A 144179-nucleotide genomic window follows, 5' to 3' on the forward strand; every position below is an offset into this window, starting at 1 on the left:
AATATCCATGGTTTAATAGAATTTCAGGATTCTCTGATCAATATATTTGAAAATGAGAAAACGTTGCGAGTATTTCGTGTGTTACTTCTCACCTTACATTTTAACCATGAAAACAGGACATATTTTTTAAAAAGAGTTGTTGAAAGGTTTTATTTGTCATGATTGTGTTACAAAAACATTGAAGTCTCAGTTTGGCAGGTTTCCCAGGGGATTTAAAATTTCTCTAATTCATTTATAAACAAAATAGTACCTCAACTGAAGGGCTATAATAACTTCAGATCCCCACCCTAGATTTCTTCAGTTTATCTTGTTTTGTAGAAAAAGAGAATAGTCAACACACAGACACACACACACACAGACACACACACACACAATTTAGAATATGCAAACTGAAAACTGAATCCCTGACCAAGGAGTTTTCCCTCTTTCTTTGGGAGGAGCCTGTAACTATTGCAAGTGACATCATTAGTCATTGAAACTGATGGAACTGCTAAGATAACATTCTTCACCCCAGTGTAAACATTGATGGCTCCTTCGAGAGATGTCTTACATTGCAAGTCTGGGATTTAGTTTATAGGTCTGACAAGTGTGACCTTTAAACTAATGTATTTGCTATGAAAAAGGGGAAAGAAAACTCTTTATAACTAAAATATATTGGCTAGAAAATCACTTTCCAGCAAGTAGTCTGATTACAATCAAAATAACACACCAAAATGAAACAGTTTACCTGTGATCAATTTAATGTGGCTGTAAAATGCTAATTATGAGAGAAAACACATTCAAGGTTTGTGGTACTGTCTATAAAACTTGCAGAGAATCTAACATTCAGTGATGTGTAGCACATATGGGTAAGCAGATGGCCAAAGTATTATTTTTAAAAACAGGACTTTTGCTGACAAAATACAGAATTGGAATGGTGTGATTGGAAAGCTAAGAGGATACTATTTATGAGGCAGTAAGCTCATGCTCAGTAATTGGATTCCTGCTAAATGGCAGATAACAAGGACTTGGTTTATGTGTGTGTGTGTGTGTGTGTGCGCGTGTGTGTGTGTGTGCGTGTGTGTGTGTGTTGTAGCCATAGAAATGAATAAAAAACCCTTCTGGCCATATACCTGTCTATAATTTCTAACCCAGCTTTTGGAGATCTATGAGAGAATGATGTCTACTTTACAATATCACATGTGATTCATGTAAACTATTAACTTTTCTCTGTTTGATACAATTCTGCAGAAAAAAATTAGTGAAATAATTGTGAATATGAATAAAGACAAATTAGATATGAAATAATTTTTGAAACTCCATACATATGCAGCAAATACTAAACTGGTTACTTGAAATCACTTGCTGATTTGGGTGCCCCTTCTTGGAACTACTTCAACACCTTGCGTATATTTCCAGTACTTACCATATTCAGCTGAGATTTTTCTAGGAACCTGCATGCCTTCTCGAATTTGCTATTAGCTTTCTGATATCAGGGATTATATCTTATACATATTTTATTCTCCCAACCTAGCGTGAGACTTGGCCTGTAGTAAATGATCAGAAAGATTTTACTGAAAAACTTAATGAAGCACTATTATTCAGTTAATACATTTTAAGCCATTGCATTAAAATTGCAGCAATTTTTGAAAGAAATGTTAATTTCTTCCTAAGAATGACAATTTTTAAGAAAGGAGATTTTAATAATTTTTTGATAAGAGTTTCCTCAAGTCTCAAATTCCATGCCTGTAGGTGAATTAGACCTACATTGGCACTTACCTATGAGGCATAAGTTATAGGCATAAGTTATGAGGCATAAGTTAACTCTTCTAAAGACTGAGTTCAGATTTACTTAATAACCTTTCCAAATATTTATGATAACTAAGTTGTTCTCATACTTTGCTTCAAGATATTTTTAGAAATTTAAATTTGTTTCATACCCAGGTGTTATCTCTTGTTAAATATCATATACATTTTGTTATATACCATATAGATCTTCAAATACATATTTACTTAATTCTGTTTCTTCATAGTGCATACCAAAGTAAACCTAAATGAAAAAAATTGTAAATATAAAAATATTATATATGTATATGTATATACACAAATTATTAGGAAAAACACTGGCATGTATCAACATGCAAACTATGATTTGTTGATATTGCTAGAATAAGTAAACAAGTAACTGTTAATAATCAGAGTTGCTCTGTCTCAGGCACTTTTATATCTATTAGCCAAATCAAGCAGATCTGTTCATAAGGACCTCCTTTTAACTCATTCTTCTTGGCTGTAGAGACATCAATGTCTATATTGGCCAATAGAAGGGCAGTATAGTCCTCTACTGGAGGCAGTGTCCAAAGAAACAGCCTTGAACACAACATAGGTGTTGACATGAAGGACTCTGGTTTCAGAAAGCATGGTTCTGAGTTCTATTTCAGCCTCTCATTAGCTTGGGAATTCATCACCTTAATCTGTCTGGAGCCCAGTTTCCTAACTTGCAAAAAAGGCAACTGATATTATCTATTTCATAGCATGCTTCTTAGCATGGTGTGAGAAAAGAGATTATGCTCTTAAACCAGTGTTTGTCACAAAGTTAATTCTCTACAAATTGTAGCTATTAAGTTAATGATACAGTTGTTGTTTTTAAAAAGCTGCTGTAAGAGACCAATATTTGGAAAACTAGGTAGGATACTGAGCCACGAATATAGCAGAGAAATTAAAATGCACATCACAATTAAAGATAAATGCATAAGAACATATATTTGTACATGTGTTTATGCCTGTATGCAAATGTATATTCTATTTTAGCACTATAGATTTGGGCATGCAATCAAGCTAAATATTGTCATAACTATAGGAATAGCTCCCAGCTGGAAACGACAAAGCTGGAGAGAAACAATCGCTCAACTTAGGGCAGGTGTAATCTTGTAGGGGCAGACGGCAACATATGTTTACAGAACTCTCTAGAAGGTCAACATTTACTGGAAAACAAATTGGAAAGATTTCATTTTATATTCTAACTCAAATAAATTAAAAGAAATATATTAAGGAAAAAATAACAATTTCTAGCCACTTTTCTCTTTTAGACAACCTATTTTGTACTTGTAGGTCAATTTCCTTTATGCAAATTGTTCAAAAATCTGTGACTTAAGTCATAAATTCTAGAACTATGTTTTACTTTTCCTATTATACATTTCCACCTTGGCTTTTTGCTAACACCTCGAAGTCATCATACTTTGCCCTGAACACTCTTTTATTTACCTGTGTTCCTTTTGCCAGAGAGGCATATTATAGCTCTCCCAATCATATGTGAAAGAAACTTCAGACTTCAGGTGAAATATATATGAATGCATATATGGCAGGTAGGACAGTAGATGACTTGCATGATGTGCATATTAATTTTACCACATATTAATTTGGATATAATTGTGCATATTATATATAAGTTTAACGCTGGTGAATTTTGCTTTTCCTGTTGTTTTATCCCTATGTACTAAAGAATTACTTTAGCAGATCTGGGTGTCGCAACTGGCACGCGCCATGGAAAAGTCTGTCCTCATATAGCTGGTAGAGACAACTTGTAGGACCTATCATTATGCTGTCTGACAAACGTGTCTCTGTTTACCTGGGGAGTGGGACAATGCTGCATTGTTTATACTGTAATAACAATGTGATTTATGTTGGGAGCCTTGAGCCATGTGGCATTAGTTTGACTTTTAGAGGGACTGCAGACAGTTTAACTAAGACCTCCTTCAGCCTCACCCACGGTCAGCCATGCCTCTGTGATCAACGCCAATGAAAACACTGAGCACTGAGTGTAAAGTAGCTTCCCTGGTTGGCCATATTTGTGTGTATTGTCACACATCATTGCTGGGAGAATTAAAAGCTATTTATGATCCCCCATTGGGACAGGACAATAAAATCAAATATCTAGTTTTTTTTTGAACTCTGCTTTATTCACTTCTTAATTCTACTAGTTTTAATCTATATGTATCTTTTCTGTAATAAACGGTACCTATAACAACTTCTCTGAATTCTTTGAGCCCTCCTAGCAAATTATTTCTCCTCAGAATGGTCTTGGGGGCCTGCAAAAATAATTATGTTTGTAAAAACGTAAAACTAAACTAACTAAGTTTTATAGGATACTCAGTCCCTCGGGGCTAAAATTTAGACCTGCATTTATTTTGGTATCAGACAAAATAAGAATTTAATTAGTTCACTTCTTCATATATTTTAGGACTGCTTTTCTATAAAGTGTTTGAAAAAGTAATTGTCTGTTTCTAAGAGTATTGGTGTAATAAATATTTTTAAAGTGAGTCACATTATTTAGATATAATTTGCAAATATTCAGCAACTGCCCGCACTTTTTATCATTAACAGCGCAGGTACAGGCTTTTCAGTGGATTAGCCTAACTAAGGCAAATCTGGACTGGTTGTGAGTAAGAACCATCTGCCTATTAAATCAAGGATGCTCAGACCTAGAAGAAAAAACAATCTCAGCAATCCAAAGACTATTTTAAGATTTGGGTAGAAACCCTGCTAACTATAATTCTCAGTGGTTAGATCTGAATTTGGAATCAGAATAAAATAGGTCTGAATCCCTTAAATAAGTTTGTTAAGTTTCCAACCATGTTTACTACTCCAAATACATTCTTTTTTTCAATGATTACACATTGATTGTCTATCATAAACTAGAAATTTTGTTGATCATGAAACATTAAAGGGTTAAATAGATTATGTACATTGAGCTCTTAATATAGTCTGTATTGGATATTAAACCTACTTCTCCATATTTGGGTGTGTTTTTTGTTATCTACCAGCTACAATATTTATATTTAAAATCTGACTATTAGAATTCTGCATGGAACTGTGTTACATGGCCATGATACTGCACAATGTCCAGCTCTAGAAGAGACTACGTCCCTAGAGAGCAATGTGAGTGGTGCTCCCAAGTTTTAAACATGAAAGTCTGGAATTTATCTCATGTTTAAAGAAAATGCTCGTTTGCACAATTTTTATGCTAATTAGCTACTTATGATAATATATACTTGACTGGAAAATATTTTAACAGTGTACAATGTTAGCTATACCATTTGGGAAAAAATATCAGCCTTAGAATGCTCTTCAAACCGACATTACACAGGACAGCTTTGTTGTGGCTACTTGAAGATTAAATTACTCTGAGAGATAATGTTAATTTTAAACTATCTGATCTACTAAAATTTTCAATGTATATAAATCTTCTTGAAAGTCCTTGGAAGGAAAATACAACTCAAGTGTTTTTGTCGTTGCTTTGTGTCTTTTTCTTTTTCTTTTTTTTTCCGAGATGTGGTTTCGCTCTTGTTGCTCAGGCTGGAGTGCAGTGGCACAATGCCGGCTCACCTCACCCTCTGCCTCCCGGGTTCAAGCGATTCTTCTACCTCAACCTCCGGAATAGCTGGGATTAAAGGCATGCGCCATCACACCTGGCTAAGTTTTTGTATTTTTAGTAGAAACAGAATTTCTCCATGGTGGTCAGGCTGGTCTCGAACCCTCAGGTGATCCACCTGCCCGGGCTTCCCAAAGTGCTGGGATTACAGGCATGAGCCATCGCGCCCGACTCGCAAGTGTTTTTTGATATGTAGACTAGTTGCAGTGCCAAAAGATAATTAGGAGAAATTTGAACATTGTATTTGCTTTGACTATCAATGAATACCTGATGGTATGTCCTAAACAAAGCATCTTAATCAAAATGTATGAAAACAAAATTGGTAAAATAAAACTTTAAAACTAGACAGGTAATAGAAACAAATCTGAACTCATTGAAGTTACACGAATCACACCATCAGATTTTATTTTTTGATTGTAATACTCTAACAATCACTCACTTGGAGATATTGAACTAAGCCAAACATAATTCCCTTTTCCTTAAAATGATATAATTTATAGAGCTTTAGGAAAGTCCTTCTTTCCATTTGTAAGACTGTAACTCTAGATGCATAGTCTGCTTTCATCTTTTTTTTTTTTTTTTTTTTTTTTTTTTTAACTCTCTGTCAAGTACCTACCACTCCAGAAATAATCTGTTTCCTTTGGCTTTTTGTAATCTTCTTATTCTGATGTTTGCTTTTAGGGTTTTGTTTTATTTCTCTAGGCAAAATCTTAAATCCCAAATCACAAGACAAATGAAAAGTTCCCAGACATTCAGTATATCTATATAATCTAATTTTTATACATTAGAGTTTGTTTTATATTGTGTGTGTGTGTGTGTGTGTGTGTGTGTGTGTACTAGCTTTATGCATTAACTTTGGAACTTTCTTGGAATGTATTTTATGTCATAATTTATACAACCTTAAAGTTGAGCAATGCGTTCATATGAAGCCTCAATACCAAACAAAGCAACTTTGAAAACATTTTAGCACTTGTCATTTTTCAGTTCTGATGACTACTCTCTGCATCTTTTTTAGACACATTGCACTCTAGACATAAAAGTATATGTGAGACCACTCTTTTTTTTTTTTTTTTTTTGAGACGGAGTCTCGCTCTGTCGCCCAGGCTGGAGTGCAGTGGCTCTATCTCGGCTCACTGCAAGCTCCGCCTTCCCGGGTTCACGCCATTCTCCTGCCTCAGCCTCCTGAGTAGCTGGGACCACAGGCGCCCGCCACCTCGCCTGGCTAGTTTTTTTTTTGTATTTTCTAGTAGAGACGGGGTTTCACCGTGTTAGCCAGGATGGTCTCGATCTCCTGACCTTGTGATCTGCCCGTCTCGGCCTCCCAAAGTGCTGGGATTACAGGCTTGAGCCACCGCGCCTGGCCATGTGAGACCACTCTAGATAGGTTCATAAGCACTTGTCTTTATGGGGATTATAAAAACTTTTATTTGTATGCTTTCAAGACTCACAATTATGAAAACATAGACTGAAAAATATTTTAAAGAAATATAAAATAAGTCTTTCCTCCAAAACTCTCATATTAGCTTTTCTTTCTTTTATTTTTTTCTTAGTACGCTTGCAAACAATTCTATTGAATCTGCATGATTATGGCAGAATTTGCCACAAGTAAATAATTAAATCCATTTACTTTGGACATTAGGTCTATTATTTCTGGGTGACTATCATTACTGTGGCCCATTATCAGTCACTTGAAAAAATACATAGGTTAAAGGGACATTGCGTTTCTCATGACCTACAGAGTCAGGCATTGTGTTCAGTGGTTTAAATATGTTTTATTATTTTATCTTCAGAACAACCCTCTGAAGGATATAAATCCAGATTCCATTCAAAGTTACCTGTTCTTTAGGAAAAAAAGCTCATATTCCAATTAACAGAATTCCAATATTTTATCTGATGTATCTATGACTATTAAGGGCTAATATTCTCATGATCAAATTTGCAATGATTTCCTTGGTGCCAAATGCTTGGTCTCATTCAAATTTGGCCTCATCTGTCTCTTTCCTCCCCCTCTTTTTTTCTTAACTTCCTTATGAGATCTAAAACTACAATGTAGTGAATTCTCTTGAATTTCTTTTTCCTTAATGCCACTTACACAAATAGCAGTGTCAGATGTTGCTGAAGTCTTAGGTCTAGTAGCAACAGCCTGGTACAAAACAGAGAAGAGATTCTGAGTAAGAGACACTATCAAGTGCAAAGGATGTTTCATCACACACTCTTCAGACATCCATTTTCATACGAGATCCTGAAGTATGACCCTCACAGGGAATTTCTCTTCAGGAGATACTTTTGTTTAACTCTGCTTTCTCAGTGTTTACAGTTGTGCCTATCACACAGTACACATTCAATACGTGATGGAAAATGGGCATATTTTCCTCCTAAATTCTATCTACCTCCCACTATGGTGCTCCTTTGATACTGTTTGAATCTCTGTCCCCATTCAAATCTTGTGCCAAATTGGAATCACCAATGTTGGATGTGAGGCCTGGTGGGAGGGGATTAGATCATAGGGATGGTATTCTCGTGAATGGTTTAGCACAGTCCTCTCAGTGCTGTTCTTATGATAGTGAATTATCATGAGATCTGGTTGTTTTAAAAGTGTGTGGCACCTCCCCACCCCCCTTCCTCCTGCTCCAGCCATGTAAGTCATGCCTGCTTCCCCTTTACCTTCTGCCATGATTGTAAGTTTTTTGAGGCCTCCCAAGAAGCAGAAGCTGCTATGCTTTCTATACAGCCAATGAGATAGAATCATGAGCCAATTAAGCCTCATTCTTTATAAATTAGCCCATTTTTTACTCCTTCCCTTTCTCTTTGACATTTCTTTAATTATTTTCCACTTTATTTTGGACAGCAACTTAACACTTGCTCTTTCTGCGCTAACTCATTCCCTCTGTGCGTGGAGAGCCAATGATCCACAACCAAATGATCCCTCAGTAGGCTTCTGTTATACAAATATCACCCTCCTCCTATGCTTGTTGTGTGTGTGTACTTGTATGTATATAACATTTATTTGGTTAATCCTACAGAACAAAGAAGACCAACAAATCTCTCGATAATATTAGCTGTAAATAAAGGTTTTCGGCCTTCCTTAATACCGTACGTTGTTTTACTTGTATGTTTTAGTATTATAGAATTGAACATTATATTGTAGGCTTTCAGTAAATAGTTTTTGAAAGGTTGGTTAGATTGGATTACTTGATTAGATAATTTAAATATAAGGAATGCTTTTTCTCTGAAAGTTATTTTTATCAATTTCTAAAGTCTGTGATGCATAATATTTGTCATATATTTTTCAAATTTTTAAATTTGAAAAATGATATGTAACTATCATTTGATATGCAAGTATCATTAAATTTGAAAAATAATATGTATGTTAAAATTTTAATTTTTAAATTTGAAAAATGATATATAACTGTCACTCCTGGGCCAACCATGCTACATTGTTATATTACACAATAATTGGATCTTATTGTAGCTCATATCCTGAAATATGGTGAGATCCATGACTGCTAAGATGTAAATTTTCCTTATCACTATAAAAGAAATTTCACTGCAGGCCCTGCCTACCTCATTTTCTTGAGGATCAGATGCAATAATTATTCAAAGTATTTTGTAAAAGGGAGATTGAGATATTATTGTTGAGAAGAACATTTTTCATATTAACACATTCGATGATGCTATTAACAAAGGTATTAAATATTCATTTAATGCACTTCTAATAAAAAAGGATAGTCATCATTTGAAAAGCTCTAGTCATGTCCCGTCTCCTTTAGACATGATCTTGTGAGGAAGCTTTAATTCTCCCTCTCAAGTACACTCCTGAGAAGTATAATCATAGTTTTATAAAATTTATTCCATTACCAAAATTATAATTGTCTGATTATACTTTGTTAATGGAATATCATTTAAATATAAATGCTGGTATAAATCTACTAATATTATTACTAGTGGTGCTTTTGTATCAGTAAAATATATGAGAATTACACATAAAATATTTTTAAACATAGGGCAATTGTCTGACTGATTCAGTTTTATGATTTTCATAAAGTTAAATGAGAAAAGCAAACAAACACATAAATGTCAGAAAAGTAAATTACATTTATGCCATTTTGTTTCTACTAAAAATATTTATTTTATCAGAAGCATAGTTAGACACATCAGTAGAAAAACTTGATTTAAAAAATTCCTTGGTTCTACTTCACACTTCAGAAATAAATATTTTTCTACAGTTTTTTCAATAGTGATAACTGAAACACTCATATTAAAAAGCTTTTTTTAAAAAAAAAAGTAGCAATTTTTAATTACTGTGTTAACATACACTTTTTGAATGGAACCAATTGTTGACTCCGATAGCCCTAGGTTGGGCTTCTTCTCCCAGTCCATAAAATAATGCACAGTCTTTGCCAGATCATTTTGTTGAGATGGTCTGGCTTTATACAATGAATATCTTAAGGTTGTATATCTTAATATAAATAAATTATTTATCTTATTAAATTTAGCATGTTAAGACATTCTGCGATATTATAACTTGGAGAAACTCCCTAACATTTGGGATCCAGGGACACAGATGAGACTATTAAACAAGTAAATAATGTTTAAATATCATCATTTTTATATTTTAAAACACTGGAATTCATTTCATAAGTAACAAATCAATTCTAAGAATTTAGCACAGACACAATCGCCCCTCGCCTGAGCAAAATTCGAAATAGAAAAGATAAAACAGAGTCCCACAAAAAGCTGAATAAGAATGTTGCCAAGCCATTCCTTTTAAAGTAAATCTTTTAGGCATACTAAAAAGACAGGAACTAAGTTAAAAAGCAAAAAAAAAAAAAAAAAAAAAAAAAAAAGACAGGATAATCTAAATGTATCTATTTTTGAGAAATATACAAAAAAATTGCAATCTGTCCTGCAAATTAATCTCTTCTTTCTCTTTGGATCCATATGGCTTCCCACCAACCCCCATCCCTTCCAGCTAGTCCAGCAAATAGGCCTGGTGGCAATGGGAGAGGACCCTCCTCCCCCAAGACCAACTTTGATTGTTCATTTTACAATGGCATATGACAGAAGCTTTCCAGATTTGGCTGAGAAAACCCATCTGAAGTGTCTGTTGACTGTTATCACGTTCCAACCTGATGGCCATATGCAAATAGGATTCTGTTTAGAAAAACTCATTGGTTGTGTGCTGCTGCTTGCAGGGAGAGGGGGTTCCAAGAGGCTCAAGCTGTTGCCCCATGGCTCCTGACAAGGAGAAAAATCAGTTCGGTCTTAAAACTACATTACATGAGGAAAATAATTTTTTGAAGGTGGTTGTGGAGTGAAAATAATTAATTAATGGGTTATTAGAAAAAGTCTGCCATGTCTGAGGAGGAAATATTTAAGGAAGGTTAAATAGAACGAAATAATTAGAAAGATCCTTCCATTCATACCGGTTAACCCTCTCAGTGGAGAGTTTCTGTAATTCCTTGTATAGACATTGCTTACAAATTGTCCCATTATTTACTCTGTCTCCCAACAGATTAACCTTCCCAAGCCTTTGCACTGTGTTGGCGTAGAGTTAGCATTCAGTGCATGCTGACTGAATAGGTAAATGACCAATGTTAACTTTTTGACAGACTGAACTGCTATCTTGTGTTTCTTATACCCCATATTGTACACTAACAATTTTGTTTATATGAGGAAACAGACTTTCTTTATGGGTCCGTTGAGTTCACTACTTTTTATTACTTCTTCTCTTAAAACTCCTAAATAGTCGGCTGGGCGCGGTGGCTCACGCCTGTAATCCCAGCACTTTGGGAGGCCGAAGCGGGCCCATCACGAGGTCAGGAGGTAGAGATCATCTGGCTAACACAGTGAAACCCCGTCTCTACTAAAAATACAGAAAATTAGCCCGGGTGTGGTGGTGGGCACCTGTAGTCCCAGCTACTCAGGAGGCTGAGGCAGGAGAATGGCGCGAACCGAGGAGGTGGAGCTTGCAGTGAGCCGAGATTGCGCCACTGCACTCCAGCCTGGGCGACAGAGCGAGACTCCGTCTCAAAAAACAAAAAACACACAAAAAAACTCCTAGGTAATCATTGAGAGGGGTGATTTTGGCCCCTAGAAATAATTTGGCAACCTACAGAGGTATACGCCTATCACAACTCGGGAAGAGCAATTACTATCTACTGGGTATCCTTCAAGGACCTACCAAGGATATTGCTAAGCATCATACCGTACACTGGGCAGCCACGACAGCAAAGACTTATCCAGCTCAAGATGTCAATAGTGCAGAGGTTGAGAAAACCCACCAGGAAAAATATGTTCTTCTCCACTAAAGAATTTTAGGCTACCCAGGGTTTTTTTCTTCCTGAGTTGAAGCTTTGATGACTCACTCTCTGTGCCATGTGATGAACACTGTTTCTTCCTTTTTGTCTTGCCTTTTACACCTACCGAAACCTAATCAGGTAATGTGGCCAAAGACTAATCAAGCTGCAGTCAGGAGCAAATGGGCGCTTGTCCTTTAAGGTTGCTCCCAATTCATTTTCTGGACTTCTACCCATGGAGAAATGTGCCTGGTTTATAAACTACCCAGCTCTTGAAAAAGGGGCTGCAGGTGCCACACAACATTTGCTCATTTCTCATGGGTAAAACTATCTCTTTGTTTTGAAAATAATATATTCAAATGCAAAAGTACAGGAGAAGAATTCTGAACCACCACTTATAAATATACACAGAAATATACATATGTATATACACCCACACATACAAACTGTACACACTTGTTTTGCTTTTCTCTTGCTCTAGAAAAATCATAGCCAAATTCTAGAACACAAGGTGAATTTGAGTGTTTGCTTTAAGCCTATTTTTGGACTGTCAGTTCAGTGATAAATTAGAAACATAATGTGAATAAAGTAAAAACATTAGGTCTTTCCCTCAGCCTAATTGTTTGCTCTGCATTTTAATGATCTAAGGTAGAGAAAATAAATTAGCTTTGGAATCAGAAATAGGTATAGATTAGTAACTTTCTGATCTGTGTCATGTGAGCTAATTATTTATAAAAAGTTAAACACATTATAAAAATAAAATCATAAAATACAGAAATGGGAGACCAGTCAGTATATATTCATGATCTTTCCATGTTCTTTCTTCTGAACAACAGTCCTGTAAGATCTCAGAGAGTTGAGTTTGGTGTCATAAGGCTCCAGAGATGACCTCTTCTAGATAATTTCTTCTGCTTATTTGTTCTTCTGCCTTTGTCCTTGCTGTGCCTGTCTTTGATTGTTCTAGGCTTGAGTTTAACCATAAGGTTAGTCTAATCCCTGATGTGACTCCTGTCTTGAAACCAGAAAGTCAGCTGTGAAATGTTGACATTTGTCCAGCTACTGTCACTTACTCCAAGTCTCAAATCAGCAGCTGTCATTACAAAAGGCTATCCAGTCATCAGCAGCAGTATAAGTGTCCAAGTTAATGGAATCTCAAACTTCTTAAAATTAATAACTAGTATTTGCATCCTTATGTTTTTAGTAACCTCACTTTCAGATTCTGACTATAGTAGAAACAATAACTTAATTATTGATTACAATAGGTATCTCTTCTTAAAATTCTACAAACACTGCTACTGTTTCATTCGTTCATCTCTGCATCAATACATATTTACCAAGAGCCTTTGGTGTCACAGATCCAGGGATAGATAAAGTGAAGAGAAGAAATATTAGTAGAGCATTTATTTCTATATAAATAAATCAGGACCATATATAATCTGCCAAGCACTTTGAAAACTTGCTGAGCAAGACAGACATGTGCCTGCCCTCCTGGTGCTTACAGTCTGGAACTTCAAAAATGTCCAGTAATGCATATTAACATAAGCTATGTTTGATACTAGTTTTATTTCACCTCATAGCCTGATTTTGGAGAATTTTTCATCCTTCATTTTGTGTTTACACTTTTTCTTTTTATCACTTCCTTTCTTGCTTTTTTAAAATCCAAATATTTGCATTGTGCTGGGCATAGAGCTAGCATTTCATAATCTGCCTTGGCTTGTACTCATTGAGAATCAAGGATGAGCAATACGTAATGCTAAGTATGCCTGCCCTCAGTGAGTTTAAGGTTGTGCTGAAGGCTCTGCTAAGTGGCAATGTATGTATAAGAAGAAAGAAGTAATTCTAGTAAAAAAGTAATTATCCCCTCAGGTGAAGGAAGGCATCCAAGAGGAAGAGGTTTTTGATACGAACCTTTAAAGAAAAGCAGGACAGTCAAAGGCAAAGAGATTTCAGTTTCTACTGGACCGATGGTGCAGATTGAGCCAATATTTCAAAATTCCCATTGAATGTAATGAAGGTAACATTTTGTGATCTCATGTAGTTAGGATAGGGTCCCTGCACTGAGAGTACAAACAAAGTGCTAGTCTAGCAACAGCCTGGAGTGGTGTGTTGAGAAATTTAGACACTATTTTTATATCATCAGGATATAACATAAATAAATGTAGATATGTAAATGTTTATATATATACAATATGGAGCTATAAATTATTTATAGAAACAGTATTGCAAAATGGAAACTCTAAACCGGTTTTCCAGGTCTATTTTTATTCCTCAATGGATTTGTGTTTCTACAGAGCTATGAAAACAAAGTATTGTCATGCTGTGTTTATTACAGAATATCTTTTTGTCCTGCTTAAATGATTTTGGTTTTCAACAACTTCAGATGACAGACTGGAATTTTCCTTTTTCAAGCCAACTTTTCATTGTCTTTTCTTCAAAAAAATCACCTAGATTTGTCACGCTTCCTTCAAATTACTTCTGAATGTGCCTCATATCTTAGAGTGCCGTCATAATTGATACCTTATTTATTTATAATTTTATGACTAATAGGGTTTTAGGGTTTATTAAGGAAGGTGGATCAACATGTCATCTGAGTTCTTGGAAAATATCAGGCTTCACTAGGAATATTTGTCAGGTATTGATGATTTTTTTTTTCTCTTAGGATAACAACTGAAAAAAACTTCCAAGTTTACAAATATTTTGGGAAATTTAAGAAGATCGGTGAGAGTCAAAAGTTACAATTTCTATTGAAAACTTTAGTGCTCTAAATTATGGCGCAGAAGCTACCATTTTAATACTTTTTCACAATTCTGCTACTGTGAACAGACTATAAAATTAGCATACTTCGCTGGATTGCCTCTACATTCTCTTTCATCGCTATGGATCTACGATTCAGTTTTTCCAAAATAGTAGCTACTTTACAAGAAATCTTGGTAAATACGAGCATAAATGAATGGAGATAATAATATGAATTTCTTCTATAACTCTGAGCTAGGTTTAGTCATTGAACTCGGTTTCAGAATCATTTTTGTTTCATGAAAGTCCAGGTTTTTTTCCTGAGACTTCACTAACCATATTTGAAAATTAAATGGCAACAGATGGTAAAATATTAGTTAAAACAATGTGTTTAATAATCTGATGACGTGGTAGTATACTGTGGTTGTTTCTATTAATAAGTTGTGTGATCTTTGGAATATTATGTTACCTCTTCAAACATCAGTTTTCTAAAATAGAAAGTGGAGATAATAATAGTACCTTTATTGCATTGTTTCAAGAATTAAGTGTGACAATGGGTTCCTAACTAATACTTTACCTACCATAGAGCCCAATTTATACATTGTCATTATCATACTTAATAAAAACTTGAAAACTTGGAGAAACATTTTGGTCATTTTAAACAAGAGGATATTTTGCTTCCCTGTGGTTTGTTGTTTCTCCATCTATTTTTCTAAGTGATAAAGATTTTATGCATGTATTTGTAACAAGTAGATTATGCTATTTTCAATTTTTGCAACCAATCTATGATCAGTGAATTTACTTCCTAATTAAGGCTTTTCTATAAATACATGTTTTCTCTATTGTTTTTTCTCATCTTTCTTTCTTAGGCTATCATGCCACTTTAAAGAAATAACTATCAATTATTTGTTACTACTTCCCTCCTTTTAAGTCTGGAGGAGCTTGTAACAGCTGCAACCAAAAGAATACACATGAAATAATACTAAGTGGCTTTCAAAACCAAGTCAAAAGTATATGCAACTCCTGCCTTTTTCTCTGGAATACATTCTTACATTGTGAGTCTCCAGGCAAAATTTTCAACTACCTTGAAGCCACTATGCTGGTGCTTTGATCCACAGTCCCTGGTGAATGCCACTCTCCAGCCATCTCCTTTAGATAAGTTGTAATGCAGCAGGAATTGGTAACTGGGATAGGTACATTTTTCGAACTTGCCCTACACATGTTCACAATATGACCCAAAAATCATTTTCACTTGTCAAATTGAGGCTGAAAATAATGACCTTCATAATGAGGCAATTGCACATACAATTGGAAAGAAGTTCCTTCATTTTAGTTAAAAGGTAACAAAGTTATTACTCAGTGAACCCATTATGGGTGCAATTACTTGCAGGCTAATTTCTGCGCCTATGGCTGATTACAAGCAGAAGGATTTGAATGAAAAATTGAATGCCTACCAGAATCTCCTTAGAAACACATTTCTCGATCACTCTGTACAGGTTTCTGGTGACCTATGGTCATTAAGCATCACAAGACGTTACTCAGAGAGGAAGTTATACTCCTGATACTCTGTCTAACCTAAAATTGTACGATTAACTCACTTTTGCTTAAAATTCTTAATATTTTAATATTTTATTTTCTATCTGCAACTGTTATCTACTACTAATATGCCTTTTAGTTTCTTGAGTGTGTCCAAATACTACAGCTTCATTATTGCTTAATGAAGCACACTGGTCTACTCATTGGCAGTCTAGAGAAAAAAAGGCTTTGTTAGCTTCCTCTTTTTCAATATACACTCTTTATATTATTACAGATAAATAAAAAATACTAGAACCTGATGGAAACTATAGCAATTTTAATTACCATAATCTAGAAACAAGAAAAAATGTATACATTAATCACAATGTACATTACATATATTTGTGTAATGTATTACAAAAATGATGCCCATCTACACATTACCTATAAATTTATTTATTTACATAGCAATAAATCATGAACACTAACTATGGCAAATAAAGACGTTTGTCATCACTTTCATTCCTTTATTATTATTTTTGCTCTAAAAGGAGAGTAAACCTGCATTGAGAATGGAAGATGTTCATAGAGTTGAATAGACTCACTACATTTGTGATTTTCTATATCTGTAAAATGTTGAAATGATTGATATCGATCTTGCAAAGTTAATAGTAATGGGCTTAAAATTCTTATTTATTTATAAGAATTTTGAAATTTTTATCATTAATTTTTTTTTTAAATCCATGATCCAAGCAAGGAGCAGGATATAGGTTATTAATGAATAATACACTTGAAACGATATTGGAATGGTAAATCAAAACATTAAAACATAAATAATAGTCATTTTAAAACAACATTGCCATACTATTTACCCTGAAATTCGTAAGTCATGGAAAACCTTGATACTCAGTAGTACCCATATTATACTCTATATAAGTGGGTTGGGTAGACAGAAAAGACAATTTAGAAGTTTTCAAACCCCTCAACCCACGGATTGTTTTATACAAGTTTCTCCAGAAAAATAAAGCAGCACAACATTATACGAACAAAAATATTAATTTCAGCATTATGCAAAATATTTATTTTAAAATTGCTATTGTCATTAAAAATTACATTTAACTAGATTAATATGTACATTAAATGAACAAAATTGTCATGGTTTATAATAAACAATATGTCTACTTATAATAAAAAGCAAATGTAAAAATAAATGTGGTGACTGATGGAAAGCCAGGAAAAGCAGAGTGGAGCCACTACCCACCTGGGAGCCACTCAAGGAAAAACGCGCTCCCACCCCAGCCAAGGGAAGCAGTGAGTGATGACGCTACCCTGCTCAGGAAATGACACTTTTTTCAACAGATCTGCGCAAGCTGCGGATCAGGAGATCCCCTTCTTGAGCCCATGCCACCAGGATCTTGGGTCCGAAGCCCAGAGCTGTGCAGATTCTCTGTCACCACTCTGCTTGGAGACTGCCTTAGACTACCGAGTTTCTGTGGAGAGGAGTGACCACCATCACTGCAGCTCCAGTCGGCTGTTTTTCCCCTGTCGGTGCCAGGGAGACTGGGTGTTTTGGACCCAGGAGGAATTCTCCACAGTGCACCACAGTGGCTGTGGCAGATGGAGCCCAGACTGCCTCTTTAGACCACACCCTGACCTATCCCTCCTCACTGGGTGGAGCCTCGCTGAAGGGAATTTTAGCAACTCCAGTAAGTGGTTTATGGACAGAACTCTGATCTCCCTGGCAGGGAGGGGCAGCTGAAGTCTACCACAGATCAGTGGACTTAGTCTGTCCTCCTGCTGGCTCTGAGGAATCAGGCAGTGCAGATTAGCAGGATTCCCCGCTGTGCACTGCAGCCCCTCTGCCAAGAGGCAGCCAGAGTGCTTTGTTAAGTGGGCCCGGGATCCTGTGCCTCCTGACTGGGTGAGGCCCAACAGGGGTCGCCAGACACCTTACACAGGAGCATTCCTGGTGGCATCAGATTGGTGCTCCTCTGGTACAGAGCTCCCAGAGGAAGGAGCAGGCAGCCGTCTTCACTGTTCTGCAGCCTCCACTAATGACAATTCCAGGTGCAGGAGAAACCCAGGCAAATAGGGTCTGGAGTGGGCCCCCAGCAAACTGCAGCAGTCCTTCAAAAGAGAGGACTGATCATTAAAAGAAAAACAAACAAACAGAAAGCAACAACAACCACAGCATCAACAAAAAGTCCCCACAAAAACTCCATCCAGCAGTCAGCAGCCCCAAAGATTGAAGTTAGATAAATTTACGAAGATGAGAAAGAATCAACAAGAAAACGCCGAAAACTCAAAAAGCCAGAGTGCCTCCTCCTCCAAATGATTGCAGCAACTTTCCAGCAAGAACAAAGACCTGGGTGGAGGTTGACATGGATGAATTGACAGAAGTAGCCTTCAGAAAGTGGGTAATAATGAACTTTGCTGAACTAAAGGAGCATGTTCTAACCCTATGCAAATAAGTTAGGAACCATATAAGCTCTTAATCAGAATAACCAGCTTAGAGAGAAGCATAAATGACCTGATGGAGCTGAAAAACACAACACAAAAACTTCACAATGCAAGCACAAGCATAAGTAACTGAATAGACCAAGCAGAGGAAAGAATTTCAAAGCTTGAAGACTATCTTGCTGAAATAGGACAGGCAGATAAGATTAGAGAAAAAAGAATGAAGAGAACTAACAAGACCTCCAAGAACTATGGAATTATATAAAAAGACAGAACCTATGACTGATTGTGGTAGCTGAAAGAGATAGGGAGAATGGAATCAAGTTGGAAAAAATACTTCAGGATATCATCCAGGAGGACTTCCCCAACTTAGCAAGGCAGGTCAACATTCAAATTCAGGAAACCCAGAGAACCTCAGTAAAATATTCCATTAGAAGATCGACCCTAAGACACATAATTCTCAGATTCTTTAAAGTCAAAATGAAGAAAAAATTGTTAAGGGGAGCCAGAGAGGAAGGCCAGGTGACCTACAAAGGGAAGCCCATCAGACTAACAGTGGACTTCGCAGCAAAAACCCTACGGGTTAGAAGAGATTGGGGGCCAATATTCAACATTCCTAAAGAAAACCATTTCCAACCCAGAATATCATAGCTGGGCAAACTAAGCTTTATAAGTGAAGGGGAAATAAAACCCTTTTCAGATGAGCAAATACTGAGGGAATTTTTCACCACCAGACCTTCCTTGCAAGAACTTCTGAAGGAAGCACTAAATATGGAATGGAATGAGAAAACTGTTACTGGCCACTACAAAAACACACTGAAGTACAAAGACCAATGACACTATGAAGAAACTACATCAACAAGTCTATAAAATAACCAGCTAGTATCATGATGACAGGATGAAATTCACACAAACAATTTTAACCTTAATTGTAAATGGGCTAAATATCCCAATTAAAAAACACAGAATGGCTAACTAAATAAAGAGTCAAGACCCATTGATGTACTATATTCAAGAGACCCATCTCACATGCAGAGACACATATAGGCTCAAAATACAGGGATGGAGGAAAATTTACAAAGCAAATGGAAAGCAGAAAAAAACGGGTGGCAATTTTAGTTTCTGACAGAACAGACTTTAAACAAACAAAGATTTAAAAAGACACAGAAGAATATTACATAATGATAAAGGGTTCAATTCAACAAGAGGAGCTAACTATCCCAAATACATATGCACCCAATACAAGAGTACCCAGATTCATAAAGCAAGTTCTTAGACTCCTACATAAAAATAGTGGGAGACTTTAATTACCCACTGTCAATATTAGACAGATCACTGAAACAGAAAATTAACAAGAGTATTCAGGACTTCAACTCAGCTCTGGATCAAGTGGACCTAATAGATATCTACAGAGCTCTCCACCCAAAACAACAGAATATGTATTCTTCACAGCACCACATGGTGCTTATTCTAAAATCGATCACATAATTGGAAGTAAAACAGTCAGTCCTCAGCAAATGCAAAATAACTGAAGTCATAACAGTCTCTCAGACCACAATGCAATCTAATTAAAACTCAAGATTAAGAAACTCACTCAAACCACACAACTACATGGAAATTGAACAACCTGCTCTTGAATGACTCCTGGGTAAATGATGAAATTAAGGAAGAAATCAAGAAGTTATTTGAAACCAGTGAGAACAAAGAGACAACATACAAGAATCTCTGGAAAACAGCTAAAGCAGTGTTAAAAGGGAAATTTATAGCCCACATCTAAAAGGTAGAAAGAACTCAAATTGATACCCTAACATCACAACTGAAAGAAGTAAAGAACCAAGAACACACAAACCCCAAAGCTAGAAGATAAGAAATAACCAAGATCAGAGAGAAACTGGAGGAGATAGAGACACAAAAAAGCCTTAAAAAACAACAAATCTTGGAGCTGTTTTTTTTAAATTAATAAAATAGATAGACCACTAGCTACACGAATAAGGAAGAAAAGAGAGAAGAATCAAATAGACACAGTAGAAATACTGACCCCATGGAAAAACAAATAATTATCAGAGAATACTCTAAACAACTCTATGCAAATAAAATAGAATATCCAGAAGAAATGGATAAATTCCTGGACACAAACACCCTCCAAAGACTGAACCAGAAGGCAGTAGAATCCCTGAATAGACCAATAACAAATTCTAAATTTGACGCAGTAATTAACAGCCTACCAACCAAAAACGCCCAGGACCACATGGATTTACAGCTGAATTCTTCCAGAGGTACAAAGTGGAACTGATACCATTTCTTCTGAAACCATTCCAAACAATTGAAAAGGAGCACATCCTCCCTTGCTCATTTTATGAGACCAGCATCATCCTGATGCCAAAACCTGGCGGAGATATGACAAAAATGGAAAACTTCATACAAATATCCTGGATGAACATTGGTGAAAAAATCCTCAGTAAAATACTGGCAAATCGAATCCAGAAGCACATCAAAAAGTTTATTTACCAAAATCAAGTTGGCTTCATTCCCAGGATGCAAGGCTGGGTCAACATATACCAACCAATACACGTAATCCATCACATAAAGAGAACTAAAGACAAAGACCACATGATTATCTCAATAGATGCAGAAAAGACTTTCAATAAAATTCAACATCCCTTTATGTAAAATACTCTCGATAAATTATGTATTGATGGAACATACCTCAAAATGATAAAAGCCATTTATAACAAACCCACAGTCCATATCATGCTGAATGGGAAAAACCTGGAAGCACTTCTCTTGAAAATTGGCACAAGACAAAAATGCACTTTCTCACCACTCCTATTCAACATACTTCTGGCCAGGGCAAGAAGTCAAGAGAAAGAAATAAAGGGTATTCAAATGGGAAGGGAGGAGGTCAAACTGGTTTGGTTTGCAGAAAACATGATCCTATATCTCAAAAACTCCATTGTCTCAATCCAAAAGCTTCTTAAGCTGATAAGCAACTTCAGCAAAGTCTCAGCATAACAAAATCAGTCTGCAAAAATCACAGACATTCCTATACATCAAGAATAGACAAGCAGAGAGCCAAATCATGAATGAACTCCCATTCACAATTGCTACGAAAATAATAAAGTACCTAGGAATACAGCTAACAAAGGAAATGAAGGACCTCTTCAAGGATAACTACAAGCCACTGCTCAAGGACATCAGAGAGAACATAAACAAATGGGGAAACATTTCATGGTCATGGATAGGAAGAATCAACACTGTAAAAATGACCATACTGCTCAAAGCAATTTGTAGATACAATGCTATTCCCATTAAATTACCATTGATATTATTCCCAAAATTACAAAAATAAATTTCTTTAAAATTTATATGGAACTGAAAAACAGCTCATATAGTCAAGACAATCCTAAATAAAAAGAACAAAACTGGAGACATCACACTACCCAACTTCAAACTATGCTACAAGGCTACAGTAACCAAAACAGTATGGTACTGGTACAAAAACATACATATAAACCAGTTGAACAGAATAGGGATCTCAGAAATAAGACCGTACATCTACAACCATCTGCTCTTCAACAAACCTGACAAAACCAACCAATGGGGAAAGAATTCCCTATTTAATAAATTGTGCTGGAGAAGTGGGTAGCCGTATGCAAAAAAAAAGAAAAGAAACTGTATGCCTTTCTTATACCTTCTACACAAATTAACTCCAAATGGATTAATGATTTAAATGTAAAACTCAAAACTATAAAAACCCTAGAAGAAAATCTAGCCAATACAATTCAAGACAGAGGCATGGGCAAAGGTTTCATAACAAAAACATTAAAAGCAATTGCAACAAAAGCAAAAAGTGATAAATAGGATCTAAATAAATTAAAGAGTATCTACCCAGAAAAATAAACTATTGTCAGAGTGAACAGACAACCTACACAAAGGGAGAAAATTTTTGCAATCTATTTATCTAACAAAAGTCTAATATCCAGAATCTACAAGGAACTTAAATTTACAAGAAAACAAACAACCCTATTAAAAAGTGGGAAACGGACATGAACCATCACTTCTCAAAAGAAGACATTTATGCTGCCAACAATCATACAAAATAATCCCAACATTACTGATCATTAGAGAAATGCAAATCAAAATCACATTGAGATACCATCCCATGCCAGTCAGAATGGTGATTATTAAAAAGTCAAGAAACAACAGATGCTGACAAGGCTGTAGAGAAAAAGAAATGTTTTTACACTGTTGGTGGGAATGTAAATTAGTTCAATCACTGTGGAAGTTAGTATGGCTATTGCTCAAAGACCCAGAACCATTTAACCCAGAAATCTCATTACTGGGTATATACCCAGGATAATATAAATCATTGTATTATAAAGATACATGCACACGTATGACCACTGCAGCACTATTCACAATAGCAAAGACTTGGAATCAATCCAAATGCCCATCAATGATACACTGGATAAAGAAAATGTGGTACATATATGAGACAGAATATTAGGTAGCTATAAAGAGGAACAAGATCATGTTCTTTGTGGGAACATGGAGATAGCTCCAAGCCATTATCCTCAGCAAACTAACACAGGATTAGAAAACCAAACATCACATGTTCTAACTTATAAGTGGGAGCTGAACAATGAGAACATATGGACACATGAAAAGTAACAGCACACACTGGGGCCTGTTTGGGGGTGGATTGTGGGGAGAGAGGGCATCAGAAAAAATAGTTAATGCGTGCAGGGCTTAATATCTAGGTGATGGGTTGATAGGTGCAGCCTATCACCATGGCACACATTTACCTGTGTAACAAACCTGCACGTTCTGCACATGTATCCTTGAACTTAAAATAAATAAATAAATAATGCATTCAAAGGAGCAGAAAGTATTTCAATCTTCTTATTTCGTTCTATGACATTATTTTTTCATGGGAGAATACCTCAGACAGGCCAGGTCTTTCAATATTGGATTTCTTGTTTATGTATTTTTCTGTATATGTCAAATAATTGACATAGAATATTAATATGATTTTCTGCAATGCTTTAATAAGAATCAGTTTTGAAAATGTGTGATACTTTTGTAACACAGAATTTTCAAATCAACCACAAAGCCTTGGGCAAACTGGATTTCATTACAAATCTCTCTGGTTGTAATTATTACTTTCCTTAGCAAAGTGATATGAGAGAATTTTTCCTGGGAGGAGACTGGAGTTTATGAAATCTTCACTAAAAGTTTCTTTAAGGAAGTTCTGAAATCAGGTAGTGGCTTAACATTGTAAACAGAATGTAGTGATGCGTTAGATTATTTCAACCACGCAACTCTCTGTCTCTCACTGCATAATCCTCAAACCCTAAAATTAATGAAGCCTGAATAAATTACTTGATAAAGCATGATATGATGTGATACGTCAAAAATATAATAATCAATAATATGTATAAATATGAGGAAATAATTTTTAAAATGAGAACTTTATAACAAAATACATTCCTCACTCTATAACTAGAAGTACTTAATTTAAGTAAGTACATTGAAGAATGCTTTACAGAAATTTAACCATAAAAACATTGTATTAGGATATAACACTTCACTAAGCCATTTAATAATTTATCTTTTCAAAAATATGTATGGGAAAATTGCTTAATTCCAAGTGTGTTTGCACTTGACATTATGGGTAATTTTCTTTTTTTAAAAAAATAAAATTTGGAGAGGCTAAAATTAAAAATATAACCATAACATTTTAAATATTTTCATATGACACTGTAAAAAATATCCTTTGCTTAAATAGGAAGAAAAAGTGAGAAGGTAAATGCCTTTGACTGAGCTAAATAAGAGACAGAATAAGCAGGTGATTGGCATAAAATTGCAGGAAACAATAATGAAATACACAAAGAAGTTTATGAAATTAGAAAGATATAAAAATGAGGGATATACCGAAAACTTTAAAGCATTGCTGAAATAAGTTGAAGAAGACCTAAATGATACCCTGTGCTTATGAACTGGGAGACTTAATATTGCTAAAATGGAAGACTTGTACAGATTCAATGTTGTTTTTATCAAAACTTCAATGGTCTTTTGTTTTTTTTCAAAAATGGAAAAACTGATCTTCAAAATTATATGAACTATAGAGATGCCTTGAATAGTCAAAACAATATAGAAAAAAGTTAAAGTAACATACTTCCAAATATCGAAATTATTGCAAAGCTACAGTAAGAAAAACAGTGTAGTACTGGCATCATAATAGGTATAATAGACTAATGAAATAGATTTGAAAGTTTATAAATAAGCATGTACGTATATGGCAGCGGATTTTCAACAAGGTGCCAAGTTGATTCAATGGGTAAAAATAGTCTGTTCAAACAATAGTGGTTGTAAAAGTGAATATTCACATGCAAAGGAAGGTAGTTGAAACTTTAATTTGCACCTAAAATAATAAAAATAAAATTGGATCAACAACATAAATATAAGCTAGACTCCTAAAACTTTTAGAAGAAAATATGAATTTAAATCTTCATTAACTTGTGGTTTTGCAATTGATTTTTAGATGTGACAACTAAAACACAATCAACAACAAAAAATAGATACATTAGACTTAATCAGTATTAAAAGCTTTTGTGTATCAAAGGACATTATCAATAAGGAAAAAATACACCCTACAGATGGGAGAGAATGCAGTTGTTGCTCTGTATCCATTGTTTCTGCATCCATGGATTCAACAAAGCATGAAAAAGAAATACAGGATTCCAGGAATATGGAATGGGCCAATAAGGAAGGACTACTTTGTGTATCAGTGGGATTCACAGTACCGATTGCAGGACATGAGCATTTGCAAATATTAGTAGCCTTGGAGGGTCCTTATACTAATACACTGTGTGCCAAGGGATGACTGAGTTTGCAAATCATATATTTGATAATGATTTCATATCCAGAATATATTAAAAAATTCCTAAAACTTAATAACAAAAGACAAACAGCCAAATATAAAAATGGCCAAAAACTTGAATAGACTTTTCTCCAAAGAAGATATGTGAATGCCTGAAAAGCGCATGAAAAGATATGGAACACCATTAATAATTAGAGACATTCAAATCAGAGCCATGAGATAACATTTCATGTCTACTATGACGGCTATAATATTATTTAATGGAAAATAATAAATATTGGAAGGGTGTGGAGAAATTGGAACTTTTGTACCTTGCTGATGGCAATGTAAAATGGTGTATTCTTTGTGGAAAACAGTTTGGTGGTTTCTCGGTTCCTCACCAAGTTAGAGTTACCATATGACTCCTATATGCATACACAAAAGAATTGAAAACAGGTACTCAAAGAAATACATGCACATACATGTTCGTATAGCAGCACTATTCATAACAGTCAAAAAAGTGGAGAAAACCCAAATGTCCATCAATCTATGAACAGATGAACAAATTGTCATATATACATAAAACAGAATGCTATTCGGCCATAAAAAAGAATATCATACTAATATATACTAAAATGTGAATGACCCTTGACAACATTATGCCTAGTGAAAGAGACCAGCCATAAGCAGCCACATATTTTGGATTCCATTTACATGAAATATCCAGAATAGGTAAATTGACAGAGACAGAAAGTAGATTGGTGGCGTCCAGGAGCTAGGAGAGTTATGAATAGGGAGTGACTGCTTTGCAGGTACATGGTTTACTTATGAAGTGATGAAAATATTTTAGAACTAGATAGCAGGAACTAGTTTTAAAACTAGATTTAGAACTAGATAGCATGGCTACATGGCATTGTTAATGTACTAAATGCCACTGAGTTTTTCACCCTAAAATGGTTTATTGCCAGCAATTTTGTATGCTATTTACCAAAACGAGTTGAAAACTTAAGTCTACACAATGACCTACACACATTTATAATAACTTTATTTGTAACTGCCAAAACTCATAAGCAATCAAAGTTTTCTTCAATAGGTGAATGGATAAACAGCCTGGGTTACATCCATAGAATGGAATACTATTCAATGATTCAAAAATAAGTTTTCAAGCCAGAAATAGAAAAGAAAGAATGTTAAATGTATATTGTTAAATTACATAACTAATCTGAAAGGCTATATATGTATTATTACAACTCTATGGCATTCTGGAAAACACAAAACTATAGAGATTGTAAAATAAGCAGTGATTGCCAGAGGTTGCAGGGGAGAGAAAGATGAATAGGCAGAGCACAAAATATTTTTAGGGCAGTGGAACTATTCTGTATGCTATTTTACATGTGGATACTTTTCATTATATATTTTCCAAAACCCACACTATATAAAATACTAAGGATGAATTCTAATGTAAAGTATGGACTTTGGTTAACAATGATGTATAAATATTGACTCATCAATTGTAATACATGTATGCCACTAATGTAAGATGATAATAATAGGGAAAACTGGTATACTTGTGTACAGTGGGGTTGGGAGGAAGTGAGAGAGTATATGGGAACATTTTGAATATTCACTTAAATTTTTTTGTATACCTAAAGCTACCCTAAAAAACAAAGTCTCTTAATTAAAAAGAATAGTTCAATTTCTCTTTTTAATGAATTATATTTCATTAAAGACATAACCTCTGGGTTTTTCTAAAGGTTAAATTTATGTTACATGAATATCACCTCAATAAAAAATAATTAAAAATGAGTGAAATAAAATTATGCAAATAGCCTATTGGGAAGTCAAATACACTATTGATTTTCTAGCACTTTGCTCATGCAGTCCAAAAATATGAGTAAACTGTACTTCCTCACATATATGTAACTTGATATATAAAAATTATCACAATCAAATGGTTGAAAGGAACTACTCTTAGCACATTTATTTTTTAAATTTATTTTTGCAAATTTATGGGGTGCAGGAGAAATTTTGTGATATGTATTCAGTACATAGTGATCAAGTCATAGTATTTAGGATATCCATCACCTTAGTATATTTTTGTTAAGTATAGTCATTGTACTCTGCTATGAAATGTTGAATTTATTGCTTCTACCTAACTGAATGTTTCTATCCTTTAAATCACTTCTCTTTACTCTCCCACTAGCCCCTACTCACCCTGCACAGTCTCTGATATCTATTTCTCCACCCTCTACCTCCATCAACATATTTTAAATACCAAAACTTTTTAAATAAATAGAAGTGTTACATAATGCTTTCAAATATACCTAATGGAATACAATGGAATAAAATACAGCATTATTCATATGAAAATACACAAACATTAACTTCTTCAACATGCATTTGCATTTGCATTTCTCTCTGCATAAAAGGCTCTTCCTCTAAATTTTAACTTGGTTGAACGTGATGTACTTCATCACTGAATTTACGCTTCTGTTCAAATAAGATCTCAAAGACATCCTTGATATTCTTCCTATTTGAAACAGACTGTCTTTACCACCATTAATCCCACCACCATCTCTATATTCTTCATTCAGCTTCTTATCATATACTGTTACATTATATTCTTTTGGATATTTGTTCATAAAGTATTTTTATTTTGTGTCTCTATCTTGTACAAGCACCATGAAGAAAGTTTGGGGCAGGAAAAAGAAATTCTGCCACAGTGTGTCGCACATATTCAGTTTTCAATAAATACTATTAAATGAACAGATGAATAAATGAATGAACCTTACTTCAAAGAATCTGCACATTATCCATCAAATGCATGGTTTGGATCTTGGCTTGTATACTTCCTGCAAGACTACAAAATTTCTGAGAAAGCACACCTAAAACATTGTGGTGTTTGAGTTCTTTCAAAAGCAGATCATGAGACAAGAATTTGAGAGGAATGATTTTATAGAACAAGGTCTCAGAAATGTGGGGCTTGCTGACACTGACAGCATCTGCTCCAACTGTCTGGTCATCAGACTTGTCTATCAGAACACACTAATCTATTACATCATCATTTCAGATCCCCTGTACATTAAAGAATCCCAAATTTAAGGAAGTTCTGATATGTAGTGCAAATTAAGTAAGTCTTAAAATTCAGGTAGGTATATAAAACCTAGCTAGAAAAAGGATAAGAATATTTTGGGGGGCAGAAATTAAAATTAAAAGAATAGTAATTATAACAAAACTATTAACTAGTATGTTTCTGCTTAAAATGTGCTGCACCTTGTGTCAGGCAACTTATATTCCTTGACTCCTTAATCCCAAACATTGTACTTCGAAACAGTTACTTCCTTCACTTTATACATGAGACATTAGGGACCAAATAAGTAAAGTAATTTATTTAAGGATGGAATCTGGATTCAATGTCAAGGCATTCTATTATCAAAAGTAACAATCTAGTCTTGACTTTCCATGTATATCATTGAGCACCAGACTTTCTTCCTTATTCTTGCTTCTCCTATTTACTATTGTATTATTACGAGTTCTGTTACTGCTCATCAACATGATTTCCATAACATAACCATGCTTTCGGGTTTTTTTCAAATTAAACTTGAATATTGATGTATTTCTATTAAAGATGACAAAATTGGCACACTTAAACTTCTCCCCTTATTTCTGGACTCTTGTTTGCTTGGCAGATGTCCTTCAGGGTAAATACAGTGATCAAATGCAAACATAATAATAGATATGTCCTTATTTCCAGAGCAGATTTACTAGCATAATTTTGGAAACCATTAATTGTGCATTCTGCCACTCTATTTTTAATGGCATTATAATTCATTCCCAGATTGCTAGATAAATGATCTGTTAACTGCCATTTCTATTACATGACTGCAAAACATAACTGACAAGTAATAAATAGCCACATACCAAGGAATAGATGGTTTGTTTTCAAAACAGGATTGTGATTACTTGGATTTTAAAAAATGAAATGCAATATTAAAACAGAAAAATGCTGAACTCTTTTGAGGGACGTGGTAGTATGGAGTGGTTTGCTAAACTTGAATACATGTTGAGATTTCTTGTATTCAATTAAAATGGCATTATTCCTGGAAACATCTATTTAGTTGTAGTGCATTCTATAATTTTTCAATTTTTATTTAGAATTTTCATTGGAACCAAAAAATATAAAACCAATTTTAAGATAATTTAAACTTTGTTTTTATCATTCTAAATGTATTGCTTTGAAATTGCTAACTATAGACACACAATAAAATATTTGCTTGTCATTTATTAGTAATTACTTACAGTTGACTAACATATCTTGGCATTCATGGTACTTCAAAATTGCTGTCACAGAATAGAATGTGGAAGTAAATTTCAGTTACTAATGTAAACCTCAACTGAACCTCAAACCAAGAGCTGTGAGATACATAAATATAATACATATATTCACATTCTATTTCAAAGGCAAGCATAATTATGATCCTTGACAATGCCTTTTTCCTCCTTCAGAATATCTGAATTTGAAATTGCTTGGTACCAAGATTGAAAGATAACCTTAGGCCAGATCTTCCTTTGTGGAGTAAATACAGCTTAAACAGTTGTCTCAATCCTATTCCTAAGATTTGAGAGAACAAATTTTGAGGGCAAGAAGAGCCTGGGAGTTTAAGTGTCTTCCATTTCAGTAAAGTACTCTTTTATTTTTAATATTCTGCTCCTTCCCCATCTCTTTCTGTGTGGACTCATGTAAGACCTGTACAAAGTGAATCTATGTTACTTTCTTTAAAGAAATGTGAGGTGAGATTAATTGCCTTCAAATATCAAATGTCATTCAGCTTTGAATGACTTTAATCCATAAGAACTCTTTCAACGTAAACTTTTGAGTACTCCTCGGTTGGTATAGGAAAAAATAACATTCTATTGTTGCAGTTTTTTTGCTTCAGTAATTCTGAGTTGTGGGGAGTGGGGCCCAGTAGCTTTTTTGTTCCCATTATTCAGTAAGCGGGAGAGAGTGGGATTCAGCAGCTTTTTCACTTTCGTAGTTCCACCAGCGGGAGGTACGTGTTACAACTTTTTTACTCCCGCAGCCCGCAGCCACCCAGGAACGTCTCAACTCTTTAATCCTCACAGTTCAGCAAGTGAGAGGGGGTGGCTCTCAATGGCTTCTTCTCTCCCATTGTTCAGTGAGCGGGAGGGAGGGTAACAGCCATACGCCATACTCCTGCCATACACAAGTCTGCGAGTCCCGGGTTCTTGTCCCATAACCAAGAGAAATAAGGTACACAGACACTGGAAGGTGAGCAAGGTAGAGAAGAATTTTACTGAGTGACGGAAGAAAAGCTCTCAGCTGTGGGAGGAAGGAGAACCTGAAAGCGGGTAGCTATCTGTGAGGCTGAATTCTGTTTTTATGTTTGTTTGTTTTTTTAAGATGGAGTCTCACTCTGTCACCCAGGCTGGAGTGCAGTGATGTGATCTCAGCTCACTGCAACCTCAGTCTCCTAGACTCAAGCAATTCTCGTGTCTCAGCCTCCCAGGTAGCTGGGGTTACAGGTACAGGTATGTGGCAACATTCCTGGCTAATTGTTTTGTATTTTTTGTGGAGACTGCATTTCGCCATGTTAGGCAGGCTGTTCTTGAACTCTTGACCTGAAGCAATCTGCCCATCTTGGCCTCCCAAAGTGCTGGGATTACACGTGTGAGCCACTGCATCAGGTCAAGCCCCGTGGGTTTCCACCGGCTTAAAATGGGGTGAGTGCATAATGATTGGTCCATGGGTGGTCTTGGAAAAAATCACCATTTGATTGGTTAAAAGCCATCATTCAGAAGAAGCCAATCAAGAGAGAGGGGGTAAGACGGGCATAGAAGTTTTCACTCTGATCATGGACTCTATCCAGAACTGGCAGCTCTGTTTTCAGGTTTTAAATTGTCCTTCAATTGAAGGTCAGGCTTCACATCATCCCTGCCTGCTTAGGAATTTGTCTGTCTCCTGTCATTATCAGTATGAAATGACATTTTATTATTTAGTTGCTAACAGTAATTAAATTATTTCTGAGGTTCTCTCCAGTAAGCTAAAAGCAAACACACACACACACACACACACACACACACACACACAAACACATAAATATCCCCCCAAAAAAGCAAAACAAAAAGAAAAGCAACACACCTTGTTACTTTTTTCGTAGATTCCTTTTCTTTCCCTCAGACCTGTCAATAGTGTCCTTTCCCAAAGAGTGGTAACTGAAACTTGACCCAATACTCTAACAATGGGTGGAGCTTCCTCCACCTAAAGCTCTCCCACTGAAACAGAGAGCATTCAGATAAAGGATTCTTTTGTGATTAGGTGCTCCATTTAGCCCAGCTAATCTCCGTATGATGGAGGAAACTGAAAAAGGCAGGGAGTTCTCTAAGCAAAATTGAACCAGCAGTGATGGTCTTGATCACACTCCAAACTTCCTTCCTGTTATTTGTCAGTGAAATACATTCCCACCCATTTCCTGTGAAACATTCCTCAGGAGAGTCAGTGTTCCCAAGGGATCTATGTCCCAGGCTTCTTTTTTCCCTTTTATGTCCCTTTAGAAGCTCCATCACTTATTTGTCACTTCAGCAAGGATCTGGAAAATAAATTCATACCGATGAGTTACTAAGAGTATATTTCTAATTTTAATAGAGAGAAAATAGATTAAATTTAAAAAATCTAAATGCTTTCAAAAAGGGATTTAGATAATGTCTATGAATTTCTTTTAGGAAGACTCTAGAATGCTTAGTGTTTGAAAATATACAGTTGCAAAGAAGCATAGTATATTTTACATTCAATGAATTCCTTTGATGTAAGTAACTCTTGCTCTCTTTTTATTGATTTTCTTCATTAGTGATTGGGATGACCTTATTTTATAAATTGTTACTTTTCTTAAAAGTATAATTTTCTAAGAGGTAATGATAATTTCTATACAACATAAAATGAGCATATGTCAAAGATTTAACTCATTAATGAAGGAAACAGTAGAATGATAAGAGAGTGAAAACTAAAGAATAAGTGGGCTCTAAATTAGATATAAAATGGTTTGAGGTCCTAAGGAACAAGAAAGCCATAACCTTTTGGGATCTAAAATAATTGGCATCCACAGAGAAGAAGAAACCTTACACACTGTTGATAGACATGTAAATTAGTAATTAGTACAGCCATTATTGAAAATTATATAGAAGTTCTTTGGAAAAGTAAAAAATAGAACTACCATATGATCCAGCAATGCCACTTCTGGATAGTTATATATCTAAAGAAAACTAAAACACTATCTTAAAGAGATATCTGCACTCTCATGAATTTTTGCAGCATTATTCACAATAGCCAAAGTGTGGAGTTCACCTGAATATTCCTTGATGAATAAAAACGTGATATATATATATATATATATATATATATATGTGTGTGTGTGTGTGTGTGTGTGTGTGTGTGTATATCTCACATTATACAATGGAAATCTATTCAGACATTAAAAGGAAGGAAATCCTGTCATTTTTAACAACATGGATGAAACTGGAGGACATTACGCTAAATGAAATAAGCCAGCTACAGAAAGATAAATATTGTATGATCTCACTTATATGTGGAATCTGAAAAAGATGAACTCATAGAACTAAGGAGTAGAATGGTGATTACCAGAGGCTAGGAGTTGTTGAGGGATGGCAGATGTTAATCAAAGGGTAGAAAATTTAAGTTAGACAAGAGGAATAAATATTTAGATCTATTGCACAGCATGATGACTACAGTTAATAATAATATATCGCAGATTTCAGAATTGCTAAGAGTAAATTTTAAATGTTCTCACCACAAAATATATATATATATATAAGCATGTGAGGTGCTAGATATGTTAATTATTTTGTCTTTATCATTCCATATTATGTACATATATCAAACCTCAAATTGTACCCCATAAATATATACAAGTATTACTTGTCAATTAAAAGTTTAAAAATAAATAAAAAATTGCATTTAAATGTTAACAAGTAACTTTACCAGAATCTTGAGGCGTTAAGGAACAAAAAATATTAAGTCAAAGAAAAACATATTATCGCTAGAAAATTAAATTATCGTTAGTAGTTCTGTTAAACAACGCTTCAATATGAGACTGAAAATATGTAATATTTTGTAGGGGAAGAATAGCATTCCATCTATCTTTCTAGGTTTGATGGTTGAGTTTACGAAATAAATTGAAAAGAGGCAGACTAAGTAGAAACAGGTATGCAAATTTATTAATTTTTAATACTATAGACATGGGATGTCACAGGAATAAAAAAGAAAGCCCAAAACAGTGACGATATTTTATATTGTGTTATAGTATATCACAAACTATATAGTCTTGATAAGGGAAAAAGAAGGCAACATAGATCACATAAAGATAGTCAATAATTTTAGAAAATGAATGGGTCCTTAGAAGAATATATGCAAGATATGATAGTTTGTGACCGTCCGCCTGGGTGTAGTGTTGACTTCCAGCCTTGTCTCTTGTGGAGAGCTAATCTTCCCTAGTTGGTGAAGCACCTCTTGAAGCGAGGGGATTGAAGACAATTTAGTTCTTTTTGGAGGATCTTCCTTAGATGGACACATGGATTTCAGAGAAAGTCTCTCCCTAAACTTGATGTTTTTCAAGTGCATTCAGCAAAAAATAATGTACCAAACTAGCATATTTTGGGGTGGCATCCTCTGAACTCATTTAGTCATTTACAATCATATTTGGGGTGGCATATTCTGATATCCAACACATCGCTTTGCCTTTATTTATTTATTTATTTATTTATTTATTTACTTTTTGAGATGAAGTCTCACTCTTGTCACCCAGGCTGGAGTGCGATGGTGCAATCTCAGCTCACGGGAACCTGTGCCTCCTGGGTTCAAGCGATTCTCCTGCCTCAGCCCCCGTGAGAAGCTGGATTACAGGTGCCTGCTAGTTTTGCTATTTCTAGTAGAGATGGGGTTCACCACGTTGGCCAGGCTGGTCTCGAACTCCTGACATCAGGTGATCCACCTGCCTCGGCCTCCCAATGTTCTGGGATTACAGGTGTGAACCACCGCACCCGACTGCTTTGCCTTATTTTAAAGTTTTAGATTATTTTCCTTAATGCCTCCATTATTGCTAAAATATAATTCACTCTTCATAGAAACTAACTAACCAAAGGAAGAATAGAAGGAAAGGAAAAATAGAAGGGAAGGGAAGGGAAGGGAAGGAAGGGAAGGAAGGGAAGGAGGGAGGGAGGGAGGGAGGGAGGGAGGGAGGGAGAGAGGGAGGGAAAAATGCTTAATATATTGTTCATTGCATTGTTTTCTTTAGAAGATATACTAATTGTCCTGTACTCGTAGTCTTTTAGTTGTTTTAAAAGCCAAAAGAAAACCTCCTTTTCACTTTCTGAAGGTTCACTGAGAGTCAACTGTCAAAAGGCAGATTAATAGAAGAAAAGGAATACCAACTTATTTTATCAGTTTTACATGACAAGGAAGCATTCAGAATGAAGACTCAAAAGTACGAGAGAACTGTCCATTTGTATGCTTAGTTTCAAAGAAACTAAGCCCTGTAAAAATATGATTGAACAAGGGTAGGGCACGGTGGCTCAAGCCTGTAATCCCAGCACTTTGGGAGGCCGAGGTGGGCGGATCACGAGATCAGGAGGTCAAGACCATACTGCCTAACAGGGTGAAACCCCGTGTTTACTAAAAAATACAAAAAAATTAGCCAGGCATGGTGGCGGGCGCCTATAGTCCCAGCTACTCGGTAGGCTGAGGCAGGAGAAAGCCGTGAACCCGGGAGGCAGAGCTTGCAGTGAGCCAAGATCACGCCACTGCACTCCAACCTGGGTGACAGAGAGAGACTCCATTTCAAAAAATATATATATGATTGAATAAAAAAGTGTATGATCTAATACTAATGGACAGAGTAGGGGAACCCACCAAGGCCTATCAGTTTAGATTCTTCTTGGCTTCCCTGAGCATGCATTCCTTTCTTCTGCATATTGCAAAGGTCCTTCTCTGGAATGAGTCTTATGACCAACAATCAGATAAAGTGGGTCAGATTCGTTTCTTTGTGGCCAGTTTTTACACAGAAAGGTGTGGGGACATTTTTAAGTTTTATGTCTCGTTTTGAAAAAGGGGGTTGGGTTTCTCTGACCTGCCATAGGGAAGAGGGATTGTGTCTTCTATGGTTAGCATTGCCGGGAAATGAGGGGCCAGAGACAGGAGGGCAGGAGAAGGGCAGAGAGAAACTGTTGCTTCTAAGGCATTTACTCTGGGGCATTGTTTTCTGAGCCCCAACATTATGCCATTTTCTGTGCTACACAGTAAAAATATGTTCTGTAAATATCTTCTTCAATTTATGGTCTTCCATCATGTTTTATAAATTTACCAGCCAATGTTCTCTGAATGAAGATTCTTGGCAACTGAAATGTCAGGAGATCATAGAAAACAAAGTTTTCTTTTTTTTTTTTAATCTATAATAATTTGCTTAGGGTGGGGGAAAGGCAAAAACAATCAAGACAAAATAATCTAATATAAAGTGAAAAAAAATTACAAATATATGAATAAGTAATAGATTTTCAGAAAGACAATTAATAAAGAAATGTCCTATGTTTGATGAATCTGGTGATAATTTTCCTGGTAGTTTTTAAAGGGCTGATTTCTATATCATTCTGCATTGCTTTATCTCAAGATTTCTGCAAGCTCAACCTCCTTTACAATATACAATTGTTTATGTATTCCAGTATGTTAAGTTGGTAACCAGGTGAAATTATTCTCACTTTAAACATTGCTATGTCTCATTTATAAATGGAAAAGATACTAATTTTTACAAAAGTTTTAAACACATTAATTCTTTATCTTTGATATTTAACAATTATGTCTTAAAAATAAAAATGATCACAAAGCATTGTTGACATAAAAGTACAGACAGATATCTGAAGTCAATGTCAAAATGTTTTTCTTTTTTAATTTTTATTTTGAGAAGGAGTATCACTCTGCCGCCCAGGCTGGAGTGCGGTGGCTTGATCTCCGCTCACTGCAAGCTCCGCCTCCCGGGTTCACGCCATTCTTCTGCGTCATTCTCCCGAGTAGCTGAGACTGCAGGCGCCCGCCACCACGCCCGGCTAATTTTTGTATTTCTTTTTTTTTTTTCAGTGGAGACAGGGTTTCACCGTGTTAGCCAGGACTGTCTCGATCTCCCGACCTCATGATCCACCCGCCTCGGCCTCCCAAAGTGCTGGGATTACTGGCATGAGCCACCATGCCCGGCCCAAAATGTTTTTCAATTGTCATATTTTAACTTTACAAAAGGCCGTTGGGTTTAGTAAAAATTAGACCAGGATGCTATCACTCAACCATTGCGGAAGGCCTGGTCCCCTCCGAATCTGCTGTCGCCCTACTCGGATTTGATTCCTACCAAATCCATTCTAGAAGCCTGGCATAACTACCGTAAGGTGTGAATTAATTCATGCTTGAAGGACATAACAATTATTTAATAGGCCGGGCGCGGTGGCTCACGCCTGTAATCCCAGCACTTTGGGAGGCCTAGGCGGGCTGATCACAAGGTCAGGAGATCGAGACCACGGTAACCCCGTCTCTACTAAAAATACAAAAAAAAAAAGCCAGGCGCCGTGGCGGGCGCCTGTAGTCGCAGCTACTCGGAGGCTAAGGCAGGAGAATGGCGGGAACCCGGGAGGCGGAGCTTGCAGTGAGCAGAGATCGCGCCACTGCACTCCAGCCTGGTGGACAGAGCGAGACTCCGTCTCAAAACAAAAACAAAAACAAACAAACAAAAAAACACAATTATTTAATAGATACATACGCCGATTAGATCCGCAAAACCTCCCTCCCACCATCTTTGACTTACCATCAATCCAGGTAAGTGTACCCTTGCCAAACCCCAAAAACAAGAGACTAACGTGCCACCCAGTCAGAGCCCAGAAGTCATATTTTAACAGTGAACACCCCAACAGCTACCCTTCAATTGATGCAATTTTCCTAAAAATCTTAAGTCCCCCAACTAAATTAAGCCTCCATTCTATATAATAAACACAGTAACTACTTCCACCATAATACTAATATACCTTGAACATATTCCTCTGAAAGCATTACCCCATATATCATACCTTTCATAACGTTCTCAGCCAAACCTCTGCCAATTCAACTTTAAAGACTGAATTCCCGGAACTGTGAACGATTGCTTATACTAATGTAGCTTAACTATTCAAAGCAAGACACTGAAAATGTCTAGATGGGTTTACACAACTCCATAAACAGATATTCTTGGTCCTAGCCTTTCTGTTAACTCTTAGTAAGATTACACATGCAAGCATCCCCACCCCAGTGAAAATGCCCTCTAGATCACCTGGATCAAAAGGAACAAGTAACAAGGGCTCACGAATGCAGCTCAAAACACTGCTCAACCACACACCCACGGGAAACAGCAGTGATAAATCTTTAGGAATAGATGAAAGTTTAACTAAGCTATACTGATATCTAGGGTTGGTCAACTTCACTCTAGCCACTGTGGCCATACGATTAACACAAGCTAATAGAACTTGGTGTAAAGCACGTTTAAGATCTGCCCTCATAAAGTTAAACTCCATCTAAGTTGTAAAAATCTTCAGCTGAAATAAAATATACCACGAAAGTGGCTTTAGTATCTTGAAGACACAATGGCTAAGACTCAAACTGGGATTAGATACCCCGCTATGCTTAGCCCTAAACTCTAGTAGTTACATTAACAAAACCATTCGCCAGAATACTACAAGCAACAGCTTAAAACTCAAAGGACTTGGCGGTGCTTTGTATCCCTCTAGAGGAGCCTGTTCTATAATCGATAAATCCTGATACACCTCACCACCTCTTGCCCCCAGCCTATATACTGCTATCTTCAGCAAACCCTAAAAAGGTTGTGGAGTAAGCACAAGTATACACATAAAAACAAACCAAAAACGTATGTTGGTGTACCTCATGAGGTGGCAAGAAATGGGCTACATTTTCTATATCCAGAAAATATCACGACAACGTTTATGAAACCTAAGGGCTCAAGGAGGATGTAGCAATAAACCCAGAGCAGAGTGCTTGGTTGACTAAGGCCATGAAGCACGCACACACTGACCATCACCCTCCTCAGATACTATTCTAGAGATTACTATTGCTAAAAACTTTCTACACACGTCCAGAGGGGGATAAGTCATAACACAGTAAGCATACTGGAAAGTACATTTGGCAAAAATAAAGTTTAGCTTAACCCAAAGCATCCAGCTTACACCCAGAAAATTTCATCATGACCTGATCACTTTGAGCTAACTCTAGCCCCAAACCTCACTAAAAAGGCTATCAATTTACCTTAGACGAAGTATAGGCGATAGAAATTTTATCCTGGCGCAATAGACATGGTACCATAAGGGAAAGGTGAAAGAACTGAATCAAGCATTAAAAAGCAAAGAGAAACCCTTATACCATCTATATAGTGTATTAACTAGAAATAATGTTGTGCACGTGTACCCTAGAACTTAAAGTATATTTTAAAAATATTGTAAAAAAACCATATGTTCGGAAGGCAAAGAAAACAAAACAAAACAAAAAATAATAACTTTACATGGAGAACTATAACTAAGTCCCCCAAAACCAGACAATCTACCCAAGAACAGCTGAGAGAACACACTCACCTATGTGGAAAAATAGTGAGAAAATTCATGAGTAGCGGTGACAAGCCTGCTGGGCCTGGTGATAGCTGGTTGTTCAAGATGTAATCTTAGTTAACTTTAAACTTACCCACAGGATTCTTAATCTCCCTGTTAGTTTAACTATTAGTCTAAAGAGAGACAGCTCTTTATACCCTAGGAAACAACCTTCCTACAGGAAGTAAAACATATTACCACCATAGTTGATCCAAAAGCAGCCACCAATTAAGAAAATGTTCAAGCTCAGCATCCAATTATTTTAAATCCTAATCACTCTATTGAATTATTTTAAATCCTAATGACGCTATTGAACTCGTAACATTACACTGGACTACTCTATTACTTAATAGAAGCAATAATGTTAAGATAAGTAACATGAAGACATTCTCCATTGCATAAGCTCACATCAGACCGGAATAATCCACTGATTATCACAAGAGCCATTCAAATTCATCAAGGAAGGAAGGTATCATGTAGCTATAAATTCAATTACTTGGTTTCAGTGAAATTAGCAGAGTTTAAGTTGTTTTGCTTCCTGCTGAAGATCTATGATTTTTTCTTTTCTGTAACATTCTCAGTATCGCTGTTCCCCAGACAGCGAAGGTAGGCGACTGTGTAGGTCCACACAATGTCACAGGGCATATAAAGAAGAGTAAGCTTAAGGTTCAAAGAGATGTCCCATTGTTCAGTGTTTTTTTTAGTAGAACTTATGCTAAGTGCTTTGCATGCATTTCCTCTTTTCACTGTCACAACTCTCCTATAAGGAAAATTGATTTGCTCCATTTTATAGATATGAAAACTGAGGCTTAGATATTAAATTATTCCAATATCACACAGGTAGTAAGTTGTGGTGCAGGAAATTGAACACATTTAGGCCAGCTTCAGAGAGCACAACCTTGTTATATTTCCTTTACAGAATTGAATGACTCAGGTTAAATAATTAAGTCTTTGACTGTCAAATGAAAATCATTTGACTTCTTTTTTTGCTATGTGCAAAATAGCAGTTTGTTTTTCAAGTTTTATTTTAGATGCAGGGGATAGATGTGCAGGTTTGCCACAGGAGAATTTTGCATGATACTAAAGTTTGGGATACAATTGAACCCCTGTTACCAAGGCAATGAGCATAGCTTCCAAAGGAAGTTTTTTGTGTTTTTTTATACTTTATGTTCTAGGGTACATGTGCACAACGTGCAGGTTTGTTACGTATGTATACATGTGCTATGTTGGTGTGCTGCACCCATTAACTCATCATTTACATTAGGTATATCTCCTAATGCTATCCCTCCTCCCTCTCCCCTCCCCTCACCCCACAACAGGCCCTGGTGTGTGATGTTCCCCTTCCTGTGTCCAAGTGTTCTCATTGTTCAATTCCCACCTATGAGTGAGAACATGTGGTGTTTTGGTTTTCTGTTCTTGTGATAGTTTGCTGAGAATGATGGTTTCCAGCTGCATCCATGTCCCTACAAAGGACATGAACTCATCCTTTTTTATGGCTGCATAGTATTCCATGGTGTATATGTGCCAGATTTTCTTAATCCAGTCTGTCATTGATGGACATTTGGGTTGGTTCCAAGTCTTTGCTATTGTGAATAGTGCCACAATAAACATACCCAAAGGAAGTTTTTTAATCCTTGCCTCACTTTCTCCTTATTCCCTTTTGTAGTCCCCAATGTCTGTTTTTTCTCATTTTTATGTCAATGTTTTACTTATAAGTGAAACATGTGATATTTGCTTTTCTATTTCTGTTAGTTTGCTTAGGATAATGGTCTCCAGCTATATCCATGTTGCTGCAAAGGACATGATTTTGTTCTTTCTATGGCTGTGTAGTATTTCATGGTGTATATGTACCTCATTTTCATTATCCAATCAACTGTTGATGGGCACCTAAGTTAATTCTGTATCTTTGCTATGGTGAATACTACTGCAATGAATATACAAGTGCATTTGTCTTTTTGGTAGAAAAATTTATTTCCCTTTGGGTATATACCTAGTAATGGGACTGCTGAGTTGAATGGTGGTTCTATTTTTAGTTCTTTGAGAAACCTCCAAAGTGCTTTCCACAGTGGCTGAACTAATTTACATTCCCACTAACAGTGTGTAAGTGTTCTCTTTTCTCTGTAGCCTAGCCAAAATCTGTTACAGTCTGACTTTTTAATAGTAGCCATTCTGACTAGTGTAAGATGCTATCTCATTGTGGTTTTGATTTGCATTTCTCTGATAATTAGTGATGATGAGCATGTTTTTATGTTTGTTGGCTGTCTACATATTCTTTTGAGAAGTGTCTGTTCATGTTCTTTGTCCACTTTTTAATGATGTTATTTGTTTTTTGCTTGTTGATTTGTTTAAGTTGCTTATAGAGTCTGGATATTAGACCTCTTTGTTGGATGCACAGTTTGTAAATATTTTCTGCTATAACGTAGGCAAAGGGTGGAAGCATTCCCCTTAAAAACTGGAATAAACAGGGATGCCCACTTTCACCACTCCTACTCAACATACCACTGCAAGTTCTAGCCACAGCAATCAGGTGAGGGAAAGAAATAAAGATGCCTTAACAGGAAAATAATAAGTTAAATTATCTCTCTTCATTGATGATATGATTCTATACCTAGAAAATTCTAAAGACTATACAAATTGGCTCTTAGAACTGATAATTTCAATAAAATTTCAGGATACAAAATCAATGCAAAAAAATTCAGTAACATTTTTATACACCAATAAGGTTCAAGCTGAGAGCAAAATCAAGAATGTAATCCCCTTTATAATAGCCACACACAAAAATAAAATACCTAGGAATACATACATGTGGCCAGGAAGATGGGAGACCGCTACAAGGAGAACTGCAAAACACTGTTGAAAGAAATCATAAGTGACACAAACAAATGAAAGCATATTTCATTCTCATTAATTAGAAAAACCAATATTGTTAAGGTGGCCATTCTACAACCCAATCTACATATTCAAGATTACTCCTATCAAAATGTCAGTATCATTTTTCACAGAATTAGAAAAGAACTATTCTAAAATTTATATGGAACCAAAAAGAAGCCAAACAACCAAAGCAATTGCAAACACAAAGACCAACGCTGGAAACATCACATTACTTGACTTCAAACTACACTGCAAGGCTATAGTAACAAAAGAAAAAAAATAAAATAAACATGGTCGTGGCACAAAAATAGAAACACAGACCAATGGATCAGAACATAGAACCCAAGAATAAAGCCATATACCCACAACTATCTGATCTTTGACAAACTCAACAAAAAAAAGCACCGGTGAAAGGACTTCCCATTCAGTAAATGATGCTGAGGTAATTAGCTATCCGTATGCAGAAGAATGAAATGAACCCCTACCCTTCACCCTATAGAAAAATTAACCAAAGATGAATTAAAGACTTAAATTTAAACTTCAAACTGTAAAACCCCAGAATGAAATGAATGTCAAGAAGAAAACATCCTTTTGAGGTTCAACAAAGGAAACACACTTCTCAACATTGGTCTCGGCAAAGAATTTGTGGCTGACTTCTCAAAAGCAATTGTAGCAAAAATAAGTCGACAAGATGCACCTAATTACACCAAAGAGCTTCTGCATAGTAAAAGAAACAATCAACAATGTTAGCAAATAAAAATTTTTAAATCAGTATTACAGAATTTATATTTTCCTTCTATGATTTTAACCACATACTGTGCTATTTTGTCAAAGAAAAAGACACATATTTCCCAGCCTTATTTAAAATTGAAGAAGATGTTCTTTTGAAGATTCTATACAACTAGTATAATTACTTTTTTATAACACAAAAACCACCTGGATTACTATATGACAACTTTTCCCTTAAAATTCATTCATCAATGGCAAAGCACTACAATGCATTTAGAAATACTTGTAAATGATTTTGTATCTTGATAACAAGAATATCATTTGCATATACTTGAAAGTTTGGAATATTGGAATGTACAAGTCATTATTTATTCAGTCTAGAGTTATTGTGTAATATCAAAATGTATTTAATCTTCAGCTACCTGTTCCATGAGTTACACACTAGAAACCATAAATTTAGAAATCAGGGTTATAAGAAACTCTAGAGCAGATGTGCTTTTTTTTTTTTTTTAAGTGCTAGGAAATTAAGTTTTTGAAGTATTATCAAATTGATAATGGTGCACTCATGGAGTATGTTTATCAGATCATTACATATAGTTTACAACGTATCCTAAAGGGACATTAGTAGTTTTACAGTTTGGAGGCTGTGTTAGTTTGCTAGGACTGCCATGACAAAGTAACACAGACTGGGTGGCTTAAACAATAGTGGTTTATTTCCTCAGAATTCTGGAAGCTAGAAGTTTGAAATCAAGGTTTCAATAGGGCTGATTTCTTCTGAGGTCTCTCTCCATGACTTGTCAATGGACACCTTCTTACTGTCACCACATATTTATGGTCTTTCCTCTGTGTGTGTCTCAATCTCCTCTTTTTAGAAGGAGACCAGTTGTATGAGTCCATTTTTATGCTGCTGATAAAGACATACCCGAGACTGGGAAGAAAAAGAGGTTTAATTGGACTTCCAGTTCCACATGACTGGGGAGGCCTCAGAATCATGGCTTGAAGCCAAAGGCACTTCTTATATGGAGGTGGCAAGAGAAAAATGAGGGAGAAGCAAAAGTAGCAGCCTCTGATAAACTCATCAGGTGTCAGGAGACTTAATCGCAATAATAGCATGGGAAAGACTGGCCCCCATGATTAAATTACCTCCCCCTGATCCCTCCAACAACACATGGAATTCTGGGAGATACAATTCACATTGAGATATGTGTGGGGACACAGCCAAACCATGTCATTCCACCCCTGGCCCCACCAAATCTCATGTCCTCACATTTCAAAACCAATCATGTCTTCCCAACAGTCCCTCAAAGTCTTAACTCATTTTAGCATTCACCCAAAGTCCACAGTCCAAAATCTCATCAGAGACAAGGCAAGTCTCTTCCACCTATGAGCCTGTACAATCAAAAACAAGCTACTTATTTCCTGGATACAATGGGGGTACAGGTACTGGGTAAATTCAGCTATTCCAAATGGGAGAAATTGGCCAAAACAAAGGGGTTATGGGGCCCATGCAAGTCCAAAATCTAGTGGGGCAATCAAATTCTAAAGCTCCAAAATTATCTTCTTTGACTCCAGGTCTCACATCCAGGTCATGCTGATGCAAGAGGTGGATTCCCGTGGTCTTGGGCAGCTCCACCCCTGTAGCTTTGCAGGACAATGTCCCTCCCAGCTGCTTTCATGGGCTGGCATTGAATGCCTGTGACTTTTCCAGGCACATGGTGCAAGCTGTGAGTGGAACTACAATTCTGGGGTCTGGAGGATGGTAGCCTTCTTCTCACGGCTTCACTAGGCAGTGCCCCAGTAGGGACTCTGTGTGGAGGCTCTAACCCCACATTTCCCTTCCACATTGTCCTAGCAGAGGTTCTTCATAAGGTCCCTGCTCCTGAAGCAAACATTTACCTGGGCATCCAGGTGTCCCATATATTTTCTGAAATCTAGGTGGAGGTTTCCAAATCTCAATTCTTGACTTCTGTGTACCCACAGGCTCAACACCACCTGGAAACTGCCAAGGCTTTGGGTTTCCACCCTCTGAAGCCACAGCCCAAGTTCTACATTGGCCCCTTGCAGCCACTGCTAAAACTGCTGGACACAAGGCACCACATTCCTAGACTGCACACAGCTCAGGAACTCTGGGCCTGGCCTATGAAACCATTTTTCTCTCCTTGGCCTGCTGACCTGTGATGGGAGGTGCTGCAGGTGAAGACCTCTGACACGCCCTGGAGACATTTTCCCCATGGTCTTGGGGATTAACATTAGGCTCCTTTCTACTTATGCAAATTTCTGCAACTGGCTAAATTTCTCCTTAAAAAATGGGTCTTTCTTTTCTACTGCATCATCAGGCTGCAAATTTTCTGAATCTTCATGCTCTGTTTCCCTTTAAAACAGAATGCTTTTAACATCACTCAAGTTGCCTTTTTAATGCTTCGCTACTTAGAAATTTATTCTGCCATATACTCTAAGTTATTTCTCTCAAGTTCAAAATTCCATAAATTTCTAAGCAAGGGCAAACTGCCACCAGTCTCTTTGCTAAAACATAACAAAAGTTACTTTGGTTCCAGTCCCAACAAGTTCCTCATCTCCATCTGAGACGACCTTCGCCTGGACCTTATTGTTCATATCACTATCAGCACTTTTGTCAAAGCCATTCAACAAGTCTCTAGGAGGTTCCAAACTTTCTCACATTTTCCTATCTTATTCTGAGCCCTCCAAACTGTGCCAACCTCTAACTGTTACCCAGTTCCAAAGTCACTTCCACATTTTAGGGTATCTTTTCAGCAACTCCCCACTCAATTGGTACCAATTTACTGTTTTAATCCATCCATTTTCACACTACCGATAAAGGCATACCCAAGACTGGGAAGAAAAAGAGGTTTAATTAGACTTACAGTTCCACATGGCTGCGATTCTGATTCCACCTCAGAATCATGGTGGGAAGCAAAAGGCATTTCTTACTTGGAGGCGGCAAGAGAAAAATGAGGAAGAAGCAAAAGTGGAAACCCCTGTTAAACCCATAAGATCTCATGAGACTTACTCACTATCATGAGAATAGCACAGGAAAGACCTCCCCGCACTATTCAGTTACCTCTCTCTGGGTCCCTCCCACAACATGTGGGAATTCTGGGAGATGCAATTCAAGTTGAGATATGGGTGGGGACATAGTCAAACCATATCACTGGTCATATCAAAGGAAGGTTCACCTCAATGACCGGTTTTAACCTTAAATACCTTTTTAAAGGCTTTGTCTGCAAATAGTCACATTCAGAGGTACTAGAGTTTAGGATTTCAACTTAAAAGTTTTGGGAGAACACAGTTTATCCCATAACCAAAGTTTAAGTGCTCATTCAATTATGCACATTCTAACCATTAAGATCTGTTTACAAAATGCATTTACAAACTATATTACCTTATTTTACCATATCTCTTTAAAAATGAAAGTACTTTAAAGCAATGAATGCAAAGAAACCATGAAACAAAAATAAGGCTATAATGTAAGCTTTATTAGACACAAGAAAATGCAAGACTTAACCCATCCCATTCTGGTACAAGCTTTTACTTAGCCACATAATGAGGTAAAAAATAATGAGAGACATTAAGAATATTTCAAGGATAACTCACAGGGTTTCTTTCTCCTGTTATTAAAATTGCATTCTCGGAATGTGTGGGGCGGAGCAAGATGGCCGAATAGGAACAGCTCCAGTCTCCAACTCCCAGCGCGAGCGACACAGAAGACCGGTGATTTCTGCATTTTCAACTGAGGTACTGGGGTCATCTCTCTAGGGAGTGCCGGACAATCGGTGCTGGTCAGCTGCTGCAGCCTGACCAGCGTGAGCTGAAGCAGGGCGAGGCATCGCCTCACCTGGAAGCGCAAGGGGGAAGGGAATCCCTTTTCCTAGCCAGGGGAACTGAGACACACAACACCTGGAAAATCGGGTAACTCCCACCCCAATACTGCGCTTTAAGGAAACAGGCACACCAGGAGAATATATCCCACACCTGGCCGGGAGGGTCCCACGCCCATGGAGCCTCCCTCACTGCTAACACAGCCGTCTGCGGCGATCTATCCGCAAGGCAGCAGCGAGGCTGGGGGAGGGGCGCCCGCCATTGCTGAGGCTTAAGTAGGTAAACAAAGCCGCTGGGAAGCTCGAACTGGGTGGAGCTCACAGCAGCTCAAGGAAGCCTGCCTGTCTCTGTAGACTCTACCTCTGCGGACAGCGCACAGCTGCAGTCCATTAGGGGAAAGAGCGGGGCCGTTGCAGACGTGAATGACTCTGTCTGACAGCTTTGGGGAGAGCCGTGGATCTCCTAACGCGGAGGTTGAGATCTGAGAACGGACAGACTGCCTGCTCAGGTGGGTCCCTGACCCCTGTGTAGCCTAGCTGGGAGACATCCCCCACTAGGGGCAGTCTGACACCCCACACCTCACAGGGTGGAGTCACCCCTGAGAGGAAACTTCCAAAGAAAGAATCAGACAGGTACACTCGCTGTTCAGCAATATTCTATCTTCGGCAACCTCTGCTGCTGACACCCAGGAAAACAGGGTCTGGAGTGGACCTCAAGCAATCTCCAACAGACCAACAGACAGTCCTTCTGACTGTCAGATGGAAAACTATCAAACAGGAAGGACACCTATACCAAAACCCCATCAGTATGTCACCATCATCAGAGACCAGAGACAGATAAAACCACAAAGATGGGGAAGAAGCAGGGCAGAAAAGCTGGAAATTCAAAAAATAAGAGCGCATCTCCCCCTGCAAAGGAGCGCAGCCCATCGCCAGCAACGGATCAAAGCTGGTCAGAGAATGACTTTGACGAGATGAGAGAAGAAGGCTTCAGTCCATCAAACCTCTCAGAGCTAAAGGAGGAATTACGTACCCACCGCAAAGAAACTAAAAATCTTGAAAAAAAAGTGGAAGAATTGACAGCTAGACTAATTAATGCAGAGAAGATCATAAACGAAATGACAGAGATGAAAACCATGACACGAGAAATACGTGACAAATGCACAAGCTTCAGTAACCGACTCGATCAACTGGAAGAAAGAGTATCAGCGATTGAGGATCAAATGAATGAAATGAAGCGAGAAGAGAAACCAAAAGAAAAAAGAAGAAAAAGAAATGAACAAAGCCTGCAAGAAGTATGGGATTATGTAAAAAGACCAAATCTACGTCTGATTGGGGTGCCTGAAAGTGAGGGGGAAAATGGAACCAAGCTGGAAAACACTCTTCAGGATATCATCCAGGAGAACTTCCCCAACCTAGTAGGGCAGGCCAACATTCAATTCAGGAAATACAGAGAACGCCACAAAGATACTCCTCCAGAAGAGCAACTCCAGGACACATAATTGCCAGATTCACCAAAGTTGAAATGAAGGAAAAAATCTTAAGGGCAGCCAGAGAGAAAGGTCGGGTTACCCACAAAGGAAAGCCCATCAGACTAACAGCAGACCTCTCGTCAGAAACTCTACAAGCCAGAAGAGAGTGGGGGCCAATATTCAACGTTCTTAAAGAAAAGAATTTTCAACCCAGAATTTCATATCCAGCCAAACTAAGCTTCATCAGTGAAGGAGAAATAAAATCCTTTACAGATAAGCAAATGCTTAGAGATTTTGTCACCACCAGGCCTGCCTTACAAGAGACCCTGAAGGAAGCCCTAAACATGGAAAGGAACAACCGGTACCAGCCATTGCAAAAACATGCCAAAATGTAAAGAACATCGAGGCTAGGAAGAAATTGCATCAACTAACGAGCAAAATAACCAGTTAATATCATAATGACAGGATCAAGTTCACACATAACAATATTAACCTTAAATGTCAATGGACTAAATGCTCCAATTAAAAGACACAGACTGGCAAACTGGATAAAGAGTCAAGACCCATCAGTCTGCTGTATTCAGGAGACCCATCTCACATGCAGAGACATACATAGGCTCAAAATAAAGGGATGGAGGAAGATCTACCAAGCAAATGGAGAACAAAAAAAGCAGGGGTTGCAATCCTAGTCTCTGATAAAACAGACTTTAAACCATCAAAGATCAAAAGAGACAAAGAAGGCCATTACATAATGGTAAAGGGATCAATTCAACAGGAAGAGCTAACTCTCCTAAATATATATGCACCCAATACAGGAGCACCCAGATTCATAAAGCAAGTCCTTAGAGACCTACAAAGAGACTTAGACTCCCATACAATAATAATGGGAGACTTCAACACTCCACTGTCAACATTAGACAGATCAACGAGACAGAAAGTTAACAAGGATATCCAGGAATTGAACTCATCTCTGCACCAAGCGGACCTAATAGACATCTATAGAACTCTCCACCCCAAATCAACAGAATATACATTCTTCTCAGCACCACATCGCACTTATTCCAAAATTGACCACATAATTGGAAGTAAAGCACTCCTCAGCAAATGTACAAGAACAGAAATTATAACAAACTGTCTCTCAGACCACAGTGCAATCAAACTAGAACTCAGGACTAAGAAACTCAATCCAAACCGCTCAAATACATGGAAACTGAACAACCTGCTCCTGAATGACTACTGGGTACATAACGAAATGAAAGCAGAAATCAAGATGTTCTTCGAAACCAATGAGAACAAAGATACAACATACCAGAATCTCTGGGACACATTTAAAGCAGTGTGTAGAGGGAAATTTATAGCACTAAATGCCCACAAGAGAAAGCAGGAGAGATCTAAAATTGACACTCTAACATCACAATTAAAAGAACTAGAGAGGCAAGAGCAAACACATTCAAAAGCTAGCAGAAGGCAAGAAATAACTAAGATCAGAGCAGAACTGAAGGAGATAGAGACACAAAAAACCCTCCAAAAAATCAATGAATCCAGGAGTTGGTTTTTTGAAAAGATCAACAAAATTGACAGACCGCTAGCAAGACTAATAAAGAAGAAAAGAGAGAGGAATCAAATAGTCGCAATAAAAAATGATAAAGGGGATATCACCACCGACCCCACAGAAATACAAACAACCATCAGAGAATACTATAAATGCCTCTACGCAAATCAACTAGAAAATCTAGAAGAAATGGATAATTTCCTGGACACTTACACTCTCCCAAGACTAAACCAGGAAGAAGTTGAATCCCTGAATAGACCAATAGCAGGCTCTGAAATTGAGGCAACAATTAATAGCCTACCCACCAAAAAAAGTCCAGGACCAGATGGATTCACAGCTGAATTCTACCAGAGGTACAAGGAGGAGCTGGTACCATTCCTTCTGAAACTATTTCAATCAATAGAAAAAGAGGGAATCCTCCCTAACTCTTTTTATGAGGCCAACATCATCCTGATACCAAAGCCTGGCAGAGACACAACAAAAAAGAGAATTTTAGACCAATATCCCTGATGAACATCGATGCAAAAATTCTCAATAAAATACTGGCAAACCGGATTCAGCAGCACATCAAAAAGCTTATCCACCATGATCAAGTGGGCTTCATCCCTGGGATGCAAGGCTGGTTCAACATTCGCAAATCAATCAACGTAATCCAGCATATAAACAGAACCAAAGACAAGAACCACATGATTATCTCAATAGATGCAGAAAAGGCTTTTGACAAAATTCAACAGCCCTTTATGCTAAAAACACTCAATAAATTCGGTATTGATGGAACGTACCTCAAAATAATAAGAGCTATTTATGACAAACCCACAGCTAATATCATACTGAATGGGCAAAAACTGGAAAAATTCCCTTTGAAAACTGGCACAAGACAGGGATGCCCTCTCTCACCACTCCTATTCAACATAGTGTTGGAAGTTCTGGCTAGGGCAATCAGGCAAGAGAAAGAAATCAAGGGTATTCAGTTAGGAAAAGAAGAAGTCAAATTGTCCCTGTTTGCAGATGACATGATTGTATATTTAGAAAACCCCATTGTCTCAGCCCAAAATCTCCTTAAGCTGATAAGCAACTTCAGCAGAGTCTCAGGATACAAAATTAATGTGCAAAAATCACAAGCATTCTTATACACCAGTAACAGACAAGCAGAGAGCCAAATCAGGAATGAACTTCCATTCACAATTGCTTCAAAGAGAATGAAATACCTAGGAATCCAACTTACAAGGGATGTAAAGGACCTCTTCAAGGAGAACTACAAACCACTGCTCAGTGAAATCAAAGAGGACACAAACAAATGGAAGAACATACCATGCTCATGGATAGGAAGAATCAATATCGTGAAAATGGCCATACTGCCCAAGGTGATTTATAGATTCAATGCCATCCCCATCAAGCTACCAATGACTTTCTTCACAGAATTGGAAAAAACGGCTTTAAAGTTCATATGGAACCAAAAAAGAGCCCGCATTGCCAAGACAATCCTAAGTCAAAAGGACAAAGCTGGAGGAGTCACGCTACCTGACTTCAAACTATACTACAAGGCTACAGTAACCAAAACAGCATGGTACTGGTACCACAACAGAGATATAGACCAATGGAACAGAACAGAGTCCTCAGAAATAATACCACACATCTACAGCCATCTGATCTTTGACAAACCTGACAAAAACAAGAAATGGGGAAAGGATTCCCTATTTAATAAATGGTACTGGGAAAATTGGCTAGCCATAAGTAGAAAGCTGAAACTGGATCCTTTCCTTACTTCTTATACGAAGATTAATTCAAGATGGATTAGAGACTTAAATGTTAGACCTAATACCATAAAAACCCTAGAAGAAAACCTAGGTAGTACCATTCAGGACATAGGCATGGGCAAGGACTTCATGTCTAAAACACCAAAAGCAACGGCAGCAAAAGCAAAATTGACACATGGGATCTAATTAAACTAAAGAGCTTTTGCACAGCAAAAGAAACTACCATCAGAGTGAACAGGCAACCTACAGAATGGGAGAAAATTTTTGCAACCTACTCATCTGACAAAGGGCTAATATCCAGAATCTACAAAGAACTCAAACAATATACAAGAAAAAAACAAACAACCCCATCAAAAAGTGGGGAAAGGATATGAACAGACATTTCTCAAAAGAAGACATCCATACAGCCAACAGACACATGAAAAAATGCTCATCATCACTCGCCATCAGAGAAATGCAAATCAAAACCACAATGAGATACCATCTCACACCAGTTAGAATGGCAATCATCAAGAAGTCAGGAAACAACAGGTGTTGGAGAGGATGTGGAGAAATAGGAACACTTTTACACTGTTGGTGGGATTGTAAACTAGTTCAACCATTATGGAAAACAGTATGGCGATTCCTCAAGGATCTAGAACTAGATGTACCATATGACCCAGCCATCCCACTACTGGGTATATACCCAAAGGATTATAAATTACTCTACTACAAAGACACATGCACACGTATGTTTATTGCGGCACTATTCACAATAGCAAAGACTTGGAATCAACCCAAATGTCCATCTGTGACAGACTGGATTAAGAAAATGTGGCACATATACACCATGGAATACTATGCAGCCATCAAAAAGGATGAGTTTGCGTCCTTTGTAGGGACATGGATGCAGCTGGAATCCATCATTCTTAGCAAACTATCACAAGAAGAGAAAACCAAACACCGCATGTTCTCACTCATAGGTGGGAACTGAACAATGAGATCACTTGGACTCGGGAAGGGGAACATCACACACTGGGGCCTATCATGGGGAGGGGGGAGGAGGGAGGGATTGCATTGGGGAGTTATACATGATATAAACATGATATAAACGTCATGCACATGTACCCTAGAACTTAAAGTATAATAAAAAAATAAAAATAAAAAAAAAATAAAATTGCATTCTCTTAATTTATTTCTTCCAGTCATGGCTCTAACTATGCTCTCTTTAGTGCTTTGCTGGAGAACTGAGCAAGAATTAAGTGGTAGCACTATCCATGAGAGTATGTGCGAAAAAACTCTTTGCTGACCCAGATCTGGGAAATAGGCTGTATGGGGGCCCTAAAGACTATCTTCGAGTTTGATGATTTGCTATAAGGACTTACAGGTTGCAGACGCTATTATATTCACAGTCATAGTTTATTATAGTCAAAAGATAAAGAGAAAATCAGCAAAAGGAAAAAGCTCATGGGACAAGTCCAGTCCAGTTCTAAGTATCCCTTCCAATGGAGTAGCACAGCATGACTTTGATTCCTCCAGCAATGATCTGTAACCACGTGTATGGAATGTTACTATCCAGGGAAGTTCAACTGAGCCTGGTTGTCTAGGTTTTTTATTGTTGGGTCAGTCACAGTCAGGTAGTCTTACAGTGCCTATGTAACTGACCTCGGTTCCTGGGGCTCTAGCTTCCTAGATTCAAAGCAGGTGTTTACCATAAATAACATTACTAGGATAAACTATCTAGACAAAATGGCACAGCATTTCACAAGCCCACAGGCATACACAAACAAGGTGTAAGACACAATAGCCCAAGAGCTCAGCTAAGACCATTAGAAAAGGCTTTTCTTGAGAATGGGCAGGGGTAGAACAACATAGTACACTCAATTAACTTTCTTCTGTACTTGGGCAAGTCCCAGCTTACAGTATTTTACCAGCAGGGCCTGGGTCCATATTACAGATAGTGAGTATAAGTGATATTCCTAGTAATAACCCAGTATAAAGCAGGAGAAATAAGTATGATGAATCATTCTGAAGATTGAATTAAGTTAACAAATAAGAAAGAATAAAGTCAGAAGCTGGAAAATCTGACGGCCTGGCAAAGATTCAGGGAAATAATTCTGAATGAAGCATTAGAAAAATGAGGAAGGAATAGATATCGTTGTTACCAGATAACACTTAAATTAAATCAGGAATGTGTGAAATGGCTTATAGATAAATGAGAATAATTTTCAGAACAAACCTCTAGTGCCTTACAGCAATATTTCTAAGTTAAAGTGCATAGACTTAAACCTTTTTCTGTATGTGTGCATGGGTAAATAGGTATCAATACGCATTATACTCTCAAAATACATATCACATTGACGTCATTCTTGTTTGGTGATTCAAATAATTACCTAACTTCACCTTAGACTTTTATCAAGAAAAAAATATTATGCCAAGTGTGAGTGTGAGCTTTCCTCTCATTATGGCCTAATTAAATAGAATTTGGAGTCTTTGTTATAAAATTGTTGTCATTGGTAAGACAAGTATCCTATAGCCAAGGCTATTTGGAGGCTTTGGTAAGAAATATGGTCAAGACTGAGGCCTTTAATTCTATGTGGTTATATTGTCACCTTGTTTTTAGATCTCATCTCTCTTTTAGTTAAAGGAATGCAAACTGTTCTACCATTATTTCTACATGTTTGGGTTTGTTTTCTCCTTTTTCTTTTTGTTTCCAATGTACAGCTTATTACTCACGCATGTAGTGATTTAACTTCTTGAAGCAGTTTCTTTCTTTGTAGAGTAGTTTCCTAAGAAAACTTCAACAAATTACCACAAGCTGGGTGGCTTAGAACAATAAAAATTTGTTCTCTCACTTACTGAAGGCCAGAAGTCTACAGTGGGTCTCACTGGGCCGAAATCAAGGTGTTGGAAAAGTTGCACCCCCTCCGCAGATTCTAGAAGGGAATCAATTTATTCTTCTTTTGCAGTTTCTGGAGGCTGCATTTGTTCATGGCCCCATGTGACATCACCTATTCTTTTCTTGCTTGCATAATCGCATCACCTTTTTCTTTTTCTTCCTGTCTTTCAAATCTCCCTTTGCATTCTTCTTATAATGATAGTTGTGAGTACATTTACGACCCATTCTGGTAATGCAGGAAAACATCCCCATTGCAAGATCCTTAATTTAATCCCATCTGCAAAGTCTATTTTGCTGTGTAGTACAATGTTCACAGGCTCCATGGATTAGAATTTGGACACCTTAAGAAGCCATTATTCAGCCTACCACACTTGTATAGACTATTTGTCCACTCTAATTTTACCATTTGGTCAACAACTATTACTCAAAAAAATATGTCTTGCATTATCTTTATATTTTCTTGGTGCTGAGCAAATTAATGGGTAAAGAGTCTGGGATTCCTTGTTGTACCTCATAACCAGTCAGCTCAATTCTTATTTTCAGATGATAACCTAGGAAAGCAGTTGATTCTTTAAGGCATCTAATACAGTCAGGTAATACATCTTTTCAACTTGAAGGAAACCTTCTCCAAGAGGTATTGCAGAAAGCATTTAATGAAGTTTGAGATAATCACATTAGACAGTACTACACAATAATTTTCCTTTTTAGAATTTTTGATAGATAGATAGCTATCATAGATAAAAAGGCAAACAGAACTATTCTCCTGAAAGAATATATCGTTTGTGCATATCTGTTGTGAAGATAAATTGAATTTGATCTGATATAACATAATCATTCATGATCATTCCTGAAAGGAATTTTATAAGTAAGCATTTAACTCCAGTGTATGACATAATTCAAAAAGAACAAAAATCTTAAATATAGGGCTTAATGATTTCTCTCAAAAAGGGACACATTCTTGGAACAAACACTCAAGTCAATAAATAGAATGTTATCAATGAATCAGTCAGGGATCACTCAAGGAAGTAGACTCGGTGTAATAACTATGTAAAAAAGAATTTATTATGAGAGTATACTTCACAGGTATGTGGGAAGAGTTTGGAAAGTGAAAATATGTAGTGAAAAGTCAGATGATCATAGAGCTTCTAGCCAACCTGGCCGAGACTCTAGTGAGAATAGACAACTCAGAGTTTGCTGGGAAATAAGAAGTTCCAAAACCTTCTACTGCCAAAGCAAAATATTGAATGGGGGACTTATAAAGAGGTTTATGATATGCTGTTGTGCAACATCCAATGTGATGTGTAGCCATGTATCTAGTGGTAAGCCTGGCATCTCTGTTGGTCATTAGAGCTAGTAATCAGAAAGGTGAGCTGGATGTAGAGAAGAGGAGAGAAAAGATTATCAAGGCCTTAGAGCACCACTCTGCCTGTCTATCACCATATTGACTATGGTAACTTCCCAAAAACAATGACTACTTATTGAGCTCAAGTTTCCCTTTTGCCCAGTCTTAACCTGGAATCATACAAGAACAGTATCATCCAGCTCATCCAGCAAATGAGCATTTCGGGAGCACCCTTCTCCCCACAGTCTCATCCACTTAACGAAGTTTGAAGATAGAATTTGTATACCTTCAGAAGCCATTATTCAGCCTACCACACTTGTATAAAATACATGGCCACTCTGATTTTACCATTTGGTCAATAACTATTACTCAAAAAATATGATTATGTAGTTAGTGACTATGAAGAGTCACTATACCTTTCATGAGTAACCGTTACGTTGACTTGTAACTATATGGATTAATTGTGCCTGTGTTTTGCTTTATTTGAATGGACTCATGAGATGTATATTTGCTTCTGGTTTCTGCTGCTCAACATCAGCTTCTGTGAGTCATCCACGTTGTTGTGTGTAGTTGTAATGTATTTATTCTCATTGTTATATTGACTATTCCATTGCATAAATAGATCAGGAGATTTTTTCTATTCTACCAATAATATGTGTTTGAATTGTTTCCATTCGAGGGCTGTTGATAACAGTGGTGATGTGAATAGTCATATATATACACCTTGGGTTGCACATGATTGCTTGGCATGTACTTAAGAATGGAATTTATGTCCAAAAGATAGGTATATGTTTAATTTGACCTGATGCTACCAAACTATTTTACACAGTGGATACTTAACTTCTCAAAATAACATTTGTAGTTTACAAATGATGACAATGTTTTCACTCTTGTAGGGTAATTATGAGCAGAAAGTCATAAAATCCATTTTAAACACTAGTGTGCCTCAAACATAATGGGTCATCAATAGGTGATGGGTCATTATTATTTACTATATCTTCATCGTTTGATGATCACAAACCAGGCAGAGTTCATCAGTTCAGGCAATATTTCTTAACTACACATAACATGCCCAACACTATACTATGTACTCCCAATCAATGATGTATTATACCTGGGCTTGATCCTCAGTTGTCTCCACATAAGCACAAGGAGCATTAATATGACTGAGTAGAACCCTACACCTCACTACACTAAGTGTGTTTCAAAGTGTCAAAAAGCAGTAAGTCCACTGTTTAGAGAGTATTTGGATGATCTCATTAGTAACAGGGGAGGGTTGGAATGGAGGGACCAGTACATTTTAGCCGAAGGTATGGATAATAAATTCTCATTTAGTAGAAGTAAATTTTGACTAGATCCTAAATTTACTTTTCAATCCTGGTGTTCCTAAATCTCACCTTAGATAACAATTAACATGATAATGACAAAAATTGGCTTGAAAAGATTAGTGAAACACCTAGAAGTGCATAAGAGAAAACGTGCCTACTCCTCAAGGATTTGCAGTCTAATTGGAACACTAACGATAAACAAGTAAATATATAATACATAAAGCCAAACAAAAAATTACTTAAAGAACAAAACAAAAGTTTTGTTCCCTCCATTCTAACCCTCCCCTCTTACTAATGAGATCATCCAAATACTGTGCAAAGAGTGGACTTACTGCTTTTTGGTAACTTGAAACATAATTAATGTAGTTAAGTATAGGGGATCTCCTCAGCATTTGAGGAGATAGAGATTGCCAAGAAATACAATTTTAGATAATTTGGTGAGGGAGGCACTTGAGAGTACCTACAACATGTGTGTGTAGATTATCAAAAGCATAGAACACCCTATTTCAGACATAGCCTTAAGCATGAACATTTACACATTACGTAATGTTAGAACACTGTTCACATTTGACAACTAAAACACACACACACACACTCACACACACGGATATTTAGAAAGAAGATACCATATTTGCTGTACCCTGACGCATTCCAGAGAATAATCTTTGACACATAAAAGTTGACTAAGGAAAATTTAGCTGTGACAGTTGACTGTTATATTTTCTCATTTATTACAATTATGAGTTGTCAAAGAGATAAGACAAATTTGAGTCTCTAAGACTATTAGGGAAAGAGAGTGACAGTAAAACTTTATGTTTTTATTCTTTCTGACTTATTTCCATATCGTAATTTCTTCAATTTAAAGTCAAAAATTCTTGATTATGCAAGTTCCACTTGCTTTCAGAGAATTCATCTGGGAGCCTTGTTTCTAGCAAGATGACTAATTGCTAGATTAATAAAGACATCAATATTCCCCCATACAAATGCTTAGGGTTCCCTGCCCTGAATATATGAGATGCGTCATTTTCGCTGACTGCCTAGATAGTATAATTTTCTCAATTTATATTCTTCTCCTTTTTTATCATTATTCATATTATTTAAAAATTAACAGTTTTCAAGAATTTCCATTGTGGGATTGGTAGATAGTCATAGCAAAGCAAAAGGATGTGGGGAAGCAATCTGGTCCCATTGTTTGCTGGATGCAAGATCTTGGCCAATTTATTTAATTCATTCAAGAAATATTTATAAATACCCTCTATGTGCCAAATTCTTAAGATATTTTTAGTTAATCAAAGACAAAAATATCATCCTGTGTGGGGTTCCCTCTGAATAGCTAGATTTCTAATCTGGGGGTAATTATATTATAAACTATCACAAGGGTGATACGATGGATTAAGTGAATTCGTGGAAGGACTTCGTTTTTAAAGAGACCTGGTTGTGCCATTCATTTGCATGAATTTTAAGCAGCTTTTAAAACTCAGTTTGTTTGTGTCCTCCAGACACCATAGTACCACTTCTTATTTTTTACAGCCAAATTGTTTTAAAGTATATTGTTTATACTTACTGTTTGTGCTTTCTTAATTTCCTATTCATTACTAAATTGACTATGATTTTTATTTTCACATAACCATACACTAAATTCCTCTTGTCATTGCAACCATACACCATTACCATGGACAGTTCTCGTCCCTACAATGTTTCGCTTTGGCAACATTTGACACTCTGGAATACTTCCCTTGAAACCTCTTTCACTTTCATGAAACCACACTACCTATGTTCTTCTTCTCATTTTACATTATCTCATTATTTTCTTACTTGTAATTAAATCAGAATACTCTTCAGGCCTGTATACTCCATTTGGTCAATTTGATTCACTTCCATAGTTTGAATTACAAATATTACAGGTTGTCTCCACACTTGCTCACTTACCCAGAATTTTTCTTAAAAGAAATAAAGTATTTCTTTGTTTCCTGCTCATTTCAAGTGGATATCATGTAATATCTCAAGCTCAATACCAATAGTACTGAATTACTTTTCATTAGTCCCACTCAACCTGCTTGCATTTTCAATAATACAACCATCCTCCTTATCTCCTTCTTCTCCTTTATCATCCACATTCAGTGAACAACTAAGTCTTGTCATTTTGGCATGCAATTGTATCTCAAATCCCTTCCCACTCTATTAATTTCACTTTTACTCTTACCATTTCTTTCATGTACTGCTGCAGTAACCTTCTAATTTGTCCTTTCCTCTTTATTCTTTCTTCCATCGAGTTCATTCTCCATAATTTTAAGAGAGAGACCTTTCTGACATGAATATGAACATATTACTGCATGATTAACACCTTACAATGATAGTAGATAAAATCTTAATACATGATTTCCTGACAATCTAGTCTTGGTTTTTCTCTCTAGCCTCTTCTTCAAATGTCCACTGTACTAATGAGAAAAAAAAAAAAAAAAAATTTCTGAACAATTTCACTTGCTGTTTTCTACCTCTATCTCTATTGTCTATTCCAAATATTCACTGTAATAGTGAGAAGAAACATTTCTGCACAATTTCACTTTCTATTTTCTTTCTTTCTAGAATATATTTCCTTCTCTTTTCATGAATTAATCCTTTGGTGCTTCAACTACCAGGGTAACTCTTCTCACCATGGAGGTCTTCCCTGGACCTCACTATTGTGTTAAGAGGCCCCAGTACAGCCTCATGTTCCCATGACATACTCTTATTATGACAATCTTTATATTTCAGTATAGTTTCATGTGTGATTATCTATCCTTTCTGCTAGTGTGTCAGCTTAATAAGCAACTCTGTTTTTTAGCAGTAAGCAATGCCTACTACATTATATTCACTTAGTACATGTTTACTTAATGAATTAATGAATGCTGAAATATTTATGTAACTCCTGTTGAATGGGGGAATGGATATTGCGGTGTTATTATCCACTCTTCTATTATATCAAATCACTTTTCTAATGTTCATGTTGCATTGGTTCCAGTAGATTTATAATTACTAAATAATTACAATCACTATTCATCACATACCTGTTTATCACATACCTGTTTATCTTTTCTCTCCAAAAATGCACACGGACACAAATAACTAAATCATATAATTTCACAATTAACCCGTTTCAGATTTGGTCATTTCATACTTTGAGTCAGCCACTGTAGTATGGCACAATTGCTCATATTAACTCTATTTGGTTAAAACATACTGGAACAGGTTCAAGAGGCCCCAGTGTCCTCCCAAGAAAGAATCAAACAACATATCACAACTATCTGCCATTAGGTTTACACTTCACTCAACTCTTGCCCCTTTTTCTCTCATCCCAATTTAAATATCTCTCAGTTACAACTGCAAACATATAATTAGAGCTATTAAATTATGCTTATTATAAACAAAGACAATCCATCACATCTGTGAATTTATAGACATAGAAAATAAGTCCTTTAGAGGTCTCCATTTATTAGGAAACTAAGAACAGTTTTATTGGGTCTGTATTTTAGATCTATGTTAAATATAATAATGTTTATTTGATGCTTTTATTTAATATGGAGGGATTAGAAGGTATATTAAAAATGGTCTCAAATAACTGTTTTATCAATAAACAATTCAGAAAATAGAGTTAAGATGAGCACTTGTGTTATATTGCAGTGGCTGACTTAATGGATGACATTACCAACTCTGAAAGGGACATTGGGAAATTAACCGATTTAGCCATTTTTCTATCCAAAGTATTTTATTCACTGTACAATGGAGTTTAATAGCCCAAGGGGTTAAATATCTCAATAGTATTATAAAAGTTGTTAACTCTTTTTTAGAAAACATAATTTTTACAAATGGAGAAAACTCAATAATCTTTTAATGTGAATGTAGGTAATACACTTAGTTATGGAAGTCAAAGTATGGGAAAGTAGTTAATCAGAAATAATTGTTTCTGGTTGAGTACTAGAATTCTCTGAGTTAAAAATATGTTTTTTTCCTAAGGATAAATATTAATGTACCTTGTGGAAAGTAAATCAAAATGGCATTACATTTTATAAGGAAAATAAACTCTTCTATGTTTTATCAATGCGAATGTGTTATTACAAGATTTTATCAATCTTCCTGAAAGTCACAAAAAATGACTTAATATTGAACCTATGTGTAGACGATTTTTAAATAGCATGAAAAGATCAGGCAGAGAAGCTGGGACAGAAGAAATACAATACAGTTCAATTAATTAACCCTTCTTTGCTATTATTGTAAGTGATATTTAAAGAAAATGCCTGTAGAAATGCTGAACTCCTTGATGGTTTTAATCCTAGTAGAATAATAGTCTACAATCATTCATATATGGTGATATCAGCTCACAAAACACCTATACCTACCCCAACTTTGAGCCCACAGCACTGGAAAAGTACAACTTTCAAAAAGTTAAACACTGATGACTTTCATAAAATTAAGCAAAATCTGTATCAAATATTTTATTCATTTCACTAATTAATAAGTGAAGCAATAAAATGTTTATCCTGGTTCAAAAAGTATTTGAAAATCTAGATATTTATAGGCAATTTACAAATACATTTTTTAACAAAATTACCAGGTGAAATTAAAAAGAAAAATGGAAAACTGGTTACTCTCCTCTGGGGCAATAAAATGAAACCTTTGTAGCTATCCTTTCTACTGTACAGAAAGTACTAGCGTCATTATAGACAAAAGTCTCCATGTTAAAATATAATTTTGCCAAATGTACCTTTACTCAACAGTACAGAATAATAGAGCAAAGTATATCCCTTTAGGTAATCCTTAAATGGGCTTGTCTCCTTAGGACCTGAAAAAATACCCAATTGATCTTTTAGCCTAATTTTCAAAATCTGCATACTTTTTTCCCTAACAGCACTCAGTAAAATTTTGAATAATCTGCTGAATAAACAGTGTAAACAAAATAGTACCAGATTCCCTTACAGAATAAATTAGATAACAAACTAACAAGCCTTCTATGTCATAACAGATAAATAAAAGACAAAAATCTGAACCTCAACAAAATAAGATTTATCAAGCAACTTGCACCTATACATTTAATTTTATATATATAGTATATACATAATTGTATAAGTTCATGATGAAAAGATTAGAAATTAAGTACTGGAAGAACATGCTATTTAAGAAGATCTTGAAGCAAATTACAGCATTTAATTCCCATTGTACCCCCCTGGGTTAGACATTCTAATACTCGTTTTAGAAATGACAGTACACACATTTTTGAAGGTTAAATAATGGAAAGTTAATAATGGAAGAATTAAGCCATGACAATGAGTTTTCAAATATGTAGAGGATCTGCTTTTACAGGAATAGACAGAAAAGAAGAAACTCTCATTTTTAAAGACAACATAGATACCAAGAGCATTGTATTTATTTTACTGTAGCTAATGCCTGAATTCGTTCATGTTTGCCTTCTTTTATTCCCTGAGCACAATCATTCTATAATGAACTAGAGAGCCTTAAATCAATGTAAATCATCACTTATTTGTCAGAAAATTCAATACCCTTTCCCCCTCTCAAGTTTACATTAAGTTTTCTGAAGAAAGTTATGTCAATACTCTGACTGACAGATGATAAATCCCAAAGGCAGTCTTATAGATTAGCAATTATTCTGGAATATAACTACTCTAAATTTGAGACGAGATAACTTCATGATCATTGTCTAGTATATGTCACTGAATATTTCATTTCTTGTATCGCCTTAATTGGTTGTATATTACCCAGTCAATTCTTCTCACTATTTGACATGGTATTAAAGATTTTTTTTGCCCTGATACTCACACAAATTTCTTTTCAAACCTATGCTTTTCAAAGTAGCTTCCCACGTCTCTGGGAGCTTTTTCACCCTCTACAACTATTTTGAAATTAAAAATACATTTCATCGTAATTGTGCTGTATTCCCCATACTCTGCCTCCCAATTATGTTTTCTGATTCACTCATTCCATTTCCTTTTCAAAATATTGTGATTTTCACAATATCTACTGTTTGTATAGGCCTACTTAGCAAGAAACTGGAATGACAGTCAACACAGACTTCATACCTCAAGCTTTTGAAAAGTTTCAATAAAAATATTAAGTTATTTGCCTTGAATGATCTACCTCCATTGTACATTTTGCTAGCATGATAGTTAGTGGGTATATTCCAGAGCCTTTTCCTGATGGTAAGGTCAGGCAGGGCTCAGTTATAAAATAACACAATGATGTCTTTAATAATTTCAATTGTATTCTCTCTCTTCTCAAAATGTCCCTTGACCTTGACCTTGAACTATGTTCTTCATATTCTTAATGACTCAGCCACCCCACTAGACAAATCATTTATACTGTATTAACCTACCATTTAGGCCATATAAAGAGAGACTTTTTAAACTCGTTTTTTCTTTAATTTATGGTTATAATATATTTAATCTTTTAACAAACATAATGTTGATGAAATTAATATTAATCATAATAACAACTGACATTTATCTGATTCCTAGTATACCCATGTTCAGGTACTTTATTATCTAACTTACTCATTATAATAACTTCTCAAGATACTTCATATTATTAAATGTATTAACTCATTTTATAGCTGAGATGCAGAAAAGTTCATCAATATGCTAAAAATATCATACTACTAGAATGGAAACTGTTGTATTTTGGAAGAGGAATACATAAAACTCATATGTAGAAGTTTTAACAGATTTTCTAGGATCTACAAATGACCCTGGAAAATAGCTGATGAATTATTTTAATTGCCACTTTAGATTCTAATGAATCATAGAATACCCAAATCATTTATCCAGATTTTCCAGAAGACCTGTGGCAGTTTAGTGAAGAAGTGAGAAGTAGGTGTGTTTAGTTTGATGCTTTTTGCTTTTCTTGCTCTGTTGGAGCAATGTTCTTTTCTCCTGGTACCTATTCCTACCCTTTTTTCAATTTCCTCATCAATACTGAGCACTTACATTGGATTTCACACCTTTTGTCCTCAAGTGCCTGTTTAATACAGTCAATGTCACAAATTTTACCTAAATGTCTAAACAATTCCCTGAGAAATTTTTATGATAAAATAGCATCGGAAAGATGGGAACACATTCTAATCCAAATGAACTAAAACCCTGGATGTAATGTCAGATATGTGTAACAAGAGGGAACCAAATTCTTACCCAGGTATAATTTGTAATTACAACTTGATAACTGCCTACCTCAATAACTCATTGAATGCATCTATTGAGTTTCTACCACATGCTATAAGCTACATAGGTTTGTGTGCTCTCTGCCTTTGTGGGGGTTACAGTCATTCAGGGAAGCTAGATCATTCAAAACATACAAAACATTAAAGATAAGAAATGTCCAGACAAAGAAAAAAGAAAGATACGTGCTTTTTATTCATGCTACAAACATAGAAACAGAAGAAAAGAGAGTAGAAGTTAGGGAAAAGCAAAGGAAACAATAAAGAATAGAAAAGTCATTCAGGTAAGTTACAGTAATTCCCAACAACCTCAGGACCATGAGTTTCCTGCCCTTTTCTCTGCAAATAGTTTAAATCATTGAAGTAGTACATTCCTCTACTTTTTGCATGGCGGAGGGGGGACTTAAAGGAAGAATCCCTGAGCCCCAATTGATAAGAACAATTTCAAATCCTCTAGAAAGAAGAGAAGATGTATACTCCTTTGAGTAAAACATGCTCATGCTCATTACAGAGCATGTCCCCAAACACTAGTAGAATTCAAAGATAATGAGGATAAAAATAAAGTTGAGATTTAAATCTCTTCTGAGATGCTAATCATTACACCAGACTTTACCATGTTAGGGCTTGGTTGTAAAAAGACCAGGGAAGAAGCATAATTCTGTTACGTATTTCCAGATGAGTGTTTTCTTTTCTTCATACTCTATCCTAAAACAATTATGCTAAATAATAAATTATTCTTATAAGAAACACTAAAACAAATTCTGATATTTAATTTATATTAAAAAAACATAAATGATTTGCATACAGCTTCCCTATTATAAGTGACTTTCAAATTTATGAGAGTCCAATGAATGTTCGGGTTCACAAACATCTACTAAATAATATGCTAATAATTCAAACTACATAGTAGTTACATAAATAGACAATGGTTGAGAAAAAATCATCACCTACTTTGAATTTTTATGAGAAAAATAATTATCATTTTTCTATTACATTTTATTAGATTGTAAGCAATATGCATTATTTTTGTCATTACCTTGATTGCTTTGATGACTTAAAGATGGGATTATGTAATTCTCATTGAAATGGTTTAACATTGTGTCATCATATCAGTACAAAAACCTCAATTTGGGGCTACATTTTATTTACTGTACTTAAATATGAATTTAGATCGTTAACATCTGTAAAGTGGAGGAGGCTTATTAGTATACCCTTTAGAGGACTTTTGTAAAAATGTTTACAACATTGATTTTTGTGGGAGAGTCTTTTCTGATATAATTACTCTACTATGACCTGTTTAAGAAAATAATTTTGGAGACAGAAGGTACGGGAATCCTTTCTCCTAGAAAAGTGAAGGACCAAGTTACTTTCGGATAACTTAGAAAACTCTTTTGTTAGGAGAAGCCTGCAGATTCCATTGTGATATTCCAAACTCACCTCAAAGGAGCGTTATCTGAACTCAGTTTCGGAACCCATCACATAAATCCATTTTTTCCATGATATAAAGTTGGAGGAAATGTTTTTACATCTGTACTTCTGAGTCATCTGTTCTTAATGAAATTGTTAGTAAACAGTTCTGATAATTGCACCATCCTGACAAAATTTATAAAGCCAACACTGTGCTTTTGAGAATTCAAGTTGCTGAAATTTTAAGTACCAAAGGGAAATTCAGTACTTACGAAAGCCTTAAAAAGTATGTAGGCCAGAAGAAAACAAAGGGAGTAATTCATGAAAGGTAGAAAAAGAAACGAAAGTCTGTAGGAAGATTTATGAATCCCTAACCTATGTTGCTGTAATTGTTAAATCCCTAGTGCAAATAGAGAAGGACAGAATTCTGATGCATTTCCACTTACCTTCAGAATTTTTCTCCATGCAAGATTAAGATTTTACAAATACAATGCATTTTAACATGTTCTCTTTTTCAGGATTATAATTTAGTCGTGGAGGGAGTTTAAACATTTCAGGAAAAGAGAAAGTCAGCAGGGTTATAAAATACATATCACTTTATCTTTCACCAACTTCTGCCCTATGTGATCCCCAATATTCAAAAACAGACATAGAGCATTTGTACACTCCAGATGCATAAGAAATATAAATGTATTGAGACATATTCTGACAGATATGTACATGGCTTATATATATATATAATATTTACATGCAAAATAAGGCATAAAAATAAAGTTGAAAATCACTAATCTGTACTTAAAACTTCACTATAAAAAGGAACAAAAAATAAGAACTAAAGTTAAGAAAGTTGCCCAATATTTATAACGACTGAAGATACAGTAAAGTTGTTTCTCAGTAAGTTGATCTGCTTCTCAGAACATAACATTTGCTGCTTCAATCTTTCAATTATTTTTCATTTAATTGTTTACAAGAAATCATTAAATTGAGTCTAAAAATGTCCTTTTGTTAACAATATTCTGTTAGAGTGGAAATCAAGTGAGAGAATTCCTTTTCAGTCAGTGGTGAAGAGTAGAACATTAAGTATCTCCCTTAAGAGTATGAATGAAAGTGATACACAAGAGAAATTGAAATGTAGAAATTTTGACAGTTTTTCCTTTATGTAGCTCTATATTTATAGGATGAGAAGTATTCAAACTAGCAAAACAAAGTACTAATATGAACTCTCTCATTGGAAGTAAAAAAAGATGTCAAATTTTTATCTAAGTTTATATTGGAATATCGATATTGGAGAAAGATAAAATGCATCACTAGCCTGCTACAACAAATGCACACTGAATTTAGTGGTTCTAAAGCAATAGAAATTTATTTCTTCTTTATATACTATCCATGATGGGCACCTCCTGTTGGCAGGTAGGTTTCATCCGTATATTAATTGAAAGACTATATTCCTTCTTGTGGAATCCATTTGTCATTCCACTGTGACCTACAGCCTCAGAATCCTCTTACCTCCTGTTCGCGAAAGGAGGAAAGACATTGGAGAAAGCCTGCCTACAACTTGTTGTCTGTGTTTGCAACGAAAATTCAGTTTCAGTGGTAGGTATTTTGTCAGTTTTTGCTTTCTAGTCTATGCCCAGTAATTAGAAGAGTGGCATGCTGTGAGGATAAGACATTTAAGTATTTGTTGAAGATGAACTTTGTGTATTTCTTTGCCAAAGGACTAAGAATTGTTTATGAATGTTACTCTAAGCTTTGGTGTGATGAAATAATATTTTTCATTGACTGGATATTAAATGGTATGATGAGTATCAAGGTTAAAAGATACAACTATTTAAAATAATAATAGCTATAATAATTTGTTAAGAAATACACTGTATATGCCGGGCGCGGTGGCTCAAGCCTGTAATTCCAGCATTTTGGGAGGCCGAGATGGGCGGATCACGAGGTCAGGAGATCGAGACCATCCTGGCTAACACGGTGAAACCCCATCTCTACTAAAAAAATACAAAAAAAAAAAAAAAAAAACTAGCCAGGCGAGGTGACGGGCGCCTGTAGTCCCAGCTACTCGGGAGGCTGAGGCAGGAGAATGACGTAAATTCGGGAGGCGGAGGTTACAGTGAGCCGAGATCCGGCCACTGCACTCCAGCCTGGGCGACAGAGCGAGACTCCGTCTCAAAAAAAAAAAAAAAAAAAAGAAATACAGTGTATAAAAAGATGTAAACTGTGACTTCAAAATATAAAATAGGGGGGTGGAATGGAGTGAGAGTGTTGTTTTTAATGCATTCAAAGTTATGTTATTATCAGCTCATTATAACTAAAATGTTTTATGTAAGCTTTATGGTAACCACAAAGCAAAATTCCACAGACACACCAAAGATGTTTAAAAATATTAAAACACAAAGATTCAAAGCACCACTAGAGAAAACCATCAGTAAAAATGGAAGTCAACAAGAGAGGGGAAAAAATAAATATCTATAAAACAACCAGAAATCAATCAACAAAATGGCAATAATAAGTCTTTAACTGTCAGAATTTTTATACAATCATGTAATACTTAACAATGGAAAATAAATTTAAAAAACAATTAGCCTGGCATAGTGATGTGCACCTCTAATCTCAGCTACCCAGGAAACTGAGGCAGGAGAATCGCTTGAACCCAGAAGGTAGAGGTTTCAGTGAGCTGAGATCACGCCACTGCACTCCAGCCTGGGTGACAGAGTGAGACTCTGCCTCACAAAAAGAAGAAATAGAAAAGGATATTCCATGTAAATGGAATACAAACATACAACACAAAATATAATATATATATGCAATACAAAATACTATATATATATATATATATAATATATATATATATGCACCTGACATTGGAGCAGTTAAATACTTAAAGTAAATATTAATAGATCTGTAGGGAGAAACAGATGGCAGTACAATAAAACAAGAAACTTCAATACTTCATTTCAGCAATGGACAGATCATGCAGAAAGAAAATCAATAAGGAAACATTGGAGATACACTACATTTTAGACAAAATAGACCTAACAGACATATATAGAACATTTCTTCCAACAGCAGTACTGTACACACTCTTCACAAGTGTACACAGAACATTCTCCAGAATAGACCATATATTAGGCCACAAAACATGTCTTAACAAATCTAAAAAGATCAAAATTATATCAAATATCTTTTCTGATCACAATGGTATGAAACTAAAAATCAGTAACTGGACAAATTTTTTAAAATTCACAAATACATGGAAATTAAACAACATTCTCCAATTGCCCAAAGAGTCAAATAAGAAATTAAATGGGAAACTAAACATACCCAAACTTATGGGATACAGCGAAGGCAGTTATTTCAGGAAAGCCTAGAGCAATAAATGCCTACATAAAAGAAAGAAACATCTCAAATAAATAACCTAATGGTTATCCCTCAAGAAACTGGAAAAAGAAGTACAAACTAAACCCAAAATTAGTAGAAAGAAGGAAATAGTAAAGATCTGAACAAAAGAAGTGAAATAGAGACTAGAAAAACAACAGAAAGAAATCAATGAAACTATGAGATGGGTTTTTGAAAAGATAAACACAGTTGAAAAGCTGTAGCTGACTAAGAAAAAAAGAGAAGACTCAAATAAATAAAATCTAAAATGATAGAGGAGATACTACCACTCATAACACAGAAATACAAAGGATTATGAAACTACTCTGAACAATTATACATCGATAAATTAGATAACCTAGAAAAAATGGATACATTCCTAAACACATACAAGTTGCCGAGACTTAATGATGAGAAAAGAGAAAATCTGAATAAATCAATAATGACTAAAGAGAATGAATTAGTAATGAAAAGTCTCCCATCAAAGGAAACTCAGTACCTGATGGCTTTTTTTTTGAAATCTTCCAACATGTAAAGAAGATCTAATTATATATGTTTTTGTGGTGGTTAGTACTGGTTTTTCCTTTCCATATTTAGTGCTTCTTTCAAGAACTCTTGTAGGGCAGGCCTGGTGGTAACAGAATTCCTCAACATTTGCTTGTCATGAGAAGATTTTATTTCTCCTTCACTTATGAAGTTTAGTTTGGCTGGCTATGAAATTCTGGGTTGAAAATTCTTTTCTTTAAGAATGTTGAATATTGGGCCCCAATCTCTTCTGGCTTATAGAGTTTCTGCTGTGATGTCCACTGTTGGTCTGATGGGCTTCCATTTGTAGGTGACCTGGTCTTTCTCTCTGGCTGCCCTTAACATTTTTCCTTCATTTCAACTTTGGAGAATCAGATGATTATGTGTTTTGGAGTGGATCTTCTCGTGGAGTATCTTAATGGTGTTCCCTGTATTTCCTGAATTTGCATATTGGCCTATCTTGCTAGATTGGGGAAGTTCTCCTGGATAATATCCTGAAGTGTATTTTCCAGCTTGTTTCCATTTCCCTCATCTCCTTTTGGTACTCCAATCAATCATAGGTTTGGTCTTTTTATGAAGTCTCATATTTCTTGGAGGTTTTGTTCATTCTTTTTCATTCTCTTTTCTCTATTCTTGTCTGCATGCCTTATTTCAGCAAGGTGGTCTTCAAACTCTGATATTCTTTTTTCTGTTTGGTCAATTCGGCTGTTGATACTTGTTTTGCTTCATGAAGTTCTTGTGCTGTGTTTTTCAGCTTCATCAGGTCATTTATGTTCCTCTCTAAACTAGTTATTCTAGTTAGCAATTCCTCTAACCTTTTATCAGTGTTATTATCCTCTTTGCATTGGGTTAGAACATGCTTCTTTAGCTCAGCATGGTTTTTACTTCTGAGGTAAGTTTTTACTTTTGTTTCTTCTTTTTCTTTTTTCTTTCCTTTTCATAGTTTTTACTTTTACTCATCTTCTGAAGCCTACTTCTGTCAATTAGTCCATCGGATCTCCTGTCCAGTTCTGTACCCTTGATGGAGAGATGTTGCAATCATTTGGAGGAGAAGGGGCATTCTGATCTTTTGGGTTTTCAGCATTTTTTCATTGATTCTTTGTCATCTTCATTAGTTTGTCAAGTTTCTATCTTTGAGGACACTGACCCTTGGGTGAGGTTTTGTGGGGGCTTTTTGTTGTTGTTGATGATGCTGTTGTTGATGCTTTCAATAATCAAGTATCTCTCTGTAGGGCTGCTGTAGGTTGCTGGCGGTTCACTTCAGACCTTATTAATCTGATTTGCTCCCATGTCTGGAGATGTCATTGAAGGAGTCTGGAGAACAGCAAAGATGGGTGCCTGCTCCTCCTTCTGGGACCTCTGGCCTTGAGGGGCACCAATCTGATGCCAGTAGGATCACTGCATAATAGGGTGTCTGACAACCCCCGTTGGAGGGTCTCACCCAGTTGGGCGGCATGAGGAACAGGACCCATTGAATGAAGCACTTTGTGCCTTGGCAGAGGGAGCATGCTTCACGGGGTGGAAACCCACCTATCTGGGCTGCCTGGATTCCTCAGAACTACCATGAGGAGATGCTAAGTCTGCTGGTCCACAGAGACCGTGGCCACCCCTCCTTCCTAGGGGCTTAGGTCCAGGGAGATCCGGATTCTATCCCTGAGTCTCTGGCTGGAGTTATTGGAGTTCCTACAGGGAAGCCCTGCCCAATGAGAAAAGATAGGTCAGGGTCAGGCCTGAAGAGGTACTCTGGTTGCAGACTACTACAGCAGGTGTGTTGGGCTGTGGGACAAGTCTTGGGACCAAGCCGTCCAACCTCCTTGGCTCCAGCAGGTAAAAGTGCAGCCTGGAGCTATACAGATGGGTGCCACTCTTCCCCTGCCCCAGGAGCTTAGTGTGTTAGGCAGTTGCAAGTTCCAGTGCTGGCTGCTGTCCCTCCCCCAAGGAGCTCAAAGAGCTTAGACAGCAGGCAGCCACAGCCACCATGCTTGTCACCCCTCCCCCAAGGGGTTCAGTAGGCTTAAGCAGATTCTCACAGAGGAGCTGTAAGAATCTACACATTCTGGGTTTGGGACTCTAGGCCCCAGTGGCATGGGTTCGCCCGTGGGATCTTCCTATCCATGGGTTGCACAGTTTCGTGGAAAAAGTACAGTTTCCCCAGCTGTATGGCACACTCACTCACTGCGTCCCTTGTCTTAGGGGAGGGGGTTCCCTTACCCCGTATGATTCTCAGGTGGGCCACCACACTACACTGTTTGTCCTTCTTTCCATGGGTCATGCCAGTCTTCTAGTCCATTTTGATGAGAGAACCTGGATACCCTGGTTGCCAGTGAAGGATTCACATGATTACTGTGGGTTTTTTCGATGGGAGCCTCCGAACACCACTGCTTCTAGTCAGCCATTTTGGCCCCACCCTCTACCAACTGATTCTTAAAGGAATTTCTACTGAGAAATTCTTTTTGTAAGACTTTTTTTTTTTTTTACATTATATTAAGTGCTAAGTCTACCAAGGCAATTACTATAAAAGATTAAATTTTAATAAGAATGATTAATTTTTTGTAGGAATTTTAAGCCATGTTTCCCATGACCACAATCGCCATATATGGTGTGCATTTGGATACTGAACAATTCTAGGGGCAACATTTACAGGGTAGCATCCTTTCTCAACTTTTATAATTCCATATATGTCCAATTTTTTTTTTCCTAAATGCAATCTTAATTTTACATTTTTTTTTCTCCTAGAGGAGAACTGAAAAGTTTAGGTTCTGTTTTCCATTGTCATTTTTATTCATCAAGCTTCCAATACAGTCTTAAAATATAGATTGCTTGAATTTTAACTCTCTGTTCTGCACATTAATCAGAAAAGATCTGTCAATTCTGAAGAAAAGACTGGGAGTATGAGACAGATTAAAAACTGACAGATTACATTTCTACAAAAGCTCCAGATCAGTTATATTTTTGAAAAATTACAATCAGGGTCTGAAAGTTTATTATAAGTTTTACAAGCATGAAGTTCTGTCTCTATCAACCCTGTTTTGCTCTCTTGAAGCATTTTCAACCATAATTTTAGAATTAAACCATATTGATAATAGTAAACTAATTTTATTTTCATACTGCCACTATAACTTCTTCCTAATAGAATAAAAACTATACTTGGAATTATAAATATAACAAACTTAATGTATACAAGGAAGCCTTCACAAAAAGAACCTATCTTTAAAATAATGTAGGCTACAGTATCACTCCATACTTAAATTTCCTTTTTATACTCATAATCTAAAATGTACTCAAAATATAGAATCAACAAATTTCAGTGGATAAAAGTATTTCAAAATTACAGAATCTTGTGATACAAGGTTCTGAGTTTGACATTTATTTGGTTTAAAATATACTTCTCAAATATTTATGTGAGGAGAAACACATTTTCAGGTTTTTCCCTAAACTTTAAGGAACATAGGTTGAGACATGAAAGAAAGAAAGAAATTAATAGTGATTCATGGAAACACAGTGGGGGAGAAAATGCTGTGAATTTGCTGAATACTTAAAACTACCTTTCCTAGTACATTTAAAGTCATGATTATCCAATGCATCCAATATACAGTTCATCTCTACAAGAGAAAAATCAGAAAGACCTTTAAATTATTCACTTTATCTCTTGATATCCTCACGAAATCCTCTCAATAATTTTCACCGCTCTTGCATAATAAACATCTTACTGTGATAAGTGAATGTCACCTTCACTGATATTTTCAAAATATTCAATACAGCTAAGCTGGACTTCACTAGATTGAAAAAGTTAATAGAATATTATGAATAAAAACTCACAAAGATATTTGCTAATGATAATTGGTAATTTGGGACAAATGTCTTGCTGAATAGAGCTAAAGTATCTAAACAAAATACATTTATAATCATCTCAAAAGCACAAAACCATTAACAAGATACTGAGGCATCAGTAAAACAAACTTAGTACATCAGAGTAGAATTCAGAAAAATAACATTAACATCGGAATTGCTTTTGCCCTGAAAATATCTGCTGACTGAAACAAAATCAAACAAACAACAAAAAAAGACTTTAAAACTAAACTGACTTTAAAGGCATCAGATTACGAAGGGACAATGCAAAGTCAAGTACCCATTAAACAACTTTGAATAAAGTTGGAATTCTCAACGGAAAAACCCAAATGATGAGTCAAAGGAGATGAAATAGCCTTTGAAAGAACTTGGGGCTTGGCTTCCTATAGTCTTGGTTTTATAGAGAACTGAAAGCATTGAATGTAGATTAAGAAGGTATTCCACTGACTGTCATGGAATTGCTCTGAAGAAGTAAACAAAAATCCTCTCTAGAAGACAATACCATCATCTGAGGCTTTGTATTACATGTACAATTCCTTTTTCCATAATGCAGTGATAAAGAAAGAGGAAGTGGAATACAAGAAACAATGAAGGGGTCGGGCACGGGGCTTCATGCCTGTAATCCCAACACTTTGGGAGGCTGAGGCAGTTGGACCACGAGGTCAGGAGATAGAGACCATCCTGGCTAAAATGGTGAAACCTTGTCTCTACTAAAAAAACAAAAAAAAATTAGCCGCGCGTGAGCGATAGAGTGAGACTCTGAAAAAAAAAAAAAAAAAAGAAACAATGAATGAAAGTCATTAGATAGAATATAAACAGAAATAGATTACATGCCTGGATATACTGGAATTATTGGATGTAGAAGGTACAACTAGAAATTAAAGCTGACAAAATAATTTGTCAGGTAATTAGAAACTACAAAAGTAACTTGGATATAATACAATAAAATTATATAAAAAATAATAAAACTAAAAAAGATGACTGTAATAAATTTTTGTAGCAAAAAAAGAGAATAAAGCAGAAACTATGGCCCAAATAACTCTATAAGATGGGGCAAAATATTCCAAAATCGTAAAAGAAAATGAAGAGAATATGAGTGACATAGAGAACATGATAAGGCCAAATTTTGGTATAACTGGAGTCCCAGAGCCACAGAAAGGGAAAATGGAGTGTTATGCCCAGACCGTTTGTTCTCCAAAGAAGACCACCAGAGTCCAGAGTCAAAGCCAAGCGGCAAGGATCTTTAATGCAAGTTCGAACTTGGTCCCTCCGTTCCACAACATAAAAGAGGGCCCTGAACAATGCGTGCGCTTGCCTTTTATAGCCTAATGTAAACAGGACTTGTAAAGTTGCAGAGGAACGAGGGAATTCTCTAGGTTACAGCATTACAATTGGTTAACATTTTAAGTTTATACATTCAGCAGTTTCTTTATTGGTTCCCGTGCTCTCACAAACGGCTGTGTTCTTATCGGGGATTTTCCAGGTGGTGTCTTTCTAAAGTTGAGATATATGGTAGTCTTTGAATTGAAAGATATATGGTGGGGAGACATATGGTGGGATGAGCCCAGGAAGCTGAGGGATATATGGAGGGGAGACATATGGTGGGATATGTTTATACTGGGCTCAGGAAGTTGAGAGATATATGGCAAGCACTAGTAATTAGAACAGAAAAAGAACAAGACAGGGACTTTCACATTGCTTGTCTATACAACATCTGAAATCTATAGATAACATTATCGGTTAGGTCCGGCATCAACTTTTAACTAGGCTCAAGGCGCCGCCCGGGCTGTCTGCCTGTAGGGTCAACTTCTAACTAGGCTCAAGGAGCCGCCCGGGCTGCCTGCCTGTAGGGTCAACTTCTAACTAGGCTCAAGGAGCCGCCCGGGCTGTCTGCCTGTGGATTTCATTTGATCTCTTTCAGGAGCAGAGGCAATATTGGATAAGATAGTATTCAAAATAGACAGCAACATGCAGATTGAAGAAATCAAAATAATTCCAAGGAGAAAAATTAAAGTAATATAAACACAGACATATCATAGTTAAATCAGAGAGAAAGGAAATTTTTAAAAGCAATCAGAGAAAAGTACAAATTATCATCAAAGAAACTGACTGACAAATGACTTCTTAACAAATTGGATGTCAGGAATACTAGGAGGGATTATTAATTTCCTGAAGGGAAATTATTGCTAACACTAGAAAAAAAATTATTCAGAAGGAAGTAAAATTAAAGTCATTTTCATACACACACATACACATACACACACCCCACACACATCCCTATACTTGAAAAATGACAAGAGAGTACTCATACTAAAAGAAATTATAGAGAGAGTTCCTAAGGCAGAACAAAAATGATTCCAGATAGGAATCAAAAGAGACAAAAAAGTTAGGACAAAAAAGAATAAAAATGTACATAATCAACATGAACTCAAAATAAGTGGAAGAATGTCTTATGGCTGTGTGTGTCTGTGTGTGTGTGGTTTATGTGTAGTACGTAATAGAATATAAATGTAGAGAAAACATTGCTTGTATTTTAATGTCTTTCTGTTACTCTAAGTAGGATAAAATTGTAAATAATTGTAAATAACATACCATTTGATCATTTGATGATGCATTTTTACAAATACAACAAACACAAAATAAATTAAAAAGAATGATTGTATACTTAAATATTAGAGGAGACTATTGACTGAGGGGTGTGTGTGTGGGTGTGTGTGTAGTTTAATCTAAAGTCAAAAGAGTAAAGAACCAAAAACAGAATAGTTTTTTCAGAAAAAGCATATTCTAATAGTATATCTTTTACTATATCTATAATGACATTAAATGTTAGTATCAAGTTGTATACAAAAGTTGTCAGACTGGGTTTTTTTTTTTTTTTTTTAGCCCTAACTTTAAGGTCTGTACTGAAGAGAAATCTAAAACATTAGAATAAACAAATATTGGGAAAAAAAATTGTAGCTGTATTAACCTAGTAAAAGCAGACTAGAAGCAGCAGCTAGATTATCTATTTTAAAACCTCAGTGACATTAAATAATAACTTTTAAAAATTTCTCACTTATGTTTTACATCCCATAAGTTAAACAGACAGCATGGACGATTATAATTACTACATGAGCCAGGTCGAAGTAGGAATCTTCTCAAAAATTGCTTCTACTGTCAATGCATAGTTGGAAAAGAACATGGCAAATCATACACTCTCAGAACTTCTGACCTGAAGGAATGACCATCACTGCCGTTTATATTAGTGGACCAAAAAAATTCAGATATCCACATTTACATTCCAAAGAGATGAATAAGAGTAATCTTTCCATGTGTTGGAATTAGAAATTCCAGTTCTAAATTGCTATATATCAAATATCATAACCTGAATACATGAAATATCATATTTATGAATAAAAATAATTGATAGAATTAAGAGAAAATACATAGGACAAGAACTGTGAATACTAGACAATCTGTCTTGTAAATATAGTTTGTCTAATTTAATGGCTGTTTTGATAATATCTTCCTTTCTGGCTCCTAGGATGTCCCAATCTGACAGATACAGCTGTAATTTTAAACCACCAAATGGAAGTCCCTCTGTGTTTGGAATTTATTCCTTCTGGTGGGTTCTTGGTCTGCTTGACTTCAAGAATGAAGCCGCAGACCTCGCGGTGAGTGTTACAGCTCTTAAAGGTGGTGCATCCAAAGTTGTTCCTCCCGGTGGGTTCATGGTCTTGCTGACTTCAGAAATGAGGCCACAGACCCTGGCAGTGAGTGTTACAGCTTTTAAAGATGACGTGGGCCGGGCACGGTGGCTCAAGCCTGTAATCCCAGCACTTTGGGAGGCCGAGACGGGCGGATCACGAGGTCAGGAGATCAAGACCATCCTGGCTAACATGGTGAAACCCCGTCTCTACTAAAAAAATACAAAAAACTAGCCGGGTGAGGTGGCGGGCGCCTGTAGTCCCAGCTACTTGGGAGGCTGAGGCAGAAGAATGGCCTAAACCCGGGAGGTGGAGCTTGCAGTGAGCTGAGATCCGGCCACTGCACTCCAGCCTGGGCGACAAAGCAAGACTCTGTCTCAAAAAAAAAAAAAAAAAAGATGACGCGGACCCAGGCCGCGCACGATGGCTGACGCCTGTAATCCCACCACTTTGGAAGGCCATGATGGGCGGATCACGAGGTCAGGATCAGACCATCCTGGCTAACAGGGTGAAACCCCGTCTCTACTAAAAAATAGAAAAAAAATTAGCCGGAAGTGGTGGCGGGCGCCTGTAGTCCCAGCTACTTGGGAGGCTGAGGCAGGAGAATGGTGTGAACCTGGGAGGCAGAGCTTGCAGTGAGTCCAGATCGTGCCACTGCACTCCAGCCTGGGCGACAGAGAGATACTACGTCTCACAAAAAAAAAAAAAAAAAAAGGTGGCACAGACCCACACAGTGAGCAGCAGCAAGATTTATTATGAAGAGCGAAATAACAAAGCTTCCACATGATGGAACACTACCCACAGGTTCGGTGCTGGCGCTGGTGGCCAGCTTTTATTCCCTTATTTAGCCCCCGCCCATGTCCTGCTGATTGGTCCTTTTTACAGAGTGTTGATTGGTCCATTTTTATGGACTGCTGACTGGTGCATTTACAATCCTCTAGCTCTACAGAAAAGTTCTCCAAGTCCCCATTCTACCCAGGAAGTCCAGCTGGCTTCACCTCTCACCTCTAGGGTGGCTTCTTTTTCTGTTTATTAGCGAGCACTTTTGCCAAGAGAATGATTCAGAATGAAGGCCTATTCAAAAGAATATCTCAATATGATTACTATGCTAGGTTCCAACAAAGTAAGTCCGTGTTCCAAGAAGTACACACATGTAATGACAAAGGAATCCTAGTGTGGTTGAAAGTGAGAGATAAGGGGGTTAGAAACACTAAGTGCCTGAGCCATCCAATATGCAACGCTGTAGAGTCTATAACTGAGCCTAAGTCCACCACGTGTTAATTCCTACTTTCAGGTCAGGGACAATGTCTTAACTCTTCGATTTAAAGCTTTTATTTATCTAAAAAGTAGTCAAAAGTTGTTAAGTTTTGTTAGGAGAATGGATTGAACAGTACAGCTCAAGAAGATATGCAACATGCCAACACAGTAAAGAATCATGGCATGTTAATTTTAGCTTCAATAACCAAAGATAATATGGGTTTTAACAAAATTAAACAAAACAAAAAAGAAGCACAACTACATTTTTTCCTAAACATCACTGGCAGGAATCTAGGAAACTGAAGCGTTTTCAACAGAAACTAGTCTGTCTGCTCTGCATCGGGCTTGTTTACCAACTGAAAGTTGAAATAGAGCAACTATCTATGCTTTCCTCAAGTTGTATTAGTATTTTTATTTTTTAGAATATGAACTGAAAGTCTGAAATTTGGAATGCCAGATAAAACTGGATAGAGATAACCGATTTAAAGGTATCCTTGATTTTTAGACTGTTTCAATCAAGCTACTGACTTAGTACATTCATTTGATTCACATTATAATTTAGTTTAAATACTTAGATACCTTTTTTGGAAAGCTTTTTAAAATAGACTTAAGAAATTCCATTGTATTTCCTTAAAAGGTCTAATTTAGCCTTGAAAAGTTTTTAGGGAAGGTGGTTAGTTTTTAAGTACAGTGATTTATTTTAAAAGTGAACCAAAGTTAGCGAAAAAGAAGAATGCAATTAACAACTAAAAATTTGGCCTTTATTTTAAATGAACAGTGTCTTGTAATTATCATGCTATTTTTGCCATTACATAATATCAGAACCAGCAATGTTTACTAACTAGAAAATATGTATTCCGTGAAAATGAGTTCAGTAGTTAAACAAGAATGGAGCATGTTTTATACCATCTCATCTCATTTGATCTTTTATAGTATTCATTAATTGTTTGGAGAATCCCTTCAGTAAAGAAATGTGTTTAACTATAGTTTCCTAAAAGGGGTTGATAACGAAATAATTTCTTTTTGTTTTGTCTTTTTTTTTTTTTCACCAGAAAATCTATGGACATTTTTCAGAACACAGTGATTTGGGAAATATTAACCCAAATCAAACCCTTTAATATACATAGCTAAAATATAAAATATGTACAAGGACAATTATAAACCCCAATGCAAAGGGGAAAAGGAAATTTCCATTTTCCTTGGTACAAGTCACATCCATCTCCATGATTAAAATAATAATTATTATAACATACTGAGCACTTACTGTGTATGAGAATTGCACACTCTAGCACCTTATACATATTAACTCTTAATTCTCCTAAATCAACTTCCTCCCAACATGCGAGAAATGAATATTTCCACGTAACAGAAGCTACTAAAGCTGGTGAATCACTGCATTGGTAAAAGGCAAGAGATCTAAGGCCAAGAAACACTGGCCAAATGTCTAATTCTGGTAAACTCATGTGTAGAGCTAATATGATAGAAAGATATTGAAGGAAACCCAACTTACAAGCTATTTCAAGTCTTGCTGTCAAATCCTTAACAAATAAAGAAAGTAGCAGAGGCAGAAAAATTAGCTGTATTAATCATATGTGTCAACTAGCTTTTATTCAACATGTGTGATATTTTTAACTTCAGTTTTTTAATAGCTTCTGAAAACATCTTTTTTCTTTATAAAATTCTAAAATATTAGTACTCTCACTTTCATCAAAATTGTAATTACTATCACATTTATGAACAGATTGAAAAATCTTAGCTAGGTTTTCCCTCATAATTGAAAGGAAGTTTCAGTATTACAATTTTTTAAAATTAACCTTCTGGATTAAAAGAATGAAGGAGAAAGAAAAAAACACAGTATAATTTCAATGGTTTTAGGAAAAGAATTTGATAAATTCTCCATTAATTTGTATCACTGCTCAGGAAACTACTAGTAGAAGATCTTCTTCACCAGAATCTCTATCAGAATTGTAATATAAAATATACCTTTTTAACATCAAGGAAAAGACAATATAACTACGACCACTGCCTCTAACGAACATTACGCTGGAGGTCCTAGCCAGTGCATAATAAGAAATTAGACAGGGGTTGAAATATAGAGGTAAAGGGAAAGAGAGAAGAATCAAAGAAAGAAAAGGGTGTAAGTATGAGTTGGAAAGAAAGAAGAACACTAAAGATAATAACTATGTTGATGAGATTCTTAAAACTAACAAAAAACAAATTTTATCACAGATAAGATCATCGTTCAAATATCATTCCTATAAACAAGTATCAGCAATTAGAAAATGAAATTCTGAATTAAAAAAGTATTTTGCAATTATAATGTTGAGAATAAAATAGAAACTTACCAATTGATCTGCAATTAAGATAGAGGCATATGAAAAACAATAAAGCTTTTAACAATATAAAATTCATGCTCAAAATACCAGACAAAGCACTTTCATGAATGTGAAAGATCAATATCATAAAAGGTTTTTTTTTTTCTAAATAAGCTTCTTTGATGAAATTCCAATCAATATGACAATAGAATTTACACATGACTTGACATTTTATGCTGAAATTTGGTATAGCTTATCAGTGAACCAAGGATAACAATGGACATTTTTAAAAAGAACAAGAAATAACCCTAGTAGACTATAATTGTGATACCTTAATAGTTATGATCATCTATATTTTAGCATATGCTGTTTCCTAAAATGATATTTCTTCATTACTTTTCTTTCCTAGCCCAGAAATGTTTTTTCATCAACATATCTTATGACCTTCTTAAAGCTTTCGACTTTTTTTTAGCAGCCCCACACTCCTTTAAGTGTTATTAACCTTGTTTGTGCCATGGGCCTTTTTCAAAATATATTGAAGAGTAGGGCACTCTTCTCAGGATGAGCTGGAATGTGTAAAACATTACACATAGAAAAAAAAAAAAGTAAATCAATCTCACTGAAATAGAAAAATATTGCTTATATCATGTGTGGGTGTTAAGTGAGAGAGCAGGTGCCCATAGTCTACTATCCTCCCCAGTGTTATTTCATGTATTTTTCTATCTCCAGTACAAAATTAATCTGTACAGAATTTTTTAAAGACATTTAACTGATATTTTATTCATAAGTATAAAGATAAAGACTCTGAAAATTTATTTTTTATTTCAAATGAAAGCATATGGTGCTGTTTATTTTAAAAATCATTATTTTTTATAAAATTCACAAATATTTCCTTAAAATACACCTCACTTTTATCATGGAAATTATATTTGTGAGTTCAAAGATAGAAAAAAGGCATAATCTTTATAAGTCATATGTGTCAAAAATTAATGTAAATATCTACTTCGCCATCAAACTCAAAAACTGTGAACCCATTGAGAAGACAAGTTACTCGTTTATTTCTAAATCCCACAGCACATAACACCTGGTTCACAGTTGGTGCTAATGTTTGTTGAGTCTATGAATCAATATATCAAAGCAGGAACAAATAAATTGCCTCACAATATATCATTGTTTAAAAATCTCTTTTAAATACAGCTATTTCCAAATATCATGAGTATGTATAGTTTTAATTCAAAAGTAAGTATTTTAAACAGCCTTTCATATGTGTTAGATATAATCAGATGAAAATATGCTGCTTTTCTATGATACTTTGTTTAAGGATAATGATGAAACTGTGAGAAAAACTTACACTGATTTCCTCAGAGATTTAAATTTGCCAATGATATTAAACTTACAGGAATCCTTAACTGTTAAAAGTTATTATCATCTTGGGACATAATCATTTATAATTTTGGGAAATTGCAATTTTTTCTTCCTTGTATTTTTTCAGATTAGAAGAAAACATTTAATTATAATTCTTGGTGTACAATCTCATTTTTAAAATATATAATGGCACCAAACTGTTTATTGTAATGGTATTTTAAAGTTTTAAAATATGCTTTCATAATTATGTCATGATAAAGGAAGTCACACAGGCTTATAATTTTATCAGAAATATCTATTTTTATTATAATTATTGTTATAGAGCTCAATTTTTGGGACGTACTAGAGAAAATAATTAATTTTGTATTTTTTGCCTAAGATTGAACAGAAAGTCATACAAAGGAAAAAGGAAATGAATGGAAAGTGTTATGCCCAGACCGTTAGTTCCCCGAAAAAGACCACCAGAGTCCAGAGTCAAAGCCAAGCGGCAAGGATCTTTAATGCAAGTTCGAACTTGGTCCCTCCGTTCCACAACATACAGGAGGCCCTGAACAATGCGTGCGCTTGCCTTTTATAGCCTAATGTAAACAGGACTTGTAAAGTTGCAGAGGAACGAGGGAATTCTCTAGGTTACAGCATTACAATTGGTTAACATTTTAAGTTTATACATTTAGCAGTTTTTTTATTGGTTCCCGTGCTCTCACAAACGTCTGTGTTCTTATCGGGGATTTTCCAGGTGGTGTCCTTCTAAAGTTGAGATATATGGTAGTCTTTGAATTGAAAGATATATGGTGGGGAGACATATGGTGGGATGAGCCCAGGAAGCTGAGGGATATATGGAGGGGAGACATATGGTGGGATATGTTTATACTGGGCTCAGGAAGTTGAGAGATATATGGCAAGCACTAGTAATTAGAACAGAAAAAGAACAAGACAGGGACTTTCACATTGCTTGTCTATACAACATCTGAAATCTATAGATAACATTATCGGTTAGGTCCGGCATCAACTTTTAACTAGGCTCAAGGCGCCGCCCGGGCTGTCTGCCTGTAGGGTCAACTTCTAACTAGGCTCAAGGCGCCGCCCGGGCTGCCTGCCTGTAGATTGCATTTGGTCTCTTTCAGAAAGAAGGAGAAAATCTAATTCTGTTTGTCAAGACAGTCTTCACTATGTACAAAATTACTTAATAGAAGTAACAAATCAAAAAAAGAATTCTGACTTTCGCCCCAGGCTCAAAATTACTGTAAAACAAACTCTAATTCAGTTTTTCACAACAATTATCAGCTGGTAAACGCTTGGGTGTCTGGTGTCTCTTGCTGTGCATGTTGGAATTATTGCACATAGAACTTACTGCACTGTGCTTGGTTGATTTTGCTACCACTTGAAGATGATTAAAACAAAACATGGTTAATTTTCTCTGTATCCCAAATTTCTTTCAAAATATGGTCAAAAAGTCAAAACCTAATTGGAACTTCATTTCCTTGTTTAATCCCACACAGTTTTACCGAAACTACTTTGAGACGACTTTCTTAGGCCATCTCAACTCTAAAACTATGATTTATACAAGAGGTTTAAACAAATTTTTCAGACCCTTATCTCATGGTTATCCAAGAGTGGAATCCAGCAGACAATTTAAAAAGAACTTCCAGCTCTCATTAATTGTGCTAAATTTTACCAAAACAAACAAAATATAAACAAACAAAGAAAATGCCAATAATTGGTCCTGAACAGTGGTTTGATAATTCTCCTATTAAAGATGAAATGAAGGAAGAAATTCAAAGACAATGCTATAATTGGGACTAACATACTTAAAAATTCCCCTTGCCCCTCAGTAAATCTATTAAAAGAAAATTAAATGGAGTCCAAACACAACTAAAAAGCAAAAGTTAGATACTTTTTTTTTAATTCACTAAGGCAAGGACTTAGTGTTTTCTCTGAATAAATGTACTTGCTCAGTATCTCAGGATATCTCACAATATATTAAATGCTTTGCTTGTTACAAATTGAGAGTTGGTAAGTTTAAAACATCAAATGCTTATTCTACTTTATTTTTCCTTGTAACAACATGACTGATGGCAATTTTCACACAGTAATTTTACTGAAAAAGACAACACGTGCATAAATAGAATGCATAGTTTTCATTACTTTTTTTTCCCTGCAGATAAGCATAAGAGAGCAGAAAGAAAAAGCATCATATAAAAAAAGAAAAGATAATCAAGGGAAAATAGAGTTTGATGCACACTGCAGCAAAATACCAGATAGGAAAAAAAGAGACAGTAAATTATTCAGAAATGAGAGGCAAAAAGATCATGTGATATTTACTAAAGAATAAAATGTGAATGAAAAATTAGGAAGAAATGAGAAAATGAAGACAAAAATCAAATCAAAAAAGTATTGGCAACAATGTGGCAACAATAAAAGGTTGCTAGTAATGTGGTCAGTGGGGTCGCTTTGGTTAGTTTTAAACTTTGGCTCCATCTGTGCCTCAATTTCCTAACTTATAAAGTGTGTATAATAGAGACAATGTAAAGATAAAATGCAATAATTATTTTGAAGGACTCACAGTATTATATAATTTAGAGTAGCCATTACATAAGTAAAATGCATCATTAGTAGTACTATATTTATAGAATGTTTAACACATTACAAAATGTTTTCAAAAACTTTAGTTCATTTGAACTTTAAGAAAACTTTGAATAAAGTCAAGGTGGATATCAATATCCTCATTTTGCTCATTGGGAGAATGAAGCTCAGTAAGTTACTCAGTGTGTATAAGCTCACAAAGTAACCACCTGGTAGAACTACAACTTCAAGTCAGGTATTTGACTTCATAGCTTAGTATCTTATTTTTGTCTTTATGAAATTACCAAAATTAAAACATATATCTGTGCACTATATATGTTTGGGGGGAAGAAAAGTACCCACTAACCATTTGCCTAAAGAAAACCACAAAAGATATTATTACTATTTAAAAAATTATATTTGAGACATGCTATTACTTATTTGTACACTTCATTTATAATTATTGAGAATTTATATGTATCAGGCACATGTTCTAGGTGCTCGGGATACATTACTGAATAAAAGTAAAATCCATACCTTTGTAAAATTTATAACTTAGATGGAGGATACTGACAATACTAATAAACATTAGAATAAGTAATTGATGTAATGTGATAGAAGAGGAAATATGTTATGGTTAGACCAGGGAAGAGCAGGATCAAGAGTGCAGACTGCTAGTCTAATTGCAAATGTAATCGCTTTTAATAGATATTATAATTTATAATAACAATTTTTTTTTTTTTTTTTTTTTGAGATGGAGTCTCACTCTATCATCCAGGCTGGAGTGCAGTGGCGCAATCTCGGCTCACTGCAAGCTCCGCCTCTCGGGTTCGCGCCATTCTCCCGCCTCATCCTCTGGAGCAGCCATTCTCCCGCCTCAGCCTCCAGAGCAGCTGGGATTACAGACGTCCACCACCATGCCTGGTTAATTTTTTGTATTTTTAGTAGAGACGGGTTTCACTGTGTTAGCCAGGATGGTCTTGATGACCTCGTGATCCGCCCGCCTCGGCCTCCCAAAGTTCTGGGATTACAGGTGTGAGCCACCACACCCAGCTATAATAACAATTTTTTAAAGAAATCTAAGTCTCAGAACACATTTAAAATATTAAGGGATTTTTCACTGTTTATTAGCATCAAATATTTTAAAATAGTTATGTAAATATTATTTCCCAATTATTTAAGGCATAAAAGTTAAAGGCTGATATAATTATGTACTAATTAAACACATATTTGTATCTTTATCTATATGTCTGTTACAATCATGACAGATAAAGGAACAACTTCCTTATTATATCAGAGCTCTTACGAATAATAATATGGGCAAAGAAAATAGGCAAATAAATAGGTAAAAGACAAAGTAGGCGAAAGTAGTTCACGGTAAAGGAAATAGCCAAGATTATATTCTTAAAAATCACTCACATTCATGAAATATTAAACAGAATGAGTTATGTGAATCCATCTCACCTAAAAGACTGGCACAAATTAAGAACATTGACAATACCCAAAGAATGTAAGAGTGTAGGGAAAACGGTATCTACAATTGAAAACTGAGATGGCTTTTCTGAAAGATGAATTGGTTGTAGTTTTGAAAAGTGAAAAGCACATTTTGAGCAAAGGGGGTCATATCTCAATATTAAACCAGAGAAAACCTCATGTGTGTACACACAATTTGATGTATGTGGTAGGTAGAGTTTTCACATGGCCTCCAAGATTCCTCATCCCTGGTGTTCACACATTTCTTACAGTCTTTCAATTAAACACTAATCTGGGCACTACTGTGAAGTGATTTACAGATGTAATTAAAGTTACAATTTAGATGACCTTCAAGTAGGGAAATTACCTGTCTGGGCTTGATTTAATCACATGAGCCCTTTACAAGCAGAAAGATGGTTCTGGATGATGGCAAGAAAAGGCAGTCGAAGAGCTGTGATCTGGCCAGCCAGAAAAAAGCAAACATTCATTCTGCACACTGCCTTTAGGGACCACATGGCAAGGAACTGCTGGTGTTCTCTAGGACTGAGTGGTCCCCAGCCAACAACTAGCAGATCAATGAGGATTTTGGTGCTAAGACCTGAAGGGAATGAACTCTGCTAACAATCTGTAACCCTGCAAGAGGATCCTAAGCTTCAGATGGGAACATGGCCTGGTCAACACAGCACTGATTTCAGCCTGGTGAGACCCGAGCAGAGAATCCAGTCATGCAGTAGATTCTAACCTGCAGAACTACATACTAAGGCTATTTTAAGCCACAAAGTTTGTGATAATTTGTTATGCCGCAAGAGAAAACTGATGCAATGTATAAGAATGCTTATATCTTTATTACTTGGCAATAATAAAAATCTTAAAAAACCTGCTGATTAATGAGTGAAGGAAGTTAGGCAGTAAGAGGCGATTTCTATTTTTCACTGTATAATAATAACAACATTCAGTTAGCTAATAAAATAATGAAAGTAACGTAAAATATCTTTTGGTTTTATTTGCCTCCTCCTCACCCATTGATGAGGGCTTGTGTCCCATCCAAGGGTTTTAGAGATGGCCAAACTCATGACACTTGACCCTGGACAGATCACTTTGACAGCAGTTTATTAGTCACATAAACTCATAGCCTGGAGTAGAAGATAACTATACACCATGCAGGGCCAAAAGGGCTTGCATTCAGAGCAGAGTGAACAGGCAGAAGTTGCGAGTGGCAAGCTTTGTAGTAAGAAGCAGTTGGGTGACTCCTGGTTCCCATGAGAGGATGTAATTGGTTTGTCTGAATATTTCTGCAGGCTGGCAGGGAAGTTAGGTTTGGGACCAGCTGGAGTAGCTCATCTAGGTGATAGGAGAACTAGCCAGGTGTGGGCGAGAAGTCTTTTCTATTGTGTGGATGGCATGTTTTTTGAGAGCAGGGGAGCTCGTCAGTTGTCCTTTGGGGCACTGTGAGGCTCAAAGTTATCAAGGAAGCTCTTAGTATTACATCTTAAATTTCAGGCCTTCTATTGTCCTTCCCAAATTTCTTTCCTACATGAAATACCAGTGATAAAAGACTTTTGTGTCTCTGACCTTCTTAGACAAGTACATATATATATATATATTAAAGATAGACATTTATGTTAGAGTCTTTTTTCTTCCCTTTTTTATTCTTTTTTGGCCAAGTAATGACATTAAGCCAAACTAATATGTGCTTATCATCATAATTTTATTGAATATATTTGATATTTCCTCCAAAGTTGGAAGGACAAAAAACTCATTATATTTTCCTTAAGCATCTCATTTCACTGATAATCATTGAAAGTTCACATGTCAGTGTTTTTTTTTTGTTTGTTTGCTTATTTATTTTATTTATTTATTTATTTTTTGAGACAGAGTCTCGCTCTGTCACCCAGGCTAGAGTGCAGTGGCGCAATCTCGGCTCACTGCAAGCTCTGCCTCCCGGGTTTATGCCATTCTCCTGCCTCAGCCTCCCGAGTAGCTGGGACTACAGGCACCCGCCCCACACCTGGCTAATTTTTTTTTTTTTTTTTTTTGTATTTTTAGTAGGGACGGGGTTTCACCATGTTAGCCAGGATGGTCTTCATCTCCTGACCTCATGATTCGCCTGCCTCGGCCTCCCAAAGTGCTGAGATTACAGGTGTGAGCCACCTATTAAACTTTAGTATAAATAATAACTCATAACAGTTATTTCATAAATTCAAGAATGTAAAGTTTTTGCTTCTCATGGTTGCCACTTATGTCAATGTTTCCATTTTGTTTCTCCTAAGTCAATTTTCTTAGTATTAGGATAGGTGACTTGTCCAGCCATGTTAGGACTTTTTTTAAGGCAGCTAGTTTTTGTTTAAAGATGTAAAATTCAAAGTACGATGCAAACTGTATTGATTTCTTAGGTATGTAACAGGAGCCTATTTGCTACATATTTTAGTGAAATTTGCCACTTTCTACAATATCATCACTTCTGGGATAAAGTTTAAGTTTCTCTCTTTTTTTTTTTTTTTTTTTTTTTGAGACGAAGTCTCACTCTGCCTCCCAGGCTGGAGTGCAGTGGCCGGATCTCAGCTCACTGCAAGCTCCACCTCCCGGGTTTACGTCATTCTCCTGTCTCAGCCTCCCGAGTAGCTGGGACTACAGGCGCCCGCCACCTCGCCCGGCTAGTTTTTTGTATTTTTTAGTAGAGACGGGGTTTCACCGTGTTAGCCAGGATGGTCTCGATCTCCTGACCTCGTGATCCGCCCGTTTCGGCCTAAGTTTCTCTTTTATCCTGAGAGAATCTGCTTTGCAAATGGGCCTATAGCTATCTTTTTTCCTGTGATGATATGCAACAATCTTATAACAACAGAAACATTTATTCATCACATTCTACTTGGAGGACACTCTTCTATGTACTGCAGATATTTTTAACTCACTTTATACTTGCAAACAGGTAAATATGTGTATATGCAAATGTGTATGTAGACATGCAAATGTTGCTTTTTGCTAACATAAGATATTCACATGTACAGAACTAGAAAAAATATCAACCACTCATCCATCCATGAAAACATTTTATTCACCAATATTTTCAAAGCAGAATGCTGAGTGTTGGCAATCGCCCAATAAATTGATTCACAATGTCCCTCTCTTCATGATTATTATAGTCTGGTAAGAGCAACAAAATTAATATACTTAGCTACAATGTGATGCACATAATTTTAAGTCAAGAACAGGGTTCTATGGGATCCTGTCAGAAGGCTGTCTGTCCTGATCTTTGGTTCACAGGCAAGCTTATCACTGTAATCAAAGAATACAATTATCCAGGTGGAATTTGAGTGCAGAAATACCTGGTACATAAATTAAATCTCCTTATCTTAAATAAGTTACACATTGCCAGCAACAGGGATTGTACTGGAATATGGGGATAGGGAAACACTGGGGCTTCTATTTTAGCTGGCAGATTTAGCTCTCTTTTCCCCAAGCCCTAGAGCTTTGAGGTTGTACAAAAGGAAACAGTGTAAAAAAAATGGTTTCTGTGGTCCCTTGTGTGCAAAATGGGGAGAAAAAGGTGAAAGGTGTCTTGAATAATTTAAGATAAAAAATAATTGCAAACTTAGTTATTTTGGGAGCCTGAGGTAGGATATCATTTTATTTTTCTTCCCTTGGCAGTGAAAATAGGAAGAAAAGGAGTCTCAGAACCGCTCTCAATATTATCTGAGGATTTTGTAATATCAATCTCTCACATAAGGATGTCTTGACACTTTCTTCTACCTGTCAAACGCGATGTGAATGCTCAATCCCTTCCAAAACTCTTTTTCTAAATCTAAAAACCATTGTTTACTGACCCTGAAATTTTGATCATTGTAAGCACTAAGCTATCTGACATTAAGAAGTATTTGTAAAGATTTCTTTTATTTTAGTAATGCATTCATTTATCTATTGAAATTAGTCTTTTGTAGAAATACTGTACATAGCATTGTAGTAGCTATTATAAATTTACCAGATTTATTTTTCACTATTGCTTATTAAAATATTTTGATTATTTAATATTTAATACTGATATTAAATTAAAATATTTTAATAATTAGTTCTTAATTATAAAAGAATGTGGAAAATGCAATAGATACTCAGAACTCGAATGAAAATAAACTTAGAATTGTAGGTTTGCTTATTTGAGTCTCTATTTCCACAGGTTAGTGATCCTTAATACATGTCAGCTGCTGTAAAACCAGAATAATTACCACAACTGGAATCAGAACTATATGACAGAATCTATGTAGTTTATTGTTTTAATGCTTGGCACAAGATGAAGACCCATGGAACTGTCATTGTGGTGTTGCTGATGGTGTGACTGTCATTACTTTACAGTTCCATGTGCTTGAGCCTTTGTCTTTTTTAGTGGAGTTAAAAAAATGCAAGAGTCATATTTGTGTTTTAAGATCAGTATCATATTGGCAGTAGTTTGGAGACTGCAATAAAAGTGTGAAAGCTAGAATAGACAGGAAAATGTTGAAATATTCCAGGTACACAATGAAAACCAAATTGATTTTCAACAATTGCATGAGACAGAGAGAAGTGTTGAACAATTTAAATAGTATGTAACAGGTGGAATAAACCAAGTTTTTGACTAAATATGTTTATGTGGAGGAATAGAAAACGTCAGGAGAGAAGGTGAATGAATATGTGCAGTCTGCTTTAAAGAACCTGGTGGATGATGGGATCATTCACCCATCAAGAAAATGCTAGAAGAGTAGCCATATTGGGAGTCAAGGTACATAGCTTCATTTGGAATGTGTAAAATGTGTGTCCATATGTTACAGATGTGGAAAATTTTCAAATTTGGAAAACTAAAATTGAAATCTTCCCAGGAATTGCATTAATACCATAATGTTTTACAATAATGAAAGTTCACTTGTATAGTTGATGACAATATATAATTTGTGTAAGATGAATAAAATATGACTATAAAATAATTATGCTGATTATTACTACCTTTAAAATTATTTGCCTAATTTTGCACTGAATTTTATTTTATGTATGTGTATTTAGTACAATGTTGGAGCTAATGCTACATACTACTGGCACACTAGGAATATATTTAACTCTGAATATTTACATAGATGTAATTGCCATTGCAGTCTGGTGGCTTTGATACAAAAGAAAGAATACTCTCCTTGGAGCACAAAGACTTCATTTAAACCTCTGCATTCCCATTTGCTCTGAAACACTGGGTTAATCATTTAAATCATCTAAGACTGAATGTTCCTTTTTAAAAATGAAAATGATAATGTGTATTTGGCAGATGATATTTTCCAAAATAGCTGCAACAACATTTCCCATGTCACCTGCTCTTCCAGAGCTTTGTCACTCTCATTTCAAAAGGGACTCCGCTTTCTCGTCTCTTGAAACTGAACAGGCCTTTGAGACTGCCTGGACAAACCTAGTGCAAGTAGAGAAAGTGCATGTGATTTCTGAGGCTAGGTCAGCAGAGTTAACAGAGCATCCACACAGATCTCTCAGCTGGGATTCTTGCTCTCATAATTCAGCATCCATTCTATGAGGAAGCCAAACAGCTATGTGAAAAGCTTGTACAGTGGCCGGGTGCGGTCGCTCACCCCTGTAATCTCAGCACTTTGGGAGGCCGAGGCAGGCGGATCACAAGATCAGGAGATCGAGACCATCCTGGCTAACACGGTGAAGCTCCATCTCTACTGAAAAAAAAAATACAAAAAAATTAGCCTGGCGTGGTGGTGGGCGCCTGTAGTACCACCTACTCGAGAGGCTGAGGCAGGAGAATGGCGTGAACCTGGGAGGCGGAGCTTTCGTGAGCCGAGATGGCGCCACCACACTCCAGCCTGGCAACAGAGCAAGACTCCGTCTAAAAAAAACAAAAAGAGAGAGAGAAAAAAAGGAAGGAAGGAAGGAAGGAAGGGCTTGTGCATGTGTTCTAGCTGAAGGCTTCAGCTAAAGTCTCAGCTGTCATCCAGCGTCAACTGCCTGTCATTGAGTGAGTGATCCTTTACAAGATTCCAACCCCTAAAGTCTTCCTGGTCACTCTAGTTGATGCCTCATAAAACTGAGCCGAGCTGTCCTCTGTGGGCCCTTCTCAGATTGTAGATTTGTGAGCAGAACAAACAGTTACTTTTTTCTTTAAGCAACTAAGGCTTGGAGAGGGTAGTTACATAATAGATCATTGGAACACTCACCATATTTTCCAGATATATTTAAATTAAATATTATGTGAAAAAAGTTTTAGAGCTTTGAAATCCTTTACAAATGAAGGGGATGAGTATTATCATTCTAAACATCTTCACTTTACACACTGCCTCGGTCAACGTTTTTATTGGTCACAGTGTCTTGTAAAATAATAAAACATGGGCTTTATTTCTAAGTTAATCTGTACCTTAAATAAAGTTTACATCTCGATAGTAACGATTGATGGGTAGAATATGTTTCCCCAACCATCTTTTATCACTCTGTAAAAATCAAATAACAAATGATGGTTGATTACAGGTTTGCTTAATATATTCTAGTAAGATACGCCTAGACGCCCGTATACTAGCTGTCCTTCTTCCTGATACTAAATTCCTCGGAATTTCAGGAAAATTTATTTTATCAGATTTTGATTCTTCCTCTTTGACTCCTCTTTTTACTCTCTTTCTGTCTTTCTTTTTTTCTTTTCCACACACAGACGGACATGCCTGATCTTTTACTCTTCTCATCTTGCTTTGGGGAAAAAAGAAAAACAGCACGAGCCTTTAGATACATTTTCCGAGGGAAAAGGTGGCGGAGGCAGGGAGGAGACGGGGTGCGAATTGGGTTTTACCTAGCTCCCCCTACCCGGAGATGGGGTCTCCCTCTATTGCCCAGGCTGGAGTGCAGTGACACCATCTAGGCTCACTACAACCTCCGCCTCCCAGGTTCAAGCGATTCTCCTTCCTCAGCCTCCAGAGTAGCTGGGATTACAGGCATGCACCACCACGCCCGGCTAATTTTTGTATTTTTTTAGTAGACACACGGTTTCATCATTTTGACCAGGCTGATCTGAAACTCCTGATCTCCTGATCCGCCCTCCTCGGCCTCCCAAAGTGCTGGAATTACAGGCGTGAGCCACCTTGCCTGGCCTTTTTTTTTTTTTTTTTTTTTTTTGTAGTTTAAGTTTTGGGGTACATGTGCTGAAGGTGCAGGTTTGTTACATAACCCATTTTGTTGTTGTTGTTGTTGTTGTTGTTGTTGTTTTTACCACAAATGAGGAAGTAGGAACAGCAAAGAAACACTAGTCTCTTAGTGGGACTGGCTCTTGGTTCACCAGTCAATCGCACTCAAACTCATTCACTAACTTAAAAAAAAAAAACAAAAAACAAAAAAAAAAACAACTGTGGCAGTGTTCGTTTACATAAGACTTGGAGCAAAGCCACTGCCACAATCTGCTGCAGCCTCCTGTGGAGTCACAGCCACCGGGTTCTTCACTTTCCCCAAAAGGCTCTCACGCCTCCCCCATCCATGGTGGAGCCCGCAGTCCCTCGTGACTCTGAGTCCCTGGGGAAGGCTGTGAAGAGAGGCCAAAGACGCCCTGGCTAAAAGGGAGGCTGGGGACAGCGGGGAGCGCCTGGGCTTCAGTTGACCCCATTATTCCACAGAAAAATGGAACATTTCGCCCTCTCTTCCAATCTAAATCTAGCACTAGTCTAAGCCTATCCCGACTGTTTCTCATTTAATTTTATTTATTTTTAGACTTTTAGGTTGAGGCTTGCTTACATTCTCACTTTAAATGATATACACATCTAGTTTTCCTTATTTGGCAATGAATGTCATGCATTGTTGCATTGTGTTCATTAAGGTAAAACTAACTGAGGCATAAATAATTAAATCTCAGTGACTTAAAATAATACTTTTTCTTCTTCTTTTTCTTCTTCTTCTTCTTCTTCTTCTTATTATTATTATTATTTGAGACAGAGTCTCACTCTGCTGCCCAGGCTGGAGTGCAATGGCGTGACTTTGGCTCACTGCAACCTCTGCCTCCCAGGTTCAAGCTATTCTTCTGCCTCAGCCTCCTGAGTAGCTGAGATGACAGGCGTCTGCCACCACACCTGGCTAATTTTTGTATTTTTAGTAGAGACGGGGTTTCACCATGTTGGCTAGGCTGATCTCGAACTCCTGACCTCAGGTGGTCCTCGTGCCTTGGCCACCCAAAGTGCTGGGATTACAGACAGGTGTGAGCCACTGCACCTGGCCCTTATCTTTTTTTTTTTTTAACTCATAAATTCGATAACCGTTCAAGAGGTGGTTGGCAATCCAAGTTATTTCCATCTCATGGCTCTACCACCTTTATGCCATGACAAACCACCTTAGAAAGGGAAAGACCATCGAGGATCCTGTTGGAAGTGCATTTTGGAAACACTGAATATCTTTTCTGTTTAAATACCATTGAAGCCAATTTGATTGATGTAGTCTACTTCTGTGTCCAAAAGAAATAAAGCAGGTTTGAGGATCATCTAACAGTTACTCCCATCTAGCAATTCTTCCATGAACACTAAAACTGTGTCTCTTCATCTCTCAATTTTTCAGAGCTCAATAAATAATTGCTGAATAGACCTCACTTCTAGCTTTAGCACCTTAAATAGTATCTCCTTCCTCTATCTAGCATAACCCTTCTCAAGTGAATCTTGTTCTGTTAGTAATACATATTAATCAATTACCTTTCTCTTAGACATCTTTTATCTTAGATTTCCATTTACCTTGTTTCTTCTCCTCCAGACATACTTCCTTCTGTGGATATTCTAGCCATTGTTAGAGGCAAGAAGATAATTTATTCTCATGAACAGTAAAACCATGTCTCTTCATCTTTGATTTCCCAAGAGTTTAATAAACATTTGTTTAATTAATATTAGTTCAGCATTATCCATGTCATGGAAGATTTTGTAAAGTTGCAGTTCCCTTTGAAAAGGTTTTTGTTGACCTAGCATGGTGGCTCACGTCTGTAATCCCAACGCTTTGGGAGGCCGAGGCAGGTGAATGGCTTGAGCCCAGGAGTCCAAGACAAGCCTCACCAACATGACAAAAGCCAGTCTTTATTAATAATACAAAAATTAGCTGGGTGTGGTGGTGCACTCCAGTAAATCCCAGTTACACTGGAGGCTGACGCATGAGAATCACTTGAACTTGGGAGGTAGAGGTTACAGTGAGCTGAGATCATGCCACAGAGTGAGATGGGAATTTTTTTTTTCTATTGGAAGGGTAATACGGTAACACACTTCAAATTCTTGTCTGAGTATTATTGCATCTGATCATCTTGATGTTGTAGAGACACAGAATGCTAAGAAAATGTATATAAGAAAGATTTCTAACATATTGCATAGCAGAGCTTGGTGACAAATTAGGGGCACAAGGATATGTCAGGAGATGAGCTATCAGCATATGGTCAAGAATAATTATGGTGGATGTTGGGAAAATAAGAGAGATTCTACCAACTGTAAATGCATTTAACCCTAGTCATTCTCTGTACTGAGTATAACACATATAATTATTAAATATTAAAATTATCTTTAATCTATATGTTTGCAAATTTATATTTCTGTTTTATTCTGTTTCCTTTTTAATAATTTTAGTGTCAGAGCATAATATTGGAATAAATATAAATATAGCTTTTCCACATTATGATTTTCTGTACACTATAGGCTATATTTTCTTATTTTAGTTTGAAAAGACTTGGCATCAGATTTTTTGTTAAATTAAGAAGAGTAATATTATTTAAAATTATTTTTGTTCTCTAATCATTCTGAAAAGTACTATCTGGTTTCAACATTTTCTCAATGTATAATCACTGAAATAAGAACACCTGCATTTATGACATCTTTACTTTGTTTCTCCTGGATCATCAAAACTAGGAATGACATTTGATCATCTGCTTGCTTTGTTCTAACTTTGTAATTTTCACTCAAAGATTTCCTGTTAGCAAATTAACATCTGTTTATTTTAAAGCATGTAATTATGACAAATAAACAAAAACAACTTAAGCTATGTATTTAATTCATTCCAAAATAGTTTGAAGAATGAGGCAAAGTTAATATACCCAATGTTTTCTTGGGGGAAAAAAAAGAAATTAAGAAACCCAACAAGCAGAGAAAACTGCTCAATGATTATGAAATAAGCACATTTTCATGCTGTACATACCAGCAGACCGCCAGAGGGTTGAGACAAATGGGGTATTGAGGAGTTCTCTTATTGGTTCAACAGGTGCTTACCCATTTCATGTATATTTAATGAAACAGAAGCCATTTGCTAATTCCTATTAATAGTCTATCCTTAGGCACCAGTTCCATCATTTGGTACATTTCTTATCACCAAGCTCTTTGCTAAACTAAACCACAGTTTAAATAGAACTCTTCTTATTCTCTCATTCTAAAACTACATGAAATGTTAGAGGTCCTGGAATATTTCCAACCTCTCTGTATGTGTGCCATATTTCCAACTTTCCTACTATAAGACATCTTAAATTGAACGGAGTTTTTGTCACTTTATGTTTACTATTACACAAGCAAATATTGTCTCAAATTTTTCACACTGTATTCCTATAACCCGACTATAACCTATTCCATATTCTAGTTTTATTTAAACAGGAAAGTTGACATTTAAAAAAGTTTTCCCTCATTGCCATATCTTAGGTATATTTCAGCTATTCTTTTCTTTTAACTTTCTTTGATTTATATTTTTAGTTTAATCTTAAGAATAAAGAATGGTTGCTCAGTTAAAATTACAAAATAAATGTTAAATTCTTGACCCTATTCCCCCTAATATTTCTGTAGTACTTTCATATTACACACATCAATTCTAGCCCTTCTAATGAAGGACTTCCTCTAGAGATACTTTCAGTTTGATTTTAATTATATATAAGAAATTCATGATGGTCTAAATTAGAGGTAAATTAGAGGCAGAAGAATACTTTCTTACAATTAAAACAGTCATGAAAACTGTATTAGGTGTTTTTTTCCAAAACTTTAATGTTGAAATTATTAATGGAATAATGTTAGAAAGCCTACTTATAAATCTGAGCTTCAACCAATTTGTCCATGTCTTAATTGGCTCAAAATAATAAAAAAACAAATCTTCATAATGTAGAACTAAAAACGCATTCTTTTATTCACTCAAGTATCCAGTGATATAGACAAGAATTACTAATTAAATGCATAGTGCTACACATTGGTGATACCTTAATGAGTAACAGAAACACAGATTCTGTCTTCATGAATCCAAAAGTCACCAAAAAAAGGTAATTATAAATGTTCCAATTTGGAAAGTTGTGATAAAATTATGCATTTTCAACTTGAGATGACCAAAGAATGTTTTTAGAGTATGTCGACATTTAAGCTGAGGGTAATGAATGTCTGACACTAATAGCCAAGGTTTATTGAGCATTTACTATGAGTTAGGCTCAGCTCTAGGTGCTTTTCCTGTATTAATGACCTTCTTTTTATAACTCTCTGGGGTAGATACTGTAATAGTATCTATTGTATAGATGAGGAAACTAGGAGACAGTTAGGTATTAGGAGTTAGTTGTCAGAGTAATGCACTCTATTCCAAAACAACCACTTGTCCATGGCGTGCACACACACACACACACACACACAAAGTATGACATATTCAAGGAACTAAAATCATGGTAGGCATTCATGATTGTGCAAGAGACACAAAATGCAAAAGACACACCTTAAAGAAACTCATAGTCCACATTAATATATGTTTTTCTTTTTTCTCTTCTTTTTTTTATTATGTCTGCAACAAAAAGTTTATGGAGGCTTCTAAATAAGAGTGAACTGATGATATTAGTATTTTATAAGTATGTTTTTTTTTCATTTGTACTCCAAGAAGAATGAATTAAATGAAAGAAAGCACGCATGGTATATCTGACTTTGACTTTTTAAGCATAAAAGACAAAAAAATTCCTATATATAGTTAAAAATTACTTTTATTTTCTCAGGTCTTAAATAAACCTTTTTTTTTCACGTTCCTCACCAGAGCACAAGCTGAATCCCTGGTTACTTGGTAAAACTTCCATGGCCAACTTTGTAACCATTATTTTCTTTTCTTTTGAGATGGAGTCTTGCTCTGTCACCCAGGCTGGAGTACAGTGGCACAATCTCGACTCACCACAACCTCCACCTCCTGGGTTAAAGCAATTCTCCTGCCTCACCCTCCCGAGTAGCTGAGATTAGGAGGCGCACACCACCATACCCAGCTAATTTTTGTATTTTTAGTAGAGATTGGGTTTCACCATGTTGGCCAGGCTGGTCTTGAACTCCTGACCTCAGGTGATCCACCCGCCTCTGCTTCCCAAAGTGCTGGGATTACAGGCATGAGCCACCGTGCTTGGCTCATTATTTTCTTATTCCTCTTTTTTTAGCATGTTCCACTGTTTAATGGTGTTTATGCCAAAGATGAACATAAAAAAAAAAAAAAAAAAAACTCTGCTTTAAATCAGTTAATTTATTATTCCCAAGAAACTGTGCTAAATGGTAAAATGAGAAAAAATATCAAGATTAAATAAATGAAAATTCGTAGGTAAAAATCTGGTAGTTTTATTTTGGTTATCAATTTATTTAAGTAACTTGGTATTGTACTTGTTCTTCAATATATCTCAAAAACCATTTATTTCATGTAGTTTCCTCAGTTATGATATACAGAATGAATTGCTTCCTCTTTTCACTCATAACACATTAATAGCCACAATTATATATGGTAAGTTATTCTTTATTTGTCCATTTATTAATCCAAGTTTTATTTTCTATTTTCAAACTTGTTTCAAAACAGGATTTTGATATAACCCATAGAGCATGATATAACAGAAGATAAAAATAGAATATAGAGAAAAATTTCTAAAATAAAAAATAAAAAATCATAGTGTTAAAGATAGCTATAACTAAAGTAGGTAAATGAACAAAATGTGTGCTCCAAAGTAACATTAATCTTTGACTCCTAGTTAATTTTTTATTTGTTTCTTCCATTAGATTTGAATATTATTGAAAATGGAAATTGTCTTTCATGCATCTTTATGTCTGGCTCCTAAGAGGTCTCAATAAATGTTTATTAAATACATGTACGCATGAATGAAAAAAATGTGTGATGCTTTCCTAGTCCAAAACACTTTAGCTGAAATGGTGAGCTACCATAATTAGGTATTGCAAAATTAGATTAGAATAAAAATATTTAACAACGCTGTCTATAACTCAAAGCTTTGCAATGGGAAATATAAAAGCAGCCATGTAACATCTGAATGAATATTATCCATCAGATTTGACATTTATTAAGCAATATCAGCACACTGGGCACTGTCGTAAACACAAACTCTTTTTCCCAGTGAACTTAGATTTATTTGTGCCAGTTTTTTTCCTGAAAAAGACTGATGCAATTTCATGGCAGATGGTAAAAGAACACAGAAAGATGACTTTAGTTTTTGACTTTTATAGGCACTACCTTAAATCAATTCCTTTTGCTGGGAATTCCTCATATTACCTGGACTAAACATTCCGATTACATTTTCACCCTTATCTACAGTGAAGAGATTTCTTTGATTAGGAATCACACATCTGTAGCGATACTGTTGGTGTTGCTTTGGCATTGTTGTTATTAAGACCATTCTTTCTTATGCTTTTGAAGTCGCATAAAGCAATAGCTCAAGAAAACTTTTAACACTACGACCACAGTTCACTTTCATAACACTCTAATAAGCTCATATGAAACTGCCAACACTCCAAAGATTATATGAAAGTAAAGCAAATCTTGGCAAAAACTTTCTTTTTGGACAGGATATTCAGAAAGAAGTGACAAGATTGGAACAATAAAGTCGATGGTTTAAATATTTCAATAACATTAAAGAAATTTTATATGAAAATATGTATATGATTTCTACCCTGATAATGTTAACACTGCATGTATATATTGCTATAGACAAACTTTTAATAAACTTGTTGTATCAGTAAAATTACTATTATAGAATTTTCTAATTTGTAACATGTTACTTTTTTTAAAAATATAGGTACTTTTTTTTTTTTTTGAGAAGAATTCTCACTCCGTCACCCAGGCTGGAGTGCAATGGCATGATCTTGGCTTATTACAACCTCCACCACCTAGATTCAAGCGATTCTCCCACCTCAGCCTCCCAAGTAGCTGGGACTACAGGTGCACATCACCATGCCTGTCTAATTTTTTTTTGTATTTTTAGTGGAAACGGGTTTTCACCATGTTGGCCAGGCTGGTCTCAAACTCCTGACCTCAAATGATCTGCCTACCTCGGCCTCCCAAAATACTGGGGTTACAGGAGTGACTCACCATGCCCAGCCTAAAAATACATGTAAATTTTTGTTAAAATTGTGATTTGAAAATTTTACAATGATTTTTAATTATTAAGGCTTTTGGCTCAAGTCTATGAATCAACTCTGACTTGCTTAGAAAAAAATACAAAAGAAAAATTATTGGAGGAATCCTGATCTATATCATGGGAAACAAGGTCAAGAGTTGTTTGTAGAAACAGGACCAAAATTATGTGAGAGACCTGAGGAGTGTTCCTGTTTCTAGCTCCATTCTTTTCTGTTCCAAGAAAGTAATATTAACTCTAGTTACCTAGAAGCCTTAATTTGTTTCTTTTCCTGGATCCATATGGTATAATATGATCGCCAGAAACTCTAAAAGTATTTATTGTAATTACTATTTTTTTAAAAAAAAAGGCCAGGCGTGGTGGCTCACGCCTGTAATCCCAGCACTTTGGGAGGCCGAGGCGGGTGGATCACGAGGTCAGGAGATTCAGACCATCCTGGCTAACATGGTGAAACCCCGTCTCTACCAAAAATACAAAAAATTAGCCGGGCGTGGTGGCGGGTGCCTGTAGTCCCAGCTACTCGGGAGGCTGAGGCAGGAGAATGACGTGAACCCAGGAGGCGGAGCTTGCAGTGAGCTGAGATCGCACCACTGCACTCCAGCCTAGGCGACAGAGCCAGACTCTGTCTCAAAAAAAAAAAAAAAAAAAAAGCCGGACACTGAAATGGTAAGGATAGATTTTAATTGACCTTTGAAATAGGGAAAGAATCCAGTGTGAACTGAACTCATTTTCCATTTATTCAGAGGATATTGGGCCTTTTAAGGAGAAAATGAGGGAGCAGGGAGGTGGAGTAAGCAGGAGGGAAGTGAAAAACTACAAAATGTAGGAAGATGAGGACGGGCCCATGTGAAACCTAAATGGGTGTGTTAATTGCGGTGATAAATGTTAGGTTCTTCCCTCTCAAAACGACTGGGAAATAGGAGCCCTATCTTTCGGTATTGGCAAACAGTAAGTTTTTTCAGCAGCCTTCAGTTTTCTCAGTCAGTCACATTAAGGGGAAGGCTAAGGTCATCCTAATGTTGCATATTTGAACTGTGAGAAACTGTTAGTGTTTGTTTAATTTTTAGAGGCCAAGGTAGAAGTCTACTCAAAAGGAGGACTCACAGTCAGGAGCCTAGCTAGAGCTTTGTCATTATCTAAAAACCTTGTTTATTTATATTTTCATTAAACTATGTGGCAGAAAATGGTTGCCAGAATCTCCAGAGTTAACATAACCTCCATTTTGCTGCAAAGAAACGGATTTCTCTTTTTCTTTCATTTACAAAGTCATAGACCGTCTTTCTAAGACTAGGTTCTCACTTCTGAACAAATCAGTCAAAAAGTGGGTTCACAATGTATTCATGTGGTAGCTCTATGGTAGTTACATAGTATGTGAAACTGTAATTTCATTTTATCCCCCAAATAGAAGAGGAACTGGGGACAAAACCAGTATGTAGTCAGATCCAGGGGTGGGGGGCAGAAGTAGTCTATGTTCCTCATTTGGGGCGATCAGCTGTGGGGGTTTCTGCCCAGAGTGGGTTTCAGTGAGCTAATATAGACAGATCTCGGAAGTACCTCATTTTCTTTAGCCTGATGGCAGTGTAGAAGGAAGAGATAAACATTATGAGAAATGAAAGAGAATCTCCTTTAAATAGACTTTGATCCTCTCACAGGTAGAATAGCCAATCTCTGTTGGCCCATTATGATCCCATTTGTAAATGCTAAAAAAATAGATTTTGTTTTCATTGATTATGCTAAGCCTGATTCATTTCCTTGTCAGAGTGAGACTCATCTACTTTTTCATCTTATAGAATCCTTGGGAACGCTATCAATTTCTTCTTTTAAAAATCTCTTTAAAATAAGTATTATTTTTGCGGTAGGTGGAATTGAATATGTTGTATATTTTTAAAGTTATATAGCATATAACTTCTCTGAGCCTGATCTCCCCATTTTCTTAATAAAAGAAAAATGAATGATAACTCTTAGAAGATTAATGCAAGATAAAATTTTATACACAAGTAAAAATGATCAAGAGTTTCACACCTTGTAACAAATTAATATATGTGAATTCATCCATCTCTCCTTATTCCAAATAGAATATCCAATCAGGTAAATCAATCATTTATTAACATTAGTCATAATTATTTTAAAGTTTGTGTTTGAAAAATCCAATACCTGAATTACCTGTAGATCTATTGTTATTGGCTACTTCTTCTCTCGGTTTTGTGTTTATTAGATTTTATTTACTGGCACACTGTGTACTTTTTGATAGACATAGTGCATGAAAAATTGTAGGGGCTATGAATGCTTCTCTTTTTATGGAGTGTCTTCTGGGTTAGAGCTGGGACAGATCATTTTGAGCAACAGCATATTTCCAGTTTACACTTACTAAAATGATGTAATCCTTCAGCAGGCTCAACTGAAAGCCTAGGCATTAACTAGGGCCCTGACTCTTGACCAGACCATAAGTTCAATTTTTAAATGTCCAGCACTATGAAACTGCTAAAAAGTTCTGCTTAGTTCTTTAGCAATTATCAATTTTTTTCTGCTTGATTTCTCAGCTTCTTACCTCTGGGAACCTTAGGATTTAGCAAACATTTCAAGAGCAAAATCTTATGGAATTATAGGTTCACATACCTAGTCTCTTTTCTCCAGGGTCTTGACTCTTAAGTTTCAATTTTTGGTCTCTCCAGTCATAGGAGACTAAAATGTGCTCTAGGTTGCTACTTTCTGCTGAGCCTAAATGCCAATATCTGCGAATCAACAAATGTTTTCAGCAGAAAGTTACAGAGAAGGTCAACTTCACCTCACTGTGCTTCCTAAAATCCTTTCAAGGATTTTGGCTCCTCAAATTCAAACTGCTTGGTGTTCTTCTGATACCTTCAAATATATGGATTTTGTTTGTTGTACGTTTTTTAGTTGCATTAAATTAAATTAAATTTAGTCTAAAGCTGCCTCTGTACTTTGCACTCTTACATAGCAAATTGCAGCCTAACTTTGTATGAAAACAAGTTTCCACCTGACTTAATATATTCTTGTAACAAATTGCTGTGTTTCAGCCAATCACAGCAGCTGAACTTCAGTCAGTCTCAGGCATCCAACTGACCAGAGTCTGTCTATACAAAACAAATGCTAAACTGTAACCAGTCAAGCTATTTCTGCACCTTACTTCCTTTAATTGTGTGTATAAATACTGCCTACTCATCTTACTGGGTGGAACTCTCCAAACCTCTATTGGTTCAGGGTGTGGTCTGATCATAAACCATTCCTAGCTAAAATGAACTCTGTTAAATTTAATTTGTCTAAAGTTGTTGTTGTTGTTGTTGTTTAAAGCTTTTTGGATGTTTGGAGAGAAGATTGGGTCTGATACAAACTCCTTTGCCATATCCAGAAATAGAAGTATTCAGTATTACAGATCCTGGAATATCTAAAGAATTCAACTTTGTAAAAAGTATACCCAGAAAACAGAAAATATGTACACTTCTGTGTGGGATGTGTGTGTGTGTGTGTGTGTGTGTGTGTGTTTTGAGATGGAGTTTTGCTCTGGTTGCCCAGGCTGGAGTGCAATGGTGTGATCTTGGCTCATTGCAACCTCCATCTCCCGGGTTCAAGCGATTCTCCTGAGACTCAGTGTCTCTAGTAGCTGGGATTACAGGTGCCTGCCACCATGCTCTGCTAATTTTTTGAGGGGTTTTTTGTTTTTTTTTTTAGCAGAGATGGAGTTTCACCATGTTGTCAAGGCTGGTGTTGAACTCCTGTGCTCAGGTGATCCACCCACCTCAGCTTCCCAAAGTGCTGGGATTACAGATGTGAGCCACTGCGTCCGGCCAATATGTACACTTTTAAATGGCGTTATTCACTATATATTTATATATGTAACTATATTGTTATATATCCTCTTATATTTTCAATGAAAATAGAAAGGGATTGTGTGACCTAATGTACGAGTAAAGGTTATCATTGAGTTTTCAGCGTTGTTATGAAGTAGTAGAGGGTGAAGTGAAGATGTGTTAGGATGACAAAACATAATTTAAAAATAAAATTATATGTGGCAAGACTGATATAAAAACTGGTAGAAGTTAGTGTGGAGTCCAGGAACAGAGAAAGACTTATTTTGTATTTCAAAATTATAGAAAAGTTGCAAAGGATTCTTCTCTCTGCATTGTTAACACAGCTAAGAGGATATAAACATATAGAACTAAGTATAATATACTACAGTATAATAAATATTTTAATGAAAAGTTTTGTGAAAACAAAAAAATTCACCTCTGTGCATGTTTACTAATAATTACTTATTAATTTTTTATTAAATACATTTAGAAAGCACAATAGTAACTTAATGTAGAAGATAGAGGGAAATGTCAGCCTAAAATGTGTTATTGGGGAAAGAGATCTGTACTATTTAGCCAAAATCTTGGGCACACAGCAATACTGAATCATAAGGAGGTAGAGGGCAATTTAAAAGCAAATGGACAGATCAATTTCAAATAGCCTTTAGCATGTATCCAAATCAATTGGTTCATCTCAGGAAGGTTTCAACTACAACTTAAGGAAAATCAGTTATCTACTACTCTCTTAGTGCAATCCCTTAAGATTTATTATTTACAGGAAAGTTTCTTGTTTTTTGAGTGCAACAACTTTACAAGAAGAACTCACACTTTCTCCCAGATGGCTGAAAAGTAACAGTTTTACAGATTCATGGATATGCTGAGGTGATGGAGAAGTGTAAATTGAAAACAAACAGCATGAAGTATACACCCTCTTTTGTGCTTTGAATATTAAGCATTGTAGTATTTTTTCATAGGGGAAGGGAAATAGTGAAACGTTATAACATGAATTTGAAAGGAAGTTGTTTTGATATAATGAATGTTAAGCAATCTTATATTTCAATTAGGTGCTTCATACATGATGCGCAGGAAAAGACTGTCATGGAGAGCAAGGCTGATGTCAGAATTTCACAGGCACAACTGGAATTACACTGTTTTTCAAAGATCGTTAATATTAGTAAATATACTATTAGTAAACATATCAATATATTTGTCTGATGCATTCACTAGTTTCATTAGCATTTTTTCATTTATATTAACAACATTACTTAATAGTTGTTTTAAATTTAAAAATAACATAGCATGCTCATGCCTGTAATCCTAGCACTTTGGGAGGCTGAAGCATGTGGATTGCTTGAGCCCAGGAGTTAAAGATCCGTCTGGACAACATGGCAAAATCCTGTCTCCACAAAAAAAAAAAAAAAAAAATGCAAAAATTAGCCAGATGTGTGCTCCTGTAGTACCAGCTACTATTCGGGAGGCTGAGGTGGGAGGATTGCTACTGCCTGGGAGGTTGAGGTTGCAGTGACCTGTGATCTGGAGACTGCACTCCAGCCAGGACAACAGAACAAAACACTGTCTCAAAAAAAAAAAAAGTATAGCATGTGTATCTCATTAAACAAATGACAAACTCATTTATCTATTCTTCTTTTCCACTGTTTGCATGTTTTTATCTAGCAGTAGACTATGGCCTCACTAGGTTAAGACTTAATTATCTCAATGGCTTAAAAAAAAGTCTACATTAGGGATTAAGTTATTGAATATACAAATGATTATTTTTCAATTACATGTGGGCATTAACAAAAATCTTAGCTTATGATTTTTACTATATTGAACTGTTTTTCTCTCTCACTAAAATCATGTTGATTACATACAAGCGATGATGACTTAGAGATAGGAATATACTTTGCAATACCAGTCATGGTTTTGGGACATCATTTTCATACTTTCTCTTCAGTGAGTTATTTCAAATCTATCTGGAAATTTGAACATTTAACATTGATTAAAATTATTTGAGTGACTATATAATTTTGACAGTATTATCATTATGAGATTAACATTTCAACTATTAACATTTAATATTTAATATGATTTTATTTGGACATATGATAATAAAGAAAAATGTGCAAGGTCAGGTGTGGTGGTTCAGGCCTGTAATCCAGGTCCATTGGGAGGCCAAGGTGGGTGGATCACTAGAAGCCAAGAGTTCAAGACCAGCCTGGCAAAAATGGCGAAACCTTGTCTCTATTAAAAAACACAACAATTAGCCAGGCATGGTGGCACACACCTGAGGTCCAAGGTATTTGGGAGGCTGAGACATGAGAATCACTAGAACCAGGGAAGTGGAAGCTGCACTGCACTCCAGCCTCGGCAATAGACTGAGATTCTGTCTCAGAAAAAAAGAAAAAAGGAAAAAAATTACATGGAGTAGAGCCTGCCAGTAGGTGCAAATTCCCTTACACCTGCTGCTGCCAGGGAGTCTATATATTCATAATTTGGCCTTTAGGTATTCATTTAAAAGTAGCTGAATTCTTTTTTACCTGTTTTTCTGGAAGCCTGACTTCATCCTGTGCTCTCTCTTTTTCTACTTGGAAACATCTTTCTTTCTTTAGATTTCAGGCTTGCTGATTTCTCTTGCCACTTCAGCTCCTTAATGGGTTCATGAAAATTATGATTTTTTTATTATTCAGCTTTTTCTTTTTTGTGTAGATAGGAGCAACTCTTTTCACATCTTTCTACCTTAAGGAGAAACAGGAAATCTTGGTTTACTGTTTTTTCATTGCTTTATGTTATTGCATTGCATGACCTATTTTTGCTGAGGAATATTTGAGTTGTTTCTGAGTTTTTGCTATAATGAATAATGCATGTATGACTATTTTTACACAACTTTGGTATCCATAGGTAATAGGGTTTGACTGCATCCCCACCCAAATCTCAACTTGAATTCCTATGTGTTGTGGGAGAGACCCAGGGGGAGGTAATTGAATCATGGGAGCTAGTCTTTCCCATGCTGTTCTCAGGATAGTGAATAAGTCTCACGAGATCTGATGGTTTTATCAGGGGTTTCTGCTTTTGCTTCTTCCTCATTTTCTCTTGCCCCTGCCATGTAAGAAGTGCCTTTCACCTCCCCCCATGATTCTGAAGGCTCTCCAGCCATGTGCAACTGTAAGTCCAATGAAACCTCTTTTTTCTTTCCAGTCTCCGGTATGTCTTTACCAGTAGTGTGAAAATGGACTATCCCAATAGCCAAGTACTTTTACCATACACCTTATCCTAGCAGTGGAATTGCTAGGTAATAGAATAGGCATACCTTCATGTTTAGTAGATACTCCCAGTTTTCCAAAGCAGTTAGTAATTTACAACTTTATTCTTAGCTCCACAAGTACAAACTGACTCAAACACTCTATGGTGCTTTTAAACAGCCACTGTAAAATTTCATCCACGTTTATATAATTATTTCTGCTGGGAGAGTTGGTCTGATAAAAACTACACTTTAAAAAAGGAGAAGCAGGTATTTATAATATTAAATTTACAAGTATAGTCCTAGTTGTAATTTTAAACATGATTGACATTTACAGAAATACTCTAAAATTTAAAGTTCAAAATTATTTGCAATCATATGTCACTGTAAAAAAGTTTCATATTTTATGCTGTGATATTTTACAGCCACTAATTTTATTTTAAAACTATAGTTTACACAGTTCTGCAATCTAGCACATAAATCTCAATCTCAAATATTATGATATGTATGCATTTGTATTCATGTGTGTATAATCTTAAACACTAGTACGGTGTTTATTTGGTTTAAGTTATTTGCTGTAATATTACTAAGTTGAAGTGTGTAAACAGTTGTTTTATTTTTCAAAATGTTGAAGCAATCTCAAATGTATAGAAAAATTGCAAGAATGTAAAAGAATTTTGTTTTTCAAAATTGAGAGTAAGTTTCCTGATCTTCAGCACCCTGTGTATTTTAGCATATGCTCCCTACAAAGACATTCTCAGATATAACCAGAGTAAAACCATGAAAGCAAAAGAATGTAGCATTGATACATTTCTTCCCCCTAAATCTCAGACTCTTTGCAAGTTTTGACTGCTGTCTCTTTAATTTCCTTTATACAATGAAAATATCCAGATGGAAATTACATTTACATTTATTTCATATCTTTCTTAATCTTCTCCAGTCTCTAATAGTTTCTTAGTTTTTCTTGACTTTTATGATCTTGATGCTTTAGATGGTGGAGAGTTGGTATTTTGTGGAATGTTCTTCAATTTAGTTCATCTGAACTTTTCTCATGATTAGATTTAGTTAATGTGCCTTTGGTAGGTCATGCAGTTTCTTTTCATGATTTCCTTTCAATTGGTTCACATTTCTGATTTGTGCAATTGTTGATAATGTCCACTTTAATTATTTGTTAAGTGATTTTTCCAGGCTTCCTCATTGTATAGTACCTTTATTTTTCTTTGATCTTTGTACTTTGAAATGTGTTCCTTTGAAACCATTTAATTATTCTATTCCTCAGCAATATTTCTGTTAGTTTATAACTTATTTTATTGGGTTCAGGATTTCTTATTTTATTTAGTAGATGGGATGGTTAATTTTAGGTGTCAACTTGATTGGATTGAGGAATATCTAGAAACCGGATAAAGCATTATTTTGGAGTGTATCTGTGAGGGTGTTTACAGAGGATATTAGCGTGTGAGACTGAGTGGACTAAGTGGGAGAAAATCTACTCTCCATGTCATTGGGCACCATCCAATCTGCTGGGAACTTGGAGAAAACAAACAAACAAACAGAGAGAGAAAAGATGAACATGTCAATCTATCTGCAGGAGTTTGACTACACTCTTCCTCTTCTGTTTTTGGACAACTCTAGGCTCCTGACTTCTGGACTCCAGGACTTATACACTCCCCAGTCACTGCCCAGGGTTCTCAGGCCTTAGGTCTCAGACTGAGAGTTATGCCATTGGCTTCCTTGGTTCCAAGGCTTTTGGACTTGGACTGAGCCTCACAACCAGCATCTCAGCATCTTCAGCTTGTGGATGGTCCATCATGGACTTCTCAGCCTCCATGATAACATAAACCCGTTCTCCAAATAAATACTCTCTCATCTATCTATCTATCTATCTATATCTATCTATCTATCTATCTAATCTATCATCTCTCCCTCCCTCTTTCTCTCTCTCTCTCTTATTGGTTCTGTCTCTTTGAAGAACCCTAACTAATAAAGTAGGCTATAATCTACAAATATTTAAGCCTGTCACACTTTCTTTGCTTCCCTATGACCAGCTCCAGTATTTCTCAAACACTTCCTTGCTTTCTGATCCAAAAAAGTTATGAGCTTTTGTGTTTTCTCTGTGCATTCCTGGAATAAGCGATTTCTCCAAAAAATCCTAGACCCTTTTAGTGGAGACTGGTACATTAAAGCTAAAGTGCAGAGCTAGGTATCATCATTGCTGTTGAAGTATCACTGCTTCTAAGACCTGATAAAGGGAAGAGCTATGTTATATGTGCTTGTTCATATAAACTTATCTATTTCTACCTAGATCTTTTGCATGACATTTATTTCTATGTCTCCCCAACTGTATTTCTACACCTCTTTGTATTGAAAACCATGCATTTTTATACATACAAGCAATTCTTATCCAACATAATGTTTCCTTTTATATTACTCCCTTTTTGTAACATATTTTACTGGATCTATTATTCCTGATATATTTCCTGCCATCCTTCCTGCACGCAGATGCCTTCCTCACCCTTACTTGGACTTTGACACCAAGAAAAGGTCAGCCACCACCGCCTCTTCTGTAAGGTTGTCCTCCTCACCCTGCTTAGATTGTCACCTCTTGCTGAGCCAAAATAGCCTCTCATCCCCTGTGTGAACATGTAACTTGTTCTGTCTCCCTAAAAACTACAGGACTAACTAGTTATAAAGGGTTAGGTTGGAGAAAAAACAGGGAAAAAGAAAAAGGAAGCAATAAATGTTAATACAATATACACTTTAATGGAACATTTAACACAAAATTAAATTTCAAATTTTATACAATTTTAATAAAATATAAAATTATTCTTCTAGTTCCTCATGAATAGGTAATAATCTTTTTAACCCTTGCCAAATGGATATAAAAGAAATGACAACTCTATTTGTAATATTTTGATTTATTTAATTATGACTGAAGTTGAGAATCTTTTTTTTGAGACAGAGTCTCACACTATCACCTGGGCTGTAGTGCAGTGGCGAGATCTTGTCTCACCGCAACCTCCGCCTCCCAGGTTCAAGTGATTCTCCTGCCTCAGCCTCCAGAGTAGTTGGGATTACAGGCCCCCCCCACCACGCCTGGCTAATTTTTTGTATTTTTGGTAGAGATGGGGTTTCACTATGTTGACCAGGCTGAGTCTCAAACTCCTGACCTCATGATTCACCCACCTCGGCCTCCCAAAGTGCTGGGATTACAGACTTGAGCGACAGTGCCCAGCTGCGAATCTTTTTTTTTTTTTTTTTTTTTGGAGACGGAGCCTCGCTCTGTAGCCCAGGCTGGCCTGGAGTGCAGTGGCACGATCTCGGCTCACTGCAAGCTAAACTTCCCAGGTTCACGCCATTCTCCCGCCTCAGCCTCCGGAGTAGCTGGGACTACAGGCGCCCGCCACCACGCCCGGCTAATTTCTTTTTTTTGTATTTTTAGTAGAGACGGGGTTTCACCGTATTAGCCAGGATGGTCTCGATCTCCTGACTTCGTGATCCGCCCGCCTCGGACTCCCAAAGTGCTGGGATTACAGGCTTGAGCCACCGCGCCCGGCTGGCGAATCTTTTTAATACCAGTCATGTGTTCCTTATTCTATAAGGATTTTATTTATTATTTTGCTCTTTGATCTTTCCTGTTGACTAATGTATTCATTCATTCATTTAACCAGTATTTTTCCTGCAAATTTATTATTGATCTTTAATATTTCTCTCTAATGAGTATTTGTTTATTTTTTTTGAATTATTTATATGTAACTCTAGTCATGACCTCCACAAAGGCAGGAATAAATCTTCCTATTTATCCCAGACTCATTTCACCACATAGCACAATGCTAGATATTTGTTCAGAAGCAACATCCTTTTAACTATTTACTTGAAAATAAGTATTGAACCTGAGGTCCGTGGATAAGTTTAAGGATACTTACAAACTCGAAAATGTGTGGGTAAGTAGTTACATCTGTGTGTGTATATTTTTCTCCTGGGGGGCCTACAATTTCCATGAGAACACTGCAGGAGTATATTTTGTTTTAAAAGTAGAGATGTGTTAAACGTTAACAATAAGTCATAGATTATTTTATATTACAAGCTATGAGAAAACTTACAAATCTGTTCCACATAAACTATCCTACCTACTTAAACAATAACCTTTGAACTCAAATCCTTATAGTGTACTAACTAGGAAAAGTGATTTTCAGTACTGACTGATAAGAAATGCATCATTGTGATGATGGATCATCAAGAATAAAAGTATTATTTTGAGACATTATTGTCTGGGTTGTACAAAAAAACTTTATGAAAAGTAAATTAATTACACGCAAAATGTATTCTTCGCCAGTATGTGGTGTAAATGCTCTTCAAGTTGGATATATTTTCATTAGAACAAATTTATCTAAAAAATTTAAGTTGCTAATATGAATTAAAATACCATAGATTAAACTGCAAATGTGTTTGTATTGTGACTGGCATCGTATAACAAGGTAAAAGGGTTGAACCACTTTTAAATTTCTCTGGTAAATAATATGTATGTTGTTATACACACACATATAAATATATATGTGAAAAATATGAAATGAATATCTCTAAAGAATAGTGAGACAACATCCTTAAGGGATTCTAAAAGCATGCCAATTGGTAAATGACTTTGTGAGCTATGAATTTTCTGGAGTGTACAGTCTTATAGTACAATTAGTAGTTGTTAAGTATTTCTACAATACACAAACACCAAGTATAATAGAAATTTGCATCAATATTTGGTCATTTTTGTTCTGTGGTAGAAAGCACACAGACTTATAACAAAACACTATAAACAACTTAAATATAGTGCTAGGACCATGTCAATGAATGCTATAATCTTAGAGCCTTAAACTTATTTAAAATTATTTATCAATAATCATAGCCTTACATTCAATTTTCTCTTTATATATTCATTCACTGAACATTTATGGAGCGTCTATTATGCTAGAAAATAGACATGTGAAGATCAATAGAATAGCTTCATTATTTACACTACATTTACTGTAAGGAGAATGGGGACATTAAACAATGGAGGTCTGAAGAAGGTGGGTTAAGGTTATGTATTTGGTAAGAGGCAAAATTCAGAATCCTAACTGCATACTCATGCCAATATTTCTTTTGGCTTTGCTGATATAGTATGGAATCCCTCCTGTTAATATCTTTATGATATTCTTGGAACATTTAAGTTATAATCAAATATCACCAATTTTTCCTTGTGAAAATTAAAAGCCAAGAAAATACAGTGTTAAGAGGGTGGGGGGGGGTGCACAGAAAGAATATCAACATATCAACATGATAGGATTGTTTTGTTTTGCTTCATTTCCTCCTCCCCATTAATTTATTCCTGCCCAAATCCAAGTCCAAATTCCAGCTGTGACACCTACCAGCTATGTGTCAGAGAGAGAATGTGTATGTTATTAAATCTCTTAAATCTGAGTGCTACCATATATAACATGGGTATGATAATGGCTGCTTTTAGAGTTAATAGAATTAATACATAATGACAAAAAAAATCTTGTAGAGTATCCGGCTTATTGTAAGCTAAAGGTGGTAGAATACGCACACAAAAATATGCAAGTGTGGCATGAAGATTATTTTGAGATAAAGGCACTTAAACAAAAGCAATTGTAAAGGGATGCTGTGCTCCTGCAACAGGAAGAAAGAAACATTCTTGTCACTAGAGACTAGAGAAAACTCTCGTGTGAAAGATTCACTCCCTGTAACAGGAGGCAAGAAACAGTCTTGTCAGCAGAGATGGAGAGTCGAGGCCCAGAAAATTCTGTACAACCAGACCTTGTTAAAATAACTCTGCCTTTAGCCTCCCAATACACTTTAGTTACTTTTCCACAGTTACCATTCTTTATTCAATTTACTATACATACATTTAAGTATTGCCACTCCATTGGGTCTTCATTTTCCTACATGGGTTTTCATGTACATGTGAAAATCTGTATGCTTTTCTCATGTTAATTTGTCTTATAAGAATTTAGTTCTCAGGCCCAGCCAGAGATCCTAAGAGGGTAGAGGTAAAATTTTGCCTTCCCTAGGTATTTATCCACTACATGTTAATACCCTGAACAAAGTACCAACTCTTCATGACTAGAATGTTTGGAGGTTGGGTTTTCTGTGCTTCTGCACTACTTCAAACATTTTCACAACAAATTCCTGATTCCACCATGTAGCTCACTGAAACCTAACACAGGCTAAATAACCCATATTCTGACAGTAAGCTCATTCATTCCTGACATATCATTCCTGACCAATGGGCATATGGTAGCTTTATAGCTGATCTTACAGCTAAATCAAAAAATTAATACATACTTAATAAAACTTCTGTTGATGTTGGCCAAATATAGCAATTGGTACAAAATCATTCATTACCGCAAGCACTATTCTATCTGGGAATAATGAAAGTTCCCTTGTCTCTCATCAGTCTGGTTTGACTGCATAGACATGGTTTAAGACTCTTCAATTAATTGCAAATTTATACAATAATAAAAGCAAAATTATTTCAGAAAGCAGTAACTCAGGAAAGCTGTACCTACAGCACTGTTTTGTTTTCGATTTTTTTAAAGGGTCAGCACACTGGCTTGAACTGGGAATCCAGATAACATCATAATTGAAAACAGATGCACTAATTAGAAAGCAGCTTTTGGTTTCTGGTTCCTGAACATTAATGCAATTGCCCAGTTGTGAAGGCATGTTAATGCCTCAACATGAATTTTTAGTTCCACTGTCAAACATTTAGCTAATGACAGATTATAAATCACTGCGCTACCTCAAATGCGAGACTAGATTTATATTATACTAATGAATCAGATGTTACGTTGCAGATGATCAGCAAGAATCATCCAGGGCTTCTAAAGCTGTACTGGTGATGGGCAGCAGTTTCTTTCAGTGGACAATCTTGAATTTAAACCTGGATTACTGTTCTTGCTAGCTAGCAGCAGGTGGCTTTGCTTCTGTAAAATTCGGGTGCTTTTCCTGTAAATTAGGAAGTATTACTTCTCACAGATTACCTCTCACAGAGAACAAATTATGATTGCATATATCAAAGCGCTTTATATATGGCAAAAAAGGTATTTTTAATGAATTGTGACCATTCTTTTAAAAAACAGTATATTTTAAACATCCATATAGCATTAAATAATAGAAATATAATTTAAAATAAATCTATCGTGATATTTAATAGGAAAGGGAAAAGCCAGTTACAGAAAAGTTATTTATTTCTTTATTGAATTCAAATCCTCTGTAATATTTTCTTGGGTGGCTATGTTGCCTTATATATAAAGTTGTTTCTATTATATCTTTCACTAATACTTTGAAATCTTAAAGATATTCACTAATTTTACAATTAACAAACTAAGTAGATTAAACCACAATAAATGCTTTGAAAGAATAATATTTTACAATTCGAAATTCAAGATGCCTCCTAGTTTCATACTTAGTGAACATTTATGAAGGATATTCTACATGCCAAATTATGCCATCCTTTAATATAGGCATCTTTGAAAATTATTTTTACAAACCACAGAAACAAATAGTGTCATGCCAGCTTGTAGGACACAGACTGAGAGTTAGAGAAGCTGTTCCTAGCCTAAAGTCACATGGCTAATGTTTGTGAGCACTGGCATTTTATGCATTTTTAAATACCAAAAACCAGTGTTTTATTCCTTTGTACTATATTTTCCCAACTAGCCTTATATTAAAGTCATTGTGCCTATTTAAATACTAGAGGGACAGAATACATGAACACAAGAAAGCAATATAATATACATACTCAATTATGTCTTGCTTTTAAATATGAACTCTTTGACCACACAGCCTCTGTCTGATGTTTTGTGTAACCTTGAGACAAGTATTTAGCTTTTTTTTTTTTTTTTGGTGGAGCCGAGGTCTGGCCATGTTACTCTTATTACAGGCCTAAGCCACCATGCCGGCTGATATTTATCTTATATGCCCATCAGTTTTCTCATATGTTAAAAGACGGTAATTATATACCTATTTCATATGATTTCCATGATTTCTAAAATAGTTTACATATAAAAAATTCTTAGAACAGAATCTAGCACTGAATAAGCACTTAGTAAATGTTAGTTATTGTTATTGGCCAATTACTTTCTTTTTCTGCTATTCAGAACCACTTTTGTTTTAGATTTTCCCATTCTAATATCAAGGAAAAGAAAGTTTGTGATGAAAAAAATTTACAATGCACATATTATAATTTATTTATATTTTATGCAAATTTAACAGTCAATCTGTTATTCTATTATTTTTATATCACTAATTATCTCAGTTAATTATATTATTTTTCTGCAGGAAGAACGAACCTCAATTCTTTGCTTTTACCTGTAGAGAGAGATAACAGGGCAAACAGCCATTACTAACGCTATAAGAAATGGTACAATCAATGTGAAGAAGCATACATTGGCAATTCAGTTATCACAAAAGAATCATAATAATCATACTTGTTAATCATTTACAATGAAATGTCTTTTCAAAATCTGTAGAAGTAATAAGAGTTACAATTTCATTTTACAGACCATTATGTGCCAGAAACTATGCAAAGATTTTATATATATGCTTTCTAATCTTAAGCCTTGCATGAAAGAAATGGCATTCCCATTTTACAGATGAGAAAACAAACTCAGAAATTTTATGTAATTTGAAAGTGTGTAGCGCACAAGAGTGGAGAGTACAAATTTTGCAGTTGAACTGACCTGGGTTTAACTTTAATTTAACAATCTAATACATAATCTTTCTCTGTCTCGTTTTTATGATCTGTGAAAGGCCTCAAAATGTTCCTTTGAGGATTTTATGTGATAATGTTCATAAGACCTTTAATTTATTGTTGGACATATGGCAAATGTGATGGTTAATTTTAGGTGTCAACTTGACTGGATTAAAGATTACCTAGAGAACCGGTAGAGCATCACTTCCGGGTGTGCCTGTGAGGGCGTTTCCAGAGAAATGGCATAGGAGTCAGTGAACTGAGTAGGAAATAGCCTCCCTCAGTGTGGGCAGGCACCACCCAATTGGCTGGGGGCATGGAGAGAAAGAAAAAGGCAGAAAAAAAGGTCATCTCTCTCTCTCTCTCTCTCTCTCTCTCTCTCTCTCTCTCTCATCTCTCTCTGTGTGTGTGTGTGTGTGTGTGTGTGGTGTGTGTGTGTCTTTTGGAGCTGATACACTCTTTTCCTCCTGCTTGGGGACATCAGAACTCCAGGCCCTCTGCCTTTGGACTCTGCCTGGGTCTTATGCCAGTGGCCCCGTGTGTTCTTAGGCCTTTGAACTTGTACTGAGAATTACCCCATTGGCTTCTCTGATTTTGAGCCATGCTGCAGGCATCCCAGGGTCTCCAGCTTGCAGAATGTTTGTCATGGAACAGACCACTATATGTATATAATCTATATATCTATCTTTATAGATATATACATACACACACACATATATTTGTGTATATACACACACACATATATTTGTGTATATATACACACATATACATACATACACATAGATATATATGTGTCTATACACTTATATATGTATGTGTGTATCTATCTACATATACATATATAGATTATATACATATAGTGGTCTGTTCCATGACAGACCTTCTGCAAGCTGGAGATCGTATATTATATATATATAATAATCTATTGGTTCTGTCTCTCTGGAGAACACTGATTAATACAGAAGCAAACATTTATAGATGATTGTTTATGTTATAATTAAGCTAATGCATAAATATGATAAAAATCTATATTATAACAAATATTTGTCTGATTCCAAAGATCACCATTATTTACAACGATGTCTACTCTTAGAAAAGATGTTACAACATGTTGTGGAAACATTTTGATCAATCATTTCTTTTTAAGAATTAATTCACTAGATATGAAAGTCATGTGTGTGCCTGTACATTAGTATCATCAGTCTAAATTGAATCTACCAAACAACTATTCTTATTCCATTAGTATTTCCCATTACACAATATGAGTTAAATATGAATCAAGGTGATACTCTTGACTCTGGCCTCACATGGATATCGAATGCCTACAGATCGCTTTAGCCATATGTTTTCCTTTCTTTCTTTCTTTCTTTCTTTTTTTTTTTTTTTTGAGACAGAGTCTCGCTCTGTCTCCCAGGCTAGAGTGCAGTGGCCGGATCTCTGCCTTCCGGGTTCAAGCGATTCTCCTGCCTCAGCCTCCCGAGTAGCTGGGAGTACAGGTGTCTGCCACAACTCTCGGCTAATTTTTGTATTTTTAGTAGAGACGGGGTTTCATCATATTGGCCAGGCTGGTCTCAAACTCCTGACCTTGTGATCCACCTGCCTCGGCCTCCCAAAGTTCTGGGATTACAGGAGTGAGCCACAGCGCCCGGCCTATGTTTTTCTTTCTAGAATAGAAATGGCAGGAGAAAGAGCTTCTGTTGCGATTTTTGATGTACTATGAAGCACTCTTTTATAAAGAGAGTAGACTATTACCCACAACAGATGAATACATTATAACACCAAATCAAGAATGGCTTATTCATTTTCACACAAAAAGCATGCCAGCAATCTTAGCATAAATGAATGATTGATTTACACTGGGTAGAAGCAATTTACATTTTTACTACACATGCATGCACACACATGCTTACATATAAATTTTTAAAACTTTACTGTAATTATCTTCAAGCACAGATTTTTGATGGAAAATATTCTTAACAAGCAAAAACTAACAGAAAATATGACTATGAAATGTTTTATTTTATTAATTGTTAAAATATCCCTCAAATGAATTTATGTCAAAAGGAATGTTTAGAAAAAAATCATTTCATCATCTGGGGCGCTGCACTCTACTATGAGTCATGTTAAAATCACTCAGCATATGACATGCCAATATCATGATTCCTCTCATCATTGACTTGACCTCCAAATAGTCAAATAAGGATTTGTAACTCAATAGTTTAGTTTTGGAGAGTCTTTTCATTCATTATCATTGATATTTTTATTAAGTAATCTGTTTTAGTCACAGATGCCATCTTTCTTAATAATATACTACCTCTTAAACAATTAAACATTCTCCTTCCATTTGCTGCTAAAGTTCATAATTTTGGGGGTAAAATATTGAACACTGAAATGTTACATTCAGTGAGTGATACTGGACTATTTTTTCCTATTTAGTAGCATTTTCTTTTTTTAACACATGACAGAGGGACAATGTTATAATCCCTAACAAACTTTTTTTTCATCCAGCTAATTCTCTGTTTGCCAAAAACTATATTATGTGCTGAAAAATTCAAAATAAATAATCTATGGCCTGTAACCCATATTTTCTATTTAAATAACTTACCGTATTAGGAAAGGAAGAGAAAAATCAGTAGACTCAAAACATATATAACTATTGTCAGAAAAAAGAATTTGCAGCAAAATTCTATGACTGTTTGTTGTTTCTAATTAAGTTAATCGTATCATGCAGTGAATGAGAGAAAGGCAAAAAATGTAGGAGAATAAGAAACAGCATACTCTAATTTCTCTGTATATTTGGAGGTGATCTCAGGATCCCAAATGAAGCTTCATCTGCAAAAATAAGTGTGCCCATCACAGATTAAATAGATCACTCATTTTTTAAAAATGTGTAGTGTCAGATATTTTATTCAAATTTCCAAAATATCTTGTCATAATATGATGTATTGATTTGCCACTTATCTGCAACTGTAACTAATGATATCCTCCTAGTTTTCATTCCAGTTTATCTTCTACTATTCAAAGGTACAAACTGCAATGAAAAGTACAGTGATTATACATATTCCTCCCTTAAGAACATTAAAAATACGTGGAATGGTTTCAAGGTAAACATTGGAAAAAATAATAGGCAAGACAACACACACTTGAGATTTTGAAGAACTAATCATTAGGAGGTACCTACAGCATTCCACATCCATGACCAGAAGATGAAACCATGATATTGGTTCTTAGGTAGCTCATTTGCAGTTAAAATGTCAAAGTGAGTTTTCTATTAAAAGGTACAATATTAACAGTAGAGAAATCAAGAAAAAGATTGTCTAAGCCAGCCCTAAGCCAAAAGGATTTAGTTATTGAAAAAGACATCTTTATAATTTTGGAGTTTTTATAAGTATTATTTCAGATCATTGAGAAATGATGTACACATACATAGTTTGGGATAAAATTTTAATATTGCCCGCAAACCAAAGAACTCTGTTCATGGAAATATCTCTGGGATGAAAGAGGCAAACTAACAGAAAAAGTTGACTTTCTTAAACATAAGAGACATGGGAGATGAATCCTTAAAGTCAGTTAACACATTGGGTCAGTCAGAAGAAATAAGGTAAAAATTTATTTGAATGACTTCTTTTTCTTGAATTGGTCAAATGTTTAATATATCATAGGATAGCCTCACAGCTCCCAATTAACCCTCCAACCTAAACTCCGAAGAGGAGCTTAACATTCAGACACATTTAAGAATACTGTGTATTCTATTCCTCCTTGAAGGAGTACATTGCACATTAGCATATAAAGATCTGAGTCACTCAGCTGTCCATACATCTTTCTTAACTGCATTTAATATAATTTTACTTGACTACTTGAATATTCTTAAATTATTAACATACTATAGAACCATCATTTTATGAAAACTTCCTTGTGATTAAAAGAGGTGTACTGTGATTCATATTCTTCGTTCTTGCTTCCAAATTAGCTCCACCCTTTTCACACTGATGTCCCAAGTGGCTGGTCAGCTCATGAAAGAGCATTCTGCCTCTGACTTGAGGCCAGCCAAGGATTGGCATCCACAGGAGTCAGAGGATGAGAGAGAAATTTAATACTACCCTGCCTCGCTCCCCATCAAATCACAGCAAGTTGACTGTGTCTCCATCAAAGACCAAAGCTTCTAAGGGGACATTTTCCTATAGGTACTTGTTCTGGGTTATTATCAACCTTTCCCTTCTTTTTTAGACCCAAGAGTTGTAACTGCTGTCCACTGTTCTCAGATGTAGGATGCTTCACTGCTATTTGTATTAAGCCTGCTCATATCTTTTTAAATAGTTCCCTTTGGCTGGGGATGGTGGCTCACGCCTGTAATCCCTGTACTTTGGGAAGCCGAGATGGACTGATCATGAGGTCAGAAGTTCAAAGCCAACCTGGTCAACATGGTGAAACCCCGTCTCTACTAAAAATACAAAAATTAGTCAAGCATGGTGGTGCACTCCTGTAGTCCCAGCTACTCCAGATGCTGAGGCAGAAGAATCACTTGAACCCAGGAGGGGGAGGTTTCAGTGAGCAGAGATCACACCATTGCACTCCAGCCTGGGCAACAGAGCAAGACTCTGCCTCAAAAAAATTTTTATAAAGTTTCCTTTGATTGAGCAATCTCTTCCCTGCTAGATTTATAAGTAGACACAGGAACTAGACACTCAGGATGAGATGCTGAGTTTAAATTGCTCATATATTTAAAGGACTAAGAGTAATCCTTTGCAGATGAGAAACAGGACACTGGTAATCTCTGCTAGGTAGCTGCATCACAGTTAGTCAAAATATCAATGGTTTTGGCATCAGATGAAGTACAGATAAATACTGGGAGGTCAGTAGGCTGTGATCCTCAGACACTATGAAATGTATATCTGATTTTTTATTCTTCTGCTTATTGTTTTTTCTAATCCCTCACTTCCTGGCCCAGGATTAAATATTAGATCCCTAGTTAATGTGCAAAGAGTCTGGTCTGTGTGTGTAGTTTCATTCCATGTCAGTTTCCTGAAAATACGCTTTCGTAGTTTCCTCTTGAATGGGCAATATGTTCTTTTTTTTTTTTTTTCTTCAATGGAGTCTTGCTCTGTTGCCAAGGCTGGGGTGCAGTGGCATGATCTTGGCTCACTGCAGCCTCTGCCTCCCAGTTTCAAGTGATTCTCCCGCTTCAGCCTCCTGAGGAGATGGGACTACAGGGGCCCACCACCTCGCTGGGCTACTTTTTGTATTTTTTAGTAGAATCAGAGTTTCACCATGTTGGCCAGGCTGGTCTCAAACTCCTGACTTCAAGTGATCTGCCAGCTTCAGCCTCCAAAAGTGCTGGGATTACAGGTGTGAGCCACAGTGCCCTGCCAATATGCTCTTGAAAAGTCCCCATAATGTTTTCCAATCCGTGCTTTACACACACTTTTCTCTTTGTCTGGATTGTGTTCCTTTGCATTCAATCCAGCTATGTTTTTTTTTTTCCATGGTGCTCAGCAACCTAGCAGTTGCCACTGCCTCCTCCTGGCATTTCAACCCACAATGTATCTTTCTGCTCTGTGCTCCCTAAACATTTATTAATATCTCTATTCAGGCTTTTCTGGGTGTTTTTTTTTTTTTTTTATAAATAATGTATCACTGATGCCAGTCACATTCCCTTGCACATGGGAAGAGTATTAGAAAAAAAAGTGATTTAAATAATTAACTAGAATTCTCTTTTCTAATATGTTCATTCAAATATATACTTTCTTTTTACAATAGTCACATGTATCTAAGTTCTCAATAAATTTAAAAATTCTAAAACACACAGAAATGAGTGAAAATTACCCTTTGCCCTTCTCCGTTCCTTCACTCCTCTCCCAAAGGTGATCTATATTAACAATACAGTGAGACTTTGTCAGCTATACAGTTCAGGATCAATTTCAATAAACAAAATAGAATGCATTATTTGAAGGAAGATATTTTTGACATTTTTACTTGGCTGGCACGAAATCATGGGCATGTTGACACTAATTATGCCTTGGAATTTTGTATTGTCACAGAACATTTTCTTTTTTGCCACAGCAGACCCTTTTTTTTTTTTTTTTTTTGACTGGGTGGGTGGATGTCCTATTTGTTTTGTGGCTAATTCTAAATGCATTGTGGTTCTTTGTACACTACTGCATTTGGTGGTTCTCCAGCTACCTAAGAATAGATCTGAACATGTAAGCAGGCTGGTATAGTAGCAGGTGCTTCGTATTTTCCCTGGTTTTCCAAAAATATACCATTAAACCTTGGCATATTTTCCAAAAATATACTCTTTTTTTGTTTTCCAAAAATACACCATTATAATACACCACTAAACTTAGAAACTGCTACATTTAAACATCTTAATATATATATATGTACATATGTACACACACACATATGTATATATGAGCAGTTAAATGTGTTACAAAAGCCGAACAGATTTTTAACGTCCCTAAAACGCAGTCAGTAAAAACGTACATACCACAATTCGTGGTTTTTTTTGCTTTACTCATCATTCTATATATTAAAAATGGAAGGAGGAAAAAAGGAAGCCAGAGAGGTAAGATATTTTGAACTTATTTTTAGTGGGACACTTTAATATACATTTTGCTCTAGAATGCCTAAATGCTGAAAATGTCTCCTTTAGCTGATACAAAAGAGAAAATTGTACAAAGCATTTCTCAAGAATGAACAGGAATATGGTGTAGAGTATTTATGTTTGAAAGCTGTGATTGGCATTGTTAGTCTAATAAGAAACAAAATAAAAAGACAGCTCTGTTTAACCGCTATAGCCTGAATTCTGATTTACGTTTCATCCTCTAATTAAAATCCAAGAACCTTAAAGCTAAGATATATTATGTATAAATTTACTTTAGCAATGAGATGTCTATTCAACGATATAAATGTCACAGTGAAATTGGAAGACTTTTTCATCAACGTGAAAATTGGAATTAATCTTCAAGACACAGGGATCCAAACCATGTCCAGAGGATAGGCTGAAAAGGCCTAAGAAGCCAGTGCACTTCAGACAGAAGCCTGTGTCTGGGTATGGTGTGTTGTTAGTATATGGGGAGCTAGCAAAAAAAAAAGAAAAAAGAAACAAACATATTTTCTCCCTCAAGCTGTAGTTAGGAAAAGGAGGTAAGCAAATGTTCTGGTAGTAATGCGTTAGTTACACTGAAATCCTTAGAACAGAATCCACTTAAACACAGCATGTTCACCAAGTCCACTGCTGTATTTAAACATGTAGTTAGGACTATATAATGTTCGATTTGTTTAAAGAAAGTTACTTAGCTAGGTCTTTAAATAGGAAAGAAAAGGAGCAAGACTCACAGAGAAGATCTTTTTGGAACTAAATTCTAAACTCTAATTTCTAAGTTGTTTGCTTATAACTTAGAATCAGAAAAATAAAATGTATTGCTTTAAAACAGGAATATCAAGTCGGTTTTTAAAGGATTCGCAGACAGAGTTTAGTTTTGCCCACATGTGGAAATACAAAATGGAGAAGGAAAGTTAATGGAGAACTCAAGCATGGAGACCTTGCTTGAGAATCATAGTGAGAGGTTTGTACCCCTGGACTTCCTTAGTACAATTGCAAGGCACTAGCCATATTTTACTTTATTCTCTAAGAGTACGACATGACAAGAGCCTGAGAGAGGACTGTTATGTTCTCCCATGAAATGGATTGCTTTTTTTAACATCTTAAAAATAATCTTTAATATATAAATAATAAATGGGTAAATATATAAACACATTAGAATAACCATATAAATGTATATAAAATATTTTGTATATTCAGATTCCTTGAGTATTTGAAAGCCCAGAAAGGAAGGGAACAGCAAAGCATGAAGCTCTAAAAGGCCAAAAATACATCACAAATTTTAGATTCTAGAGATTGTAGATATCACCTCACAGGAATGTTACTTGGCTCTTCAACCACAGACAATTCATTTGGACACATGCATCTCACATGCACAGGTAGAAGTTCAATAAATATTTACGGGCTTGAATTTTCATCCAAGTCTTGTGTGCAACGTCTGTGTTGCAATGAACATTATCTTGACTACTTTGTGTTAACTAGATCACCTAGCATACTGTGTCATACACAGATATCATGACTACCATTTGTTAGCAATTTGATACTCCAAAAACAATTTCACCTGCATTATCTTATATTACTTGTACACTTAGTGAGCTAACATTATTGGCATTTTGTAGAAAATGTCACTTAGAGTCTAACAAATTCATTTAACTGACTATAGTTATTATTAAATTTCAAACCCTGGTATAAAATACAGTGTATCAGACTGAATTAAGAAATTATTATTTAATAAACAAAAATTGTTCTTCATGTGATTTTGCTTTCTCAAAATTTACCCAATGCAGTGCACACATTTCATGGAATCAAATGCTAGAGATAAAAGTAGTGAAGCTACAGTTTCACCACTTAATAAGCTTAGAGTCTAAAGAAGATGCTATCAGGGCTTCCCATTTCCATGTTAATCATTCTGTCCCCTATCCATTGGATAGCTACCAGGTTATTAAACTGAGACTATGTTTCATGGAATGATTCTCTCACAAGGTAGGTCTTATGTCATTAATAGAAATGGTAAATATAATAAAAAGTTGCTCTTTATATTAAGGTAAATAAAAATCAGTACCTTGGTGGGAGACCTACGAGATTGCAAATAACTGTCAAACAAAAGGATTTTTTTTTTAAATAAACATATCTAAGTATGTAAAAGATTATAAAATTGTGTAATAATTTCCAGAAAAAAAAATCACTTTTCAAACATATTTTAACAGTCATATTTTGATTACAAGCTTCGAAATCAGAAGTTAAGTTCAAAATTGAAAGTAGAATCTTATTTGACCCTGAAAATTCTCACATCTAACTTAATAGCAACTGGTGGTTGGAATGAATTTTATATCTAACTCTAGGCTTCTTTCCCTTGTTGCTAAGGGAAATACAAACCGAATATCTGTGTTGTGCTTCTGATATAATTAAATAGATTCCTATAAATGCTAAACCAAAAAACAAAACAAACAAAATTTAAACATGTACTTACACGAAAATAAAAACAACCTACCTAGGGTCTCTGAAGTATATGTGAAATGAGGAACATCTTCTGATGGACAGTTTAACTCCAGAAAAAGAGAGTAGGTAGAATTAATTACTATTCTTGCGGCTTTTTAAGATAGAGGGCAAGATATAATCAGCTCCCTAATTGCTGGCTGAAATTCCGAAAGAAAACACATAGCCTTTCTGGCCAGAAGTCATAATTCAAGGCAACTACAGTCATTAGAATATGAAGGGTTAATCCTGAAGGATACAGGATCAGAGAAAGAGATCCCCGGATTCTATGTGTAAACTCTTCTCAAACCTCTGGTTGCAACCGGAAATGCACAAAGTTGGAACAAACTGCTAGCAACCGTAATAAATTCCAAATTACTAAATGCAAATCCTTTGTACCCAAAGCTGGGGTTTTCAAATTGAATCAAACATTATTGATTGTGTACCGCAAGAAAAATACCAACATTCTCAAGAATAATATGGAATCCAGAGTCTTCATAGTATAATATTTAAAATTCTAGAATATAATTCAAAACTATTAAGCATACAAGCAACTTGGAAAATGTGATCTATTCTCAAAGAAAAAATAATCAACAAACAATGGATAACTCAGAAGACAGAACTTTTAGACTAGGACTTTAAAGCAGATATTATAACTAAACTTGATTTGAAAGGAAGAAATAAACTTATAATGAATAAAAAGATAGAATACCTTGAAAGATAGAAACAATGAAAAGATTCAAATGGAAATTTTAAAACTGAAAAAGGCACCATTTGACATTAAAAGTGCACAGGATGGTCTTAGCAGAAAAATAACAGCAAAGCATGAAGCTCTAAAAGGCCAAAAATACATCACAAATTTTATATTCTATAGATTGTAGATATCACCTCACAGGAATAATATTTCCTCACAGGAAAAGAGTCACTAACTAAAAAGATAGATTAATAGAACATATCTCATCCGAAAAAGAAAGAAGGACTGAAAGAAATAGTGAAGAGAGCTTCAGGGACCGGTGAAGTAACAGAACATTAAAAGAAAGTCTTAGGATCTCACACCAGTTAGAATGGCAATCATTAAGAAGTCAGGAAACAACAGGTGTTGGAGAGGATGTGGAGAAATAGGAACACTTTTACACTGTTGGTGGGATTGTAAACTAATTCAACCATTATGGAAAACAGTATGGCGATTCCTCAAGGATCTAGAACTAGATGTACCATATGACCCAGCCATCCCACTACTGGGTATATACCCAAAGGATTATAATTACTCTACTACAAAGACACATGCACACGTATGTTTATTGCGGCACTATTCACAATAGCAAAGACTTGGAATCAACCCAAATGTCCATCTGTGACAGACTGGATTAGAAAATGTGGCACATATACACCATGGAATACTATGCAGCCATAAAAAAGGATGAGTTTGCGTCCTTTGTAGGGACATGGATGCAGCTGGAATCCATCATTCTTAGCAAACTATCACAAGAAGAGAAAACCAAACACCGCATGTTCTCACTCATAGGTGGGAACTGAACAATGAGATCACTTGACTCGGGAAGGGGAACATCACACACTGGGGCCTATCATGGGGAGGGGGGAGGAGGGAGGGATTGCATTGGGGAGTTATACATGATATAAACGTCATGCACATGTACCCTAGAACTTAAAGTATAATAAAAAAAAAAAAAAAAAAAAAGAAAGTCTTAGGGCCGGGCGCGGTGGCTCAAGCCTGTAATCCCAGCACTTTGGAGGCCGAGACGGGCGGATCACGAGGTCAGGAAATCGAGACCATCCTGGCTAATACGGTGAAACCCCGTCTCTACTAAAAATACAAAAACTAGCCGGGCGAGGTGGCGGGCGCCTGTAGTCCAGCTACTCGGGAGGCTGAGGCAGGAGAATGGCGGAAACCCGGGAGGCGGAGCTTGCAGTGAGCTGAGATCTGGCCACTGCACTCCAGTCTGGGCGACAGAGCGAGACTCCGCCTCAAAAAAAAAAAAAAAAAAAAGAAAGTCTTACATGTGTGTGATTGGAATCCCAGAGTTGATAGATGATTGATCAAAATATATATTTTTTGCCTGAATAATATAAACATATATTATGGCCTGAAATTTTCTGAAATCTGGTGAGAAATGTAAATTTACAGTCAAGAGCCTGTAAAATTCAAGAAGAATATATATGAGGAAAACCAAACTAAGTATTCCATAGCCAGTTGCTGAGACCCAGAGAAAAATCTTGCTAGCAGCCTGAGAAAAACAATAACTTACATAGAGGGAGAACATTATTTGAATGGCCAAAGACTAATTAGAAACAATAGAAATGAGAAGACAGCAATACATATCTTAAAAATTCTAAAAGTCAAACACTTCCAAGCCAGAAGTCCATATCTGCATAAATATCTTTCAAAACAGATGGGGTGACATTTTCAGATAAAAGAAAAATAAGTGAACGTATCATCTGGAGATCTTCAATACAAGAAATGTTAAAAGACATTCTTCAGAGTGAGGGGATCTGATAGGATGTGGAAATTTGTATCCTCAGGAAGAAATGGAGAATGTCAGAAACGATAAATATTAGATAAATATAAGATACTATTTTTCTTCCTCAGTTTAAAAATGTTTATGGCTACTTTATAAAATATAAATATATAATTATATGTATATATAATACAAAATGACCCAGTAGCATAAAGATCAAGGGTCCTAAAGAGTTACAAGATTTCTGCAATTTGCATGAACTGATAAAATATTAACTCTAAGCAGACTGAAAGCTTAAGTGGTGTTATTCCTTAAGTATCACTTAAAAATGTAAAAATTAGCAGTCTAACGCATAAACTAAAATGAAATATGAATAAAATCCAAATAACAGAAAAGAAGTCAGGAAATGAGAGACGGAAGGACACAAACTGATATAGAAAACACAGGTGAAACAAGAGGCTGAAGGAAAAGACAACTTTGAGGGCATGTTGATATCCAGTCACAGATAACTAGTTTGTGGATTGTCTTTATTTTTGTTTTCTATTCTGTTGATTTCTACTCTTTATTATTTGTTTGCTTCTTGTTTGGCCTCGATTTAGTTATTTTTCAAAGCAGTTCTGACTCAAATTTTCAATGTTGGATGAGTTTTATAGGAGAAGATTGGTTGTTTTGAAGGAAAAGGACAAAAAAATGGAAGTGGGACAAACAGAAAACAAAATGATAGTAAGTTAGACCTAACTCCCATTATATTAATAATTAAGTTAAGGCCGGGCGCGGTGGCTCAAGCCTGTAATCCCAGCACTTTGGGAGGCCGAGACGGGCGGATCACGAGGTCAGGAGATCGAGACCATCCTGGCTAACACAGTGAAACCCCGTCTCTACTAAAAATACAAAAACTAGCCGGGCGAGGTGGTGGGCGCCTGTAGTCCCAGCTACTCGGGAGGCTGAGGCAGGAGAATGGCGGGAACCCGGGAGGCGGAGCTTGCAGTGAGCTGAGATCCGGCCACTGCACTCCAGTCCGGGCGACAGAGCGAGACTCTGCCTCAAAAAAAAAAAAAAAAAAAAACAAATAATTAAGTTAAATGTTAATAAATTCATTTCAATTAAAAAATCAAGAATGTCAGAACTGATTTTAAAAATCAACACTAAACGCTATGCATGAGAGCTATTTTATACATAAAGAAAGGTTGAAAATGAATGGATACAATATGTATCATGCACGCAGTATGAGTTAGAAACCATAAAATAGACTTAGAGCAAAAATTGGCAGACACAGATAGACATTTATTACTGATAAAACAGTCAGTTTGCCAAGAATAAAAAACAATCATAAATCTATATTTACCTGATAACAGAACTTTAAAATCATGAAGAAAAAATTTATAAAAATAAAAAAGAGCCAATTTCAAAAACATACTTAACAATGTTAATACATCTTTCAGCAATTGATAGAACTGGACTTTTATTTTTTTAAAAAGTAAAGACATAGATAATCTGAACAACATTATCCCACTACCTTGACCTTACTGATGTTCCAAAAGCAATATTCACAACAATTACAAAGTACACATTTTTTGCAAGTGCATATGGTAGATTTATCAAGATAAATTATATGCTGGTCCATAAAAATATTTTCAAGATATTTCAAAAAGTTGGAATCACATAGAAGAAGTTCTCTTTTATAAATGGAATGGGATCACAAATAATAAACTATTTAGAAAAACACAAATATTTGAAAATTATGCAGAATAGTTATAATCTATGGCATAAAGAAGAAATTATACAAGGATTAGGAACCGCTATTAACTAAATGATGAAACACAGCATATCAGTTTTGTAGGTTGCAACTAAAATGATTCTTAGAGAGAAATGTATAGGTTTAATCTAAAATCAGTGACTCAAGATTCCAGAGGGAAGACTTTAAATAAATACTAGAAGGATATGAGGTCAGAAAGCATGCAGATTCCACATTAGAAATGGCACCATGTATTCAGCTAAAGAGTTTGAAATATACACTTAACATCCTAGGTTAAGAATCACTGCAGGTTTCTAAACAGGAAAGAAGTAAGATCAGATTTTTCATTTTGAAAAGATTATTCTGAAAGCAATGTGAATTATGGATTCATTTTAGAACTTCTTGGGGGCCGGGCGCGGTGGCTCAAGCCTGTAATCCCAGCACTTTGGGAGGCCGAGGCGGGCGGATCACGAGGTCAGGAGATCGAGACCATCCTGGCTAACACTGTGAAACCCCGTCTCTACTAAAAAATACAAAAAACTAGCCGGGCGAGGTGGCGGGCGCCTGTAGTCCCAGCTACTCGGAGGCTGAGGCAGGAGAATGGCGTGAACCGGGAGGCGGAGCTTGCAGTGAGCTGAGATCCGGCCACTGCACTCCAGCCTGGGTGACAGAGCGAGACTCCGTCTCAAAAAAAAAAAAAAAAAAAAAAGAACTTCTTGGAGCAAGAAGAGATAGCAAAAGTCATTATAATAATCTAGTAGTAGAAGGAGCTAGATTCCACTAAAATGCTGTCAATGGAAGTTGAGTGGTCACTGGTAAAAGAGTTATTAAGGAGGTAGTAGCTACAGGATTTGGTAACTGATCATATGTTGATGGTGAGCAAAAGGATGAATTACTTTTAAACTTTGGTGAAAAAGGGAATGTGGGAATAGCAAAAAAAGTCACAGACACAGAAAACACAGGTGAAACACGAGACTCAAGAAAAGACAACTTTGAGGGGCATGTTTATATCCAGTTACAGATACCCAGTTTGTGGATTTCCTTTATTTTTATTTTCTATTCTGTTGATTTATACCCTTTATTATATTTTGCTACTTGTTTGTATTAGATTTCTCTTTTCTTTTTAAAGCAATTTTGACTCAATGAGTTTTATAGGATAACATTGTTTGTTTTGGGTAGACAACCAATACAATAGGAAGGATAGTAGATCTGGAAGAATTTTCCAGCTAGTTTTAAATAATGGCATGAAGAATTATTTTCCTATTGGGAGCACTGAAGAGATTTTGTCTTGAGGTGACCAAGTAAATGAGATCTCTGTATTCAACACAATGATGCACGTTGCAGAAGATGGAATTGTCAGAGGTGTTTGAATAAGAGCAACTCCATCTTGAATAGGGGCTGAATAAAGTAAAGCTGAGACCTACTGGGCTGCATGCATTCCCAGTTAGACATTTTAAGTCACAGGATGAGCTAGGAGGTCGGCACAAGATATAGGTCATAAAGACTTGCTGATAAAACAGCTTGCAGTAAAGAAACTGTCCAAAACACACTAATAACCAAGATGGCGATGAGAGTGCCTTGGGTCATCCTCTCTGCTACCCTCCCTCCCACCAGTGCCATGACAGTTTACAAATGCCATGGCAATGTCAGGAAGTTACCGTCTGTGGTCTAAAAAGGGGAGGCACGAAATAATCCACCCCTTCTTTAGCATATAATCAAGAAATAACCATAAAAATGGGCAACCAGCAGCCTGTGGGGCTGATCTGCCTATGGAGTAGCCATTCTTTTGTTCCTTTACTTTCCTAATAAACTTGCTTTCACTTTACTCTATGGACTCACCTTGAATTCCCTCTTGGTTGAGATCCAAGAAACCTCTCTCAGGATCTGGATCAGGACCCTGTTCTGGTAACACAATCAGCATCATATTGGGTAGCTATTGGGTTATGTTGTTTGGAAGATCCTGATATTCACAGCCTTATCCTGTTGACCATCACTTCCCAGGCACAACATTTCCATTTCTGAGATAGATCCTGGCTGCCTTGTGCATAGACAGCATTCCTGCTTCATTGGCATGAGTACTGAAACTAAAGTTTCCCTAGCAACTGATGAACATCCATCAGTGTTTTCAGATTTCATTAACTCATGTTCTATTTCTATCTAATATTCTCCCACCTGCACAATGTGTTCTCATTAGTTACAGTAATAGCTGTTAATCACTTTGAGCTGAGAAGAGGAACATGGAACAGAATAACTTCAGAACACCCATTCTAAGTTTTTATACTTTGTATGGGAAATGAAAAAGCACAGAAGGATTTGTTTTTAAGAGTCTGGGAAAAGAGTATTCTGTAAAACACCTCACACTAGTATATTTTGTAGTAAATTCTCAATTCTGTATAAACATACAACTAGGAATTGCATGTTTATATATTCTAACAGTTTTTCACTCTTAATCACACTTCACTTTTATTTACTACATTTGATAATATTAATAAAGTCATCTTTTTGGAAATTACTCACATTGTTTTTTCTAATATCTCTGTTCACTTCCCTTCTCTGTCTCTGTGCATTCTTCTTTCGCTGTTCATTATATTCTCACAGTAACTAATTACTTCCAAATATACATCTTCCCATAAAGGCAATTCTCCTGAGCTTCAAACAACTGTTTCCAACTGCCTGGTGGACATCTCCATATGGATGTTCCAAAGGACCTAAACTCAACTTGTCAAAGACTAAATTCATACATACTACTTGCATTCATTTAATCGATTTGTGACACCAACAACAGCCGTCATCCAAATCCTAAGAGCCATCCATAAAATCTTTTTCTATCATTTTGCAAGTCCTGATAGCTTTACCTCTAAAGAATATCCGAGATCTGTTCACTTCCTACTTTTATCATCTGTCACTGAAACTACCACAGTGACTGGACTTTTCTGCTTTAAACTTGTTCTCTTTTCAGATATCAGAATTATCTACTAAGAAACACATACACACACACAACACAAACACACATACACACGCTCACATATATGTGTGTATGTATAGACATATATGAAAAACTAGTACATTACTTTATTAAAATATTTCTATGACTCTCCACAGCATAGAGAATGCAGTTCTGTTTACACCACTAAATTAGTTCAGGGAGGCATTTTAAGAATAAGTAATGATTAAATAAATATACCAAGGTAAACAGTTAATGCTAACCACAACAAACACTTCCAAAATTTTTCAACATCTAATTATAGAGTCATGGATCTGAATATAATCATGTCTCCATCATCAAACATTTATTGAGTCCTTGATATTTGTCAGCCACATTTCTAGATACTAGAAATATATTAGTAGAAAAGGCAATGTTCATACATTTGTGATGTTTACCTTCTTTATATAAATCAGTCATTAATTTCAAAGGAATGGTACCATTTCTAAAGATATAAAGTAAGTCATTTGAAAATAAAGAATTGGAGTTATTTTTTAACCAAAGTAGTCAAAGAAAGATGTCTCCAAGGAAATGATACTTGATTTAATACCTAAATGCTGAAAAGGATTAGCCTTAATGGTGGGGTTACAATTTTTGCAACAGATGGTCAAAGTAACTCCTATAACAGGCCTATAAGTGAGAATCATTCTAGAACACATTCTAGAAGGAGTGAAAGATGGAAAATGTGGCTGGAAAATGAGTAAGGAAAGAGTAGTGGGAGATAATCTCTATAGAGTGAAGTGACATGCAGATCAGGGATAGTCTTTTAGGCCAGAGTAAGTCAATGAATAAAAGATTATGTTTTCAGTTTCCTATCTCTAGGGGAGTAACACATTATTGTGCTTCCTTTTTACCAATGAGGTGTTCTTTCTCATTTATTTTCACCATTATAAACCTACTCTTGGCCAGGCGTGGTGGCTCACGCCTGTAATCCCAGCACTTTGGGAGACCAAGGCGGGTGGATCACTTGAGGTCAGGAATTCGAGACTAACATTTCCAATACAGTGAAACCTCATCTCTACTAAAAATAGAAATACACAAGCCCAGTGTGGTGGCACATACCTGTACTCCCAACTACTCAGGAGGCTGAGGCAGAAGAATCTCTTGAACCCGGGAGGCAGAGGTTGCAGTAAGCCGAGATCGCACCACTGCACTCCAGCCTGGGAGACAGAGTGAGACCCTGTCTCAAAAAAACAAAAGAATCAAACCATTATAAATCTGCTGTTTAAAATAAAATAGAAAAGCAAACCCAATAGACTTATAAGCACTTCTGTGTAGTTTCAAAGGAGGAGCAATTGTGATTTAGGACATTTTCCTAATCTCTTCTATCTCTATTTTGAGCGTTTTCTCTCTAATTGAAATTTCCTTTTTCTTTCTCATTAAGATTTTTCCATGGTTTCCACAATAAACATTCATTTTTATTGAAAGTTCTGGAATAATTTTAATTAAACTATCTGATTGATAGCTGCTTAAAGTGCTCCCAATTCTAGCATATATGTTTAATAAAACCTTGAAACATAAATTAAAGGGAAATTATTTTTAGTGATAGAAAATCATAAATATCTCCTAAGTGGTGGTGATCTTCAGAAATTTTTTGAAATCTCCCAGAATCAAAGACTGTAAGATAATCATGGTAATAGAAGCCATGCCTGTTATGTGCATTAAATTAATCCATTCTGTTGAAAGAAAAGCTCCAGGTGAACTAAATTTAAAGAAGTTTAATTGAGCAATTAGTAAACTGGGCAGCCCCTAGAATCACAGCAGATTCTGAGAGAATCCGGGGGTATCTTGTGGTCAGAACAAATTTACAGACATAAAAAGGGAAGTGACATATAGAAATTGACAGTGAGGTGCAGAAACAGCTGGAGTGGTTACAGGTTGGCATTTGCCTTATTTGAACAGAGTTTGAACACTTAGCAGTCGATGACTGGTTGAAATATGACTGCTAGGACGGGGCAAGACGCATCTATTGTTACAACACATACTCCTAAATTAGGTTTTCACTCTCATCTGCCTATTAAGCTAAGTTACAGTTTATCCACAAGGACTCAAATATTGAAGTACAAAGTCCTTCTCAGATCATATTTAGTTTGATTTAACAGTATTATCATGTGCCATGATGAATGTGAACATTAAGCTAATCAGGTGTCTTTAACAATGGTCATGTATACCGTTTACATAAGGCTTGCTTTGCATTCTAGTATAAAACCATTAAATCCAAAGCACAGATTTTAATAGTTTTTAAAAACACATTCTAGAGCTACATTAAACATGCGCCAGAGCTGCCTCAAAGAATTAAGCTTATTGTTTTTCAGACAACAGTAGAAATGTAGTAGATTTGATTGGGTATCTAAATTTGACCATAATCTAGGTTAAATTTACATAGCTTATTTAACACTTTGGCCTCTGGAGTATCCTAGTTGATACAACCTGGCATCTAATCAAAGTCATCATATACAGAAATGGTTATATGAGTAAATTACGAGGGGACCTTGAAATTTGTAAGAGATTGTGTGTGGGCTTAATTCAAGTCACAGTCATTAAGATTATAATTCATGCAATCCAGTGTTATCAAGATGTGTATGCTGCTGAGCCCAGATGTCCTTAGTAATCTGCTGAAATGTCTCTAACTCAGCAATTTAGAGATTTTTTTTTTTCTAAGAATACTGCTCTCCTTCATGTAGCAGCCCTCTCTCATTTCTCCCTTTTATTTGAAACTCTATGAATAAAGTACATGAAGAAAAAAGTCACAAATGTCCTTGCAGGACAATTAGGAGTTAATTGTTTACACATCCCTCATTCAATATATTGCTTCCAAAATACATCTGTGACTGCAGCGCAGAGATCTGCCTGGAAGGTAATATGATAAGAAAATCTACCGTAAAATACCTAATAAATTGAAAAGAATGGAAAATAAATACCACCTAAAGTAGTTATATTTCGTGAAGACATTTGTATGGAACTCTTTCAAATGGAAAATAGTTCCATTTTAGACTTGATTACTCCTTCTGGGTGCTAGTAATCATCTGAATAGCAGTTATTGCTTCTTAATAATGACCATTGTGGGTCTCTTGTTCAAGTTCTTCTATCCTCAAACACAATGTTCAGAATGTCAAGGTTGACTGTTTCATGAATAATTCAAAGTGATCAGTTGCTGAATTGCCATTCATGGTCCAGGGGTGGGTTACCATTGAAACTAGTTCACTGAGTAGAGTAGCTCACCAGAATATATCTGAAAAGAAGCCAACATTCTGGATTTGTTTCTTTTTTCTAGCAGTGACATTGTAAAAGAGAAAGAAAGATGCTAGGCTCACAGTGGATGGATTTTCACTGGAAGAAAAGCTTTCAACCACTAACACTATAAAGCAATGAACGTGGATTTTTATATAAACAATCCCACTGCTAGAGACCCATGCTTTTCTCCCCAGAATTCCCTTTTAGGCAAGATTCCCTGGCAGTGTCTCTGTGTGACCATTTTCTCAACCAAGGGTCTGTAGCTACAGTTTCAGGCTGGGCAACTGAAAAAAAAAAACAAAAAAACAAAAAAACAAAAAAAACACTTACTAAAAGAGAAACCATTTCCAATAAAAACAACAGGATTTCTGTAGACTGGGCCAAGCCAATTTCTGTTTTGTATAACTGCTTGGGTTCTAACAGGTCTTTTATATATTTTTTTTCCCTAATAGATTGAAAGACTGCTTTTTACTGCTGAGCTATAGCAATACAATCCAGTAAAAATAGCCAAGTATCTTTCTGTACAGGCTTGTAATTTCCTTTTCTGTTAAGGTTATTTTGGAAATAAAAGAAATTAATAAACCAAAGAAAACTGTAGGAGTCTTCTTTTTCCTCAGTCACTGCAACCTCAGTCAGTCCAATAATCTTCAATCCAATCAATTTGATAAACTTCAATTTAACTAACTTTTATTAAACACTTAATACCTGGGGCATGATTAAACAAAAAATACAGTGCTCTATTTAAGCATACATTTTAAAGCAGGACTATTTCAGGTAAAAAAAAAAAATCAATTCAATTAGACTAAAACAAAAATAAAGTTTAAAATTGTAGCAGGATAAGCCACAGACAAAACTCCTCAGACACCAAATTAAAGAAGGAAGGGGTTTATTCGGCCGGGGGCTTCTGCAAGACTCCTGTCTTAAGAGCTGAGTTCCCTGAGTGAGCAATTCCTGTTTCTTTTAAGGACTCACAGCTCTAAGGGTGTGTGTGTGAGAGGGTCATGATCTATTGAGCAAGCAGCGGGTACGTGGCTGGGGGCTGCATGCACTGGTAATTAGATTGGAACAAAACAGGATAGGGATTTTCACAGTGCATTTCTATACAATGTCTGTAATATATAGATAACATAACCGATTAGGTCAGGGGTCAATCTTTAACTACCAGGCCCAGGGTGTGGCACCAGGCGGTCTGCTTGTGGATTTCATTTCTGCCGTTTAGTTTTTACTTTTTCTTTCTTTGGAGGCAGAAAGTGGGCATAAGACAATATGAGGGGTGGGAGTTTTCACTTTTATTTTTACTACCTATGTCTTCTTGCAAGACAGATCAATAGTGATTCATATAGTACACTTGTGCTGAAGCATTTTGGTGAACTAAGGTAGCGATGAAGCTTTTTATCATTTGAAGAAGTACATGTAGCAAACAAGGGAGCAGTAAGCAGGTTCCTATTACTATTATAACTCTTATTATAAGAGTTTCAAATCCTCCTAGCACTGGGAACCATTTTCCAAACATGGCCTCAGGATCAAATCCATGCCACACTTGCACAGTCACATGTGCCAGTTTTGTCATATCTCTAACTAAGTCTTCAACTACTTGCCTTTGATTATCTATGTGTAGGCAGCAATTAGTAAGGCTAAATTTCCTACAGACCTCTCCTTCAGCTGCTACCAAGTAGTCGAGAGCTAATCTATTTTGATAGATAGCATTTCTCATCTGAGTTTCTTGCCGGGCCAGAATAATCACGGCTTTGCTGGTTTTATTAGTGATTATTTTTAAGACAGCTTGTAACTGTATGATTCTGTTGATCATGTAAATGGGGTCCGGTATCCCCATGAGCCGTCTTGTGCCCAAGGAGCAGCCCCATAATATTGTATGATTTTCTCAGGTGGCCATTTATTATTGTTTTCAATTTTCTATAGCTATGATTCTCTTTTTGCTGGAAGTGTAGACAGGGAAGCCTAGGAGTTCACCTGTTTTAACGGGCAGTAGTAAGAAAGATGGTTTAATAGTGCCAATAACACAACTACCTGCCCACTGGTCAGGTAATTTGGCGTAAGCTCTATGTCCACATATCCAGTATAATCCAGTGGGGGCTGTCCAGGCCCGGTGGGACTCCGGGTGGGTCCGCACAGTTTGCAACTTTGGGAATTTATTAAATGGATTTCCCTCTGTGTGATTTGAACTCTACTAAGTGACTGTTTTTGTGGTACCATTATACAGTTTCTGTCTCAGACAACCAAGTTGTCCTAAGGGGTGAGTGAATTCTTTACCTTCTCTAGCTATGCAATATTGTCCAATAATTGAGGCTTTTAGGACCCAGAAATTATCAAGGTGATTCTTTTGAGCTGGGAATTCATCAGGAAACGGGTCTGTACATACTAATTCTTGGGCTTCCCATGGCCATTGATCTCCTATTACAATTCCTTCATGTTACATACATAACAAAGTGACATTGAGAAACGGGGCTACATGCTCGGCTAATTGCAAAAACAAATTTCTTGCTTTTCCTGGAATTTCTGGTACTGGTACATTTATTTCATCATAGAAAGTTTGAAACACTGGCTCAGGAGAGCGTTTGTAAACTTCTCCCCAAACCAAGATATTTACTCGAGGATCCAGTCTGGCCCCGTTGATGCCTAAGGTCACACACTCTTTTCTTTTTTTCAGCAAGGATCAAAGGGGATTAGCTATTACTAGCTCTAAGGCGTTACATTGTCCCTTAGTACAGGAAGGGCCATTTTTTCCTTTCTGAAGGTGGACTGGATCATTTTCATTTTTTTTTTTTTCATTTAAGTGGCCTAAATGACACAAGACCAGTATTTACATTTATTTCCATACAGTCCTAATTTATGACAGATGTACTTACTTTCTGCCATATAGACTCTTTTTAAATTAAGAGAACCACACCTCATTCCTAACTTAATACTACTAATGACAGCACAGGCATCAAATTTTAAGGTGACTTGTTTGGGCATCCCTTTTTCTTTTGTTTTGGCTAACACTTTACTCATTTCGTTCATGAGCCCCAATCAGTCCTCAGTTCTTAATCTTATTTTAAAAACTGTGGTCATGGGAGGCTCAGATGGGTCATAACACACATCAGGTTGGTCATTTCCTGGGCTACATACCTTGTATAGAATAGCATTACACAAACAAGTTCTTTTTAGAGTTCCAGTACACTTATAATAACCGTAAAATGATAGGACCGTAGCAACCTCTTGTCCTACCTCAGTGACTTGATGTATACACTGGGAACAGTCCTCAGTCTGAGGAAGGTTAGTTGAAGTCCTTACTGTAAAAGTCCAAATTTTAAGGAAAATGAGTCACGCGATGAGTTTCCTCATGCTTCAGCCGTGCATGGACCAGTCAGCTTCCGGGTGTGACTGGAGCAGGGCTTGTCATCTTCTTCAGAGTCACTTTGCAGGGGTTGGAGAAGCTGCTGCCGTCCACATACCACTCACAGTCTACTGATGTTTATGGATAGTCTCGGAGGTTGGGCCTGCTAGAATAAACTGAGTCCAACACCTCTATACAGTTATGTTCATCTGGGCTCTCAGATACCAGAAGCAAGGTGGTGGGGTTTAGGGTGTTGCAAACTTCAATGGTTATGTGGGGATCTTCACATAGCAAGCTTTGGTACTTGGTTAATCTAGCATTTGTTAACCAATGATGTCCTTTGGTAGTCATTAAAGTTACCACAGCATGGGGGACCTTTACATTCAGATTTTGCCTAAGGGTTAGTTTATCTGCTTCTTGTGCTAACAGGGCCATCGCTGCTAGGGCCTTTAGGCCTAGGGGCCAGCCTTTGGAAATCTTGTCTAGTTGTTTTGAAAGACAGGCCACTGGCCTTGGCTAGGGTCCCACAGTCTGGGTTAAAACTCCAACGCCATTTTTTCTCTTTCTGACACATAGAGTGTAAAGAGTTTTGTCAGGTCAGGTAGCCTCAGGACTGGGACCGACATGAATTTTTCTTTCAACTCATGAAAAGCTCATTGCTGTTGGTTGTAATAGACGTAGTTTATCTAATCTACATTTTTATTAACTGTCATCTACTAAAATATTGACTCAAATCCTGTAGCTATTTGATTTCAAGCTTTAAATTGATCTGGTATTCCTCGTGGGACTCCAATTGCGTCTAAATAGACATGAGAGTTGAAAGACCTGTAAGGGGCTTCTCTCGCTTTGCTATGCCTTATTCTTTTCCTTCTGGTTGATGAAATGCCAGGGTGAAAAGGATAGCCAATTGGACTAAAGTACAAGTGCCTCTCTAGTTATTCAGCAGAGGGCCCAGTAAAGGTCCACCACAATACCACCACACATCCGCTCAGGGATGAACAAGGGCTGACTGACTGATAAACTCTTGAAAATTCTTAAGCTCACTGCATCCTTTCAGGTCTCCAAGGAATGCTAAGTTTCCTCCCTGTCATGAGATACAAGAAGTGAACTTAGTGTTGGGAGATGGAAGCTGGATGGCTCTTGAGGGCTGACCTGCAGGGTGCCAGACTTCGGGATATAGCAGAGAGAGCTTGGCATGACTTATTATTTCAGACTGTGGAATCCTGGAAAAGAGCTACCATGCAGCCTATGGCTGGTGGATTGGAAGACCACCTTAGTGGAAGGGGGACAATCTGGACCTCTGGCCTGCCATGCGCACAAGCATAACAATTGCTTTTGCTTTTGTTTAATGTGCAGATGGAATATTTGATGCATTTTAACCAGGCATTTGCATCTTGGTATCCTGTCTTAATTGCTAAAGCTTGTTTTAAGTCTTTAACTTCTGTGATCCTCTAGTGAAGTGAATGTATGGTTTTAGGAAATGACAAAAACTGGTTGGGGCAGTCTATCCTTGCTCTTTAGTGGTCCACAGAATGTTGGACCAACTATGGCATGAAAGCTCTACATCGGGGGGGGGGCTGGGCAAGACTTCTGTTTGGCACTGGGGTCTTTATCAAAATCTCCCCAGATTAAATGGTCTTAGCTTACTAATGCCTAGTCTGAGGAGAATCAGGAGGGACAGAAGTACTTTTCTGAAGTAGAAAGCTGTCTTTGACTTGGCAAGTCTTCACAGGGTATAACAAGGCAAGCATTAAATGCAATGGTTTGAGGTGAAATTGACTTGGTTATGTTAATAACTAGATGGTCAGCAAGAGAACGAGGAAAGAAGAAAGAGTAATAGAATAGATGAAAAGAGTTAAATTTTTTTTAGCTTTAATTTGGTAGGGTTTTCCCCTAGGACTATGGCCCATGACTCTGAAGGGGTTGGTGCTTTCTTGATTTGGGTGTGATGAGTCCATTCTTTTTTTTTTTTTTCTACATGAATGGCAGTCTCAGTGGTTAGCAGCACAAGGTAGGGTCCTGCCCAGGCTGACTCGAGTTTTTCTTCTTTCCACCTTTTGATGAGAATGTGATCTTCAAGCTGGTGCTGGTTTACTGGAAATTCTAGGGGTGGTGCATGTGCTAAAAGACTTTTAGTTGTTTTTTTTTTTTTTTTTTTTTTTTTGCTAGAAAAGAAAGCAGAAGATAAACCAAGTATATAATTTTTAAGAAATTGATCTTTTGTTTCAAATGTGGGAAACTTGGCAGTGGACTTTATAGTCCTTAGTGCCTTTTTACTGAGAAATTTCCTTTAGCACCTATTTTTATTAGTTTTTAAACTAAAGAAAGCCAAAAATCATTTACACTTAACAGTGCTTCTCATATGATTTTTATACCAGACAAGCTAAATGTTATCTTTATATTAGTATGTTATTAATGTTAAACCTAATTTTAATAAAACCTTATAGACATATTTATCTAATTTTTAATGTTTGACCATAAGGTGAGATTTTATAGACTCTTTTTAACCTTTTATAATTTTTGCTAAGGAGCAGGTTGGTGCTTTAAGGAAAACCTGTTATACTTTTACTTTAATGTCCAGTTCACAGAAAAACTGGATGACACTACTTTAACTTTAGCTAATATATTTATACACAGAATTTTCTTTACAATTAACATTTTAAAACTTGCTTAAACCTTCAAAACTATAATTTTTTAAACTTTTTAATGTAGGTAAAAATGTACATTCTTAGGCTGCCTTATAATCCTTTTGCCAAAGGTATATTTTACTTTTCTCATACACCTTGCACATAAACTATCTTTTTTCAATAGTTTTACATTCAGTAGGCCTAGTTACTTTTTTTTTTTTTTTTTTTGAGACGGAGTCTCGCTCTGTCTCCCAGGCTGGAGTGCAGTGGCCGGATCTCAGCTCACTGCAAGCTCCGCCTCCCGGTTTACGCCATTCTCCTGCCTCAGCCTCCCGAGTAGCTGGGACTACAGGCGCCCGCCACCTCGCCCGGCTAGTTTTTTGTATTTTTTAGTAGAGATGGGGTTTCGCCATGTTAGCTAGGTTGGTCTCCATCTCCTGACCTCGCGATCCGCCCGTCTCGGCCTCCCAAAGTGCTGGGATTACAGGCTTGAGCCACCACGCCCGGCCGGCCTAGTTACTTTTAAATTTTACAACATTTTTTGTATAAATTCTTTTTTTATAACAGTTTTTTCATGACTTTCGAAGACAATTCTTTGACATACCTCAACTTTCTGACTTATTACAAGTATTTCATTCTTTAAACAACCAGTTAATTTATTTCAGGACAAGAATTTACCATATAATACTCTTTTTATATAAATTCTGCCCCTCCTTTTTTTCCTTTTTTTTTTTTCTTAGGATATTTCTGAACTGGTGAGGTGTGCTCACAATGAAATTTCCTCTAAAAGTTATTCTTTTTGTTAGCAAAGTAGGTGCTGCTACAGATTGAATGCACTTGGGCCATCCGCTGGTTACTGGGTTAAGGATTTTTGATAGGAAGGCCTCAGTGCTTTCAGGATACGCCCTTGTTTATGTTATGCCCAGACCGTTAGTTCCCCGAAAAAGACCACCAGAGTCCAGAGTCAAAGCCAAGCGGCAAGGATCTTTAATGCAAGTTCGAACTTGGTCCCTCCGTTCCACAACATACAGGAGGGCCCTGAACAATGCGTGCGCTTGCCTTTTATAGCCTAATGTAAACAGGACTTGTAAAGTTGCAGAGGAACGAGGGAATTCTCTAGGTTACAGCATTACAATTGGTTAACATTTTAAGTTTATACATTTAGCAGTTTTTTTATCGGTTCCCGTGCTCTCACAAACGGCTGTGTTCTTATCGGGGATTTTCCAGGTGGTGTCCTTCTAAAGTTGAGATATATGGTAGTCTTTGAATTGAAAGATATATGGTAGGGAGACATATGGTGGGATGAGCCCAGGAAGTTGAGGGATATATGGTAGGGAGACATATGGTGGGATGAGCCAGGAAGTTGAGGGATATATGGAGGGGAGACATATGGTGGGATGTGTTTATACTGGGCTCAGGAAGTTGAGAGATATATGGCAAGCACTAGTAATTAGAACAAAAAGAACAAGACAGGGACTTTCACATTGCTTGTCTATACAACATCTGAAATCTATAGATAACATTATCGGTTAGGTCCGGCATCAACTTTTAACTAGGCTCAAGGCGCCGCCCGGGCTGTCTGCCTGTAGGGTCAACTTCTAACTAGGCTCAAGGCGCCGCCCGGGCTGCCTGCCTATAGATTTCATTTGGTCTCTTTCATTTACACTGACAACAAAGTGGTATTGGAGTGTTACAGGGTGACGAAGAATGCCTTCAATGATCAGTTATAGGTTTTAAATTGACCTTGGCTTTTATTTTTTTAATTTTTTTTTTATTTTTTTATTTTTGAGACGGAGTCTTGCTCTGCCGCCCAGGCTGGAGTACAGTGGCCGGCTCTCAGCTCACTGCAAGCTCCGCCTCCCAGGTTCACGCCATTCTCCTGTCTCAGCCTCCCGAGTAGCTGGGACTACAGGCGCCCGCCTCGTCGCCCGGCTCGTTTTTTGTATTTTTTAGTAGAGACGGGGTTTCACCGTATTAGCCAGGATGGTCTCGATCTCCTGACCTCGTGATCCGCCTGTCTCGGCCTCCCAAAGTGCTGGGATTACAGGCTTGAGCCACCGCGCCCGGCCGACCTTGGCTTTTAAAGGAATAGGGTACACTTTTTTTTTTCTTAGCTACTTGTGTATCTCTCTCTTTTTTTCTCTCTTTGACTTTGTCTCTCTCTGACTTTCTTTTTGCCTCTGTCACTTCGTCTCTCTCTTTCTCTGTCTCTTTCCTTTCTCTTTCTCTGCTTGTCTTTCCTCGCCTCTGCCAGCTGCTTATGCTACTGTTCTCTCAACCACTGTGTGTGGGGGGTGGGGAGTCTAAAACCAGCTGTAACCAAGTGTCTATGTATGGGAACTGGTCTGGGTTCCCTGGCTTACAGGTTACCTTGTGCCATACCTTTGAAACAAGGGACCTGTCCAGGCTTCTTTCTAATGACCAACCTACCTCTAATGCTGGCCAGTCTATCTTACACAAAGTTTTAAGTTTTCCTGGTGTCATAGTACTCCACAGTGTCCCTTAAATTCTTTTTGAAATTTTTCAACATAGTTCCTAGGAGGGTAGGCTTATTTGTGCCTGACCTATGTTTCTTCAAGACAAAACACCATGCTCACACCACATGCACCTCACAAAACAAAGAACGGGTAAAAAAGGGCACACACACACTTTTGCCGTTTGCATGAAACCAAAATCAAAACCAAAATCAGAGTATCCAGAAATCCAAGTCAGGTCAAAACCAAAACTAAAGTATCAAGCAACGCAAGTCAAGTCAAAAACAAAAACCAAAAGGCTGGTACAGGCAAGCCGTGGGTGATCATGCCACGCTTCCACTCAAAAGGGGT

The sequence above is a fragment of the Trachypithecus francoisi genome, unplaced genomic scaffold (genome assembly GCF_009764315.1).
Source record: "Trachypithecus francoisi isolate TF-2019V2 unplaced genomic scaffold, Tfra_2.0 Lachesis_group3, whole genome shotgun sequence".
Taxonomy (NCBI): Eukaryota; Metazoa; Chordata; class Mammalia; order Primates; family Cercopithecidae; genus Trachypithecus; species Trachypithecus francoisi.